Source organism: Indicator indicator, chromosome 22 (genome assembly GCF_027791375.1).
Source record: "Indicator indicator isolate 239-I01 chromosome 22, UM_Iind_1.1, whole genome shotgun sequence".
NCBI classification, from domain to species: domain Eukaryota; kingdom Metazoa; phylum Chordata; class Aves; order Piciformes; family Indicatoridae; genus Indicator; species Indicator indicator.
Genome location: NC_072031.1, coordinates 6477560 through 6585274, shown reverse-complemented (window position 1 = coordinate 6585274; position 107715 = coordinate 6477560). Strand labels below are relative to the sequence as shown.

General features: G+C 59.1%; 8 protein-coding genes across 9 annotated transcripts in view; 3 read left to right on the top strand and 5 right to left on the bottom strand.

The window, feature by feature from the left end:
- Positions 1 to 9529, bottom strand: part of SRL (sarcalumenin) — a 15467-nt gene extending 5938 nt beyond the window's left edge. Inside the window, exons 1-3 of the mRNA XM_054391061.1 lie at positions 8723 to 9529; positions 7038 to 7136; positions 6258 to 6353 (exon numbers count right to left, since the gene is read on the bottom strand). Coding sequence (XP_054247036.1) covers positions 6258 to 6353; positions 7038 to 7136; positions 8723 to 9494 — 967 coding nt within the window. The 5' untranslated portion in view covers positions 9495 to 9529. The remainder of the gene's footprint in view (positions 1 to 6257; positions 6354 to 7037; positions 7137 to 8722) is intronic.
- Positions 9530 to 20718: 11189 nt separating this feature from the next.
- Positions 20719 to 28711, bottom strand: TFAP4 (transcription factor AP-4). The gene is made up of 7 exons (XM_054391212.1): positions 28623 to 28711; positions 24224 to 24389; positions 23619 to 23717; positions 23005 to 23175; positions 22618 to 22755; positions 21012 to 21170; positions 20719 to 20913 (listed from the first exon to the last, which is right to left on the bottom strand). The coding sequence occupies exons 1-7, from the start codon at positions 28709 to 28711 to the stop codon at positions 20719 to 20721; spliced, it is 1017 nt and encodes a 338-aa protein (XP_054247187.1).
- Positions 28712 to 31159: 2448 nt separating this feature from the next.
- On the bottom strand, positions 31160 to 33152 carry LOC128974624 (translation initiation factor IF-2-like). Its single transcript, XM_054391295.1, has 4 exons — positions 32931 to 33152; positions 32223 to 32700; positions 31818 to 31903; positions 31160 to 31537 (listed from the first exon to the last, which is right to left on the bottom strand). Exons 1-4 carry the CDS (start codon positions 33150 to 33152, stop codon positions 31160 to 31162), a joined length of 1164 nt encoding a protein of 387 aa, XP_054247270.1.
- Positions 33153 to 36516: 3364 nt separating this feature from the next.
- On the top strand, positions 36517 to 39631 carry GLIS2 (GLIS family zinc finger 2). The gene is made up of 6 exons (XM_054391172.1): positions 36517 to 36646; positions 36683 to 36876; positions 37599 to 37775; positions 38222 to 38355; positions 38624 to 38742; positions 38856 to 39631. The coding sequence occupies exons 1-6, from the start codon at positions 36517 to 36519 to the stop codon at positions 39629 to 39631; spliced, it is 1530 nt and encodes a 509-aa protein (XP_054247147.1).
- Positions 39632 to 41542: 1911 nt separating this feature from the next.
- Positions 41543 to 83470, bottom strand: LOC128974353 (mitochondrial import inner membrane translocase subunit TIM16-like). 2 transcript variants are annotated; one of them, XM_054390932.1, is made up of 31 exons: positions 83411 to 83470; positions 79886 to 79982; positions 79479 to 79553; positions 77926 to 77996; positions 77404 to 77587; positions 75500 to 75576; positions 74288 to 74338; positions 64945 to 65031; positions 64637 to 64719; positions 49321 to 49375; positions 48440 to 48497; positions 48192 to 48337; positions 47482 to 47577; positions 47268 to 47402; positions 47001 to 47133; positions 46743 to 46918; positions 46556 to 46664; positions 46369 to 46455; positions 46126 to 46268; positions 45729 to 45833; positions 45547 to 45632; positions 45329 to 45470; positions 45117 to 45206; positions 44911 to 45027; positions 44701 to 44836; positions 44509 to 44600; positions 44329 to 44415; positions 43071 to 43155; positions 42337 to 42476; positions 41859 to 41924; positions 41543 to 41691 (listed from the first exon to the last, which is right to left on the bottom strand). In XM_054390932.1, exons 1-31 carry the CDS (start codon positions 83468 to 83470, stop codon positions 41605 to 41607), a joined length of 3156 nt encoding a protein of 1051 aa, XP_054246907.1. In that variant the 3' UTR covers positions 41543 to 41604. The 2 variants fall into 2 exon arrangements, with proteins under 2 accessions (XP_054246907.1, XP_054246908.1); XM_054390933.1 differs by lacking the exons at positions 44329 to 44415; positions 44509 to 44600; positions 44701 to 44836; ... (22 more) ...; positions 79886 to 79982; positions 83411 to 83470 and adding an exon at positions 43712 to 43741.
- VASN (vasorin) lies at positions 52247 to 57848 on the top strand. The gene is made up of 4 exons (XM_054390962.1): positions 52247 to 52414; positions 52829 to 52975; positions 53622 to 53743; positions 55820 to 57848. The coding sequence occupies exons 1-4, from the start codon at positions 52247 to 52249 to the stop codon at positions 57846 to 57848; spliced, it is 2466 nt and encodes an 821-aa protein (XP_054246937.1).
- A 1644-nt stretch (positions 83471 to 85114) lies between the features above and the next one.
- DNAJA3 (DnaJ heat shock protein family (Hsp40) member A3) lies at positions 85115 to 103199 on the top strand. Its single transcript, XM_054391294.1, has 8 exons — positions 85115 to 85367; positions 85562 to 85698; positions 86074 to 86157; positions 86842 to 87054; positions 97562 to 97690; positions 98150 to 98265; positions 98949 to 99046; positions 102008 to 103199. The coding sequence occupies exons 1-8, from the start codon at positions 85115 to 85117 to the stop codon at positions 102028 to 102030; spliced, it is 1053 nt and encodes a 350-aa protein (XP_054247269.1). The 3' UTR covers positions 102031 to 103199.
- Positions 103200 to 104017: 818 nt separating this feature from the next.
- NMRAL1 (NmrA like redox sensor 1) lies at positions 104018 to 107372 on the bottom strand. Its single transcript, XM_054391201.1, has 5 exons — positions 107333 to 107372; positions 106738 to 106976; positions 105670 to 105919; positions 105064 to 105254; positions 104018 to 104188 (listed from the first exon to the last, which is right to left on the bottom strand). Exons 1-5 carry the CDS (start codon positions 107370 to 107372, stop codon positions 104018 to 104020), a joined length of 891 nt encoding a protein of 296 aa, XP_054247176.1.
- Between the last annotated feature and the right edge of the window lie 343 nt (positions 107373 to 107715).

Below are 107715 nucleotides of genomic sequence, written 5' to 3'. Positions count from 1 at the left end.
CGCGGCGGACAGCGCTGCTGGCAGCCCCCGTGCCAGGCCACAGACATCTCACCCAGCCCATCACTACCCCTTGCTTTGGGAGTGGGGTGCTGGCACCCCATGGGCTGCCTGAGCACCACCAGGCTCTGGACTTGTGCAGCTCTCCAGGTAGCACAGCAGCTCCGGGGATGTGAGACCATGCGTGAGTCCACCTTGCTGCTGCCCAAGGTCTGGGAGAGATGAGCATCTCCCACCTGGGAGGGTGCTGGCCTGGCATCTGGTCCTGCCACGTCCCCCTGCCAGGTCTGTCAGCACCGATTTGGGTCACCTTGATGATCTGGACAGGAAAAAGAGGCCGGCTGCAGGACAGGGATGGCGGCAACTCCATCACTGCAGCTCTCTCCAGCCACCCTGTGGCTGCTCACTCCCAGCCCAGCCTGCAGCACTTCAGCTCAGATCGAAGTCCATCCCAGCTCCAGCGAGGCTCGTCCTGCTGGTTTCATAGTTGCACACTGGTGCATGATCAATGAGCAGGGGTGGAGAGGTCTCGAACTGTGGTCCTGCTGGAAACCCAGCAGCTGAAGTACAGCTTCTCTGAGCTGCCAGGTTTGCTGCAGAGTGAAGAGCAAGCTGAGAAGATCCTGCACACACCCAGCCAGGAAGGCCACATGTCCCTTTGCAGAGCCTGCATTGTTCTGGACTGTTCAGCTCTGGGGTCAGGAGTAATTTGGATGCCCAAATAGTTGGGGTTTTTTTGTACAGCAGTGGCTTTTTGGAAGGTTTTTCCATTGCCAGGCTGTACTGGGGCTGGGGTTAATCCTGGACAAGGCCTTCTCCTTGACCCTCCCTGTCCTCAAGCCCAGCAGAAGTGCTTAGTATCGGCTCACCCCTCTTATGGTTGGAGGACACAGTAAAACCTCCTTCCTCTCCTGGCTCAGACCAAGCCACAACCACAAAGGTCTTGCTGTCCTCAAACCACCCAGAGAGGCTAAAACACCTGAGGACACTCACCCAGCACCACCCACGCTGCCACCCTGTCCCATCCCACAACTCCCATGCCTGTGGCACAGACGTAGTGTGCGTGGAGGGGCAGCCAGCTCACTCCTGAAGCTTTCAAGACCAGGAGTATGCACCCAGCAATGTCCCCACAGACAGAGGGGTGAGTGTCTGCAGCCTGCCTGTGCCTGCCCCACGAGCAGCTCACCAGCTGCCTGCATCCATGGCAGTGCCCACAGAAGCCTGTGCCCACGCCTCAGGATAGCCACACCTCAGGGAACCCACCCCTCGAGGTACCTACCCCTCGTGGTACCCACACCTCAAGGTGCCCATGCCTCAGGATACCCACACCTTGGGGTTCCCACACCTCAGAATGCCCACACATCAGGATGCCTGTACCTTGGAGTGCAGATGTGGCAGCTATCAGAATATGCTACCTAGAGGCACAGCCTGCCAGCTGCCAGAACACTGGCATGACAGGGAGCCCAAGGCCCTCCGGGTGCTGGCAGAGCTCTGCCAGAGTCATGGATGGGGAGTGGAGGAGCCTCTTTCAGCAGGATCCATCAGTGAGGGCTGTGGGGTAGAACATGAGGGCTAGAAGATGGGCTTGCCCCATGCCGATTCGCAGCAGGAACATTGTCCTGTGGCCCAGCACTGGACTGGCTGTTCGATGGTGTTTCTTGGCCTGTCTCCCAGCTTCTGTTTCACTGGGGAGACATGGCAGCATGCCCCAAGCAGGATGGGCAGGGAGAGGAGCCAGCCCTGGCTGCCACAGGAGCTGGGGCCACCACACAGGGGCCAGCCTGTGTCACTGGGACAGCTGCTGCAGGCTCATGGGCTTAAACTGCAGCCAAGGGGATCAAGGGTGGACATTTGGGAAAGATTCTGCTTGTAGGAGGGTGAATGGTGAGAAGAATCATAGAATCATGGAATCATTTGTGTTGAAAATACCCTTAAGATCATCAAATTCAACCCTTCATCTAGCACTGCCATGTCCACCACATCCCTCATCAACACATCTACACAACTTTTAAACCCTTCTAGAGATGGGAACTCCACCACTGCCCTGGGCAGCCTATCCCAGAGTTTGACAACTCTCCCAGGGAAGAAATTGTTCCTCGTGTCAAACTTAAACCTCCCCTGGCACAACTTAAGGCCATTCCCCCCATGGGGTGGGCTGCCTCCAACTTGTGCAGATTCACCACAAATGCCTTTGAACTTTGACTAGAGGAATACAAAGCCTCTTGAGTCTCAACCCAAGAGGGAAAGGTGTCAAAGCCTGGGTGAGGTGGGGATTGCAGGGAAGAGGGGAGTTTGGGGTTGTGCAGAGTCAGGCCTGGGATAAAGTGCAGCAGCACGCATGCTGAGCTTGGAAAGGGCTGGGGATAGCAGCTGTAGTGGGTGCCATGGAACTTTGAGTCCCAGGGTCTGCTCGCTGCCTGGGAACCATGGCTCTGTTGGGACAGGTGAGTAGGAAAGCTGGAGGCCAGCGAAGAGCTTAGGCAGTGCTGGCAGCATGCAGGTAGCAGGAGGCAGCGATACCAACCTGTGGCCGAGGAGCCCAGGGTGCGTCCAGGGTAAGCTGTTAGCAGGGGACACGGGGAGAGAGAAAAGGTACCATGAGTCGAAGGAGTGATGCAGCCACCTGGGTCTGGCCCAGGGTGAGGAGGGAGATGGAGACTGGCTCTGGCCTTCTTGTGGGTAGGACAAGCCAGCAACGGCCACATTCCCAGCAGGAGAGAGGGAGTTACAGCCTGTGAGCAAGGAGACCTGCAGCTACCAGGAGAAGCACCGAACCCCAGCCTGCCCTGTGCTCTGGGGCTGGGGGAGCAGCCCCAGGAGAGCTGCCATGCCCAAGACATCAACCCAACCCTTCTGCCCTGCATAGGCTTCCCCAGCAACGTTCACTGAGCAAATGGAGCCCAGCAAGCCATGGTTAGGACAGCCACCAACCCTAACAAGTGTCCTGACCACCCCAGTGTGTGGCTACCAGTATCCAGCCCTAGGGCAGCTGGTGAGGGCCACTGGGAGGCCATTCCCTATACAGGACACTTGCTAACTGGCACATATAAAGTCATTAGGGCTACCAGCATGCATCATAGACTGGCATGACTTCACAGCAAGCCTCCCATCATCAGACTGGGAGAGTCCCTCACCCCTGAGCAAGAGACAGTCCCTGCAGGGTGGCCTCGCTGTGCCCGAGCACAGAGCCGGAGCGTACCTGCACCCATGGAGATGGCAGAGCAGAGATGCAGGAGGGTGGCAGGCAGGGGAAGGGAGATGGCACCTGCCAGGCTGTAACACGTTGAGAGCAGAGGCTGTGGGCTCAGCTCTCTGGGATGCACCTCGGCCATTCAGAGCTTTGGATTGATGACAGCAGTCACAGCTCCCCGGGAGAGGTGACACTGGGTGGTTTTGTGAGCTGTGGGGAGCAGGGGGAGTCCTGGATTCCACCAGCCGGTGCTCACGAGCAGAGCTGGTGGGGAGGGTGACAAAATGGAGGGCTGCTGTGTAATGGAGGGGCAAAGGTGCTTGCCATGGTCCCCTCTGTATTGGCTTACACCTCCAAAGGTCACACAGATTCCATGACAGGCCTGCCCTGCAGCTTTCCCAGCAGCCCTGTTCCTCCCAGCCAGCTGAGGTGGCAGCTCTGCTCCCCCCAGCTGCTCCCTTGCCATGGGGGTGGGCACAGAGAGGAGTCTGGGGGCATCTTCCAGCTTGTGGGGGCACCACTGATGAACATGGTACTCAGGACAGAGGCACTGCATAGAGAAAGCCACTGAGAAAGCTCCCTCAGCTCCACCATGACCTGTCTTGAAAGGTTGAAAGGGCTCCCTGTGCCAACCCCCTTACTAATTTGCAGGTTTCTCTAATTACACTGCTAACAGGGGGTGGGAAAAGCTGGGTCTGGGGGTAGTAAAGGCAAACTGCTGGGCTTTAGGTTTCCAGGGTGAGGTTGTGTGTTCTGGGGTAGGGTTGGAGTGCCAGAGATGCTTTGAGGAGTTTGGTTGCAGGAGGAACATTTGTGAGCGGAGCATGGCCGGGGCCTCTCATGGCTGAGCTGAGGGATGCAGGTGACACAGTGTCCATCTGTCCTTCCTTGGGGCCAGGAAGCTGCAGGCTACTGGCTCTGGGATGCTATCTGCTCTTCTGGGAGGGTGCCATGGAGGACACTTCAGAGTGTGCTGGGCACTCATGCTGGCAGCTGACCTGGTGCATCATCATCCTGAGGGATGGTTGTTCCTCATGGTGAAGAGGAACAGACCATGGAGTGTTGCGAGATGAGGCTGTGAGGAACACCAGGACCTGCTGTCTGTGGTGGGTCCTGCTCAGGAGCTGGGTTTGAGAGAGGCATCACAATGGTGAGTGGTGGTTCAGGTTCTGGGAGGGAGTAAGCCAGAAAGGTCCTGAGAAACACTTCTTGCCTCCCAAGAAGGGAGAAGGGAGGTGGCTGCCTGGACGTGGGATGGCTGAAGGGCAGGGTTGGATGCCCTGAGTGAGGAAACAAGTTGTGCACCAGGAACTGTGGAAGGGGGCTGCATCCTCTGGCAGTGGACAGCAAGGTGAGGGTTACAGGCTGGGAGCCCACCAGCTGTTCCTGTAACCCCAAATGTTCTCCTAAAGTGCCCTAGGCTGACATAACAGTAAATGTGCTGCCACCAACACAGACAAAAGCATCCTGGAGAGGAGGTGGGAGTGTTGCTGAACCTGGGAGCTCCAGGGTGGAGACAGCTGGAACCTGGCATGGTTGGGCTGCATGGTGAAGAGGCTGTGGGGTTGTGCACTGAGATGCCAACTCTGCAGCTCCTGCTGCTCCTTCCCCAGGCACGTGGCAGTGCTACACTGACTGGGGAGGGAGGGGACAAGCCAGTATGCTGGGTGGGTGACAGCAGCTGCGGGGTGAGGGTACATGGGACACCCCTCTTGTGTTGGCTGCAGCATGGTGAGTGGCTGTGACCCCTGCAGGCACCCTCCCACACAGCAAGTGGATCGTAGTCCCAGCTGCTGGCAAAGGCCTCCCAGCACAGAGCTCATGTTTTATGAGACCTACCAATACTCCCTCCCGAACTCCTGTGGGGGCTGGTGGATGATGTCCAGGGTGCTCTGAGCCTTGAGGGAACAGGGGCTGGTGGTAGGGACTCTCCAGCTCTGCCCCATGGGTCTCTCATGCTCCCTGCTGACTCTAAGCTGGAAGTGGGCTGGCTGAGTGTGGAGATGTTCAAGCCATGTTCTGACCTGGGTTCAGGTGTGCCTTAAAATGGGTTCTGCTCTAAGGAGATGTGTCCCAGGGGTTTACCCAAATAAACATGGACTCATGTGCTGGTGTAGTAAAGCCCAGCCTATGTGGAGAGTGTCCTCACCAGGAGGGAGAGCATGGCTCCTGAGTGGGTAAGGCTGGAGATCTGGGGAGGGAGGAACAAATTCAGGACAAGGAGGGACCCCAGCAGAAGGCTGATATAGACATGCAGTCCTGGGATACAGTCAGCAGGGATTCCAGCATCCCCCACCTGCCAAGGAGCAGGGGACATCTGACCCTGACTCAGGACACGGCTTGAGTAGGGGCTCACAGGAGAGTTACCCCTGTGAATGAGGACCTCACTCTTGGGCATGAACCATCTGTACTTGGACATTGAGGCTGCTCATGTCATATGGGTCACAAGAGCTACCTGTAGCTTGTGAGTATCTTGGGGCCAGGGTTCCAGTTTGATCTTCTGGAGGGACATGTGGACTGCTGGGGCTCAGCCCAAAGCAATGCTCATGGCCACGGGGACCTGCTCACCTGACCCAATGTGCCTGCAGCTGCCAAGAGATGGAAACTCTAACTCCCAGTGTGAATGAATGGAGCTTGAGGGATACCCTGCCCACATGGCTGTGTCCTGTACTGAGCAGGAAGGATGCCAGGTCTGGCCACCCCCAGGAAGCTCATCCCCAGCCTTGAGAGGTCTGAAGCTTTCTTGCCAAGCCTGTTTCACTGGGCTATGATCTCTGCTTGGCATGGGTACAGGGCATCGATGCTGAGCAGGTGGAGGACTCAAAGCAGGCAGGGTTCAATACTTGGCCTACACAGATGGTCCTGACAGCAGATGGGTGAAGGCAGATGCAGGAATGCCTGCCACTGGGTTCAGCAGGACATGGCCTCAATGCCCAGCATGTTCATGGCCTTCTTGTGAAGCTGCAACAGCAGACAAACTATCTGAGCCCTTCCATGATCTGCTCTCTCTGCTGTTGTCTGCATCCTGCTGGCCTGATGGTGCTGGAGACACTGGTGCCCATGCCATTACCTGTAATCTCATGCTGCCTCAGCTCGTTGTATCTGTAGGAGTGCTCCAGGGGCTTGATGGAAGAGTGGTAGATCTTCCTCAGACGCTGCAGGACTCCTGCCAGGGCAGAAGCATGCAGATGGGTGAAAGGCAAACCCCACCACCATGGATGAGTCCCTCCTAGGTGAGCATTCCCAGAAGATCTTGAGGGTGACTCAGCCGTGGATCAAGAAATCTTGGCCAAACTCACCCCAGTCATACATTTTGATGCCCCTCCCTGTTGATGCTGCCTGCTGGGCACTATCTGCTGCTGGTCTTGCATATGCCAGAACTGTATTGCACTTAACACCATGATCCCAAAAGCCCTCCACCATGATGCCAGGCACCCATGGCATAGCCCCTAAGCTGCTGGCCAGAAGAAAGAAGGAGCTTCTTCCACAGCTTAAATTGGAATAAAAATCTGAACACTTTATTGAAAGTTGCCCTGGGTTACGCTAGGCAGCAGTGTGGCTGGCTCAGGTTGACTCACCACCTGCATTTTCTAGCCTATCTTCCTAGTTCTTGTACACCCTTGGGGGTGTCCTCAAATATCTAAAGTATCCTAACCCGAGAGCAACAAAAGGGTTGTTTTTGAAGACAGGGTGTTGCTGGGCCTGTAAGAAGTAAGGTAAAACCCAAAACACTCTAGGGGAAGGAATTGCCATCTCGGTGCAGGAGCATGGTGACCATCCTGTCCTGCAGGGATCACCTGGACTGGAGGAGCAGGGAACATGTGGCTTGGTGTCACCCAGGATCCCTCACCTGAGACTTCATCAGCAGGTTTGTCCTCATTCAGCTTGAGGGTGTTTTCCAAGTGGGACCGGTCTCGTTTGGTCGGCTCACTGGCATCCTCAACCTCTTCTGGAGGAAAAAGACAAGGAGACCTGTTACCACTGGAGCTCAGGACTCTGCATGGGAGCTCAAACAAGCTGCTGCTGGGCATGGGGAGCACACACCCCCTGAGCCCATGGACCTGCCAGGCGCCTCAGCAGCCACTGTTGCCTTTGGCATGCCACGTCATTTCTCTTTGGCAAGCGCTTCTGGAGGCTGCCAGGGCTGTGGCTGCTGGGGAAGCATCATGGGCAACTGCTTGGCTCTGAGGAGAGGCTAGCGAGGGTCAGAAGCCCGTGGGGAATGTGCAGGATGTGCCTGAAAGGGGCTCCAGGGGCTGGAGTGCAGTGTGAGCATGTGTGGCACCTGCCAGCACCCGCTGCCCCTTGGGGCCTCCGCCTGCTCTGGCAGCTGCAGCCCCCCCCAGGGCTAAGCCTCAGCTGCAGGCAAACTCTGCTTTGCTCTGCCTCTGTGTCCACTCCTGCACAAAATCCCACATTGAGCCAGAGACATGAGGCTGTGCGAGGTGAGGACTGGCCCCTGAGAGGCTGGCCAGGCTGACCCATCCCAGCTGCCTCATCATTCCCTCCTGCTTCTCTGCCCCCCATCAGGATGGGGCCCTCCGCATTAGACCCTGGCTTGGGGTGGTCCTGGGGACTCCACAGCTCCATGCCAGCCCTGGAAAGTGTGAGGCAGATGCTTCCACCTGGGGTAGGCAACCCAGTGTCCCTGAGGAAGTAGGACAGAGGTGCCCTTGCCCTGGAGGTGATGGCACACCAAGGGCCCTGTGCAGATCCAAGTGTTTTTTTGATATCAGGAGCTGGTCTGGGCTTTAGTGGGGACTTGGGAACAGCTCTGACGACAGATGTGTGCTGGTTGGCTGGGCTGGGGATGGTTGGGCCAGGTGCTGAACCCTGAGACTGTGCTGAGTGTCTTCTGAGTGTTGGGCTGAGGAAGACCTTTTGACTTGCCAAGTAAAATACCAGAGACCAAACTGGGTTTCCCTTCCTGCACAAATGGGAACTTTTTGAGCTAGAACATAACAGATGAAAGCAGAAAAAGGCTCAGCTGAGTCCGAAGGTCACTGCCCAATCCCTGGGCCAAAGTCCACAAGTGTTTGTAAGAAATCATGGTAGGGCTGTCCCTCCTCCTTAGCTAGGCTTGCATCAACCAGATGTGGTCAGAGCTGGTGCTTCAGCAACTCACTGATCCCAATTAGCTCTTTCCACCTTCCCTATGAGGCACAGGCTGGTGGACAAGAGATCCATCAGCCCCGGCAGCATCCTCCCCTTGCACCACAAAAGGTCTGGAGGGTTCTGCTGGTGGAGGATAAAGAGCCTTTAAGAGGTCTGCAGGTGCCGAAAGAGGCCTGGCTGTTAAAAACCTTATCCACAGCCCAGAGGAGACATTGTGGGCTTAAAGAGCACTGAGGGAAACGCTGGCCAGTGTACCACCTGAGCCTGGACACCCACAGCCAGCCCAGCCCTGCAGCGTTAGGGGCAGGCACGGGAAGCAGAAGCATTAGGAGGGGGCCATGCACTAGGCGCGGTTTAATGTGCCAAGCTCAGCTCTGCGGCGGCCGATAGTTGGTCACTCTCACAAGGAAAGACTCCGACCTATCTGGTGGTGTTGGAGCTCAGCAGAGGCTGGGTGGGAGCTGGGGCCAGTTGGGCTCTCTGTGTCTGCCACCGATGCCTTGTCTGCAGCAGGGTCTGGTGCTGCTGGGGGATTTTCCACCACTGCTGGTGGGTCTGCTGCTGCTGGATCTTCCACTGCTGGTGGGTCTGCTGCTGCTGGTGGGTCTTCCACAGCAGGTGGGTCTGCTGCTGCTGGTGGGTTTTCTTCTGCATCCTCACAGGGTGGGTGGAGGCAGCTGACAGTGCCATTCTTGGCTTCTTCCTTCCTATTGATAGCTGCTGATTTGCCTTGCTGATGGCCCTTTTTGCTGAACACATTGGCCACTTCCTTGTCGCTCCCTTCATCTCCATTCTCTGGCCCCACTGGCCCTGCACCATCTTCCTGAGTCTTTTCATCTTCCTTAGACTTTGCCTCCTCCTTGGACTCTCCCTTGCCTCCATCTTCCTCAGACTCACCATGCTTATCTTCTTCAGACTCTCCCTGCTCATCATCTTCCTCTGAGCTCTGCTCATCCCCTTCTTTTCCCCTCTCAGGAGCAGACACTGCTTTTGGCTCCTCCATTTGCTCCTCCCCAGGCAGCTCCTCAGAGGCTCCTTTCTTGGCACCAGCCTCTTCATCCTCCTGAGCTTGGAAGCCACCTTGTGGACCCAGCCCACGGTTCCCTTCACGGTGCACTGCCTCAGGAGTGCCCAACCTGGTGACCTCCCCTGGGCCCTGTGTGTCATCAGGCTCTTCCTGGCCCTTCTCCATGGTGGTTTCCTCTGTCTGTCCATTCTCTGGCCCCAGGTCCCCACTCGGGCCACCTGACAGCTCTTCCTTCCCCTCTCCATGTCCCTCCTCAGTGGTGCTGGGCAAGGAGGTGTTGGCAGGGCTGCCATCTTGCTCCTCCTCATGGATGCTCTTGGCTGCCTTCTGCTCCAGCCTGGGCTCTGCGGCTGGCAGGGGGCTGTGGGCAGCAGCACTGGCAGGGTCCATGCCGGGGGCGTGCGGCTCTAAACGATGAGAACAGCTCAGTCAGTCTTAACCATGCCGGCATGTGGCTATCGGGCACCCGCCAGCCCCGGGAGTGCCAGGGGGGCCTGGGGGAGGATTTGTGGCCATAACCAAGAGGTTTAAACTCTTTCCTAAACCTTCTCTAGCTCCAGCTGAGTTTTTCTGTCCCTGTTGCAAGAAGCTGAGTGCAGAGAGATGTTTGTGGGGGGCAAAGCCATTGCTAAGCAAAGACCTCATGGCTGCGCCAGCCACGGCTGCATGAAGCGCTGCAGGAAGGCAGCAAAGCAGCCCTAAAAAATGGGGAGGGGGAGACATCAAACTGTAACTCAAGGGGCTGTGGGCACTTGGCAGGTGAAAAAGGCCCTTCCCCAGCCCTGCCTCAGAAGACCATCGTGCTGGCTATGGTGGGTGGCTTAGTGAGGGGCAAGGAGGAGGATAAAGGAATAAAGGAGAGGAAGGGACATGGACTTCCCCAGCTTGGGATTCAGCCTTTCCACAGGCAGGGCTGAGCTCAGCTAGGGGCTCAGGAGCTATTTATTGTGAGCATCCCTTCACTAGGAAAGCATTCACTGGGTTGCATGGCTGGCAGGGACACAATGAGTTTGTTCTGCAGCCCGGGAGAAGCCATCCATGTTTTCCATAGGCCTCCAACTGCGGTTCAACATCAGTCAGCGAGTGCCAAAAATAAAAGATCACCAACTACCCTGACTCCGTTACAAACAGTTGCTGCTAGTCTAAATAATCCCCCAAAATGCCTAATGCCTGCATACCAGGGAAGTGTTTCAGAGGAAAATAATTCCTTTGTACTTCAGCTGGCAAGCAGATGCCAACCAGGAAAAATGCCATCTCCACCCAGGCTGTGCTGGGCATGGGCAACCCTCTCCTCCAGCTCCTGTGACATGTCCATGCCAGGGAGGCATGGGGCTGTGTGTCCTACAGAGCGTCAGCAAAGCCATAGCACTGGGTCTTGCTGCACTTAGCCATGGAGGATTGTGGTGGCCAAGCACAGGAAGAGGTGAGCAGGGGTCAACACAGTGCCAGCCTCAGACTACTCTGCCCACTGCAAACCAGTTTGCCCTAGGCAGGGATGCTGGGCAGGTGGGAACCACCATCTCTATCCATGCCAGGGCCAGCAGTGCTGGGAGCTGGAAGCCCAACAAGATCAGTGGGCTCACACTAGGGATGAGCCATGCCAGTGGCAGCAGCAACTCAAGCCTGACAGGGTTTCCCATGTGCTGCCATGTGCAGCCTGGCATGGTGGAGATGCCTCCACTGCTTTGGCCAAACCAGAGGTGCAGTCACCCTTACTCTGCCCTCGACAAACTCCTCTGTCCTTATGGTGGCACATGGCCCACAGGTGCCTCTGGACTCCCAATTCAGCTCCCAGCCAAGGACTCCCAGATGAGTCCTGCATACCTTCTACTTACCTCCCTCCCACCAGGAGCATCCCCTCTCCTTTGGGTCACCTTCCCCTGAGACCCCTCAGCATGCTCAGCCTGCCACAAGCCACTCAAAAGGGGAAGATGCTACACCTGACCTGAAAAGCCCGGGGTGGCTGGGAGCCAGCATTCCCCTGCCTGCCCCTCGTGGCCTGAAGACCACCCTGGGTCTCCTGAGGGTGCCTTAGCTGATGGCAATGGGGATAGTCTCATCTTGGCCCCAGAATAGCTGGTGGCCTGGAGGAATGAGAGAGAAGCATGGCTCCTCAAGCCAGCATTTTGGGAGGGTCAAGGTGGGTTGTGGGGTGAGCAGAACCAGGGGTCTTTGTATCCCATCTAACCCAGTGCAGGGCAACAGAGAGGCTGCCACCCAACATGACCAGACACAGCAGCAACCCCAGCACCCACCATGAGCCATCCTTCATGGGAGAGGAGAAATCTTCCTCAGGAGCTGTCAGTGGGGTGTCCTGCTGATGTGCTAGTCACAGGCTTTATTTCCTGTGACCTTCAAGGTCTTATATAAAGTCCCTCTCCCCTCTCCACCTCCTTCTCTCTTCTGTTTCCCCTACATGGTGTCCAAATCCATCCCGAGGCGAATTGTGCTGATCTGCAGATGGCCGGCCGATGAGCAGCGAAATGGGCCGAAGGTTACGGGCTTAGCACCCTCGGTGCGTCTGCCGGAGGCTAAGAATACCTCCCGGCAACTGTACGGGCGGGGACCGGGAGGAGCGGCTCGGCGGGGGGCGGCCGCCTAAGCCCCGACCCCCGTGGCCGCTGGCCCCAGCCCCTCTCCGCGCTGCCAGCCAAGGGTGACGTCCGCACCTGGGGCTCGTCCTGCGGGTCCCTGTGGACTCCGGGAGGGAGCGGGCACGGCCACGTTGTAAAGTGACACCGGGGCTCCCCTTGTTCGCGCTCTGCATTGTGCCAAGTGCCTGGGTGGCATCAGGGAGGAGCCCTTGCCCCGTTCCCCTTGGGACCTGACCTCCCAGAGGGACCCTTTTTTGTGCAAACCCGAATCTCACGCCCGTCCGCAGGGCTGGGAGGGTTGTCAGCTGCCTGAGGACCCTTTCCCCAGCACCGACAGCGCTCTGGGGCAGGGCTGTGGGGACGGAGAGGTCGTGGTGGGGCTCAGTGTGCCACAGGCTGGTTTGTACCCGGCTGGTGCACCTGCATCTGTTTGCATCTGCTGGTGCAGAAAGAACAAGGATGGCTGTCGGGGGCTGAATCTGACCCTTCCACCGTATCCCCTCCATCCCTTCATGGAGCCTTACGGAACGGCAATGTCCTGGCGCCTAAACTGGTCCTCCAGGGGGGACAGCCGGGGCAGGGGCTGTCAAGGAGGGACAGATGGGCACAGGTGGCCCTGGAAGGGGACACGCTCCCCCTCCAGCAGAAATAGGAGCTCCGAGCGTGGGGCCTTTGATACCCAGTGCCGTGGGGATGGCTTTTCACACACCCCCTTCCCCTGCAGTGCCCAGGGCAATGATCCACCACTTTCGGCAAGTCCTGCTCTCCCTTCGTTCTCCCAGTGGGGTGCTGGGGGAAGCTTGCAGCTCAAACCTGTTTGTCCTTTCCTTTTGGGGGAAAGGCAATGCTGAAATAGTTGCTTTGTCCTAGTGAAACCCCTTAAAACTTCATAGAAAATGGATGGACCTAAAAGAGCTGCCTGGAACTTCCCAGGATTTCCAATGGAATACAGCAGTTGTGCTACTGGACTCTCTGCAGACCCCCTATTTCATGGTGATGTCCCTGCCTGCTGAGCTCCATGGGGTCACCATAGCCACCCCGGGTGCTCCTCCTTCAGCACCATAAACCTGACACCACAGGACTGAGACTGGCTGGGGACCTGGCACGAGTTTACCAGGTCTCTGGCAAGGGTTGTCCCCTTCCTGCCCCAGCCACCAGCCCACACCTGGGGCTCTGCTAGGAATGGAGTCCAGCACCCAGGGATTACGATGCTCTGTGCTGCTGCCAGTCAGTAGCCTGGCTCCTGGGAAAAGTCAGTTGAGGTGGATTAGCCCTGTGATCCTAACCTTTCTGTGACCAGTGACTCCATCATGGCCAGGGGAGGCTAAAGGAGAGACCATATCCCTCACCCAGACTCAGGCCTGGGCACCCAGTCTTGTACATCCACTTTGGATGCTCAGTTGGAGCACAGGCAGAGGATGGCATCTCTTCCTGACTGTTCCCATGCCTCTGTTTCCCACTCTGTGCCATCCTGGCAGGGCCCAGTGCCACTGCTGAGCCTTGCAGAGGAGCTGCTGGTGTTTCATTGCCCATTCCTTCAACAGCCTAGCTCCAACACCAGTTTGGAGCCAGCCAGGCCAACATCTTCAGAAAGTGGGAGAGGAAAGTGTCCCAAAGTTGCTCAAGAAACCTAGAGGACACAAGCAGGAGAGTGGCTTGTGCATCCCAAAGCCCAAGATGCCCCCAACAACAACCTGTGCCAGAGGCTTCATGATCTCAAAGCAGCCACAACACCCCAAATATTTTCCTTTTTTTTGGATCCAGAAATGAGCAGGGGTGTAGGAAAGAGCTTTGTCAGGCTGACAGAACCTCATTAGCTGAGGAGCTTTTAAGTTTGGATGGAAAAAAATCTGAATTGATTAGATTTCTATAAATAGCTGGCAAGAACTGCTCGGTATTTTGATTAAGAGAGGGTAAAGAAACCTCACCAGGATGCACCAAAGGGATTAAAACCAGGCTTGGAGCTTTCTAAATATAGAAACGAAAGCAGGGAATCACTTCTGGGGGGGTGTTCTCGAGTGTCTCCCCACTAGGCACCCACCCTAAAGATTGTGAAGGAAACTTGAACTCCTGACATGCAGAAGACACAGGGTGGTGGAAGATACAGCAGCCACCACCCCCTGGCCAAGGGAGATCTGGGCCCATAAGTGAGCAGATGGTGAGGAACCAGTGTGTATTTTGTCTCAGGCGGATGTCACACTATGTGAAGGGACATCCCTGTGGTGTCCCTTGTGGGGTCCACAGCCTAGGGAGATGCTGAATCATGGAATCATAGATTTTTGGGGGTTGGAAGAGACTTTAAAGATCATCTAGTTCCAACCTTTCTGCCAGGGGAACTGCTGAGAGGTTACACTGGTCCTGTCCCTGGGCCTCCATCAATGGGAGGCTTCCGCATCCCACCCCAGGCTTTCCCTGGTGGCCCCAAGGAACACCCTCCATGCACTCAGTAAGAGTGTTCCCAGGTGAAGGCTCCCCATCCCTCTTCTTTGGTCATCCCTGGTCACCTGGGCAAGGCAGGAAGAACCCTTGGACTTGTCAATTTGGACTTGTCAATCTGGACTTTAATGCCTGATGTCCCTTGTCCTACAAAAGCCTCAAATCCTTGGGAATATCCCAGGAAGAGACAGAGCCTGGCCATGCCAAGCAGCAGCCCCCAGCCCCAAGGGTCTCACCCATGCCCCCAGCAGCAGGACCTCCAGTTCAACCATCACACAGGAATGGGGCCAGATGGCTCCAAGCCCCTTTCTATGGTGTGCCTGCTTAAGCTGCAAGTTGGGCAGGGTTGAGTTGGCACTGGGGCTGTGCTGCCACTGCCAACATCTTGGACTGACTCGGGGTGCCCAGCTGGAGACTCCCAGGCCTCTCTGGCAGCCCCCAGCAGCACACAGACTCAACTCTGCCTTGGGTTGTCACTTATGAGGGAATGTCCCTGGGGGCTGAACACAGCCCATCCAAGCCCTGCCAAGGAACCAGGACCCACTGCTGTTCCCATTCCATGAATGATTTGACCACCTCTGGGCCCACACACCAGGCTGGGGTTTTGGCATCCCAGGGAGCTCATGTTCCCAGCCTCAGTGAGTGGCGATACAGTGGGGACATGGCAAAAGTGCAGCCTGCCAAGGGATGCCCCTGGGCACAACACAGCCCCCCCAGCTCATGCTGCCATCTCATGAGGACTCACTAGTGCCCCTGTGCCACACAAGTGTCCCAGCTGTCCTGCCTGGTTGGCTGTCACCTGCACACCAGGACAAAGATGGCTAACAGGAGGGGGTGCCACAGAGCACCCATGGGTGCTCTGTTCTAAGCCCTGAGCCTGGATGAGGTGATAAAACCAAGGTGGTGGAGACCACCTCAAGATATTCTGTCTTGAGAGGTGGAACCCACCCTAAAGTGACTCAACCCAGGTGATAAAGCACACACAAAGGTGCCATGTCCTGGGTAATAAGGAACACCCCAAGATGGCATGAGGGCCTGGTGATGGAGCTCATCCTGAGGTGACACTTCCTAGGCTGAGGCAGGATGAGGAGTCCTGGAGGCAGTGGACTGTGCCCAAGAAAGGTCTGTGCCAGCCCAGTGGTGCCCTCTGGACTTGCTGCAGGAGGATGCCAGTTCTCCAGGGCTTCCCTCAACGCCTTGCCTATCTTGGAGGTCATGACAGCATGGCTTGGCATAGCCCTCCCACTCAAATATGTTATGGCTCGGGGCAGGTGGGTAAGGTCCCCAGGACAAAGCTGCCATGCACAGTGGCTGGACTCTGCCTCAGCAGTGTTCCCAGAGGCCACAGGGACTCACTATGGCCACCAAGCCTGGCAGGAATGGCCAGGCTCTGCCCAAGGTGTGAGCTTGGGGAGGAGATCTTGGTTGGGGCAGGAGCAGGGATGGAGGAATGGATGAGTGCCCTCATCCTGAGTACCAGGGAGCTTTGCCAGCCCAGCCACGTGGGCTGGTTTGGCTGCCATTGCACAAGCTCTGGCACAGAGCACTTCCCACCTCTAGCTTCTGGGAGCAGTGACAGGGTCCCAAAACCTGCCCTCACCCCAAAGACTGCACTTCCCCATGTTTCAGTGAAGGTCCTGGGCTCCCCCAACCTTCTCCTCACCAAAGGGTGTTCAACGGGAACACCACTCACACACAAACCACCTCCTGCACCCCAGAGGAACCAGATCCAAGAGCCTGTCCTGGCACCAAAGGAAAAGCAAAACTCACTGTGCTGACCCCAGTGGTCCTGGAGCTGAACCATGGGCAGATGTGCTACTGCTTATAGCTTTTGCTCAGACCTCCAGGACTGGGGTGAAATATGGGATCCCCATCCTAAGAAGGAGGTGCCAAGGGAGAGGACATGGGGAGATCCAGCCACCCCTCAGAGCTGGCTCTGGGGCTGCAGCCCCCAGTGTGCCTCCTGCGGGATGTGGGATCCCAGCACTGAGCTGAGCAGGGTGCTGGTGATGAGGTGCTCAACTCCATGCCTGGTTCCATGACATGACCCAGGCTGCTCCCTCACTGTCCATCACAGCTCAGGCCATGCCAGGACCTTGCCAGCCTCAGCAGAACCAAGTGTACTGGGGGTCACCCCACATGGTGACAAGCCCCTCATGTCCTACAGTGCCACCAGCCTCCCCGGGAGTGCCACCAGCCATGCCCATAGAGGACCTTTCCACCCCCCCCCATCCCCAGACCTGACCCACATCCCCACGAAGGTCACCGCACCATTGATGGGTTGCACTGTTGGCCCCCAAACCCCTTTATTCACAAGAATGGTCCAAGATGTCCTTAAAAGGCCAAAACTCAGCGGGGCCAGGGGTGCTGGGTGCTGGAAGGCAGCAGCTGCAGGTGCCCATGCGCGGGGCCGCAGCAGCACGGGGCAGGGGGGGCGGAGGGGGGCCGAGGGAGCACAGTGTCCCCTTACACGGCTGTTTCCATACTTAGCTGTCCCCCTCCCAGCAGCATGGCCGCCGGAGCCCGGCCAGGCAGAGAACCAGCCCAAATTAACTCAAGGGCAAGCAAGGGTACCGGCGATGCCACCCCACCACATGGCCCCAGGGGACACCCAGATCGGGACAGGGGTGCTCAGTGGGGATAGGACAGCCTGAGGAAGGGGGTCCAGGGTCATCCAAAGTGCTCTCTTGCTTGGCAAGTCCTTGGCTGCGGGGAGAAACACCCCCACAAAGCAAACAGCCCACCCAGTTCTGCTCCAGCTATGAGGTGCCCCAGTGCCCTGGCAGCCCCCACCCAAGTCCTCACAGCCTGAAACCACCTCAGCACCCATGGGTGACTCTGAACCTGGACACGCTGGTGGCAGCATAGCCCCTGCACCTACCCTGGCCCTGGAGGGGAGACTCCAACCCATGCCCCCACTCCCAGCCCCTCCTGACCACAGCCCCCCATTGCACATTTGGGGGTGGTTCTGCAGCCATAGCATAGCTGCTGGAGAGCCCAGATGGCTGTACCCCTGCCACCCTGTCCTGCTCCTGGCACCCACCCAGCACTGGGGTGCAGGCTGGGCTCACTGGGTACCCCCAAAGCCTCATCAGCACCCACAGCCCCATTGGTATCTGCAACCCTGCAAGTCATCCACAGCCCTACAGGCACTCACAGCCCCGATGAGCACCCCCAGCCCCACGGGTGCCTGCAGCTCCACAGGCACCCACAGCCCCACAGGCACCCACAGCCACAGTGAGCACCCACAGCCCCACAGGTACCCACAGCCCCAGTGAGCACCCACAGCCTCACAGGCACCCAGTCTCAACATGTGCCCACAGCCCTGCTGGGCACTCACAGCCCATACGCACCCATGGTGCCACAGGCATCCACAGACCTATAGGTGCCCACAGCCCCATAGCCACCTACTACCCCGTGGGCACCTAGAGCCCCACAGGCACTTGCAGTCCTTTGAGGATCCACAGTCCCACAGGCACTCACAACTGCGTGGTGGGGGCACAGGTCCCACGAGGTCCCTGTAGCCCTCTGGGCACCTGCAGCCCCATGGGGACCCCACAGCCCTGTGGGGACCCTGCAGCCCTGTGGGGACCCACAGCCTCATGGGCACCCCACAGCCCCGTGGAGAGCCACAGATCCATGAGAACCCAAAGCTCCACTGGGACCCCCGGAGCCTGCTGGGGACCCTGCAGTTCATACCTGCAGTACCGAGGAGCAGGAGTGAGGCCACGCAGCAGCAGAGCAGGTTGAGGCCCTTCATGGTGGCTGCCAGGAGCTCCCTGCCGCTCGCTGCCTCTATTTATACGCAGGCAGGCGTGGGGCAGGGCAGGGCAGGCGGGCAGGCAGCTGCCGCACGGCCGGCACAGATGCTGCCACTGCTCTTCTGCTCCCAGGGGCCCTGGGGATGGGGAGAGGGATAGGGCATGGGGGCAGCACTGCTGCACCCCAAAAGACTCACGTCAAGGGTGGGATGGCAGGGGACTCCTCCTGGCATGGGCCTCTGGGGTGGCACTGCCCATGCAGGGTCACTATCCCTGTCATGGCGTCCTGCTGGCGTGGAGTGGTGGAGCTTCTTGGGTTGTCCCAAGCTCCTGCAGCCCCACAGGAACAGTCCCATCAGTGCCCACAGCCCTGCTGGGCACCCCCAGCCCCATGGGTGCCCCCAGCCCTGCTGGGTGCTCGTAGGCACCTTTTTGGTTGGAGCAGGATTTCATAGAGAGCTGAGCATCAGTTTTTCCCCAAGCTGGGTGTCCCAGGGCTGATTTGGGGCTCTTTCAAGCTACAGAGGTCACCGACTCCAGGTGATGCTACACACTCCATAGGCAAGGGGACACAGGCCCTCCATCCTGGGGGTGCCCTCACCATCACTGGCCCTGCGCTGGCAGCATGGCACAGAGGATAGAGATCAGTAGAGGCACAGGTTACCAGGTTCTCTCACCCTCACTTGAGACATCCCACCCAAACACTGCCCCAAAGCCTGTCTGTGGCAGTGACCCCTGAGCTCCATCATTGAGAGTCACTTTTGGGAGGCCGTGACCCAGCTTTCTGCTGGGGAAGGGGCCAAACTGGGAGGAGAAGAACAGCACTTTCCTCAAGTGTGGGAGCAAGGGGAGCCCCCGGTTCCCCTGATGGGGGTGGCAGGGAGGGGACAATGGCATGGGGTGCAGGCAGGAGGCACTGCAGGGGAGCACAGTGTGGAAGCAGGAGAGACCCATAGCTAAGGGGGATGTCCAGAAGTGGGTGCCCACCCTCAAAAAGCCACAGAGAGAGAAGGCTTCCCCCATCCCACAGAGCCATGAGGCATTCAGGGCAATATGGATAGCCACGGAGAGCTGGGTGCCCCCCCTAAACCACGGACGGGTACAGCCCCATCCTGGGGCACCACAGCTACCACCCACAGGGACACAAAACCTGCCCCTGCCCCCAGCACAAACCCAGCAGCCTCACTCAAACCAGTGCCACACTCCCAATGACAAGCTGAGCCCCAATGTGCCTGTGGCACGTGTGGGCAGCACTGACAGGGCTGAGCCTTTAAATAGAGCCCAGCTGCTCAGCAGGGAACCTTGCTGGGGCCAGCATCCCTCTGCCTGCACCTCCTGCTTGCCATTCCCAGTGCAGGCAGCACTTCTCTGGCCTCCCCACACGCCCCAGTGCTCCCTCCATAGGAACCAGCATGGTCCCCAGGGACTGGATCACTCCCCCACCCCTCAAAGGTTAACACTGGGACCGAGCTTCTAAAAAACCAAGTACAAACTTTATTTTGTTTCTTTACAAAGGCACGAGCCTCTTTTTTTTTTTCCACTTTCTTAACAAAATAGAATAGCTTCTCAATCAACACAAAGACCTGAAAATTGTAAAAAAAAAAAAAAAAATTACAAAACAAAATAAAGGGAAAGGAATCGAGAAACAGCTGCAGTTGGAGGGAGGGGACCTACCGAATACCACCGAGGCTCTACACACAACTGGCCTAAAACCCTACAGCCGGGCAGGGGGCAGCAGGGGAGAGGTGAGGTGAGGAGGTGGGGGGACACACACAGAGAATGGGACCCCTCCCACCCCCCCATGCCAGACCCAAGCGACACAATCAGGAAAAGCTCTTTGGAGTTGACGGACCCTGCGAACCGGATTAAGTGCTTAAAGGAGGTGGGGGGAGTGGGATGGGGGAGACAGGGACGGGGATGGGGACAGGGGTGGAAAAGCAGTCCCCAAACCACCATCCCCATGCTGAAGAGGTGGGTGGTGGAAATGCCAGGGGGGTGGCATGTGCCAAGCCTCCTGCCTGTGCTCCAGTGGCATAATCCCAGGATTCGGACTCTGCAAAGGGTTTTTCCCTGCCCCACAAAAGGTTGTGGGAGCTGTGGTGGAGCTGGTTGTACCCCAAAGGTGGGGATCCCTGTCCCACCTTTGCTGTTATGTCACTTGGTGTCTTCCCCCTGCTTAAAACCCAACACAATTAAAACAAAACAACAAAACAACACAAAAGAATAGGAAAAGACAAATGAAGATCCCAACTGAAGGCCCTGTCCCAAGGGGCTGCCATTGGGAGCATGGGGGCTGCTGCTGGCCTGGCAGGACTCCCCGTGGGCTAGTGGGGGGTGCTGATAAAATGAGATGGGGGCTGTGACCCCCCCAACCCCTAACACTCCCTCACCACCATTCTGCTGCACCCCAGGCTCCCCCTTGAGAGCTGAAGGGTGACCTTTGCCTGCTTCTAGCGCTCTGCTTTACAGTATTGGAGAAAGGTCATAAAAGAGACCCAAATCGCCTTGTATTTTGTAAAAATTTCAGCATATTCTCTGACATTTCCCTCCCCTCCCCCCCCCGCCCTGCTCCCCTCCCCAGCTGCTGGCTGGGGGGTGTCAGGGCAGCTCCCCATCCCCTGAGGGCTCTTCTTTGCTCTGGTCCATGGAGTCACTGTCGTTGCCCTCGGTGTCGGAGGCGGTGTCGGAGGCGGAGGGCTCGGGGCAGGCACGCGCCGGCGTCACAATGACAGCACGTCTCTGCTCCTCTTCCTGCAGCTGCTTCTCCTGCGTCCCCTCGATGTGCTGGATCGCCTGCCGAGGGCAGCCACCGCCCGTCAGGACACTGTGCCCCCCACTCTGATCCTCCCAAAGCCTCCCTCTGCCACCAGCCTCTCCAGTCTCCCCCTTACCTGAACAATGGTGTCCAGATTTTGCCGGGACGTGGAGACTGTGTTGATGACTGAGGACGGGCCCATGGTGACCACGGTGACGTGATGGGAGGGAGGCGGCGCTGGAACGATCACGGTGGGGTGGTGGGTGGGTGCTGGGGGAGCATGTGATGGCAGGAGCTGGGGAAGATAAATGTACCCTGGTGAGCAGGAACCTGGACACAGTGGCAATGGGCAGAGGATCATGCTTTTCTGCAGGGCCCAGACTCCTTTGAGCTCAGAGTCCAGCTGCTCTGGCTCACCCATCCCAGATGGTCACCAGAGGACACCAGCTGAAAGCTGCTGTCGCCTTAGCTTTGGCACAGCGGAACATGAAGGGTTCCCACATCCCACAAAGACAAAGGTTTGGGCTTTGAAAGTGGCAGAGGCGAGTGCCAGCCCTCCCAGTGCCCTGACCTGCGGGGCTGGGAAGGTGCCACACCCCTAAGAGATTCCTGAGAAAACAGCGGATGGGAAGAGCTGCCCAAGCAAGAGGCTGTGGAGAGTTCACCTAAAAATAGTCTGAACTTCCCTGGGAGGTGGCCGGCAGGGACGCTGCGGGGACGCAGCCCTGCAGAAGCCAAAGGAGGCAGGAAGCTGTTTTTTCTCCCTTCCTTGGAAGCTCCCCAGGCCAGCATAGCCCTGGGCTGCGCTAGGGGGTGGCAGCAAGCAAGGACAGGGTGTGGGCACCATGCTCCTCCTCACTGCACCAGGCTGGAGTAAGGCTCCCCAACACTGATGCCAAACACGACTGTGCCAGGGAAAAAGGCTGAAGGCTCCTGTCAACGCAGTCCTGCCACATCTACCCATCAGTGCCATGTGCCAGCTCACCTGCTCCTCTTTCCCAGACTGACAGGTGGCAGAGAGCAATTTGAGAGCCCCCAAAACTCAGTGGACGTCATCCAGTCAGAGATGAAGCCCAAAAGATGGGGTTAGCCTCCACCTGCTCCACATGGGGAGCATTAGCTGCTGACAGTGGTGTGGTGACTGCTGGCATCACCCACATATGGCACAGATGCCTGTCCATCACCCAAGGACAAGTGAATGTGTCCAGTGGGAGCAAGAACAGACCACAGCTCACCCCAAAGCAGGGACTGTGCTCCACTCATACCCGGTGTGGAGAGCCCAGCAGGAAGGGACACTGTGGAGAGGGGGCAAGTTGGATGTGGCCATATCCAGCACCTCCTGGCATAGCCTTGGGAGTGAGGGGCTTGCTGGTGCCAAGCTGAATCCCTGTCTGCCAGAAAATAACCTTCCCCATACAGAGATTTTGGCACCAGGGAACAGAGCCATTTAGAAGTCACCATAGTATGATCCAAGCCATGACCCCACCCAAAACATAGCGTGCCTGCAAATGCAGCCCCCCTGAGTGCTGAGGGAGGCTGGATGCCAATCCTTTCCCAATTCCCCAAGGGTGATAGCTTAGCCAGGACATTGCTGTCCACCCAGGCAGCCCGTGGGAGGTGCCAAACACACCACCAAGCCACCCTGACCCCTTATTTCACTGCTTGAGGGGTGGGAGGCTACTGGGGAGTCCCCATGGATAGGTCATGGCCAGGATGAGCTGGGACAGCACTGGCACACTCACCTGGGTTCGGATCTGCTGCTCACGCTCTAGCTTCTCCTGGTGCAGCAACCTCACTTGCTCCTGCTGCTGCTGGAGCTGCACTTGCTGGGCGATCACCTTCAGCTTCTCGGGGTACATGTGGGCCTCCAAAGAGCGAACCTGCCGGGCAAGAAAGCCCTGACGTCAATAGGGAGCCCAGCTGGCTCCTGGAATGGCCCCACTGACCCCGTGGGGTGGACACAGTGGAGTCAAAGGGTCCATGGCCAGGCATGAGGGTGGAGGTGGGCAGAGCAGACGGCTGGTGCCTCCTCAGTGCTGGTGTCCCCGGGGATCCCCACTAGAGGGCGAGCCTGCCCCGTGCATGGCCAGCGCCGAGCGGCGGCAGGACCCGGCCCGCGGGGGCCTCACCTGCTCCTCCAGCATCATGCGGACCGAGCGCTCCTTGTCCAGCTGCTGCCGGAGCTCAATCATCTCCCGCCGCAAGTCCTCGGCCTTCTCATCCTCCCAGATGTCTGGCGAGCCGATCCCCTCGTCCTTGTCCTCTGCTCGTCGCCGTTTCGGGGAGGAGCCGCTGAACTCCTGCCACCAGGAGGTCACATCAGGGAACAAGGATCGGATCTGATGATCTCCCCACCATCTGGATCACGTCTGGGTGATGCCACCCCCTCGACCACCCCCCAACACAGCTCCCTGCAGGGAAGGGGCTCCCCAGGGATGCAGGCAGCACAGGATGTCAACACCTGGGGACAGATGAACTCCTGTGTCCCACATGTGACCACCCTTCTGCTTCTCACCCTGCCAAGCCCTGTGCAAACTCACTTCTCACACCGTAACACCTGGGACAGTTCAGCCCAGAGCCAGAGCTGCTGCCAGGCCACACCCTGATGCCCCAAATGGATAATATGAACCCTGCCTTGTCAGGAGGGTACGAAACATCTCCACCCCAAGGAGATCTCCAGCCCGACCGCAAGGGACAGCAATGACAAGCCCTCCCCAGCCAGCCAGCACTGTCCCAGCACTACCTGGATGAAGCGCTTGAGCTGGGTGTTCTGCTGCAGTAGCCGAGTCTTCTCCTGCTCCAGGGAGAAGATGTACTCAGCTGTCTGCTGGAGGATGGCCGCCTGTGGGAGAGCCAGGATGGGCACACTGAGGCAGAAGAGATCCCCACATTCCCCCAAGCCCTACTCCTGCCAGCTCCCTGCTCAGGAGGCAGCAGTACCATTCCTCGCCCCGCCCTGGTGTCCCCATCCAGGACCTGCTTCTCCAGCAGGTCTTCCCCAGAATTTCCACCATGGTGAACCCCCAATCCACCCATCTTGGGAACCCAACTTGGCTGCCAAGCACCATCTCCTCAACCCACTCCTCTCCACAGCAGGGCCACGTCATCAGCCAGGCACATATGCCAGCTGCTCTCAGGCTGCTGGGTGCTATCCCAGGGCACCAGGTTTGTGACGCACACCCACTCCCACCAGGAAGCCTCCACAGTAGAGACCTCCATCACCGAACTAACACATGCAAACACTCCTGATTACTCACGGCCCTCTTCTGCCCAATGAGCAACGCTGAAAACCACATGCAGGCCTACCATCTGCACCCTGCATCACCATGGCCCTGGTGACCTGCTCACCTTGCTGAGTTTCTCCCCGTCCGTGTGTGGGATGAGGGTTTTCAGAGACTGGAAGCCAGCATTGATGCTCTGCATCCGCCGTCTCTCGTTGCTGTTGGCAATTTCCCTCCGTATCCGCCGCTCCTGGTCCCGCTGAGTCTCGGGAGTCAATGGGATGTTGGCCAAGCTGTGGGAGAGGCACAGGGTTAGGAAGGAGAGGTCTGCACCCCTGCCACCAGCTCACCCCCAACGTGTCCCCACCCTTGGTTTGCAATCACTATGCCACCGGGATGGGAAGCACAAGAGGGGACGGCGGCTGCAGCACCGGCGAGCACAGAAGTGGGTGGGTTTCTCCAACCCTGGATCCAAGGCTCCAGAGGATGCAGTGACCAAACGGTGGCCCCCACAGCAGCCCCCATTTCTGTCGAGCTTGAACATGGGCTGCCCGATGCCAGCACCAAGCTGGAGCAAGAAGAGCAGAGGGGACAGCAGGGCTCAGCAGGGACCCCCAGGCAGACAAGGGAGGCTGCAGGCCGGCCGACTGTGTCCCCACGGGGCCAGCCAGCGTGTGTGGCCCCGGGAAGGCAGCTCCCTCCCTCCTGCCCTGCTGATGGCTTCCAGATGACAGCTCCCAGCAGAGAAGCCCCCGTCCCACCCCAAGCCACAGCTCCTGCCTTGCTTCCTGCCACCGCCTCCTTGCCCCCCGCACCCTCACCCCACAGATGGGCTGGGAAATGCCTCCCAGAGCTGACAACACAAGTGGGGGTGGCAGTGGGGAGCGCTCAACAGCCAAGGCAAACTCCTCGGGTCCAGGACACCAGCCCCATAAGCAAAGCTCACCACTGTGGGGGTCCAGCTTCTTCCCCCACCCTCAACTTCTTCCCCAGATGGCCCAGAGTGACCAAATCTCAGCAAGAGTTTTGGGACCATGGGGCTGGTGAGCCCACAGTGCAGTGACCAGCACTGGGAATCAATAAGCCAAGTACCAGAACACCAAACCAAAGGCACTGCCAAACCACCGGCCGTTTCATCTCCCCGCTGCTGCCAGCAGTGGCTCTTGCTGGGATGCAAGTGAGCACCCAGCACCCAGAGGCTGCCAGCCAGGCCACCAGCAGTGCCAGAGACACAGTGAGGCACTGAAGACTAAACACAAGGGCTGGGCTGCGGTGTGAGGCGAGATAAGACAGGCTGCAGCCTTCTGCCCAGGTGCCCAGCGGATCTGGGATGGGGAGGTGGGACCATCCCACCCTGCACTGTGCCAGTGCCAAGCAGGAAAGCAAAGCCTGGCATCCTGCTTTCCCAGAGAAGCCATAAGGATCCAAGAAGATTTGGGGGCTCAGGGGTCTAAGTGGCAAACCAAGCCCTGCTCACGTCCCATGCAGTGCTTGGAGCCTCCCAAGACACCCATCACCTGTTGTGACCCAATGCACCCAATCTCCAGGGGATGGGAAAGGATCCCAGATGATCCTAGAGGGATGGGGAAGGATCCTGGCTCATCCCAAGGAGACGCAGAAGGATCCCAGATCACCCTATGGCTATGTAGAAATATCCCAGTGCATCCCAAGGAAAGGATCCCAGCTCATCTTAGAGGGATAGGGAAGAATCCCAGCTCATCCCAAAGGGATGAAGAAGGATGCCAACACATCTCTAGGGGGCAGGGAAATAGCTCACCCCAAGGGAATGGGGAATGATCCCAGCACCTCCCTGGGGAACGTGGAAGGATCCCAGATCAGCCCAGGGGAAGGATCGTAGTTCATCCCCAGGGGATGCAGAAGGATCCCAGCTGGTCCTAGAGCTATGTAGAAGGATCCAGGGAGATGAGGAAGGATCCCAGCTCAGCCCACAGGGACAGACAACATTTGTCTCCAGCTGCTAAAGCAGTGTCCCAGTGCAGGCTGGTGCTGGGCGCCGAGTGCCCACTGCACTGGATCTCTCCTGTGCAGCTCCCAGCTGGTGTCCTGGGGCATACAGAGCTGGCATGGCTGCCCTGGGGGAAAGTATGGAGCTGGGATGGGTGCCTCGCGATCTGCCCTAACTCACAGAGAGCACCATCTGCCCTGTGGACCAAGAACTGCCTCCTGTGGGGTGGTGCCACAGGGCTCCTACTCCTATCTGGCAGTGTCCATCACTCCCCTCCCTGCTCCTGCCAACCCTCCCCCCCAAACTTGTCCCCAAAACACGCCAAACCCCAGGAGGTCTTGGGGATAGGCAAGGTCTCTCCCCGGTCTCCCAAATGTGAAAGCTGGTGGGACTGGGGAGATGGCCAGAGCACTGCTCCAGGATGCTAGACCACCACTGGTAGGCATATAAGGGGAAGGGGATGGAGAGGCCCAGGACCAGGCAGCAAGGAAGTGGTTTCTTAAATACCAGGGAAAGAGGAAGAGGCTGCTTCCTTGCTGGCAGACCTCCTGCAACCTGCCCCAGTTGCTTTTCCTGGGAAGACCCAAGAAGTGACAGTAAAATATGGAAAGGGGGGGAAAAAACCAGATTTAGATGCTGGCCTAGTACCCAAGGCTGCCAACAACGGAGCAGAACAGAGGCAAGGGCAGCAGGTGGCACTCACCAGAGCCCTGCTGCAGGGAAGAAACCCCTGGAGTGTTGGTGCCATAGGATTTGGGTTTGGCAAGCAGAATTTGGTCCTTCCTGTCTCAGTGGTGCATCAGCTCCAGGCATGGCCCAATGGGCACCTCACAGTCTTCAACGGAAACAAATCCACAGGGGTATCGGAGCCAGCCTGGGGAGGAGGCTGGGGGCTTGGCAGGCCCATAGCAGATGCCTTACTCTGCCCATGACTCATGCTGCAGTTCGCACTGGTGGGCAGTGGCAGCACAGCCATACAGGCAGACGGCCCTTGCTACCCAAGCTTGCAGGTAGCATGTCCCCAAGTTCCTTGAAGTCATAGGGAGTGTGTCCCCAAGTTCACAAGAAGAGCATCCCCCACACCTGCACACAAGGGATCCCCCCCACAAGCTTGCATGAAAGGCATCCCTGAGCTCACTAAGCTTGCAGGCAGACTGTCTCAGAGCTTGCAGGCTGGGTTCACAGGCAAGAGTGTCCCTGAGCACCCCAAGCTCACAGACAAGGGCATCCCTGAGTTCACAGACAGGCTGTCCTGCAGGCCAGATGTCCCCAGCTCTGGGAGCTTGCAGGCAGTGTGACGCCCAGCACTCTCAACTCAAAGGAAGAGTGATCCCCAGCACTCCAAGCTCACAGGCAGAGTGTCTCTGAGCTGAAGCATCCTGGAGCTCAGGGTGATGGAAAGGCAGCGAGGTTCCGCCAGAGCTCTGCCCCACACCAGGGGCAGCTGTGGGGCTGCACAGCTCCCTAGACATGGGCAAGGCATCCACATGCCCCTGCCCTAGGTGCTGGCTTTCCACCCAGACCACAGGCCTACATCCACCTGCAGTGACTAACACGGGGGACCCCGGTGATGCCATCCCACTGCCCTAGATCCCTGCCCCACCACCGCACCCCCCGCCCAGGAAGCTCAGCTGTGGGCAAGCCCCAAACACCATCGGGTCGAAGCCCCCACTCCAGGTGATCCAGTGGAGCAGAGCCGAAGGTATCCGATGCGGCAGGAGGGGCATGAGGCCGTGGACTGCCCCACACGTGAGGTGGGGCCTGGCTGCCGGGGGCTGCCCCACGGCGGAGGTGGGCCCCGAGGGGCTGCGGCTGCCCCACGGGGGCTCCAGGGCCCGGGACCACCCCGCAGGGCCCCAGGCGCGGCACGGTCCGGAGACCGAGGCCCGCCCCGCTGTCGGGGGCTCCCCGTGCCGCTTCCCCAGGCCCGCAGCGCCGACAACCGCTCCGCGTGGTCCCGGGGGGCCCCCCACGCGTGTTGGGGCCCGCCCGCCCGCCCGCCAGGCCCCAAGCGGCAGCGCAGCAGCCCCGGGGCCCCAGCGACAGCCGCGGCCGGAGTGGAGGATGGGGGGGGGTAACCCCCCACAGCGATCGTTCGGTGCTGCCCTCTCCGCAGCGTCCCCGGGCTTTGTGCCGCCGCCTTCCCGCACTACATGTCCCGGCAGCCCCGGCCGCGACCCGCCTCCTCCGGGAGGGCTGCAGAGTCACGGCCAGGCCCAGCAGTAAACACACACCCCCCCCTCACACACCCCGCCGGACCCCCCTCACCCCTTTAAACCCCCCCACCCCCAAACACCCCTCACACCCGCCGGAGCCTGGAGGGGCAGCGGTGAGGGCCACTCCCGTCCCGTCTCGTCCCGCCCCGGCCCCGGCTGCCCGCCCGGCCCCATGTGCGCGGCCGAGACCACGTGCGGGCGGCGGGGCTGCGGCGGCCGCGCTGCGCTTCCCCCCCGTTCACCCCCTATCAATGCACCCCCCAAAAAACACCCCCAAACCCGCGGGGCTCGGTGCTTCCCGCGCCGAGGCGGGCTCCCCGCCGCCCGCCCCGCCGTGTCCCCACCTGCAGAGCCCGCCGATGACCTCCTTCTCGGATTTCCTGAAGTGCTGCAGCGACTGCACCTTCTGCGCCGGCACCATGAAGTACTCCATGCCGGGGTGGGGGGGAGGCCCGGCTCCGGCCCTGGCTCCGGCTCCGGCTCCGGCCCCTGCCCCGGCTCCGGCTCCAGCGGCCTGTGCCTGCGGCTCAAGGCGGGAAACAGCTGGTGCGAGCGCGGCTCCCGCCCGCCGCCTCCCCCCGCCCGCCCGCCCGCCCCGGCGGCGCCGCCCCCGCCAGCCACCGGCCGGTAAACAAAGGGCGGCGGGGAGCGGGAGAGGAGCGAGACCGACCCGCCCTGCGGGGCCACGGCGACGGGGCTGGGGCTTGGGGGGTCCTGTCCCGTCCCACCCTGACCTGTCCTGTCCCCATCCCGTCCTGTTCCCATCCCACCCTGCCCTAGGTCCTACCCTATCCCATCACATCCTATCTTGCCCTATCGCATCCTGACCTGTCTTGTCCCGATGCCTTCCTATCCCATCCAACCCTGTCCCCATCCAATCCTGTCTTACTTGTCCTGACCTATTCTGTCCCCATCCTGCCCTATCCCATCCTGTCCTATCCTATGCCATCCTGTCCCATCCTACCCTGACCTGTCTTGTCCCCATCCCATCATGGCCTGTTCCCATCCTACTTCATCCCATCCTACCTCATCCCATCCTACCCTATCCCATCTTATCCTATCAATTCTGATCTGTCACTATCCTTATCCCATCCTATGCTATCCTGTCCTGACCTGGCTTCTCCCCATCCCACCTCATCCCATTTTGCCATATACCATCTTGCCATGACCCATCCTACCCTATCCAAACCTATCCTATCCTGTGCCACCCTACCATGTCCCCATCCCATCCTATCCTGACCTGTCCCATCCCCATCCCATCCTACCTCATCCCTTCCTGCCCTAGCCTCACCCTACGGTATCCCATCCTATCCTGTCTTGTCCAAATCCTGTCCTCATCCTATCCGCCCCTGTCCCTGATCCTATCCTATCCTATCCTATCCCATCCTATCCTGACCTGTCTTGTCCCCACATCCCCCACATCCCATCCTGCCCCCATCCCATCTGGCCATTCCTATCTTTCCTTATCCTATTCCACCCTGGGCTTATCTGTCTTTTCCCCATCCCATTCTGCCCTAGCCTTATCCTATCCTAATCTAACCTGTCCCTATCCCATCCTGTGCTGATCTGTCTCTATCCCATCCCACCTCATCCCGTCCTGCCTTAGCCTATTCTAGCCTACTCCATCCTACCCTGCTCTGACCTGTCTCATCCCTATCCCATCCCTTCCAGCCCTGTTCACATCTGATCCTATTCTATCCTAGCCCATCCTATCCTGACCTGTTTTCTCCCCATCTCATCCTACATCATCCCACCACATCTTGCCCTAACCCTGCCCCACTCTACCCTATTGTATCCCATTCCATCCTGACCTGTCTTGTCTTCATCACATCTTAGCCCATCATATTCTGTCTCATCCTATCCTGACCCATATGGTTCCAATTCCATCCTGTCCAGACTCCTCTGATCCTGTCCCATTCTGGCCCCTTCCCACGGGTCTGGGGGCTGATGGGGGGCTCTGGGGGCTGAGAGGAGGCCTTGGAGGCTGGTAGAGGGGCTGGCAGAGGCCACAGGGCTCACAGCAGCCTCGAGGTTCAGGGAGCTGGCTGCATGACTCTGGGGACTGGCAGGGGATAACAGGGCAGGAGCCATGCAGGATCTGAGGGACAACCACCTCCAAGCCCAGCCTCCCCTCTCCCCCCCCAGCATTGTCTGCTTGGAGCCAGGGCCAGCTGGGCACACCACAGCAGGGATACAACAAACCACCAAGGGTATGTAGGGGTCCTGGTGCTGGCCTGTCACCCTGGGTGGGCAGGACTTGGTCACACCACAGTGTGTGTGGTGACATGTCCTGCCCTCCCTCCTGTCCTGAGCCCCCAGCCCAACCCGCTGGCAGCTGACCAGACAGGTTCTGCATGTCCCCAGCCTGTCCCCAGTCCAGTGGCCCCTGCCCATCTCTCCACAGAGGGCCTCGCTTGCTGGGGGGGGTTGCTGCATGGTGTCACCCCATGACATGCCCCCCTAGTCAGCCCCAGCTGGCCAAGCAGCTGGCAGGATCCCCAAACCCGTGCCTGCCTGTGGCAGGGCACAGGAGTATCCCTGGAGTGTAGATGGGGGGTGTGCCCCACATGTTGTGGGCATTGGGATGGGGACAGCAAGGTGATGTTTGAAGGGAAGCCAGGCTGGGGACACCGAGACAGCCTGCCATTGCCATATGTCACCATCCCCACTGAGGCCACCATCGAAGACCCCCCCCAGCCGCAGATCAGCCTGTTTCCATTTTGGGGAACGAAGCAGAGATATTTGGGTTCACTCCCCTTCCATTTGGGGGAAAAAAACAAACCCAAAACCACAAAGAAGACAATGAAGGCTGAGAAGGTGGTGGCAGCACTATCCCTGAGGCGCTGCTGGGACACAAACCCCCCCCCCCCGAAAAAAAAAATCACGGATGGAGGGGTGGTGTCAGCCACCGCGTGGGCCAGCGCTGCTCCGCCTTCGTGTCCCCCCTCGTTGTGGCTGTTTGGGTCACAGCAACTGCACTCCATCCCCACACCAACCTCCTCTGCGGGTGGGGCGTGTCCCGGCCACCCGCGTGGGCCACTGTCCCCACAACCCTCGGCGGGCGCCGAGGAGGGAGTCCCATGTCTGTTCCCCCCCCCTGCCCCGGTGCGGGCTGCAGCATCCGGGCCGGCCCCGCCACATCCTGCCGCCGGAAGGAGCCGCGGCCCCGGGACAACCCCCCGCCTCCCCCCCCGGTGACGTCATGCGGAGGCCCCCGACAGGCGTGACGCCAGCCACGCGGTGTGACGTCACATCGCTCCTAACGGGAGGGGGGTCCCCCCCGGACACCCCATTGTGACACCACCACCCCGCGTCCCGGTGCATTGGGCAGGGGGCACCGCTCCAGTGGGTGTTCCCTCTCTGTTTCCGCCGCTCCCGGGGGTCCCCGCCCCGCCACGTCCCCGAGGGGGACACACACAGACCCTGCAGGGGGTGCATAGACACACCCGGCGGGGGACAAGGACACACCCGGGTGGGAGAAAAACGAACGCATAAGGGGGGGAGCGTCACGGACACATGGAGGAGCGACATGGACACACCGGGGGGTACATAAGGACGGGGGGATTAAAGGGACACACCGAGGGGTACATCGTGTGGGGGGGAAGATAGACACACTGCGGGGGGGCTGACGGAGACACGGACACACAGCGGGGGGGTTGTCTTGGGTCTGCCGCAGCGCCGAGGTGACCTTGCGCAGGGAGGGGGGGATGTCCCTGCGTGTCCCCCCCACCCCCCGGGGCGGGGCTCCCCCCTCCCCCCCAGTGCCCCCCAGTGCCCCCCGCGGCGGGGAGGGGCCGGCCCCGGCCCCCGCCCAGCTCCCGCCCGCAGCCGGGGCCGGGCCGGTCGGTGCGGGGCGGCCATAAATCACGGCGGGCAGAGCCCCCGCCCCGCCGCCGCCGCCGCCGCCCGGGGGACCGGGGAGGGAGGGGAGGGGAGGGGGGGGCCGAGCCCCGCCGCCAGCCCCTGCAGATGTGGCGGAGCGGCCCGGCGGCCCGGCTGCGGGGGGGCCCGCTCCGCCAAGCCCCGCTCCCCGCCCCGCTCGTCGCCCGCCGGCGCTGAACCCCCGCCGCAGGTACGATCGCGCACCGGGGACCGGCGCTTTGTCGCGCCGCCGCCGCGCCCGCGGGAGCTAGTGGGGAGGAACAGGGGGGCCAGGAAGAGAAAGAGGATGATGCTGCTGCCTCCACCGCGGACTCCCCCACCGGGAAGCCCCTTCCCCGCCCTGGCGGGGACCTCCGGGAACCCGCCCCGGGAGTGCGAGGGGGGAACTTGGCGCGGCACCTGCAGACCCCCACGCCGTGGGGAGCGGCGCGTGGGGGGGACCGGGACGCGGCCCCGCTGCAGCCTCAGGGCACCGGGGGCGGGTGGAGAGAATGGCGGGGGGGAACGGCGGGAGCGCGGAGCTCCGCGGGTGGCGGGGGCCTGCAGAGAGGAGACACCCCCCCCCCCCCAGTGCCCAGCGGGGGTCGGGAGGTTGCCGTCACCCGCTGCCCCCCCGCACCCGGGGCGGGTGTCCTGACCTTGGTCATGGGGCGGGGGCTGCGGCGGGGACGACCTCGGTGGATATGCCCGCTGCGGCCACCCCCGGGGAGTCTCCCACCGATGTCGAGGACGAGGGGGGTGGCAGGGCAGCCTCATCCAGGTGGTGACACCTTCGAGTCACTAGTCCCCCCCGGGTCCGTGTTACGGGGGGCTGGTTCTCCCCCGGTCTCACGGGACTGAGGTTTGGGATGGCTGAGCTGCGTCCCCGCGGGGGGGTTTGGGAGGCCCGGGTAGGGTAACCCCGTCCCCGGGGTGCCAGCAGCAGCAGGGGTCAAGGGCTGCTCCAAATTCTCCCCAATGTCCCCGGGCTCTGTTGCAGGGCTCGTCCACATAAATCCCCCTGCAAGTGGCACCTCCCGTTCCCCATGCCTTTGTGTCACCCTGCTGTGACCACAGCCCCCGCCCCGGGGTCTTCGTATCCCCCCAAAGGCTCTGATCCGCTGGGTGATTCGGGACCAGCCCTGCTCTTGTTTTCACATCATCTGGCCGTGTCCCCAGGCAGAGGTGGCAGGGTGTGTACTGCCCGTAGCACTGCTGTGGGGCTGCACCCTTGGGAGGGGGCAGGTCTCAGCCCCCCACTAGGGTCCACACAGCTGCCACGCACGCGAGAAGGGGAGACCATGGCACCAGCCTCAGCTCGAAGACCAGGGGACACCTTCAGGCACTGCCATTGGTCTGTGTGGCATGGGTTGGTGGGTGTTGGGGGCAAATGGTGACAAGCTAGAGTCACACCAGCAGGACATGGCCCCCCAGCCCCACTGGGGACTGATGGGCTCTGGTGAAGAGTGGCAGTACCAGCACTGTCTGCAGTGGGACAAAACAGGATGGTGGGTCCCACAGTAGCCTGTGTGCTGTCAGTGGCTGTGGGGACAATGACCCAGGCAGTGGTGGCAGTGCAGGGCTGGATCCTGTCACCTCCCCTCCACTGCCCTGGTGCAAGGGGCTCCCGGGGCTGCCTGACCTTGGCAGTGGTGCCAGCATGCTGCTGCCAGCCATGCCACCACAGCAGGGGGGCCAAACCCTGCCAAGTGCCCACAGAGCTGGCAGCTCTCCCAGCTTACCAGGCCCTGGAGTCATCATCCCCTCTCAGAACCTGGCATTGGCACCCCTTGCCACTGCCATCCCCTGTGCCCATCATGCCACCGGGAAGTCTCTGCCTCGTGGGCCCCCTGTCCCCGTGCTATTCCTGGCAGGTTTTGTGCTGCAGCTGGGGCCCTGGGGGGGACACACAACACCCCAGCCATGCCAGCAGTGGGGTAGCCCAGAGACCTGGCACCGTGCCAGCTGCACTGGGGTCACCATGGGTCCCCTTGCCATGCTGTTTGGCTGGGCAGTGTGGGGGCCCGGGGGGAACCCGGCCTAGCTGGAGGAGCTCCCCCTGCGTCCCAGCAGCCCCTGCCTAGACTGGGAAGCCCCTGGGCCTAGCGCCGCGCCGAACTGGTTTGAACTGGCACGGCGGGGGGGGGCTTGCTGGGCGGCCAGAGGGGAAGCTGGGCCGGGGCTGGGCTGGCAGCGCCTGGCGCGGGCAGGAGAGACCTTAGCGGGGGGGGGGGGGGGGGAGGTGGGGAAGGCGGGGATCAGGCAGGGGCCTTGAGCGGGGGCCGCAGGTGCTGGGGCGTCTGGCCAACGCCGCGGGGCTGGTCCCCGTCCCCATCCCGGAGGGGCCCCCATGACACCCTGGCCCCCAGCATGGCCGTTTCCCAGGAGTGCCGGCAGCAGGAGCCGCGTGGTTTGGCAGCCGCATGTCCGCCCGCCCGCGGCCGCGCTGCGAGCCCTGGCGTCAGCAGCTGGCGGCCCCTTTCCCACCCGCCACGCCCGTGGATGGCCACCAGCCCCTGCCCGGCACAGGCCACCACAGGCCCCCTCCCTCCTCCCCCCGCCCCGAAATCTGTACCTTTGGGACATGGGCGCACAGCCACTACCCTAGGATCAGCCTTGATGCCTTACCTGACATGCTCGTGGGATCCCCAACTCTGGGGGGCTGAAGGGCCCTGACCCATGTCCTCTGCTGAGACACCCCAGCTATGGGGTCCTGCCTCACATTCATCTGTCTGTCCTTGAGCTGTGCCACCAGGCTGTGGGGTCCTGCTTCACATCTGTCTGTCCTTGAGCCGTGCCACCAGGCTGTGGGGTCCTATGCCACCAACTTGTGGGGTCCTGCCCCATGTTTGTCCATCTGTCCTCAAGCTATGCCACCGACTGTGAGGCACATGAGGGGTCGCTGGAGCCCAAGAACCCTGCGAGGCTTAGGGTGGGGACCCACTATGGGGCAGGGATACTGCTGCGAGGCACAGAGTGAGGACACCCTGGAGGGCAGGGACCCTGTTACGGGGCAGGCCCCACAGCTGTGAGAGTAAGCGGAGGTTGGGGCAGGCCCCATGGCTCTGGGTGATGTCCCCCTTGCAGTGCAAAGAAGCCTGTTACGGGGTGGCTCCTCCCACCGTGGTGGCTTGGGACGGGGCCCCCCATGGGGTGAGCCCCACAGCACTACTGCCGCGGTGGGGTGCAGGTGGGGGGTCCCCTGCCCCACCAGCTGGGCCCCCAGTCCCCCGCGGCTCCTCCGCATTCCTCAGCGTCTGAGCCGGGCTGGACCCCCGCCAGCGCAGGGGGGCCCCCGCCAGCAGGGCAGGGCGGGGACTGGCCCCCCGGGGCGGGGTGGGGTGGCTACAGCGATGGGGGGAGCCCCTCCTGCCACGTGTGCTTGGGTGCGCTGTGCCCCCCAACACGGCCCCTTGGCTGCCCCCACCCTGCCCTGGGCGATGCGGGTGGCCAGGGTTGTGGGGCACAGCCCAGGGATGCTGGGTGATGCATGGGTCAGGTTTGGGTGCTTACTGCTGCACTGAGCAGCCCATTCTCAGCCACCCGCAGGACGTGTGGTGGCTGAGTGATGGGAGTGTCATTTCGCAGGGTGGGAATGGCATGGGGTGGCTTGGCACTGCAGAGCTGTCACCCTTTGGATGGTGGCATGGTGGGGGGAAGGTCGAGATTCCGTACCATGCCCTGGGAGGCTTGCAGGCAGCAGCCCTGCAGTGCCCTGCTGCACCTCATGCCATGCAGTGCCATGCCATGCAGTGCCATGCCACACCACTTCATGCCGTGTGGCTGACAGCCCCTGCCCGGCCCCGGCTGCCAGCAGTGTTGGCCGGCGGGGAAGGGGCCCCGGCAGGGGAGGAAGCTCAGCCGCCTCCGGGGCTGGGGCCAGCAGGCTCAGCCGCCCGGGTCACCGCCGGGCTGGTGGCCGCCACCGCCCTCCTCTGCCGCTGGGAAAGGCCTCACAGGGGCAGGCCCATGGGGATGGGCAGACCTGGAGGGGCAGAAAGGGGACGCCACAGCTCCGGGTGCCCCGGGGGATTTGGCAATTTGCAGTGAGGTTTGGTAGCCAGCCAAGCGACTGTGTTGGCCCGAGGGGTTGGTGACAGAGAATGAGCTGGGGACACAAGGGGCGGTGGAGGCTTGTGGGGGGGCCCCTGATGTCGTGCCCTGCCCTTTGCTCACTGCGGCAGGGGGCTGCAGCAGGGTGGCCGGAGGGGACGGCATGGTCCTGGTGCCAGCATCACGGCACCCTCCCAGCCTCCAGACAGTGCAGAGACAGGCACTGCCACGAGGCCAGGCTGGGGCCATGCTTTGGGTGTCATCAGTACCCTTCCATCCCCACAGTGACCCCACCGTGTCCCCGACAGTGTCCACCCTGGCACCATGCATTCACTGGAGGAGCCACTGGACCTGAAGCTGAGCATCTCCAAGCTGCGAGCCGCTCGTGAGAAGCGGGGTGTCCCTGGACCCCGTCCCCGTGGTCCCCTGCGCCCAGACACCCCGCCGGTCGGGGGTGGCCGAGGGGGCAGCTGTGGGAGTCACCGGACAGTGCCAGCCTCACCATCCCCTGGGCTCCTGGCACGCTCGAGGCTGGTGGAGCCACGGGACAGGCGCTTGGCTGCCATGCCAGTGGTGGACCTCAGCCTCTCGCCCCGCTCTGGTGGGGAGTCTCCGTCTGGCAGTGTCTCACTGTCCCCTGAGCGCCAGGGCAGCGGGGACCTGCCCGGCCCCCTCACTCCCCACGTAAGTACACCCCCATCCTGGTGTGTCCCCAACCATGGGGTCAGTGCTGCTGACCTCGGTGGCATGCCCAGTGCTGTGGGTGACACAGTCCCCGCCATATGTACACACACCCTGGGGTCAATGTCCTGTCAGGGCCCCCACCTTGTGACCCCTGCCCCAGTAGTATCCCCAGAGTGGTTCCTGGTATGGGGAATATGGGAGACTTGGTGGGGCTCTGGGGTATTGTGGGGTCTGTGAGGGTCTATGGTGGGTAGTGGAAGGCTGTGGAGTGTAATGGAGTTCTCTGGGTAGGGTCTGGAGGGGGCTGTAGAGTGTCTCTGGGGTCCTGTAGAAGATTCTGGGATCTCTAAGGGGCAGTGGATGGCCATGGGGGGGCAATGGGGAACACTGGGGGTCTCTGGGGCACAGTGAGGGTATCTAGTGGGTATGGGGCACTGTGGGGTTTCCTGGGGAGCAATAGGGGAGTCTCTGGGGGTTCTAGAGTCTTTGTGGGACCAGTGGGTGTCTCTTAAGGGGCTGTGGAGGGATCTCTGGGGGACAGTGGGCAGACTAAGGATGGCATTGGAGGTCTCGGGGCAGTTCTGGGATCTCTGGGGGGCTACAAGGTGGAGTGCAGGTCTTTTAAAAGGAGTGATGGAGGTCTCTGGAGCACAGGAAGTCTAGGATTCTCCATCCAGCTTGATCCCATCCCTCACCACCTCCACCTCTGGGCTCTGCTCCAGGATTTCCAGTCCCTGCGCTACATTGATGGTCTCCCCAGCTCCTTCCAGTTCTTCCTGCCGCTGGGGGCCGGGGGGGGCCTGCACCTGCCCCCCACCGCCTTCCTGCCCCCCAGCAAGGAGAAACGCCTGCCCCCCGAGCTGCCCCTCCCCAAGCAGCTTGTCTGCCGCTGGTCCAAGGTCAGTGGGGAGGGTTGGAGAGGGGCAGGGGGGATCTAGGGGGTTGATGCTGGGGGCATCATGATATGATTTACGGGGCTGTGGGTGGCAATAAAGGGCTGAGGGGCATTGCGAGGGCTTGGGGTCATAGGGGCATACAGGGGCATTTTGGGGCTGGGGAGGGGACCTGGGGCTGGAAGGCCATGGCAGAGCTTTTGTGGGACATGCAGGGCTGGGGAGGGCCAAGCAGGGCCAACTTAGAGCTGGGGGGGCTGCGCAGCATTGCTGGTGGGGGCAAGGTGTGGGGTTCAGAGGAGGTTGCCTGGAGGGCCATTTCCACCTCCCCAGCAGCTGAGGGTGGGTGGGTTAGGGGTGGGAGCTGGAGGGTGATGAGGTGAAGGGGCTGTCCCTGGCAGGGGTCCCAGCCAGCTCGCCAGACCTCCTCACCCCCAGCCTCCTGCCCACAGTGCAACCAGTTCTTTGACCTCCTGCAAGACCTGGTGGACCATGTCAACGACTTCCACGTCAAACCTGAGAAGGATGTGGGATACTGCTGTCACTGGGAGGGCTGTGCCCGCCACGGCAGAGGCTTCAATGCTAGGTGGGCAGGGGTGTCTCTGGGCACTATGTGGGGGTTCCAGGGTCCCTGGGGTCTGCCTCAAGTCACTGTGGGGAGACAGGAGCCCAGTACTGGGGGCTGCATAGGGAGGAAGTCTTCAGCCAGCCAGCTTTCCACATGCAGGGCAAAGTCCTGGGTGGCTGGATACACTGGATACCTCTGTCCCCACACCCTGTATCCAGGGCACAGGGATAAGACAATGCTGTGAGGGCCAGGGCTGACCCCCATGACATTCCCCAAACCCTGGCAGGTACAAGATGCTGATCCATATCCGGACGCACACCAACGAGAAGCCGCATCGCTGCCCAACCTGCAACAAGAGCTTCTCCCGCCTGGAGAACCTAAAAATCCACAACCGCTCACACACAGGTCAGTGCTGGCCTGGGGAGTGGGGAGGCTCTTTTGGAGGGGGGACAGGGACACAAGCGGCCAAACAGGGCTGGCCACGTCCCCCCCAGACCCAGTGCTGTGCCATCCCACAGGTGAGAAGCCCTACATCTGCCCCTATGAAGGTTGCAACAAGCGTTACTCCAACTCCAGCGACCGCTTCAAGCACACCCGCACCCACTACGTGGAGAAGCCCTACTCCTGCAAGATGCCAGGCTGCCACAAGCGCTACACTGACCCCAGCTCCCTCCGCAAGCACATCAAAGCCCATGGCCATTTTGTCTCCCCAGAGCACCCAGAGATGCTCAAGGTCCACCCATCTCCCAAAGCACCCCTGGGCTCAGCCGAAGTGCCCTATGTTAATGGGGCACAGCTCGTGATCCCCAACCCTGCCGCCCTCTTCGCTCCTCCGGGTTTGCCAGCGTTGCCCATCCCTTTGGCACCGGCGCCGCTCGACCTCAGTGCTTTGGGCTGTGGGGCTACGGGTGCCCTGCCTGGCCCCATCTTGCCCCTCAATGGCAGCCCGTTGAACTTGGCCAAGAGCCCACTGCTGCCCTCGCCCTTCGCGGCGGGGCTGGGGCTGCCTGTCATGTCGCTGCTGGCCGGCGGGGTCAAGGCCGAGGGGGAGAAGGGCAGCAGGGCTGAGGGGCGGCCACCCAAAGCAGGCAAGGGGTCAGAGAGTCGGGAGAGGGGTGAAAAGACAGAGCTGGGGCGCCCCCGGGCACCCCCTGAGAGCCTGGCACTGCTGCCAGGGGCTGTGCTTGACCTCTCTGCTGGCGTCAGCTCAGGGGGCAGCCCTGATGCGCTGCCGCCGGGCTGGGTGCTCATCCCCCCTGGCTCCCTGCTGCTCAAACCTGCCGCTGTCAATTGAGGGGCACGACGATGCCCAGGGCTGGCTGACGGCCCTGTGGGCAGATGGAGGGGCATTGGCTCCTCCTTCCCCTTCACAGCCTCCCAGCCCTGGTGGGGCCTCACACGTGCTTGTAAGCATCACGAAAGAAGAATGGACTCTTCTGAGAAAAGCAATAATCCCTCGGCGGCCGGAGCTGGCTGCGACCCTGTGCCGGGGCAGGCAGGGGTATGGGGGTCCCCCTGCACCCACCAGCCTGGGCAGCTGGACATGCCGCTATTTATTTCTCAACCAGCCCCCTGCTCTGACAGGGCCCCGCTAGGGCCCTCTCCTGCCGCCAACTTGGTGTCTCCCTGCCCAAGGCCTCAGCACCACTGGTGCCACCATAGGAAGGCCACAGCCCCTGGCCTTCCACTGCAGGGCCAGCAGGGTGACAGCTCGGGGACCAACTGCTCCCACAGTCCCGATCTGTGCCCAGCCATGCCATCCAACTCCACTTGAGTGGCACGGCTGCGGGCAGTGCCACGGCCATGGCACCTGCGTGCCGGGCCCAGCTGGCTGGGCACACGCTGGCCTGGTGCCCGCCCTTGTCCCCTCGCCGTCTCCCCGGCCCTCCTCGTGACAAGGCGCACGGCTGTGTGTGCCGCTTGCCGCGCTGGCTCCGCACCAGGGCAGAGCCACCCTGTTTAGCTATGTTCATACCTAACCACAGACCGCGAGTGCTTGTGGGCAGCAGGCAGCACAGGCAGGGCTCCAGGCAACACCTTAGCACTGGCTGGCGTGGCACCCACTCCATGGGACATGCCAGCCCCACTAGCGTGGCTCCCTGGTGAGTCCCCCGTGGGCCTTAGGGTAGTGTGGGGTGGTCAGGATGCTGCCACAGTGCCAGGAGCAGGCAGTGTGCCCAGCCTCAGCATGGGCAGAGCTCTGAGCATCCTTCGGCACATGCAGGGGGTCCCCCTTCCTCCTGCTACCAGGCAGGACCCCTGCCCATGGCTTGTTCCAAATCAAGGTGGGGGTCTCACCAATCATGCCCCTCCCCTACTGGAAGGAACCCTGGCTGCACGTGCCCCGCGGGGAGCCGGTCTCCCTGCCTGGTGCTGGGGCACAGCCGCAGCCAGTTGGCACTGCCACCACTCCTGCGCGGCTGCGGGCCATCGACCAGGCCACCCTGGCCAGTGTACGGTGTACGTCTCCTCGCTCCTTCATCCGTTTGTTGTTGCACATTCCAGGACATCAGTATTTTAACGGTCTCGAAGTGCCTTTCTATCGTAGTTTCTGGGTTGTTTTTATTTTCCTCCTGTTGGGCTCCATCGCTGTTAGCGTAGCATTTAAGGACTGCAGAAGTACGAGATAAGCTAATGACTATAACACTACATTCCTCCAGAGGAGAGGAAGTTTATTAAGAAAACAATAAAGTGAAGTTGAAGTAAGTTCCTGGTTCAGTCTATGGTGATGGCAGCAAGGAGCCTACAGCAGGGACAGAGCTTGATCTTGGGGGCAGCGCTGCCTCTGCCCCATGCCACAGTGTGCCTCCATGCTCCCACTGAAGCCCTGCCAGTGATGAGCCATGGGTGGGTATGGCTACAGTGTGTCCTCCCACAGCCTCCTGCCCCAACCCAGCTGCTCACCTATGGTGGGAGAAGGGTGATAGCACAGAGTTCTTGGTGCTTGCATGGTACAGAGCCAGAGGCATCCAGGCACTCAGGCCAAGAGTGTCCAAACCTGCCACAAAAATAGCTCCTGCAGTCTCCCCAGGTGCCATTTGAGCCCTGTCAGGCCTTGGTGCCTCAGGGTCACACCTTCTTTCGCAGCTGCCTCCCTTCTCCTCCTCCTCCTCCCCCAGCCCCTTGCAGGGGTCAGCAGGCAGAGGAGGGCAAGTCCCCTCTCCCTCCCTGGGCACAGAGCAGCCAAGCCAGGCACTGAATGTATTGGCATTTATTGGCTATCTATAAGTTAAGGGAAAGGGAAACAGGGTACAGGAAAGGCAGGAGTCACGTCTCGGCTTTCCGCCCCTTCTCCTTCTCGTCCTTGGCCTGGATGCGGAGCTCCTCGTCCAGCCGCTCCTTAGCTCTCACCACCTGTGGGACATGGGGACAGGGTGACACAGGGGGTCAGGGCTGCTCCATCCCTGCCTCACCTGTGGTGATACTCAGGGCCTGCCTCTCCAAAATCCCAGGCAAGGGATGATGCCAGGGCAGGGCTGGGGACCAGCACAGTTCCTTCTTCCTCTCCTTCCTGTGCTCACCTTGGACTGCAGGTAGAAGGAGCCTCCCACTGACTTGTCGTTCACCTTGAACAAGTGGTCATAGTTCTGCCAAAGAGAAGTTTCCTGTCAGATTCATCTCCTATGCCCTCCACAGCCCCCAATCACAGCAACCTCCTGCTTCCCACAGAGATGTGTGCAGGGGTGACAAGTGTGATCATGGGGACACAGCTGGCTCTGCCTGAACCCCATGGGGTCAGTTGGATGCCTCCAGGGAGCCCATGCATCATTCCCCAAGCAGCAAACACAGGGATTGAGCCCAGCAAGCAGATAATGCCCATGACCTGCCACCATGCTCCTCCAGCTGGGGCAGGGAAGCCTAAAACTGAGATGAACTGGGCCCAGGACAGCACCCACAAACCTTCCAGGGACCAGCTTTCACCCACATGCCAGGCAGCAGCCATGGAGAGGGCAGGGGCCTGCTGACATTGTCTATCGCCAGCTCTGAGGGAGTCTTTACCTTCTGAATCTCCTCTGGGTTGAGGTTCGAGACGTTGAGGATTTGCTGAGCTTCCTGGAGGCTGATGCCAGTGATCCTGGAGGCGGCGGCGGACTGGGGCCTCTCCGAGCGCCCTCGTGCATCTGCTGCTGCTCGGCTCGCTGCCCAAAGACATGGAAGGTGGGAGACCCCCCCAGTACTGCCCCCCAGTACTGGGCACCCCCAGGCCTCAGGTGGACACTGATCAGCAAAGCCTGTGAGTTCCAAGCAGCTCAGATCACGTTCACCCTTCTGCCCTCCTCACGCTGCCTCCATCCCACAGCATTGCCTGGGTGAGGTCCTTGGTACTGGGCAGGTGGCAGGAACCAGGGAGCACCCACTTGGTGTCACTGGCCTCAGCGAGCCGAGATGCAGGCAGCACTGGGACCGCCATATCCTGAAGGACCACCCTGCCCTGCCCTGCCCTTTGGGGCTCCTAGGATGTTTCAGAGCCTGGAAGTGGTGCTGGGTCCGTGCTCGTATCTGGGGTGGCTGCTGGGAGCCCAGTTTGAGCCAAAATGCCATTAGGCTGGCACCAGGACGCAGGTGCTTACTGCCACCCTGCCACAAGGCTAGCAAGTGTCCCCTCTGGGCACAGCCCTGGGGGACTGCGAGCAGTGCAGTGCCCTGGGAAAGGGGTCGGGGAAGGTGGTGGTGATGCTGTGCAGTGCCCAGAGAGCAGCACTCTGGGACAAGTGTGGCAGCTGGGCTCCTACCTGCTAACTCCTGACGCAGTGCCCGCATGAAGGCCCGCCCGACCACCTGGGCCCCCACCAGGATGATCTGTGCCAGGTACTTGGCCTGTGGGGACACCCTGCTGTCACAGCCACTCTGGGTCCTGTCCCCCAGCTCAGGCCTTTGTCCTGTCACCTCTCCTCGGACCCTGCACAGCCCCAGTTCTGTCACCTCTCTCCATCCCCTGCTCTGTCCTGGCTCTCCCTCACCCATGTCATACCGCGGCCCGGCTCAGCCCCAGCCCCAGCCCCAGCCCCAGCCTCATCCTCTCTCCTCAGGCTACATCTCCCCAGAATGAGTCTCCTCGTACTTCCCTGGGCTCCGGCCCCTCCCCAGCATCACCCTGTCTTCACAGGCCCTTTCTTCCGACCTGGACCCCGTCCGTCCGCCCCAGACCCTGTGTCGCCCGCCCGGACCCTGTCCCTCCACTCTCGCGGCCTGCCCAGCCCGGTCCTGCGCACCCCCGGGCCATGTTCCCTCTTCACTGGCCCCGTCCTTCCGGCCCCGGGCGCTGCCCAGCTCAGTTCTCCGCCTCCTCGGGTCCCATCACGCTCCACAGGCCCCGTCCGTCTGTCCCTGGGCCACGTCCCCCCCGGAGCCCTGTCCCCCCGGCCCTCCTCACCATGTCCCCGCCGCCGCTTCCTCCCCCAGCGGTCACGGGGTCAAAGAGCGAAGGTCCGGGCAGCCACTGAGATGGTGGAGGCGCGGGACGGAGCAGCCCTCCGCAGTAAAAGCAGCGCTCCCTAGCGGCCACTCCGCCCGGGAGGACCTACCGAATGATGGCGGCGCTGCGCCCCGCATGCGCACAGGGAGCGGCCCGCGCCCAGGCTGCGGCCTACCCGCGGTCTTAGTCCTCTTTGTGTCCCCGTCCCCGGTTCGCCGGTCTGCGGTTTTTCCTCCCCCGTCCCAGAATCACGGCAAGAGATAGGTATTGGTGCAGTGGCTTTAATAGCGGGGCCTGCCCGCGGCGGCAGTGGGCCTGACGTTGCTGCCCGACCCAGCCCGGCCCGGCCCGGCCCGGTGCGGGGAGCGGCCCCAGGTCTCGCCGCGTCTCCCCTCATCCGGGCTCGGCCCGTCGCGCTTCTTCCTTCTCTTCCTCATCCTCCCTGCCCGGCCGGGTCCGGGGGTCCCCGAGTGATCCTCGGTGTGCTAGGGCGTGGCCTAGTCCTGCGGGAGGCGCGGTGGGTGAAGGGCATGGCAGGGTGTGACCAGTCACCCATCCTCTGCCCCTGCACCTACCCACTCGGCCTCGTCCACCCCCTCGAAGGAGTCCTGTGGCAGTGGGTCGTCCCGGTTGCCCAGCCGGGCCACCATGGCGCTCAGAAGCTGCAGGGAGGCAGAGCAGAGCCATGAGGCCTGGGGAATTGCCCGTAAGCTCAGGTATCCAACAGGACAGTCCGGGGCTGCCCCAGCACCCACCTCCTCCTTCTTCTGCTCGTCAGACTTCTCTTCCAGGTAGACAGATGCAGGAACGAACTTCCGTGCTGAAGCCTCTTTTGGGGCCTCACTCACTGGGAGAGCAGCGTTGCCATGGGGCAGGAGGACTTCGCTCAACGGCTGACACACACTCCCCTGTACACTGGGGCCCTCACCCAGCCCCTCCACACGTACCTGGTGTCATGTCTGCTGGGCGCAGGCTGGCTCGACGCTGCTTCCCGTCCTCCCCAGCCAGCCAGGCGCTGCCACTGAGGGCCGGCTCCCACCAGACTCGAGTCATTGGGTAGATATCATCCTGGAAATACTCTTTCTGTGGAGGCAAGGGATGCTCAGCAAGGTCTCCCGCCTCCACATCCCAAACATTGTCAGGTGCCCATCACTTACCTTGACGCGTGGCACATGGAAAGCCACCGGCTCAAGGCTGCTCTGCCCAAGGCGTAGTGCCCGGGCAAACTCCACCTCCCGCACCTCACACACCGTTTTGGGCAGGAAGACAAAGCCCTGATGGGGCAGAGGTGTGAGCAGGGCCTGGCAGTGCAGGCAGGGGGAGCACAGACAGGCAGCACAGCCCCAGTGGGCTCCCCTTTTACCTTGTGGGGTTCACTGGAGGTGAAGCTGTTGCACTCAAGGAAATAAGGGGGCTCAGGTGTCACCTCGTAGAGGAAGACTCTGGTGTCACCCTGAGGATGGAGCAAGATGGGGGTTGGCAGTGGGGTGTATGAAGAGTTCCTCCACACTGCTGGGGTGCTGTACATTGACATTCCCCCTTTTTTTTTTTTTTTTTTGATGGGCAAGCCCTCACCTTGCCAGTGAGGAAAACAATGCTAGTATCCTCATCATAGAAGGGCAGGAGGGTGGATGGGGCAACATCAAGGCCAAGGACAGACAAGGGTCCATCGGGCAGAGCCTGTGCCCAGTATAGGAGGATCCTCCTCTCGCTTCGACTGTGGGGAGGTGAGAATGTAGGGGGCAAGGTGTCCTTTGGGGACCCTCACCCCAGTGTATCCCTCCCACCTTTACCTATCAAAGCCAGACACCAGCAGATAGTCACCGCCACAAACCCAAACCAGGCGCGCTCCACGGGCCCCCTCAGGTCCTGGCCCCTCCTGTGTGGAGTCAAGGTCACAATGCCTACTGAGAGCTGGGGGTGCAGGCAGGTGCCCACAGGGTGGGGAATGCTGTCCCCACCACCATCATCATACCTGCTGAGGCTCAGCACTGCACCGCGGCTCGTAGAGCCGTAATCTGGTGTCTTTGCTCACTGTTGCCAGCTTCTTCCCATCAGGGCTCCAAGCCAGGCTGAAGATCTGGGGAGACAGATATTGTGCCTCCCATGCAGTTCTGTACCTGGCCAGATGCACCCTTGGGGTGCCATAGAAAAAACAGGGAGACTAATACTTGGACACAGAACTCAGGGCCGCCTTTGGCACTGTTTGCAGAAGGCCCTTCAGCCAGTGTGTTTCTGAACACTGCTCTCATTTCAGAAAAGCCAACTTCGAAGCTAATTCATCTACCCTAGGTTCCAGTGGTAAAATTGAAAACTCAAAATATGAACCAAAAAACTTTTGCATGCATGTCCCCAGATGTGTCATCCCTGACCTGGTCGGTGTGTCCTTGCAGGCACAAGGCTTCCTGCCCAGCGCTCAGGTCCCAGATCCGCACTGTCATGTCATAGGAGGAGGAAACCAGGAGGTCGGAGGCCATGGGGTGGAACCGGATGGAGTAAATCTTCTCCGTGTGACCTGGTAAGGGCGAGTGGCACGTGGCTGTTCCCACAGGGCAACACCAGGCTGGCTTGTCCCCAGTTAGAGTGCTGGATGTGCCTCCTTATGTGCCACTCACCTTGGAGGACAGCTTCAGGCTCCTGCAGTGTCTCCTGCAATCCTCCCTCAGGGATCCGCCACAGCTGGATCTTGGCATCTTCTCCCGCTACGGCACCAGAATGGATGGGCTGTGGTTAGTTTGGTGTTCTGGTGAGCCCGGTGCCAGGAAACCAGCCTGGTGCTCTCCTTGGGCTTGGCACACATACCAACAGCGAGGCGCTGTGGGTCAAATGGGTCCCAGGAGAGGTCGGCCACCGCTGCACCATTCTGGATGGTGGGCACAGCTGTGTCAGGTTGCCGGCCAGGCTTGGAGAGCTGTGGGAGAGAGCCAGGGAGGGTCAGTGCGCTGCACCCACCAGTGCCGTGTTGGCTACTGTGCCGTGCCTGGGGTACCTCAAGGACAGCGATCTGGCCACCAGCAGAGAGCAGGGGCAGGGCAACGCGCTGGTGGTTGGCACAGAAGCCATCACACTCGCCCGGTGTGGTGAGGCTGAGCCCTGGCAGGTTGGTGAGGTGGCTGTCGCGGTGCAGCACCCTGCCTTGCGCATGCCGGAAGCGTGAGCTGGGCCCTGGCACAGGCAGGGAGGCATGAGTGCCCTGGGTGTCCTCCCCCAGCATGGGGACACCCAGCCTGTTTCTCTGCCTGCTCACCCAAAATGTTCTGCAGTGACTTCTGGCTGGGGCTGCTGGCAAAGCCACTGGAGGGACCAGTGCTGGTCGAGAGGGAGGTGGTGGCACTGCCTGGTGAGGCCAGTGAGGATGGTGAGGAGTAGTCGCTGGCCTCCTATGGGAGAGAGACGGAAGGTGGGCAGAAAGTGCTGGAGTCCTAGTTCAACCCTTTCCTGCAGGACAAGGGTGACAGGGACCCTTCGAGCCCCTGGCATCCCTGGCACACTCCCTAGCACCCCTGGTGCTCACGCTCTGGTCGGTGTCGGTGTTGGCATCGGTGCCGGTGGGGCCGGTGTCAGCTGCCTGCAGCCGGGTGTCCGTGATGACTGGGGAGGTGAAGGTCTCAGTAGGTCTCCGGGCAGGGTGCAGGCTCACTCTCCTCACCTGCCAGTGGGCAGAGTGGTGGGCAGGGGGTAGCCCCTGACAATGCCAGTGGTGAGGACCCCCCCTAGGTGACACTGACCTGCTGGCTGTCCCCTGCCCACCAGGCCTGGGTGTTGGTGGCTGGCAGTGTCCCGACACAGTCAGGGAACAAATCCTCGTGGAAGTCCTGCACAGACTGTGGGAGAAGGGACAGTGCGAGGTAAATGTCCCCAGAACCACACAGCCCCCATCCTGCTGCCAGCTGGCACTGCCTGAGCTGGGGCACTCCCAGGCAGCCCCTGGCACCCCTAGACACTCCCCCAGCATGCTGTTGAGCCGCAGTCCCATCCCTGCAAGCTGCCTGCTGAAGCCTGTAGGTGTCAGACATCGCCTGGCACTGGGCTGCTTCACGCACCCCTGAATGCACCCAGCCTCCAGCTTCAAGCACCCAGTGTGCTGGATTTGGCACCCAGGATCCTCTCTCCAGCACCCAGATTCCACTACCCAGCACTCAAATTTCAAACATTTGAAGCACCCAGCACTTAGGTTGTGGCATTCAGAACCCAATACACAACCTCCAGCACCTTGCACACAGCACCTGGAATCCCAAAGCCAGCACCCAGCATCCACCCTCCTGCTCCACTACCCACCATCAGCACCCAGGCTTGACCTCCTCTCCTGCCCTCCCCCGGCTGGAGACTAGAGTCCCCTTGCACCCATGTACCCTTTGCCACCCAGTGTCAGTGAGGTGTCAGTCATGAGATGGTCCCAGGCACTGGTGACACAGTGCCATGCCCAGCCCTCTTGTACCTTGCGTGGCACCAGGTAGCTGACAGGGACAAGGGCGGTGTCGGTGAGCTGCAGGACACGCAGCACCTCGCAGGCCATGACATCGAGGGCCAGGCGCGGCACAGTGGCCAAGCCCCGCGTGCTGCCCTCTGTCCGGCACTGGGTTACTGCAAGTCAGACAGGGTGGCCATGGGGCAGGCAGCGTGGGCAGGGGTGAGACCCCCCCCCCGGTGCTGCCAGGACCCTGGCATGAGACTCATCCTGCTTACCCTGGGGGAGTGCTGGCTGCACAGGTGCCACCTCGAAGCAGTACAGGAGGTTTTCTCCCTGGGAGAGAGGTGCAGGGGATGGGGCATGAGTGGGTCTGTGGGGAGCACCCACCACAGTCACAGGCACCCCACTGCACCCACTTGCACCCTGCCGCACCTCAGTACACTCCCCTGCACCCTTCTGTACTCTCCTGCACCCACATGCGCGCTGCTGCACCTCACTACACTCCCCTGTACCCTCCTGCACCCACATGCACCCTGCTGCACCTCACTATGCTCCCCTGCACCCTTCTGCACCCACATGCACCCTGCCACACCTCAGTACACTCCCCTGCACCCTTCTGCACCCCACTGCACCCACATGCACCCTGCTGCACCTCACTACGCTCCCCTGTACCCTCCTGCACCCACATGCACCCTGCTGCACCTCACTATGCTCCCCTGCACCCTTCTGCACCCACATGCACCCTGCCACACCTCAGTACACTCCCCTGCACCCTTCTGCACCCCACTGCACCCACATGCACCCTGCTGCACCTCACTATGCTCCCCTGCACCCTTCTGCACCCACGTGCACCTGACTGCATCCTCATGTGCCCTGCTACACCTTGCTACACTGCCGTGTGCCCTTCTGCATCCTCCTGCACCCTGCTGCACCCACATACCCCCTCCTGTACCTCTTTGCATGCTACCGCACCCCACTGCACCCTGCTACACCCCCTGCATCCTCCTACACCTCTCTGCACACCACCACAACCCCTGCATTCCTCTGCATCCTCCTGCTGAACCCCTCCATGCCCACATGCACCTCACGGTACCCTTCCTGCACCCTGCTTCTGCACCCCCCTATACTCCCTTACCCCCACTGCCATGGCACCCACCTTGCCTGCCAGCACCAGCAGTCCAGTTTCGGCATCGTACAGCGGGATGGCCACCCTTGTGAGAGAAGGAGGGCACTGAGCAGGGCACCCATTGGCACAGCACCCTGAGGGTCACAGGGCTGGACCCGGCACCTTCCCCTGCCTGCCCCAGGCCCTGTCCTGGGGCAGCACAGGGCAGGATCAGGCCCTGCCTGTGTTGTGCCCAATGAGGTGCTATGCCCAGCCATGGGGCAATCCACTCCCAGTCCTGCACCCTGTGCCCTGCGATGGAACCCAGCCCTGCTCAGGGAAGCCACCAACACCCAAAGGGCAGCCTTGGGGCCTGCCAGGCCGGCTTGGCCAGTTCGAGGTGAGTGCATGGCACACCCCTGGCACCTGCTGTGCCAGCCAGCCCCGGGAGTGCCCTGTGGTTGGGGCTGTGCCAGCTGGAGCGTGGCCCTGCTTCTCATCCTGCATCCTGTCCCAGAGGGTGCTGGGTGGCTGGAGAGGACAATGCCTGGAAGGGCACTTGGTGATATCCTGCCTCGGGACTCGTTGGCACAGTGTGGCAAACATCACCCAAGGTGGCTGTGGCTGTGACAGCCACCGGGGTCACCTGCCAAGCTGTGGTCACTGTCACCACCACCACTGCTGGGGCTCAGGGTTGGGATAAAGGCACTCTGGGTACCTGGTTGTCCCGGCCTGGCCTGTGCCATTCTCATGGTGCCAAACTGCAACACCTGGCACAGCTCTGCATCCACTGACCCTTGGTGGCTGGGGCTCTGCAGATGCTGGTGTTACTGAGGTACCAGGGCACTGGGGCCCAGGGGTGCTAAGTCTCCAGTTACCCTGGGCACACTCGATATAGAGATCTTTGGGGGTGCCAAGGACACCCAGCCCCTGGTGTTACCAGGAGTGCCAGGGACCGCCAGAAGTCTTGGGGAGCCCTGGGATGCTGGAAGTCTCAGAGGTCCTGGGGGTTCCTGAGACTCTGGGGAGACCTGAAGTCCTGAGAGGCCTCTGTGACTCTAGGGGACCCTGAGGCTGCACAGCTCCCTGTGACTGTGAGGGGTCCTGAAGTTGCAGAGCCCCCTGTGACCCTGGGGCATTCCAGGGGTCCCTGTAGTCCTGGAGCTGTCAGGGGTCCTAGGGGTTCCTACGATTCTGGGTGGCCCTGAGGTTGCAGAGGCTCATGTGACTCTAGGGGGTCCTAGGAGATGATTTTGGGGGTCCTGGAGCTGCCGGAGGTCGTGGAGCTGCCAGGGGTCCTGGAGGTCCCTGTGGCTCTAAGGGGAGCCTGAGGTTGCAGAGGCCCCTGTGACTCTAGGGGGTCCCGGGGGTCCCTGTGATTCCGGGGGTCCTGGAGCCGCCAGGGGTCCTGGGGGTCCCGGTGACTCTGGGAGTCCTGGAGATGCCAGAAGTTGTGGCGGGGTCTCTGTGGCTCTGGGGCCTCCCCGGGAGGTCCCGGGGGTCCCGGCGGCCCCGCCCCGCCGTGGGCCCCAGGTGCGCAGGGGGCGGAGCCTCTGGGGCCGGGCGTGTCGCGCCCCGCCCCTCTGTTACCAGCAGCCAATGGGGAGGCGGCGGGAGGACAGGTCCCACCCTCCGCGGTTTTAAAGCCGCTCCCCGCGCCCAGCGCCACCAGAGAGGGGAGTGCCCGCCCGGCCGCCATGCACTGACAGCCCGGCCCCGCTCGGAACGGCCCCGGTGAGTCCCGCGGCTTCGGTCGTCGCTGACCCGGCCCGCCCCTCGCCACGGGTCTGGCCCACCGGCGGGGGCGGGGTTCCGCCGTGCCCCCTGGGGCTCAGGGGGGCGGCCGGCCGCGGGGTCCCGGTGGGCCTGGGCTAAGCCGTGGGGCACCCAGGGCCGGCTGCCTTGCCGGGTGACAGGCTGTCACCCAGCTCCTGGCCACGGTGCAGGGCGCCCGGGGACAGCACCTCTCTCCAGGCCTCGGCTGGGGGCCGGTGTGCCCTGCTGCCCGACAGGCCTTGGCTGAGCCAGGGGGCACCTGGCTGTCCCCTGCCCAGGCTAGTGACGAGGCCTTGGTCAGGCTGGCATACAGACACAGGGACAGGGGTGCAGGCAGGGCCCCAGGTCCGCTCTCCCAGCCTGTGCTCGTCCTGCCATGTAATGTGCTGGGGTCTGGCCTGAGGAGCCCACTCTGGTACCAGTCCCATCGTGGGGAAGAGGGGAGATGGGGCTGGGGCCGATAGGAAGCTCAGCTCCCTCCAGCTGTGGCTGGTGGCTGTGACCCACTCTGTTAGCAGAAGGGCACCAGGACCCCCATGGGACTGGCACACCCCTGGGTACATCCCATGCTTGCCCTGTCCCAGCAGATGTGGCAGCAGGGCTCATTCTCTGGGATCAGGCAGAGGTGGGAGCCCCTGGCAGTGGTGTCCACCACTGTCTTCCTCACTGAGAGCTCAGCCAGGGTGGGGTTTGGCTGCGCTCACCTTGCCTGTCCTCGGGAGCTAGCGTCCTGGGTTGCTGACCCACCGTGGGGCTGAGTGGGGTCTTTGGGCAGTGCTGACAAGGGACTCCCTCCCAGCTGGCACAGAGGGACAAGTGCCAGCAGGGTCACCAGCCAGCCTGGCTGCAGGGCGCCGGGGATACCCCACTACCTCTCTGGCTGCCAACTCTCTGCGTGCTTCATCACCTGGTGTGCATTGGGGAGTGGTGGCCCTTGTCACCCTCTCTCAGTGCCACTTTGGGCCACTGTAGTGTAAGCGTCCCTTCCCATGCCTGGCACCCTCCTGGGTTGGCAGCTGCACAACCCAGTGCATCCCATCAGAGATGCTTCACTTCAATCCTCTTCCCAACCGCTGACCTCTGTTCATGTTTCCCTCATACAGCTGCTAATACCAACGTGCCCCACACTGGCAGAGCTCATCCTTCTGGGACTGGGGCAGCCAGACTGGCCTCACTTAGCCAGGGCCGTGCTGCTGCCCACATGGGCAGTGCCGCCATCAAGGATGACACTAATTACTATTTTCCCCCGCACCACGCCAAGGCCGGGTGGTCTGGCCGGGTGGCCCTGATGCAAGTGCTGCTTGCCCAGCTGGCTCTGCCGGCGGGACGCGGCAAGAGGAAGCGCTCGGGGACAGCCGCGGTCACCTCAGTCACGCTGTAGGAATCTTGCCCGTGCTGCCCGGGCCACGCGTGGCAGCATCGCCTGCCTCCTCCCAACCTCCGCCAGCGTCTGGGTTCCTCCGCGGGCTGTTTGGCTGCCGGTAAAGCGGCTGTGCTGGTTTTTCTCCTTGCCGGCACCTGAGCCGGGGAGCGCGGTCGGGTCAAAGGGGCAGGAGCGGGATGGAGGGGCCGGCGAGCGCCCTGGGGAATGCAATAACCAGGCCTGCATTCCTCCGGGGCTGCTGCGGAAACTTTAATTAAATAGGGAGGGGAGCCCGGGAGGAGGTGGGAGCTGCAGTGGCACAGGGTGGGTTGAAGGGGAGGAGGATTAAAGGGCTTAATCCTGCGTTCCCCCAGCTGGGTCTCGGGAGGGGGCACGTGCTGACATGGGCTTGTTTTGGAGGAGCGTGAGGGAAACAACGTCGGCATCCCGCCTGGGGAAGGCACCGTGTCCTTCCCTGCGGTGACGGAGACACAGCCCGGGCACAGCTTCGTGCGGGGCTCCATCCTGCCTGCGCTGGTGCCTGCCGGCCGCGGGGGCAGCCCACCGGCTTGGTGGCCTGCCGGCAACAACAGCAGCTTTGTTTGGCTGCGGGGCCTCCACTGCTGGTGTGGGAAGGGACATCCCGGCCGTAACGAGTTCCCCAGAGAGAACGGCCACATCCCTGAGCAGCAGGGAAGGGCTGGAACCGCCGGATGGGCTCCACCGGCTTGTCCTGGGCAGATGTCACCCTATGGCACGGGGACAGCATCAGACTCGTCCCTAAAACGTGGTAGGTGCAAAGCAGGGTGTCCCCTGCCCAGTCCCTCATCCTGGGCAGGCAGTGGGACAGGATGGCCTGGCCCAGGGGGCTGCAGGCAGGGAAGGGAGAAGGGACACAGCACTCCCACCTCAGCAGGCTGGCAGGGAAAGGCTGAGCCGGGACTGGGGGAATCTGAGCCCAGATCCTCCCCGCAGCCGGAAAATATGAATAATTCGGCAAATATCTGCGGTGCAGGCGCAGGGGAGCCCGGCCAAGGCAGCAGCAGGCTGCTGGCAGGGCGGTCCTAACACCTTCAGCACAACCGGGGCCCCCTTTCCACACTTGGGGACCCCTTTGGGATGTGCAAGAGGCTGTTGCCCTACCCCTCCTTTTTTCAGAGGGATGAGCGCTCCATGAACCTGGGCCGGGTTAACTCCTCTCTGCCTCGAGCAGTGCCCGGGCGGGGAGGTGGCGCGGGCGGGCTGCCGGCGTGTGCCGGGGGAGCAGGGCGATGCTGAGGTGGCGGAGGCGTGCGGGCGGAGCAGCCGTGCCGCCTGCCCGGCGCTCGTGGCAAGGCAGGGATGCGCGACCGTGGCCCGGCCAGCCGAACCTGCCCCGGGGAGCCGGGAGCCTGGCAGGCGGGGAGGAAATGCCAGCGTAATTAAAGGGACGAGAGAGAGACTTGGAGTCAGCAGCTGGTTGCAGCGCGGGACACGTCAGCGAAACCCGACCCTGGCATTGCAAAACCAGCCCCGGCCTCGCCAGCCTCCCGCAGGCCTGGCCCCGCTCTGGCACTGCCCACCCGGGTGTCCTGGCACAGCGGTGACACTGCCAGCATGCTCAGTACCCTGTGGTCCAGGGCTCTACTCGCCAGCCACAACCCTTCAGTTACCAGAGCCACCTCAAGGGCTGGCACAGTGGTGAGGAGTGCTGGGTCTGCCCCCTTAGCTCCTAAAAGTGCTTCACAAGGGCTCCAGGATGCTATTTGGGCTCTGTGTGGCCCTTGTGCTGGGCACTGATCGCCTGGCTGTGATGTGGGACTGTGGCAGGACCCAGCAGTGGCGTTGATGAGAGGGCTGGGGGCTGATATGGGGGTGCCAGTGAGTGGACTCAATGACAGTGGACCCCTGGTGGTCAGCACAGCTCCTCAGCGTTGGGGGGCTGATGTTGACCCCCTGTGACACAGCACAGCTCCTCCATGGTGTCAGGCTGACAGCACAGGTCACAGCAGGGCAGGGCTGGTTGGGCCAAGTGACTCAGGCAGTTGTGGTGACCCTGCCCAGCATCTCGGGTGCACCCCACCCTCGGGTGTACCGCACCCTGGGGGGATTCAGCTGGGGGAGGACTGTCTGCTGTGTTAACCCTGTCCGGCTGCGGGTGAGTGCTATTGTCCCTGAGGTATAGGGGGGTTCGGTTGGCTGGGGCCACACTGAGGGAGAGGGGACACAGCACCAATCCAGACCCCCCTCCAGTTGTTGGTGCGACCGTGGGGCACCGGCCAGGGCCCCCCACAGCGGCAGGGGCAGGCGGCACGTGCTGCTGCGCGACCCAGCAGCCCCCCGCACATGGCCGGGGCCCCTCCGCGAGCCAGGGCAGGGAGTGTGTCTGCAGCTCTGCGCAGGGGAGGAGGTGATGACGCCAGGGTTGGGGAGCGGGCTGGCGGGTCAAGGTGCTGGCAGCAGTCCCACCTCCAGCAGCCCAGGGTGGTTTGCCTCTTCCCTGCCCAGGGACCCCCCTCTGCTTCCCCTCATTTCCCCTCAGATGGGATGGCAGGGAGAGTGAGTCCCTGGCCTGGCCTGTGCTAATTAGGAGTGTTATTAAAAGGGCTGAAAGATGAAGTTGAGAGAAGAACCAGTGCTGTGGGGCACAGCCAGCTGTGACATCAGCCTTGCACCCACAGCAGGGCTGGAGAAGGGCTGCTGACAGCCCTTCTCACCCCCAGAGCATTCTGTCCTCCGTCTCTGCTGTGCCATTCTCCAAAGGACAAGGGGGGATCACCAAGGTGCCAGCAGGGAGGGGAACAGTGAGGTGACTTATGACACCCAGGAGACAGGAGCAAGCTTTGGGCAAGTACAAACCCTAGGACTCTGTGGGGACACAGCTGGCTCTGATGGGCACAGTGGGGACCTATGGGGCAAGGGAACACCCAGCTCATTTGGTCCCACAGGCTGTACCCAGGCCCCATCAGGGATTGCTGTGCCACCAGTGATCTGGGCAGGAGCTGATTTGCAACCTGCCAGAGCAGCCAGGAATTTTGGGGAGCCTGTGTCCCAGTGGAGACTGTACCAAGAGGCCAGGCCAAAGCTGGTGGGACATGGCTCATGGTAGAGCCTGGAGTGTGCAAAGGTGCCACATCCAAATGCCGACGGGCTGGGGAGAAGCAGCCCACATGTGGCTTCACTCTCACCAGCTCTGTCCTTGCTGCAGCAGTGCGGAGGAGACAGGAGCCCACTTGGGACTTTCCCACTGCCTCCATGGTCCCTTTGGGGCCAGAGGGTCCCTGGCAGAATATGGGGAGATGGTTCTTGCATGCCAACAGCAGTGCATGGGTAGTGTGGTGGGTGTCTGAGGCACCCCACACCCCTGCCAGCCCAGGATACGCCCCTGGCAGAGCCTGCCCCTAACCTTGGCTGGGTTTCTCTCTCCCACAGAGCTGACACCATGAAGCAGCTGATCATTCGCACACTGCTTCTCTGGGCCACCGTGGGGCTGGCTGGGGCATGTCCCACAGGCTGTCAGTGCCAAGACCCCAAGACCATCCTGTGCGCAGCCAGACGGGGCCACACCGTGCCTCGGGGGCTGCCCCCCAATACCCTCTCCCTCTATGTCTTTGAGAACGGCATCACGATGCTCAATGAGGACAGCTTTACAGGCCTGCCTGCCCTCCAGCTCCTGGACCTCTCCCAAAACAAGATCACCAGCATCCAGAGAAACATCTTTCAACCCCTGACGGAGCTTGTCAACTTGGATCTGTCCTCCAACCAGCTGCAGGAGATCACCAATGAGACCTTCCACGGGCTGCGGCTGCTGGAGCGGCTCTACCTGCAGAAGAATAGGATCCAGCACATCCACACTGCTGCCTTTGACACGCTGGAGAACCTGCTGGAGCTGAAGCTGCAGAACAACCAGCTCCAGGCTGTGCCCCCCCTCGATCTGCCCAACCTTCTGTTGCTGGACATCAGCTGGAACAAGATCTCCACCATCACACCAGGGGCTTTCCATGCTGTCAACATCGAGTCCCTGAAGATTGCAGGGCTGGGCTTGACGAGCTTAAACGAGGAGCTCTTCCAGACCCAGAACAACCTCCACGAGCTGGACATCTCTGACAACCTGCTGGAGCATGTGCCGGCAGTGCTGCGGCGACTCGGAAGCCTTACCAAGCTTAGCCTGGCTGGCAACACCCGCATCTCCCAGCTGCTGCCAGAGGACTTCCACAACCTTCACAACCTCCAGGAGCTGGACATCAGCAACCTCAACATCAACACCATCCCTCGGGATTTCTCTGGCTTCTTCCCCAGGCTTCGGGCCATGACGGCCGCTGGCAACCCCTTCAACTGCATCTGCCCCATGAGCTGGCTGGTGCAGTGGGTGAATGCCAGCAGTGTGGTCCTCCGGCGGCCCGAGGAGACACGCTGCCACTTCCCTCCCAAAAACTCTGGCAAGCTCCTCCACCACCTGCAGTATTCTGACTTTGGCTGCCCCACCACCACCACCACCATCACCACCACCACCACCACACCACACACAACCACACTGCCACCGCCCGCACCATTCCCCACCAGCAGCCACCCTGTGCTGCAGCCCAGCACCGCTGCTCCCACACCAGGGGCCACAGCCCCGCAGGCCAGCTCCACACTAGTGCCCTTCAGTAGGCCACCGGCCCCCACCAGCGCCCCCCCACCCATCTGTCCCCCTCGCACGTGTCTGAACGGTGGCACTTGCCACCTGGGCACCCAAAACCTTCTGGAATGCCTATGCCCGGCAGGCTTCACTGGGATGTACTGTGAGGTGGAGGTGCAGGGGACAACGCCAGCGCTGGCCACGCCAGCCCCACCACCGAGCCGACGGATCAGCATTGCTCAGGTCAGCAGCACCTCCCTCAAAGTGGACCTGCAGAACTACATCCAGTCCAAAGCCCAGCTGAAGGGCATCCGCTTGAGCTACCGCAACCTCTCTGGGCCGGACAAGCGGCCGGTGATGCTGCGCTTACCGGCGTCGCTCTCTGAGTACACGGTGCGAGCACTGAAGCCCAACTGCACCTACCGCATCTGCATTGGGCCCTTGGGAGAGAAGGTCTCCAAGGAGGAGCACTGTGCTGAGGCCCAGACCTTGCCTGCCAGCCACCAGCAGCACTCGCCTGTCACCCAGAGCAAGGACAGCAACCTCGCTCTTATGATTGTCCCGGCACTGGCCGCCGCGCTGCTGCTGGTGGTGGTGGTGACTGCTGGCATGTACTACCGGCGGCAGCGCCGGGCGAAGGCGCATGCTGGCAACGGGGTGGAGGCTGGCCCGCTGGAGCTGGAGGGGGTGAAAGCCTGCCTGGAGAATGGGGATCTGAGTGGCCATGGCCACAAGGTGCCGGAGGCAGCCATGCTCTCCAGCGAGTGTGAGGTGCCGCTCATGCAGTCACACTACCCCAGCAACAACAACACCCCAGGGCTCAAACCCTCCTATTTCTGAACCAGGTGGGACAGAGCAGCAAGACCTGGATGGACTAAGGGTGAGCTCCAGCACCTGGCCATGTTCCTCTGGGGTGAGGAATGGTGAGGAGTTAACCAAATTAAGGCCGAAAGCTCCCAAACCCATAACGTGCAATTTCCGAGAGGCTGCCAGGCATCGGGAGGAGACGCTCATGTTCCTGTTAGTGCCTTGGTTTCTGTGAGTCAACACAGAATGTGGGCAACGAAACAGAGGGGGTTTGGGCTTTTAATGTGGGGTTTGGCTGGGCTTTTTTTAGCTACTGCTAAAAGGAAAGCTGCGGTGACTCGGCTAAGGGACACCCACGTGCTGGTAACAAGGGTCCTTTAGTAGAGCATGGCCCCTGACTGTCAACTCCCTGCAAGCCGATGTGAACAATCAGGCCCGGCCGAGGTGCTGGGACCCTCGGGACCCCCCCGGGCCGAAGGAAGCACCGAGCTGGAAAACCGGGAATTGAAGCTTTAAGAACTCGGAAAGAATATTTATACATGGTTATTTCCCATTTCTTCTGGGAAAACTCTTCCTTTTTGTCATTGTTGTTCTAGTACAGGTTTGTGTACAGCTCCTTTTGTAAGGCAGACCAGAAGAGTGTCTTTTTTTTTTTTTTTTGTAAGAAAAAAAATTAAAACGCCACCAGTGAAAACCTCTGCACAGCCCCGAGCGCTTCTGCAGGCACTGGCCATGGCGGGTAGGGGCACAGGTCCCCCACGGCGGAGCAGGAAGGTCAGTCGCATCCTCCCGTTGTTGTTGGCGAGCGCCAGGATGAGTCAGGGTGGTGGAGGGGGGAGTTTCCCCTACTCTGAGCTTCTCCCTCCCCGGGTGCTGCCCCCGGCTGCGGGCGCTGAGGAGTTGTTCCCAAAACAGAGGCCACGGGTGTTGAATGGGCCCCTGCCCTGTGCATCATCAAGCCTTACTTCATCCCTCCCTGCCTGCCAAATGGCTCCGGAGCCAGCTGCGGGACAAACAGCCCAGCCCAACCTCTCTGACCTCCCAATAGCATCCCCGGCGGTACCGGCACCTCCAAAGGGACACGTGTCAGCGTGCTTGGTGCCCCCAAAACGGGGAGTACAGCCGAAGCCACCCCCGCAGCGAGCCCCTGGCCCCTAGAACAGCCGCTTCCGTGCGCTGGCCCCGGCGGGGAGGGCTGGGAGCCGGCGCTCGGCAGGTTCCCGCTGCCAAGTGGGTTCTGCTCCAACCCTCTGGTTTTAATCGTTTTCCAATCCTTTATCTTTCAGCCTGGAATTTTCCAGGTTGGGGCCGTGCCCACCGAGGTATGTTTGATTTGGAGAGAATGAGCAAAACCGGGCTGAAGCGCAGCGGCTGCCGCCAGCCGAGCCGGGGGTCACCGCCGTGCCACGCGTGCTGCCGCCCGCACCGCCGGTTCGTCGGGAGGCCTTGCTTCGGTGCAGGATTCGGCCCTGACCCCAGTCCCGCTCTCCCCGGGACGGGAGGGAACGGCTCTGGATGCAATTAGGGGCGTGGAGTGTCGGCGGGGGCGTCTGGCGAGGCACTCCCCCAGCTCCCAGGTGGGCTTCCGGCAGGACTGGCTCCCATTAGGGCCGGCGCAGAGGCAGGAGGGGCCCCTCGCCGGCGCGGGCTGCTCGGTGCGGTGGCCACGCTTGCCTGCTCAAAGGGCCCATTGTGGTCCTCTCCCCACAGATTTTTCAAATTAACATCCCGAATTCCTCTGAAAATTGCTGCTGTGTAAATATTTTCGCTGCGAGCTTTGTATATTTTCCAGCCCCGCGAGGAGAAGCGAAGTCCCTGGCGGAGCTGTGGCCTCGTGCCTGGTGCTGCCAGCCACTGCTGCAGCCCCCGAGCCCAGCTGGGCACAGGGTCAGCCCTAGTGTGTCCCCCTATGGGCACCAGGTGACAAGGAACCCTCCTGGCTCCTTGCTGTCCCTCCAGCTCAGCTTCATGATCTGCCCTTTGCCTAATGAAGTGACTTTGTTCACTTACAATTAGCTTGAGGTTTGCTGGAACCACCATGTGCGGGGGATGCTGGGGACCCCTTCAGCAGGTTCCATTACTCCTGAGGGACTTCCAGCAGCTCCAAAGTGACTACACTGGCTGCTGTGCAGGAGCAAAACAGGGTTTGGCTTGGGCAGGTGCAATGCAGCCGGGGAACCCAGAGCCAAAAAAATTTTTGAGGTGGCTCAACTGGGAGGTGGGGGGAGCAGCACAAGAGGGGCAGTGGGGCTCAGTGTTGGCACCAAGAGGGGTGAGAGTGCTGTAACCAGGATTCAGCACCCTGTGGAGCTTGGATACCCCCTGAACACCCACATCTGCACCCAGGCAGTGCTCAAAACGTTCCCTTCCAGCCCCAAACTGGAGCACAAAAGTCCCACTGGCTGCTGCCAGTCCCAGCGCACGCCAGCAGCAGCTCTGGGCGGCACATTGTGCAGTGCTGCTAATTCCTGCGAGCTGAATCAGCGCTGGGGAAGGATTGCAAAACCCCCTGAAATGAACCCAAAACCAATCCCTCTCACTATGCATCCCAGTGGGGCTAGCATCCCAGTGCCCCAGCCAGACGCCACTTGATGAGGAGCCACCAGTTTCATGGGGGTAAGTCCTGCTGCCACAGCGCCAGCCCAGCCCTGCACCCCAACTGCTACAAGCCTGGAGGGATCTGGCTTCCAGAAAACCATCCCTGGCCCCAGAGCAAACAAAGCCTGGTCCTCTGGGTGCCCCAGGTCCCCATGGCTGGAGCAGAGCCCTGAGGGACACACTGCCTTGATGCAGAGTGCCAGGGGTCCCCTTCCCTGCACCTCTGGCATGAAGGCAGATGTGTGCCCATCCCACAGCTCCATGTGTGCTGCCACAAAGCCTCGGCTGCCAGGAAGAGCTTGTGGAGAGGCAGAAATCCCATCAGCTTCCTGGAAGGCTGAGGCCAGGGAGTGCCGGGAGGCCACAGAGGCGGCAGTGGGCCGACGCTGTGGCCCATCTGGGAGTGATTTTGGCGCTGCTGCCACTCGCTGCCTTCCCACCCCAGTGGCACAGGGCTATTTTTACACAGTGTAATTACCAGGGCAAGTGGCTGCCCCAGCATCAACTGCTTCGTGTGGCTCTTCAGCAGCAGCTCCCTACACAGGGATGGGTCCCACTGGGGTGGCACTTGTTGGGGTGGTCTCTTCCCACTCTTTATGTCTAAGGTTGGCAGCCAAGCCCAGGCACCCATAGAAAAAGGGAGCAAGGGTAGGAGTCTGCAAGGGGATGGGGACAGGGATGGACCTGTCCTACTCAGGGCTCTGCCACCAAGACCTGACTGCTGGGGTGGGTGTTGTCAGAGATGTCCAACACAACACAAAAGAGCTGTTCAATCCCCAGAAAGAGGGGAGACAGGGCACTGGGGCCAGGCAGGATGCAAGCAGCATGGGGCATCAAGGTCCCCTTACAGCTGACGATGGGGAGAGGTGGCAGGATGACACTGGGGATGTGTGTCTCAGTGGGGTGAAGTGCTTTGGCACACACAAGGGCTGGAGTCAGGAGATGTTGGGGATGCAAGCCTGGCCCCCATGAGTTGGCTCAGATGCAGGTTTTGGATGGGGGTGAGGGCTGGGTGCTGAGCATTGTCCCTGGGTAACTACCCAGGCCCCTCCATGTCTTGCTACAGTGCTGGGGAACCAAGCAGCCTCAAATCCCTCCACAAACATCCTGCCCTGTCAGCTCCAGCACCTCCCAGCTCTGGTGGACTTTGCACCATGAAGGGTTGGGGGGAATCCTGCTGTCCCCATCTCTCCTGCCTTGTGGGGCTCTGCCCAGCACCAGTACACACCGTGAGCACACAGCTCCCTGGGACCTTTGCAGACTTGGTCACCTCATACCAACCAACCCAGCCACAGCCCTGAGCAAGCTGTGATGTGGGCAGAAGGTACCCCCAGCTTTCCTGGGGACATTTTAGGGACACCAAAAGATGTGGTGACACAAGGGAGCCGCTGTTCTTTGGCCTCAGTGTGGTGACAGCCCTGTCCTCAGGCGGTGCTGTGCTGGGCGCCGAGCGTGCAGCAGCAAGGTCTGGTCACTGACCCCGAGTTGGAGCTGGTAACTCAACCCCACCGGTGCTGGTTACAATTTAGGGCAACAATAACCTATTGAGGCCCCTTCCTGGCTCCTGCCCTGCTGCTCCTTCAGCTAATTAAAAGGGGCTGAGGCGGGGAGAGGACCGGGGGGGGGGAGACAAGACAAAACCGGAGTTGAAAGGAATGGCAGGCACCCGAAGGTGGCATGCTGAGGACCGTGGCATGGAGAGGAGCCCACCCACACCACCTACCACCAGCTCTGGGCAGGAACAGCAGGGGTCAGCTTCTGAGTACAGCCCTGGCACAGCTGGGGTGCTTTGAAAATGAGCTTTAGGCAGTCACAAATATCTGCCCTGCTCAGGATTTGGGATGGGGAAACCCCCAAAATGCATTTACTGCTCCCTACTCTCTGCCTTCTTCCCCTCTGGATGCTGGGCAGTGGCACAGCCACCTTGTGGGGTCCATTTTGACCGTGGACATTGGGGTGGGCATCCTGAGGGGGGGCATGCTTTGGGGGTGCCACAGAGTGCCTGGAATGCGTGGGGCTGTCTTGGGAGGCATAGACCCATGCGGCAGGGTGTGGTGGGGACGCGGTGGGGATGCGGGCTCCCCTTCCTGCCGTCCCGGCGGCAGTAATGAATGGTATGAGTTTCCTGCCCGCCCACTGATTGCTTCCTCAAAAAGCCTCAACGAGCTGCTGCCGCGGCACCCGGCTCCCCGCCTGCGGCTCACGGCATGGCCGGCGCCGGACGGTTCTTCATGTCCCATATTGGGCACCATCGCCATGCTGGAGATCCACAATGGGCACCCCAACCCATGGCTGCTCCACCATCCCTGGTGTGCTGCAGTCACCATCCCGGGAGCTTCCAGAAGCCCCTGCACTGAGCCTGACCCTGGCTTGCAGCTCCCCTCTTTGGGTACTGCCGTGGCAACACCCCCAAAGCAGAGAGCCACGGCTCTGGGGCTCCCAAGCATTGCACCCAAGCTCTGCCACAGCCCCCGCTCGGCACCTCTGCCAGGAGCCAGCCCAAATCCCCGTCTGCCATTTGTCATCCCACTGAGATTTACGGGGCGGGGAGTGGGGGAGCGGTCGGGGCTGGAAGCACGTCTGGCCCCAGAGTGGCTGCCTAAAAACAGCACCTCCTGCTCTTTGGAGGCTCCCCGGCACAGGGGGGAGGATCCTGTTCACCCCCACCACCCCCAGCCCCTCTCCTTATCAGCCAGCCACGCAACCAGAACGCGGCAGAGCCGTGGCGTGACGTGCAAGCAGCGCCCGCCAGCCGCATTCCTGGCGGCCGATAAAGCCGGCAGCCAAAATAACCCCAGCCCTGCGAAGGGGGCTGAGCACAGCCCAGAGTCTGCATTCAATTTAGCCAGGCTGGCTCGGCCCGGCCCAGCGCTGCGCAGCAAGTCAGAGAGTCACAGAATTGTTTGGTGCTAACCCACGGCAGCAGGATTTGGGGTATTTCCCACTGGATTCTCGACTGACAGCAGGAAGAGACCCTCAAAGTGTCCCCTTGCAGCGCACTGTGTGTGCTGGCTTCACTCAAGAATGTTCACTCTGGACACTAGTGATGGCTCATTGCTGAGGCTGGGCATGGCAGCCCCATGGCTTTGCCCATTGTGCTGGCAGAGCTGAGGAGCAGGAGACCTGCGAGCTGCTCGCCCCAGGAGCTTGCAGGAGGGTGAGCCTCCCTGCCTGCTCCCCCAGCCACTGTGCCATCAACTCCTCATTGTGCCCATGGCTGCCTCTCCCCTCCTGTCAGTCCTGGATGTTGCCAGCACAGGCTCAGAGCTGACACCTCAGTGCAGGGGCAGTCAAGAGCCAGCCCCACCATCCCAGTTCACTCAGCTCCTTGACAGAGTCCCCACACTGGCACTTGGTGGCTGCCAACCACCTGGCCTGCTCTAGTATTCCAGCTTGCCATGGGGCCAGCCAGGTGTGTGGTGAGGGTCCTGGCAACCTTGTGCTTTGCCAGCAGCTCTGAGGAGAGCTAATGGCTTCCACCACAGCCTGGCAAGGACTTTGTCCCAACCCCTCATTTCCATAGCAGAAGGAAAGCACTTTCTCCTCTTCCACCCCCCAGGCAGTGTGGGAGAGGCCAGGCTGGGTCTAACAAGACTGTTCCTCACCTCAGTGGTGCCCCACAGACAGGAGGTGGCTCCATAATGCCTTGATGAGGGGCATGGACCCCTTACAGCCACCAAAGCTCCTCTTCCACTTCCTCAGGGGAACACCCAGTGAGCATGGCTCTGTTGCTAGCCTGGCCATTGCTGGCTGGGCAGCCCCATGGCACCATGGCACAAAGCAGTGTGGCCCCACCATGAGCAGGAAGGTGACGCTGAGCTGGTCCAGTGAGCAGCAATGCCAAAAGAATTTGTTTGCCTGCAGCATCTTGTGCCACCCTAGTGCCTGTACCCACCCCCCTAGCAGCCACCTCAGACACTGCTGGTGCTGTCCCCAGCAGTGCCACCATCTGCCACAGCACACTCATCCCACCCCATGCCGTTCCCAGCACTGCCACTACCCTGCCATCCTACCTAAACAGTGCCAGGGATGTGGCTACACCATCACCGGCCTTGTCCCCAGCTTTGTGGCTGAGTGCTGCCAGTGCCAGTAGTATTCTGTCACCTGCTGCTGTGCCACCATGCGCCCTGCTCCATGCTCCTCTGATCATGGCATCCCCACAGTGCCTGCCCTCATGTCCCCACTGCCTGCCCTCCCACCCCAAGGCAAGCCCCTGTCCCTACCCAGGTGAGGTGTCCAGTGCCATGGTGAGCGTCGCCCCGCTGAACCGTCGCGTGTCCCACAGCTTCACCTCCCGCTCCCGCATCTGCAGGGGCACACACATGGCATCAGTGAGCAGAAGGGCTGCCTGGCTGGCCCCACAGCACCACCTCCATCCCTAGCAAAGGCCAGGTCACCTGGCAAGGGGACCTCCTGCTTTCATGGGGGACCCAAAAAGCTCTCAGAGCTGGCTCCCTGGCACAGCTGCTGCAGAGAGCGGGGCTGTGCCATCCTGCTCACACCGGGGCTGCCTTCCTGGTGAGGACCATACCTGGCTGAACCCCACGGAGATGAGGCAATCGCTGGAGCCCATCCAGAGCAGCCGGCTGTCCTTGTTGTTCTCATGTCCCAGGACACTCTGCAAGGCACAGGAGACACAGCCATCAGTACTGCCACTGGGCATGCCAGACACACCGTGCAGGACGTGTGCTTCACTGCTGGTGGCCATGAACCTTCCCAGGGCCAAGCAGATGGAGCCAAGTGCTGACTCCTGCCTGCTGAGAGGTGCCCAAGGTGGCAGCGCAGTAGGGACAGCCTGCAAGCGGTGACAGTCCTGGGCTCCCACCCTGTGCCAGTGCCAGAGCCAGCGTGGGTGCTTTGTGGAGTGGCTGGGCTGGCTCCTGGTGAGGAGTGGAGAGTGGCAGCAGGTAATGTGAGTGTGAGGGGGCACAAAACAGCTCCCTGGACCCCCAGGGCTCTCCCCAGACTCAGCAAGGGGGCTTGGAGACTGTGAGGAAGCTGCTCCATGCCAGCAGACATGAGAAGAGGCTCAGCCACAGCCACGGCTACAGTGACAGAGGCACTTACTTCCCCAGCTGCATCCCTGGGCTCTCGATCCATGCCGAATCCTGGCTGCAGGACCCGGGTGCCCTGCATATGTCCGGATGCTACCGAAACACACAGCAAACTGAGCCTGGTCGTGCTCCCCACACCACCCTGACCACCTGCAGCCCCATCTGCCTCTCCCCTGTGGGGCTGGCACCCAGGCTGGGACTCCCCCCACCCACTCCACAATCCTCAGCCCAGTCACCACGCTGGTGGCAGTTCTGCTCTGCTAAAGAGGGGAGGGGAAGAATCATGGTGGGGCTGGTGGTGGCTGCTCGCCACCTCCCATGTGGCCCCCAGATGGGGCCTGTGGTTGCCAATGTCTCAGTGGGAGCCAGCAGCACCGTGGTGCAGGCAGCGCTCACAGCCTCCTCGCTATCGTTTATGAAGCACCAATAAAGGATTCCAAACCATTCCAGAGCTGGCATGGAGGAGCAGAGAGCTCTGCCAGAGCTAAATCCGGCACAGCGCATCTGGCACCTTGGCACAAGGCAGGAGGGACCTGGTGTGGGGGCAGAAGAGGTGGGGTAGGTATGGGAGGGTGCCCACATGCCCAGGTGGGCACACACACACTGTCCCTGGTGATGGAGAACCAGCAGCTTGTGAGTTGCCCACAGGCCCAGGCAGGCTGGGGAGGCTGCACGGTGGTGCCAAATCTTCCACCTCCCCACCAGTGAGGCCCTGCTGGGAGCAGCCTCCAAGGGACACCCACCCTCTGGAGAGACCTGCAGCTGGGGCAGGAGAAGGCACATGGTGCCAAATCTCCCCCTCCCCTGGCTCTGGCATGCCAGCCTCCTTGCCAGCACAAACACAGTGCCTGCCAGCCAGCACAGCTCACTTGTCAGAGGCAGCACTGGCCAAGCCAAACCCAGTGCTCCCAGAAGTGGGGGCAGGATGTGGGGCAGGAGGGGCCTGTCCCCTGCCTCCAACACACTGGCACAGCAGCCAGGTCCTGGGAGGAGAAGGGAACACATCCCAGGATCAGTGCCAAGAGGGATGGAAAGCCCAGGAGCCAGGGCCAAGCCTGCTTGTCAGACAGGAGAACACTTCTGCACCTGAGCCCTGCACCATGGCAGCCAAAACTCAACAGCTGGAGATTTCATAGCCAACTGTGCCAGCTCTGCTGGACCCCAGAGCCAACCAGCACAGGACCCGAGGGACGGCAGTGGGTGGCAGCCCCTGGCCCATCCAGCACAGCACTCAAGGGACAGCAGTGGGTGGCAGCGCTCTGTGCCATCCGGCACAGCACCCAAGGGATGGTGCTGGGTGGCAGTCCCCCAGGCCATCCAGCACAACACCCAAGGGTGGGTGGCACAGCTGGCAGAGGACAGGGCAACGCTGCTCCCAGCCCACACTGTGCTGGCAGTGGTGCAGGGCCATGTTTTCTGCATTAGTTCCATCCCAGCTGAGCAGGACGTATGGCAGCAAGTATGCAGTTGCTGGGGCTCTGTTTTCCATGGTGCCTCTGCAGATGTTGCCAGAGGTGAGTGTGCAGGGCTGGCTGGCTGGCTGGTAGTCAGGCTTGGGTGGGTGGGACCCCCAGGGACCAACCCCAGTCCCATGTCCTCTCCCATGGTGCTCAGGGTTTTGGCAGGGATAGGGTAATGTGATCTGGCACTGATGGTGGACACTGGTATGGTTTGGTCAGTGGGGAGCTCCAGGGTTGCCATGGGGCTGCTGTGGGGTTTCCCTGGAGTTGGCAGAGCTGGGCCAGGTGGGCACTCAGTCTGGGGCAATGCTGGGACACCCCCTCACCCCACATCCCTGGAGCTGGGACAAGCCACAGCCTGAGGGATGAGCATCTCTTTGGAGCTGCTCATCCCCTGAGCAGGTTGAGGGGAGACCACCACCTCCAGGCTGGCACACAAGGAGCTGAGGAGGCCTCCCAGTTCCCTGGCCACACCAGCACCGAGGCATCCCAGCCTCCTCCAGCCCATTGTGTGGGTCCAGCCCAGCTGGTTTGAGGCAGCCCAGGGTGGGGGCAGCTTGTGCTCCCTTCTCAGTGCCAGACCGGCTGCACGGGGAGAGTTTCCTGGCACTGTCCCTCTGCTCAAATCAACCTACCCCTCCCAGCACAGGCTGAGGTGCGGTGCTGGTACACACGGAGCTCTCGGCTGCGGGCTGCGGGGGGCCAGTGGTGGGGATCAGGGCTGACATGTCCGATGCAGCTGTTGGCAGTGAGGCTGAGTGAGCTGGGAACAGCTGCCCGCAGGGAGCGGCTGTCTTCGGCTCCTCGGCTGCTGGCAGAGCTCGATGCAGAGCGGACATGGCTGCAGTACTGGGAACACCCCCAGCGTGCTCCCTGCCCTTGCAGGAGCAGGTACCCTCAGCCGGGATGCAGGGCAGGGAGAGCTGGAGATGGAGAGCCCAGAGCAGAGCTTTAGGGCTGGATGGGTGGGAGATGGCTGAGTGGGTCCCAGCTCTTCCCTGCCTGTGGCTAGCAGACCATGAGCATGGCTAGCTGATCCCTGTGGGAAGCAATCCTAGTAGAGGGACGTGTGGGTGCAGGAGGCACCAGAGCCAGGCTGAGTCATTCTTTTGCCAGCAGGAACCAGGGCAGGAAGGGTCACCTCAGCCTGGGGCACTGCAGTGGAGCCTGGGGACAGACACCTCCTTCTCATATGGAAATGATGGGCCCACAAACGTGGGAGATGCGTCACTCCCCTCACACCCCAGGAGGCTGTGGGGGGCAGGAGGGATGAATGGCTTCCTGGGGAGCTGAGGGAGTTAACCACAGCCCCACATCCTCTGTGACCTCCCTCCGCTGCCAAATCCTGTAGTACAGAGGTGGCCTGGAGAGCAGAGCAACCTCTCCCAGGCTAGCCCTGTTCCTCCTCTCTGCCTACAGCTTGGGGACACCCTGAGCTACCACCTGCCCCCGGGAAAGCACAAGGATCCCAGCCACTGCCCATGGTGGCAGTAATGCTCCGGTAGCCATCACTCTGTTGGCACTGGCCCCTGCCTGCTGCTGGGTGTGGGTTGTCTGTGTCACGGTGCGAATAGACTGGGGAGAGCCTCCTCCTGCCCACATCAACTCCCTGATCCCAGATGAGCATTGCCACAAAGCCTTGCTGCCCTGGGGAGCTGGGCAGTGCTGTGCAGGCTCTACCTCTGCCACCCTGCTGCCAGCACAGCCCTACACCTCCATCGAGCCCCTCCTGCCCTCAGTGAAGCCAACACAATGTCCCAGCAAGGGCAGAATCTCACCAAGGACAGGAAGGTGAGCAGGCTCCCACCAGAACAGCCCCTGTGGAGGCTGTGGAGGCTCCCACCTTGGCATAGATGCCCAGGCAATAGGGCTGGGATGGGAGCACTGATGGCAGACCACAGCACCCATCAGCATGGATCCCTCTTCTCCCACATCTCATCCCTCCTTGTGGACACCAGCCCAACAGGCTCTGCTGTGAGGCTGTTCCCAAACCCCTTTTCCATCCTTCCAGGAGCCCCAGCTCAGGCAGCAAGCTGGAGGCTCCCAAAATGCTGTGCCAGAGCCACAGTCCCAGGTAAGTGAGACGCCAACCCATGCCCTTGTGCCAGCACACTGCAGAGTTGGTGAGAAGGCAGGCAGTGCCGTGTTCCTTCATCCCTTGCGATGCTGCTGCCTCATCCCAAATCCTCTTCACTTCCCCATGTCTGCCATTCCAAGCGGCATTCCTGGGAAGGACGTCCGAGGGGGAAGCAGAGCAGAGGAAATATAAACAGTCCTGTGCAGCTACGCTGGGGAACAGAAGCATGAGAGCGCCGAGCGCGCCGTGCTATAAATAGGCAGCCTAGAGCCAGGCCAACTTTTTCAAAGCTTCCCACGGTCTCCTTGGGAATGTGGGATGCTCTGGACCTTCCCCCAGCCTGGAGGAAGCTGCTGCTGAGGCTGGGAGTCAGGTACCCCCGGGGTGACCCCAGTGTGGGATATCACATCGATGGGCCGGGCAGGGAGGAAGGCTAAAAGTCTGTGTCCCAGTGCACTTTCCCCTGGTGAGTGGTCCCCAGCCAGCCCTGGACTGATCCCGAGCAGAGGTGACATGTTGGGGTCTGTGGGGTTCTGACTGTGGGCACAGATGGGTTGCTGCAGCCTGGATCTCCACCTTTCCACAGCATCACCCTGCTGCTATGGTCATGCTGCCCACAAAGACCCTCTCCCTGCTGTACTGTCCCACCACGACGGGGGCTGCTGTGGCACATGGGGTGGTGGCCACGGTCGGGGAGAAGGACTGGACTCCCTCTCCCACCCCTGGGGCCACGGGGCAACTCTGGCCTTGGGGTGACAGCATGGTCCTACCTCACACTGGGTGCGCTCAGAGGGCTGCAAGCCCCAGCCGCCCCCAGGCACTAAGCACCATGTGGTGTGGGGAACAAAGTCCTGGTGGGGACAAACGCAGGGTCACCCCCAGCCAGCTGTCCCCAGGTGCCCTTAGCCCCACTCATTAAGGAGAGCTCATTAAGCCATGAGCAGGAGCGTGCTCACCCGGCATGCGTGGCTGTTCCCTCGCCCCCGGCCCTGCCGAAACGCTGCCGGGGGAAGTTTCTCGTGAGAACAGAGCCAGTGCCTCTCCAGCCCACAGTGGCCGTGCTGGGCGGCAGCCCCGCAGCCCCAGCACCCGCCCCGGCCCCGGTAATGGGAGCCAGGTGCTGGCCAGATGCTTGCAGCCCCTCACCCGAGTGGGGTGTGCGGGTGGGACGTGGCCTGTCGCAGCCATGCTGTGTCTGATGGATGCAGCTCCACTGCAGCAGACTGGGGAGCAGGCTGGCATGAAGCCACGCTGCCCACATGGCATGGGATGGCCCCCATCGTGTACCAGTGTTCTGCCCCTGGGAGCCACCTCCCATCTGCAGCAGTTTTGGTTGGCAGCTCTGTCAGTAAATCCTCCTGAGGATGAGATGTTCATTGATTGGTGGTTACATGACAGTCATGTAGGGCTGAAGGTGTAATATTGTCTCCTTGCACCCTGCAGACTGCTGTGTGCACGCCGCTTAGGAGAGCATTGTTTCAGAGGATGGGTAAGACTACAACCCATTGCAAGGGCACAGACTCACAGAATGAGTTGGGTTGGAAGGGACCTTTAAGATCATCTAGTTCCAACCCCCCCTCCCCTGGGCAGGGACACCTCCCACTAGATCAGGTTGCTCAAGGCTTCATCCAGCCTGGGCCTGAACACTTCCACACTTGGAAGCCTCCACAGTTTCTCTGGGAAACCTGTTCCAGTGCCTCACCACCCTCACAGGGAAGCATTTCTTCCTAATGTCTAATCGAAATCCAACTTCTTCAGTTTCGAGCCATCACTCCTCATCCATCTTGCCCTCACCAGTTCAGGGACTCAGGGCTTCCCAGGACCCACAGGAGAGGGTGGCCAGGGGACCAGGCAAGCAGAGATGCCAACTTAGTGCCCCTTGTCATACACAAGTTGCTGTGTCCTGCACTGGTTCTGGTGACCCACAGAGAGCATCAGCTGATGTATAGAATTGTGGACTACTTTGGATTGGAAGGAACCTTTAAAGACCATCTTGTCCAAACCCCCTGAAGTGATCAGGGACATCTGCAACTAGAGCAAGTTGCTCAGAGCCCAAAACAACCTGACCTGGAATGGTTTCAGGGATGGGGCATCTACCATCTTTCTGGGCAACCTGGGAGAGGGTCTAACCACCCTCAACATTAATATATTCTTCCTTCTCTCCAGTCTGGATCTCCCTCTTTTAGTTCAAACCCATCACCCCTTGTCCTGTCACAAGGGCCCCTGAAAAGCACTGAAAGGCTACCAGCACATCTCCCTGGAGGCTTCTCTTCTCCAGGCTGAACACACCCAACTTTCTCAGCCTGGCCTTACAGCAGAGGGCTTCCACCCTCCCATCACTGCTGTGGCTCCACTCCAACAGGTCCCTGTCTCTGCTGTGCTGAGGACTCCAGAGGTGGCCCCAGCAGTGCAGGTGGTGGTGTCAGCAGAGCAGAGGGGCAGAATCCTCTACCTGCTGCCCACACTGCTGGAGATGTAGAGCAGATCATGACTGGTTTCTGGGGCAAGCACAGATACACCCTCATGGTGCTCTGACCCCGGTTCCCCAATGTTGGTGCATGAAGCACCCCAAAGACACATCCCAGAGGGACATGGGGACATTTCATGGGGTTTGCACTGCAGGATGGGTGAGGATGGGAGCAGTGAAGCACCAAACCCCGGCAGAGCTGGGGCCATGAGGAACAGGATGTGACCCGCTTCCAACCAGAGGGTCAAGGCAAGGAGGGTGACCACCAGCACCCGTGGGAGGGGAAAGCAGGCTGCAGCCGGGGCAGAGTGGCCTTGGGTGTGGATGAGGTGGAGGATGGGACTCATGGGACCTCTCCAGAAGAACGGCAGTGCTGGGATCCAGCCCTAGCCCAACAGGGGAGGTACAGCAGGATCTGCAGCAGCAAAGGGGTGGCTCTGGCACATCTACTGCCAGTTTCGGGGCATGGAGCAGCAACAGGATGCAAGCACAACCCTGACGCTTGCAAAGGAGCTGCTGCAAGTCCCTGCTCCAGCCCAGACGCAGCAACGAGGGGCAGGTTGTCCAGCAGGATGAGGCCACTGCTCTCCCAAGGGAAACCATGGCCTTGGGTATGCAGCGGGCACCCTGCAGGGTCAGCCAGACCACAGCCACGCCACTGTCACTGCGTCACACGCTCCTGCCCACTGCTGGGACACGCTCAAAATAGCTGCCATGGACACAGAGCCAGGAATGGGGAGGGGTCCAGCCTCCACAGGGGCATGGCCATGGGGTGTGGGCAGGCTGGTAGTCATCCTCCTCACCATCCATCCTCAGACCCCAGCCCTGCACATGGGGCATCTGTAAGGTCCTAGGGCAGCCCCAGGAATCACAGCACCAATCCCTCCTCCCCAAGGTTGTTATAGTTCTTTTTTATCCCTCTCTCCCTATGCTAATAAAAAGAACAGTTTAACGAGGCAGGTTTGGCAAATTAAGAGGATCAGCCCTCTGCTGAGGCTCACTCCAGCACTGTGTGCTGCAAAGGGATCAGGAGGAGTTGGTGCTGAGCCTGAGCCCTTTGCCTGCTGCAGAGGAAACCCAGCCCTTGGCGCCGCAGGGGCCGGCCCGGCTGGAAAAGCCATCACACCTCTCTGCGAAAAAAAAGGTGACTTCAAAGCAGGCAGCTCGCAAGGTGCTGGCACCACACGCCAGCCTGGCATCGCCCACTTTCCTCCCCGCGCTGCCCCAGGGAGAAGGAGCCTCTCCAGAGAACTCACCCCTCCGGCAACCGGGAGGGGGACAGAGAAGGCAGAACACCGGAGCATTATTCCTCTTGGCTGAGCAAACCCAGTGCAAACTTCCAGAGGATTTATGGCTTTTTAACGTTTTCTCCTTCAGCCCAGTACTTCAAGACTAAACATCTTCATCAGCTCTCGGCTGGCCGGGGTGAGGGCTGCGGCGCGGCAGCGCTCTGAGGTGCATATTTCTCTTGGCAAAGCCTGAGCGCCAGCCCCGGGCTGGATCAGACGGCAGCGGAGGGAAGCAAGCTGCCTGCTTTGAACAGCCACCATCACTCACACGTTATTTTTAAGAGCTCAGCGAGACAGAGTCCACCCTCCCCAGGAGACTTGGCTCAAGCCCATCGCACTCACGGCTTCACCGAAATGCCACAGCACAAGCCAACAGGGCTGGCACGGAGAGAGGCGAGGAGTGGGTGAGGAGGGGGGATAGGTGCAGGATGGATTTGGGAGCAGACACTGGTACCTCCCAGCCACATCAGCCACATCCCAGGCAGTACCCAGGGCAGGGGAGCAGCCCGGGCTGGGAGCTCTTTGTCCTGGCTCACTCACACATGGAACCACCAGGTTTATAGATTCACAAATTGCCTTGGGTTGGAAAGGACCCTCAAAGCTCATCTTGTCCAACCCCCCTCCAACTAGATTGGGCTGCTCAGGGCCACACCAAGTCTGATCTTGAATGTCTCCAGAGATGGGGCCTCAATCACATCCCTGGGCAACCTGTTTTAGCTGTATACTGTGGTAATGTATTTACTAGGCTGTCCTAAGGGCCATGGCACTGCTTGTACCTGCCAAAAGCACACAGGGGTCTTATGGGAGCTCAGCACCCAGGCTCCAAGGTAGCAGAAGAGTCACAGTGCAGTGTGACACCAGAGCAGTGGCTCCCAGGCACCAGAGGCTATCAGCTTCCTGAGCCCATGGGCACACCTGAACTGGTGGCAGGAGAGGCACAAGGAGTGGCAGAGCCAGCTGCAGCCACCTCACCCTGTTCTCCACTGCATCCTTCTCCTCCCAAAGGCTTCCAGCCCCTTCAGCACAAGGGCTGGCAGCAGCCAGAGCCCCCAAGCCACAGGAAACCTCTAATAAGAGGCTGCTTCAACTCCACATCAAGCCCTAAGTCCTCAACTTATTTCCTAATCGCTGTTATTTGCTGAGCTGTGCGGATCTGGCCACCCAGCCCTCACCCTTGCCAGGTCCTCGTCCCCAAGAGCCTTCTGCCCAGCTCCTGTACAGCGGCACAGAGCCCGGCAACCCCCATGGGGCTTGGCAGCACTGCCTGGAGGACTTGGGATTGCTGCCTGGCAGCTTGCCAGCCCAGGCAGAAGGGCAGAAGTCCCCCATGCCTAACCCTACTAGGACTGAGGAAGAGGCTGCCCACTCCCCCTGTCCTCAGCCCACACCATCACATGGCCTCTCCCAAACCATGCCAGGGCTGGCACAGTTTGGGACCCCAAGCCACCCCCATGGCAGGCAGTGGACATCCTGCTTGGGCAGGGATATTGGCACCATGTCACCCAGAGCAGCCGGGAGGGGCAGTACCTGGGAGGCAGCTGGGCTGGCTCGGGGGTCAAAGATCCGCAGTTTCTTGTCCTGTTGAGATAAGAAGAAAACAGAGGAGGGTTAAGGACCCTGGGGGCAGTGGGATGTCAGGCTGCGTTATGCAGAAGGCTGGAGCGAGCAGCCCCCTTCTTCCTGCCCATTACTCTCCTGCCAGCAGTCCTTGTCCCTATGGATGGTCACACAGCATTCTCAAGGTTCTGCCTCATATAACAGCCCCCCAGGCCTTCTACAGCCTCACCAGTACCCTGACAGCATCAAAACTGCTCCTAGACAAGGGGGAACCCTCCAAAGCAGAACCAAGGCTGGAGCCTGACCCTCAGATGACACCCTACCAGTGTTCCACATCATGCTGCCTGGCACCTCACAGCCAAATGGGCCATGGGATGCCCCTTGGAATGGGTTGGCTGGGGTGCAGAGGCATCAGAGAGGTACCCTGGAACCAGTTTGCTGCCAGGGGTCTATATGGGGAGCACACATTGTGCTGGCCAGACATACATGTGCAATGGCTTGGGGGCTGACCCACACTCCATGGCACAGCTCAGGGTCTTTGTCTCCATGCTCATCCTGCTTGCTCAGTACGGGGCTCCAGCTGCTCACTCAGTGCCATGCTTAGTCTGCACACTTGGGTGGCCCCCACGCTCTATCTTGGGCCCACCAGCCCACGGGTTTAGCCTTCACCCTTGGCACAGTGGGGCTGACTGCTCACTCAGCCTGCAGGCTTGGTTTGCACACTCAACTGGGCTTGCACACTCAGCCCTGCTTGTGCAGCTGCTGTGCATGGTGTGGCAGCTCTCTGCGCCTGCGTACTCAGTGCAGAGGGGAAGCTGCTCGCTCAGCTTGCACACTCGGTCTGCGTGCTGCGCCAGCTCAACCTCACAGAATCACAGGATGCCAGCTTGGAAGGGACCCCAAGGATCATCTGCTCCAACCTGGGAGCCTGCCCGCTCGCTTGCCCTGCCCGCCCGGCCGCCATGCAGGCGCAGTCCCGGTGCTTGCGTGTCCCTGGGCGCCGGGCAGCGAGCTGCAGGCGCCACCTAGTGCTGCCATCAGCCTCAGCCCCAGCAGCGCTCACTGATCCCATTTCTGCCCTTTTCTCCCCGAAACAGGGTCACTGTGTGCCCCACAAGAGCAGAGAGCAGCCGGTCCGGCCGCGGCGCGCAGTTGCAAGGTCGCTCCAGCGAATCACTTTACCTTGCAGGAGGTACCAAGCAGGCGCCCGTCTCGCTTCCAGGTCAGGCTCTGCAGCTGGTCCCCGTGGGCATCCAGAGCTGTGGGAGGACATCAGGCTCAGCACTGGCATCAAGCAGGGCTCCTGGCACAGACAAGGCAGGAGCCATCCCTCTGCCACCTGTGAGCACCGGAGGGCTTCCCAGGGGAAATGGCCTTGCCCCATCGGAACGCTGCTCTGGCCATATGCCCCTGTGCTGCTGGCCGCTGTACCCCAAGAGCAGGAGCTCTGGGAATGTCACAGGGCACTCATACCCCCGTGCTGCCACCCAGCTTCCTCTCCCTGTCAAGTTAGCTGAGGTCTGGGTGAGGCTGGTCATTACCAGTCCATGCACTGGAGCATGGAGGGAGAGGGACCTGTCACCCCGGGGGACCCTGGGCATCACAGGAGCCTTTAACAGGGCGGTATGAGAGTACATGGGAGCCTGAGTGCACAGGCCAGCGAGTGCAGAGTCCCAGATCCAAAAAGCCACCCATACTGCCTGTTGGGTGACACTGAGGTCTGGACTTAAGCCTGCTGCTTGAGCCCAACTACCAGCACAGTGGAGACAGAATCATCAACTGCTCTGGGATGGAAGGGACCTCTAAAGCTCATCTAGTCCAACCCCACTGCAGTCAGCACAGACAACTGCAACTAAGGTCCCAAACAACCTGACCTGAAATAGTTCCAAGGATTCAGGGTTTGGAATCTCTCTAGAGAAGGAGACTCCACAACCTCTCTGGACAGCCTGTTGCAGGACTCTGTCATCCTCACAGTAAAGTTTCTCCTCATGTTGAGGTGGAACTTCCTGTGTTCCAGTTTGCCCCTCATCCACAGGGCACCACTGAGGAGAGACTTCTTCTTGGCCCCTTCCTCTTGACACAGACTTTAGATATTTGTAAACATTAATAAGATCTCTCAGTATTCTCCAGGATCATTGAGCCCAATCATCGATGTAACACCATCAAACCATGGCCCAAACTGCCTTACCCATACGTTATTTGAACACCTCCAGGGATGGTGGCTCTCCCATCTCCCTGGACATCCTGTTCCAATGCCTGACCACGCTTGCAGAAAGGGAATTTTTCCTAATAGCCAACCTAAACCTCCCCTGGTGCAACTTGAGGCCATTTCCTCTTGTTCTATCACCTGATACTAGGGGGAGACCAACGCCCACCTCACTCCAGCCTCCTTTCAAGGAGTTGTAGAGAGCAATGAGGTCTCCCTTCATCCTCCTTTTGTCCAGACTTAACACCCCCAGTTCCCTCAGCTGCTCCTCATCAGCCCTGTTCTCCAGACCCTTCCCCAGCTTTGTTGCCCTTCTCTGGACCAGCTCCAGCCCCTCAATGTTCTTGGAGAGAGGGACCCAAAACTGACCCCAGTACTCAAGGTGTGGCCTCACCAGTGCTGAGTACAGGGGGACAATCACTTCCTGGCCCTGCTGGCCACACCATTGCAGATCCAGGCCAGGATGCTGGTGGTCCTCTTGGCCACCAGGCACATGGTGGCTCATCTTCAGCTGCTTTTGTTCAACACCTCCAGGCCCTTTTCTACTGGGCAGTTTCCAGTGACTCTCCCCAAAACCTGTAGTATTCATGGGGTTGTTGTGACTCAAGTGCAGGACCTGGCACTTGGCCTCGTTGAACCTCACACAACTGACCCTGGCCCATTGATCCAGTCTGGCCAGATCCCTCTGTAGAGTCTTCCCAGCCTGGACTGGTACCAGGGGTTGTACCAGCCCAGGTGCAGGACCTTGCACTTGGTCTATTGAACCTCATAAGGCTCACATGGAACAACTTATCCAGCTTGCCCAGCTCCTTCTGGATGGATACCGTCCCTCAGGTGTGTTGATACATGAGCAGGAACTGGTGGGCATGGCCAAGCCTACCTGTCAGTGGCTGCTGCTGCCCCAGGTCCCAGACGGTGACTCTCTTTCCCGTGCCACTGGCCAGGACGCCATCTGCTGTGGGATGGAACTGCAGCATGTCCACTGGCCCCCCGCAGGGCCCAAGGGTCAGCCCTGAGCTGCTGGGCATGTCCTGGCTGCTCTCAGGCAGACGCCACACCTTCACCTGCAGCCCCAGGGAGAGGTGGTCAGGCCCCAGACAGGCAAACTGCTTCTCCAGGCTTTGGTCCCTGAGGACACCAAATGATCCCTCATTGCAGCTTGGTGGGATCAAAGCTGCTGGCATCCCAGGTAGGAGAGGGCTGATCCCTGGCTGACACCATCTGTCCTGCCCCCACAAGCTGGGGACATCCCTCACCCCTCCCTAAGGTTGGCAACCCTCCTCCCCAGCTCCTCTTGTTCGGGTTGCTCTGGCTCCATCTCCTCTGGGCTCCACAGTGAATCCTAGAGACATATCAGGGGACACCGGGTGCCCTGCTGAGACACCCAGCACTGAGCACTCACCATCTCATCAGCAGAGCCCGTGGCCAGCAGGAACTGATCAAAGGGTGAGAAGTCAAAGTCTGTCACCACATCTGGAAGGAGAAGGGCAGAGGTTCATCCTCACCTTGCTCCTGCCGACACCATGTCCTCCACCTTCACTCTGCCCCAGGCCCAGCCTCATCTCATACACATACATGCAAGCAGGAGCAGGCAACCCAGGGTCAGACCAAACACCACCGAAGCATTTTGGAGCAGCTCAGCTTTGCTGCAGGAGCCTAAACCCCTCCATGCTGTCCATCAGGGTCTTGCACTCGCTCGGTGGGGCCGGGAGCTCCAAAGGGTGGTGTCCCACCACTGCGTCCCCATCTAACCCAACACCATCCAGGCTTGGCTGCCATTTCAGCTCCCACATGCCCAGGAGGCCTGGGGAGAAGCAGAAACCGCACAGGGGCTGGCCCAGATGGCAGCGAGCGAGGCTGTGCTGGTGACAAGGGTCCCTTTGTGACGCCCCGGCTCGGCGCGGCGCTGCAGGGATGCTCCGCGGCTGCGATGGCAGGGCCCCGCGGGAGGGAGGCTGGCACCGCCGGCAGCAGCCCCACGGGTGCATTTGGCACGCTCAGGAAAGTAGGTCACTGTGTACTTTTCCGCTTCCAGGAGGCTGCGGAGAGACAGGGCCGGGAGGCAGGAGCAGCGAGCAGCTCGTTCCGCTGCCTTTGCCCCGGGAGGAGAGAAAATCCTTTCCCTGTTCCGGAGGCGTTGCTTCAAAGGGCTCCTGCTGAAGCTCATTACCAAGCCTTCGAAGTTGGGCTGGCTCCCCGTGCATCCCTCTAGCACCCCACAGCAGCAGCACAGCTCAATGTGTCACTTGCCCAGCTCACCATGCCCAGCCCCATGCCACCAGGGCAGGGACCCAGCTCGGGGGAGAAGCACAGGCTGAGCACACTGTGCCATCCTGCTGCCCTGCCAAGGCACTGTGCACCAGGACTAGTTCCCACCATGCTGCTCTGGAGCACTTTTGGGGAGAAATTGGTGGTCAGGTGTTCCCTGGGCTGGCACTGCTGCTCCAGCACCAGGAAAGGGGTATCCTGGGCTCCCCAACACTGTCTGTGTGCCCAGGTAGGAGGCAAGACCCTCTTCTATACAGAGTGAGCTCCTTTGCCAGTGGCAACGCTGCCAGCCACCTCGCTCTGTCCAAACAGAGCTGCTCAGGGTGACATGGCCACCTCCAGCCTGCTCCTCCTGCCACTGGAGCTGGGTACACCCATGATGATGCCAGCTCCTCTGCGAGCCAGGCACTGGGTGTACTGGGTGTGCAATGAGTAACATGGGAAGGGTGTGCTGGGGGATTAGTATGAGCAAGAGCTACATGACCAGACCTCACTGCAGCTCGAGATGGGAAGGGATGTGGATCAAGTCAGCTCCTGAGAAAAGCCCAGTCTGGCAGAGCCCAGCATGGTCAGTGTGGCTGCACTTGGCTTGTGCTCTGGCACAAGTGACACTTGCCAGGGTCACCCTGCCCTGGGTGATGGTCCCTGGGGACAAACCAGACCAGGGTCAGCAGACACCCAGCTCACCTGAGTGGCAGCAAAGTTGAGAGACAGTTCTCTTGCCTCCATCCTCACACTCCAACGGCACAATGCCCAGCACACCTGCAGGAGAGGACACAGGAGCAGTTCACCAACCTGTCCGTCACTCACATGATGCCCTCAGGAACCCCCCCAGCAGGACACAGCTTGGGGGCATCCAGCTTTGCAACACAAAGCAAAAGGTGCAGGACTGTCAGCACCTTTGGGGCTCAGAGAAAGCCTCCCTCCCTTGCCTTCACGCCTCCTGGCGTCTGTGGAGCTGACCCAACACCCAGCCCCACAGGGACAAATCCATCCCAGCCCCCTGCTGACTGCAGAGGCGTTGGACTAGATGGCCTTTAAAGGTTTCTTCAACCCCAACCATTCTGTGATTCTGTGATCCCTTTGTGCCTCACCTGCTGCCTCGGCATTGAAGGCGATCCAGCGGCAGCTGGCCTTCACGTGATTCCCATGGGATGTTATGGAGCCTGCTCGGATCCCCCCAATCCAGGCCTGGGATGGAAAGGGAAAAATCCACATCAGGAGATACCTCTGTTTTGGAGGAGCTTGACACCATGGCCAGAGCATGACTTGGAGGGGAGGCAAGGAAGCATTGGCACAGCATTACTATAAACCCTCAGCTCCCATGCTGATGGATGTGGCACTACCTGGAGACTGCTGACACCAGCTGGATCATGCTGGAGGCACATTCTGGGGCCCTGTCCTCTGGGAGACAACATGGACAACTTGGCTGTTCATGTTCCCTGTGCAAAAGTGCAGCCCCCTCGTTGGGGTGGTGGGCTTTGGGCCAGCTTCATCTGGCATGGGAAGCGGGAGCATCCCAGCTCACAGTGCTGCCTCTCACCAAAGCTGTCCTTGTCCTGGGCTCTCCCACGGTGGGAAGGGCTCAGAGGACTTTGTGATAAACTGGTGTCAGGGAATTTGGGAAGGGACAAAGGCTCTTGGGCTGCAAAGCAGCAGACCATCAGGCTGTGGAGTGTGCTTCCCACGTGAACACACAGCCAAGGAACTTCATTACTGCTCCAAAACCAAAATTCTGCTTTGCAGCATTCCCACTACTACTCCAAGGCACCCATGGGGCACTGGGACACCCCGTGTCAGCTGGATCTGCTCCAGGTGATACACACACCTGTCTGCAAAGGGCCATCAGGAGCTCCCTGTCACACCCAGGGCCAAGTCCAACCCCTGAGCAAAGGCAATAGTGGCACATTAACAGCTGTCACCATGCCTGTGTGCCCACTGGTGGCCACCAGCATCCCAGCAAGCTGCATGTCTGGAGTGGTGGAGACCTCACAAACGTGGCAGAGCTCTTTGCAGTGAAGGGAGCTGCATGTGCAGCACCAAAAGGACAGAGCCCCAGGTTTCCTCTCCTTGCACAGCTTCCTTTTGAGGCCTGCCAGAGAGCAGCAGTTCCTGCAGCACTTCCTCTGGTCCTTGTCACAGCAGCCTGCTCAGTGGCAGGCCTCTTAACCCTTCTCCTGCTGAAGGGTTGGCTCTTCACCCACACTCAGCAGGTGGGTGAGCCAGTGGCTGCTGCGAGGATGGGGAACAGGTCTGGAACACGAGCAAGAGCCAGAGGGAAGGGTCCCACAATCCTCTATCACCCCACACAGATCCCTCAGTGAGGGATGTCACCAGCCACATCTGGCCCCCAGCCTCCAGGGGTACACACAAGGACCCCTGTAGCAAGGTCTGGCAGAGAGACTGCTGAGCTGGTCCATCCTGGCCCCACAACATCCCTGCATGCCACCAGGAGCCCCCAGGGGATCCTGCCCACAGTGTGCCAGGGCAGCCAGTAAAGCTTACGGCACCATCCGGGCTTCATCCCTACAGCAAGCTGCAAGCTTTCAGGAGGCCTCTGCCAGCAGAGCTCTGCAGACACTCCCTGAAGGGGAGAAGCTGCTCAGATGAGATCCTCCGTGTTTACACCATGCTTCCTGATCCGACAGGTCAAGTGTCTGCCTCAGCCTCTGTAAACAAGCTGCCCTGCTCGGCTGCGGACCGGAGCAGTGCTTCCTGCTGTGACACCTGAGATGGATTTAGAGACAGGATGTCCATCTGCCACCTCCTGTCCTGCAGAGCTGGCCTTACTTGCTGGAGACTTGTTTCATGCCTGGATGGGAAATGCCTTTTGGAGGGGCTTTTGCAGGCTGCCAGACGTAGAGCAGATGTCTTCCCACGCGTCACGGCAAGAGCACACTGTCCTTTGGTGTCCCACAAAGCTCCTCAACACAGGAACCAGCACCAGTGCAGTGGTGACAGGGACATCCCTGCATGACAGTTGCCATAACCTCCCCCAAGGTGAGAATCCCAGCACCCACACTGCACAGATTCGCACCCTGGGCTGGCCGTTGGCAGCAACTCATCTGCACTCTGAGGTTCACAGCCAAAGGCTGGCTGAGACTGTGAGGACATGCCACCTGCTCTGTAGGCACACGGAGCCTGGCACACCACAGAGATGGTGAGATGCTCAAGGCTGGGCACAATGATAGGGATCATCACATCTCCTCCTTACAGCTGAGGCTCAGGAGGATGTTTTGGGTGCCTACCAGGTCTGCAGAAGTGTGTGAGCATAGGATGGGCAGGTCTGGCTGACAGGTTACAGGGAAGGAGAGCAGTAACATCCAAGGGCTGAGAGATATTATTCGGCTGACTTTGGTGCTCCCCTCTTTCCAAAGGCAGCATGATACAACAGGTCTTAGCAGCACCACCTGTCCAGCCTGAGCCCTCCACGTCTGGCCACATGGCCTATGCTGGAGGGTACCAGCTTCCTGCTCTTGCATGCCACCCCAGCACAGCTGGTAGCCAGGGCAGCCTGCACTAGGTCCATGCTGTCCCTTCCCCACGTGGGACCAGCCCCAGAAGGGACCTTGCTCCAGATGTGCCAGCTCCTCATGGGTTGGGAGCCACCAAGGCAGGATCCTACCACCCACCTCCACAATATCAGAGCAGCAGCAGCCTTGCTCATGTGGAGATGCCGGATGAAGGGTGCCAGTTTGGGGAGCCCCTGGAAGGGATATGTGTCCTGGTGACATTCCCCGATGTGGCTCACCCAGCATGACCCACCCTGACCCAGTATCCTTGCCCTGACTGATCTGTGGAAGAGTGCCCTGGCCAAGCTCTACAGCCTGGGGAAGAGCAGGGCAGCACCTCCTGCTGTTGGCACCATGTGCCGAGATGGATCACGATGGTTAGGGCTGGTTATTTGTAGGCCAGAGGCTGGAGCTGATCACCACCTGGCTTTGTGCTGCCTGGTGAGACCCACCAGACCCGCCTGACATTGGCAGTGCCAAGGTCTGCGGCTGGCAGGCAGGGTGATGGAGCTCAACACTGTCCCGCAAGGCCTCAGCGCTTCCTCTTCGCCTGCGGAAGGAGGGTGCAGGGAGCAGGGCCCAGCATTTCATTCTCGGGGTGCATGTTTCCCCAGCCCTCACAGGCAAGCCAGTGCTGCTGTGGAGGGCTGGGCGCTGATGAGGTACCCAGCCAAGCTGGGATACCAGGCAGCATGAACCGGAGCCAGCTGCCTGCCGTGCCCAGAGAGGGTCTCACGGGAGGAGGGGCACAGCTAGGCTCCCTGCCGCCACAGGGATGCCTACTGCAAGTCAACAGCACCGGCTGCGCCGGAGTATCTCGCGGCCCCGGGGGAGACCCGAGGGCTGCCGCCAGCCCCGTGCACCGACCCTGTGTCTACACTGGGCCGGGAAGCGACGAGTGTCAAGGAGGGGCCGCCCGGGCGACGCTGCCTCCCCGCGACTATGCCCCGCGCGGAGAACCCAGGCACGGCCCCGCCGTATCGGCGGTACGGCTGCAACGGGACCCAGCACCGCGCCTTGCCGGGGCCGCCCCACCCCGCCCCAGCACCACCGCCCCCGCATCACTCCCCCGCTACCGGGCGGCGGAGAGCGTCCCGCGGCTCTTACCTCCCTGCGAGGCAGCCGGGCCTCGGTGTGCCGGAACTTGGACGCCTTGAAGCGGTTCATGGCGCTCCGGTTTCACTGCACCGAGCCCAGCCCAGCCCTGCCCGGCCCCGCCGCTCCGCCCGCCCCGGGGCTGCAAGCCGGCCACGCCCCTGGCCACGCCTTTGCTCGTTAGTCCCGCCCCTCCGCGCTGGGCACGCCCCTGCCAGACCCTCTCCCCACGCGCGTCCGGTGCTACCGGCGAGTCCCCCGGGGCAGGGTAGCGGCTCCCGGGACCCTGCTCAGAGCCGACCCCCGAGTGCTCCACGGATGACCATATGGGGTATGCAGCCCCATCACTGCCTCTGGCAGAGATTTGGGGTTACCAGACTCACGGTTGTCACCATCTGCAGGCTGTGACCTTCTACTGTCACCCAAATGTCCCTCTGGAGACAAGGGCGACTGTTCCTTTCGGATCTAAACGGGGATAATGGGAGGTTTCCAGTCCCATGTGCTCAGTGCCCTCATCCCACTGTGGCCTTGCAGCCAGCAGTGGACAGAAGCCTTTGCCACATGCAAAGCTGTGGAAGAGAAGACTGGATCCGAGCCCACTGAGCCCTCAGGGCCTGGCCATGGTGTTGTCCATGCCAGTGCAACTCAGTTGTCCTTCCCTGCCACCCAGGCTGTACGCGTGGTGACAGCAGACAGGATCTGACACATCCCCCTTGCCACGCAGTGCTGCTGCCATGTGCCTCCCACGCAGTTCAGAGCTGAACTGAGCTGAGCTGGTGAGTTGCGTTGCAAAGCGCCAGCCCTGGTAACACTGGCAGCAGAGAAACATGCTTGGCATGAGCTCTTCTCCTCTGTGGAGAAAAGCTCCTACCCTCAGCACAGGTGGTGTTCTGGCACAGCTGTTCTGGGTTCAGAAAAGCCTTTATTGCTTTTGAATCATAGAATGGGTTGGGTTGGAAAAGACCTCTAAGCTCACTGAGTCAAACCATTAACCCGGCACTGCCAGGTCACCCACTAAAACATGGCCCTCAGTACTGCATCTGTGCAGCTCTGAAACCCCTCCAGGAATGGGGGCTCCACCATTGCCCTAGGCAGCATGGGGCAGGCCTTGACAACCCTTTGGGGAAGAAATTATTCCTCTTGTCCAACATCAACCTCCTCTGGTGCAACTTGAGGCCATTTTATCCTGTTGATTGTTCCTTGGGAGAAGGGACCAACCCCCACTTGGGTCCAACCTCCTTTCAGGTAGCTGCAGAGAGCCAGAATGTCTCCCTGACAAGACTTGTGCTCTACACCCTTCACCAGCTTCGTTACCCTTCTCTGGACCTGCTCCAGCCCAGCAATGTCTTTCTTGGAGTGCGGGGGTATGGCCTCACCAGCGCTGAGTACAGGGGAACGACCCCTGCCCAGGTCCTGCTGGCCACACTACTACTGCTCCAAGGCAGGATGCTGGTGGTCTTGTTTGCCACCTGAGTTGAACTACAATTTCCCCACCGAAGCAGAAGAGCCCTCAGAAGACCCCACACATCCAACAGTGAGCCACTCCCCGCCGCAAAGCCGCCACTTCCCAAAGCTAAGCTGCCGCAAACCCTTCTGGTAACAGGCGTCGCGGAGCCTGGCTACCCCCCGAGCTGCTGCCGAGAGTCCCGCGGAGGTCTCCGCTCGCCGCCGCGCCGCGCATGAGCAGCGACGGGGGCCCGGTGCCGCGCATTGCGCATGCGCACTGCGCCCTCCGCCTCCGCCCGCAGCGCGACCCATGCGCAGCGCTGCCCGCGGACCAAGATGGCGGCCGGGAGCTCGTCGCGCTGGCTCGGGGTGGCCGCCGCCGTGGCCGCCGCCCGCAGCCGCGGGCCCGGGGAGAGGCGGTTACCGCTCGTCTGGCTCGTCCGGGGGCTCAGCCTCCCGCCGCCGCACCGCGCTGCCGCCGCCCGCCGCCTCCTGCCGCTGTGCGCCGGGCTCTGCGCAGCGGGTGAGCAGGGACGGAGGAGGGGGCGGCGGGCCGGGGCAGGGGGCGGCCAGCCACGGGCTGGCCTAGCGGGGCCGGGCGGAGAACAGGCGCCTTCCCCCGGGTTTGTTCCTCCTCTTGCCCTTGGCTGCGGCGGCCCGGCCGTCACCGTGGCTCCTCTGTCCTCACAGCGGCCCATCTGCCCTCCTCTCCCGCAGGGACGAAGCGCGCTGCCGCCGCTGCCGCCTCCTCCTTCCACAGCAGCGCCGGGGCCCGTTCCAAGGAGGACTATTACCAGGTGCTCGGGGTGCCCCGCACCGCCACGCAGAAGGAGATCAAGAAGGCCTACTACCAGGCACGTGAGGCCGCGGGGCGCCCGTCGAGGGGTGCGGGAGACTAAGGGCCGGGGCTTGCAGCTTCTCTTGTGCAGAGGATGAACCCCCGCCGAGACCGCTTTGCTCGGGAGACAAGGGGAGAGGGCGGTGGGAATGCTCAGCACATCGGTCTGGGGATCTCCTCAAAAGCATGGCTTGCCTGGGCTGTCATCTCAGGTCTCTCTCCAGAAGGCCCTGGGATTGCTGTGATTCCTTACATTGGGAAGGGGAGGAAAAATGAACGCTTTTAGTTCCCTAAAATACACATGGTCTGATGTCAAGCTCTGCTTGATATGTGAGTGTATCTCTGTAAATAAGTGATCGCTGTCTCTAATAGTCTGGGTTTTGTTGTGTAGCTGGCAAAGAAATACCACCCAGATACAAACAAGGATGACCCTAAAGCTAAAGAGAAGTTCTCTCAGCTGGCAGAAGCCTATGAGGTAATGTGCAGGATTTTATTGTCATGAGAAGGAGGCAGGATTGGAGGGTGGATGGAGGGAAACATTTCTTGTGTGCATTCCTTGTGAAACCGTTGCTGTTTTGTGATGGCCTGGGCATGAGTGCCTCTGTAAACAGGAAATCATTTACCCCCAGTATCCAGTTTAGCTGGATATGTTTTGGGCTCTCTTAATTTGTGCTCTTTTGGAGCAAGGAGAGACTGGTGTGGATGCTGCAGGCACCGCTTAAATAAACAAAAAAAAAACCTTGTCAGCAGCTATTAGCTGTTGGGAGACAGAAGCAGCTTCCCCTGTGCTGCCCCAACCCCATTTCCTCCTGCTTCTCAGCTTGTTCAGAAACCTTTGTGTGCTGGTTTTTACTCTGGTTTTCAGATTTACCCCAGCTTTTACACCATGTGTTAATGGTGCACTATATAATATAAGTTACAAATCGGTGAGATCTTGTAATTTTCTTTGGGGTGAGCTGAGAGATAGCAGAGCAGCAGCAGCTTTTCAGTCATTCAAGTGCTGCTCAGAGCTCACGGTGATAGGAAGGCTGGAGAATGTGAGCTTGTTCTGGTCATGGCAGGAGCCTAGAATTCTGAGAGATGGGTGACACATACAAGCGCTGCCCAGGTGCTGGGGATCCATATGTGGTCCTGATGGCACCGCTGTTCTGCCTGGCAGGTGCTGAGCGATGAGGTGAAGCGGAAGCAGTACGACGCCTACGGCACGGCAAGCTTCGATGCTGGTGCTGCTGGCGCTGGTGCTGGTGCTGGGCGGCAGTACTGGAGCAGCGGCCCCTCCATCGACCCGGAGGAGCTGTTCAAGAAGATCTTTGGAGAGTTCTCAGGATCCCCTTTTGGTGATTTTCAGAACGTCTTTGACCAGCCACAGGAGGTAAGAAGCGTGTTTGTTTTCCAAGTAAAATGAAAAATGAAAATGAGAAGTGAAAGAGAAAAGCTGGAGAGGGACAGTGTGGCATGTCACAGTCCACTCCAGGAGCCAGCTTAAGCAAAGGATTTGCTTCTGGAAGTGGCAGAATGTCCCATTGTATGGGTAGGAGAGTTACTTCTCCCTAGGATGAAGCGATAGAGCAAGAGGAAATGGCCTCAAATTGTGCCAGGGGAGGTTTAGGTTAGAAATTAGGAAAAATTCCTTTCCTGAAAGAGTGGTCAGGGTTTGAAACAGGCTGCCCAGCGAGGCAGTGAAGTCACCGTCCTCGGGGGTGTCCAAGGAATATGTGGCCATGGCACTTTGGTATATAGTTTAGTGGGAATGGTGGTGTTGGGTCAGTGGTTGGACTCTCTGATCTTAGAGGGCTTTTCCAAGCAAAACAACTCCATGATTTTGTCGTTCTATATCATTGGTGAGCTATGTAGCTACATTCTCCACACCTCCAGAGAGAATATTTTTCTGGGCTTCATCTGTTTGAGTTGGTGCTTACTGACAGCAGTTGGTGCTGCCCAGCACTGGCAGCTGTGCAGAGGCACCTTTTCTGCTGTACGTCAGTCTTCTTGGGGCTACTTTGATCTGCAATGCTACAAACCACAGCATACCTTTGAACCAGAAACTGAGCCTTCCAGCCTTGGGTTTGACAGCTTAATTGGCTTCATATTTGCGCAACTCTAATCTTGCTTCATTTTATGCCATGAAGGGTAAGATCCAGCATAATGTAGGAAACCCAAATACAACCATCTGTCTGGAGAGAGTCGTTTCCTGACTAAGGTACGGAGGATCAAATGTTGTGTCAACAGGTGACGAATCTGTAAAATGGGCATCATACAATCTAATTGGGGCATTCGGGAACAAGGGGATATGAGATAACTATGATACATATATTACATGGGAGACACAATATGTGTTAAATACAGCTGACTCGCTGTCTGAACTGAGATCAGAGTCATTCTTTTTGGCACATGATTGCGTATACAATCTGATGTCGAGGGAGTTCTGTCTTGTAGCAGGTGATGCATACTTTTGGTGAAGGTACACTGTCACACTCTGGGGTACGAGCAAGGCAAGACAGTAAGAGCGACATTATCATATAACCACTATTACGGTTAATGATTATTGTAAACACGCATATGATTGTGATGTGTGGGACTGTGAGGTTCTCATCTAATACATGAGGACTGGTGCGGACAATTTCTGTTCTACGTGAGGCTGTTCAAATTATCTGTCATGTATGTCGGAGTAACACACAAGTACTCTTGCACGGCGTCGTGGAGGTGGGTTGTATTAGTGAGGGGGGGCGGAATTGACAGGGTGTGATCAGGGGGTGGGTGAGAGAGTAGTTAGGGCGGTGTGTCATACATAGTCGGGTGGAGTGAGAAATGGGAGCGCTAGGATGGTGATTAACTCTGATGACGACGTTGCGAGCTCAGGAGGACATCATTTCCAGTACGCGCAAAGCTACTGAGTTTGTCGAGACTGATGGCGTCTGGTGATTTGGGTTGAGCGACGTCTTGATCCAATCTGATGGGTTGATCACATAATTATAGGGGGCGAGGTCGCACTCTATTACTGGGTATGGGACAGAATGGGCATTATCGCGGGCGTGGAGGAAAGTTCAGGTGGGGGACGGATGGAGGTATTGGATGGATGCGAGGCGGAGCATATGGGGGGGGTCTTTGGTTATGTGCCGGAGTTGCTGTTATCATGGAGTATCTGGTTTAGGGGTTATGGGAGATGTTACATGAGCTACACAGGATTAAACTATAGACTGGTAGGGGCATTTTGGTAACACAGAATTCCACACTAAGGGGGGGGGGGCAATCCTAGTGAGTAGGCGTAGGGGGTGGCGATGAAATGAGGATAACACGACAGAATTGGGATTATTGGATAGGTGGATTAAGGTGGGTGGGGTTGTGGGAAAGGAGGTAGATGTGGGGGGGGGGGGGGTAGTGTGGGAAGGGGCGCTGTGGTAGTCAAAGATACATCTACAACTTTTCGCAACACAATTTGCTAGTGAGGGGTGGAGAAGTGAGTGTGCTTGGCGTGGCGTCCGGGGGTGAAAGAGGGGCGTGATGACAACATCTAACTAGCAACACACAAGATGTTTCAGTGAGTTAGGGTATAATCACACACATAACTACGAAGGGGAACATGAGTCAGTAGATGGAGGAAGTGGATAGAGGTAGATATAACAACAGAGGTCGTGGGAGGGTGACATTAGAGATGGGCGGGATGGGGATAGTTGATAGAAAGGTGGTGTGGACGTGTTATCAGAGAGTCTCTCTAACACAGTCTATTGAGAGGCGTTCAGGGGGGCGGTGGGAAGTGAGGAATCAGGTATGACACAGTGTGAGGAGGGGGCGAATGGGATGGGATGTTGGGGGGGATATGTGAGTGGAGGAGGGGTGTACGAGGGGAGGGACATGGAGAGGAGGTGATGAGAGGTGGAGGGAGCTCGCGCAGAGCGAGAGGGGTGGGGGTGGTGGGAGGGGGGGGGGGGGGGGGGGGGATGGGGGGTGAGTGGGGCGGGGGGGGCGTGCGCGGCTGGATGCGGGGAGACGAGTGGGGGGCTGGGGCGAGTGATGGGGGGCGGTGATGGAGGGGGGAGGGTGTGCGCAGGGCGCAGGTGGGCGGGGGTGTGTGGAGACGCGGAGGGTGGGGGTGAGGGATGGGTGTACAACGTGGGCGTCTCTCTTGGGGGGGTGACATGAGGGGTAGGATGTGGGGAGGTGACACAACATGAATGCACAAATACATACTACAATGTGTGTGGTTGTTCTTGCTTATTAGTAGTCGTTTGCTTGTGTGTTTTCTCTTTGTGGGGCGATGACAATAGTATAGGTGGGGGAAGTCAGATTATTGTGTGTTAGTGCGTGGAGTGCAAGTGTAATACTATGAGGGATGGACGTGAAGAGTAGACAGGCAGAGACAAGTGTGGGGGGGGCTATTGGGTCAGAAAGATGAGTGTGGGGTGGACTCAACGATATAGTGTGAAGGGTGCGTGGTGTGATACAAATTACATACACTGGAGTATGATAGTTAGGGTAAAGACTGAGGCTCGCGGAGCGGGACATCCTGTGGTTTATACAAAATTGTGGGATAACCTGTGGCGTTGTGGAGACGAGTGGTGATATGCGGTTTATAAAACAAGGGGGAGGCGGATTTAGGGAATTGGGTGAACTAGGATTTTGATAAGTGAGGCAGATACTGTGGGGCGTGTGGTGGGTGACGATAGGGCGACATATACATTACAAGCGGTGTTGCGTTCTTGTTTTTGTAGTGTCGCGCGCTACCAATGTGTAGTGGACAGCGTAGGGGTTACTGGAGTGTGTTACGCGCGCAGGTGTACAAATACATCGTGACAGTGAACAGGTCAGGAGGGACGGGCCATGGAAGGATGATAGTGCCACAGGAGTATGGGGCACTGGAGAGACACAATACAGATCATGAGAGGTCTCAATGATATATCAATATAGTATACAAGGGAGGAGGATGTGGTGATGGAGGAGATAGGGGCGGATGGGAGAGTTACAGCTGTCAGGATGAGTACGATGGTGCGGGATGATCCGGTACTGAGAGGTATGTCGTGTGAGCACACGATTTTAGGACTCTAGTGTGTGATAGAGTAGGAGAATAACGGGGATTTAGCACAGGACAGGAACGAGATAGCGAGAGTATACGAGACATTTATTAGAAGATGAAGGTAGACACAACGGCGAGAGAGGTTGGGACAAGCTCATCTATGGTGAGAGAGGATGTGAGTTCGCGGTTCCGTTTATTAACAACATGTAGGTGGGCGAGTGGGTGTAGGTGGATGGGATAGACAGGGTGGGTGGTGAGGCTGTAGGGTATAGAGAATGTGGAGCAGCGAGGCGAGATTAGTGTATGTGACGGGATAGCTTGGTGCGCGACTAACACAATGTGACTGACGGGTATTCTATATTGGCACTGAAGTGGGGTGTGGGAGTGTATTACGGGGAGTGTGATACAAGACATTTTATGGTGAACTGAAGATACACGGCTGTCTAGTCTTATTATCGCGCGAGATGTATTCTAAGGATGCGAGAGAACTAGATAGTGCGCGATGAACACACAGTGTTGAAGGGGGACATAGATAACTCTACTGTCTTACACAGGGGATGACAAATATCTATAGTAACACAAGGGTGAGGAGGGATGGATGAGACAGTAAGGAGATAACAGCGGGATGAATGGGTCACAGTCGGGGTACAAACACAAGTGGGTGAGTAGTGGGGTATATCTACAAAAGGGATAATACAGTAGTGTTGTGGGGGAGTGTGAGTGTCAAGCACATAACACACAACATGAGGTTCGTATGAAAAGAGAGGTTGGGGTCTTGGATATAGTTGGGGGTACATGAGGGATGATGGGGAAGAGGGGGGAGATTGATCTAGCGAGCAATTGACAATCACAAGGAACAGCGCGAAACGGGACAGGGTTGCGTCCGATGCACACCACATGAGGCGATATAGATGGTATATGACAGCATTTGGAGTGGGGACAGAGACATAAGTGGAGAGGACAGACATGTATAGGAAGAAAATGGACAGGGCTATTGGAACTGTCAAAGAGTATTATTGGCGTGCAGGACGAATTGTTATATGTAGTACTATGTTACTCTGTTTTTAGGATGTGTATAGATTAGTACAGGTAATTGGTGGTATATACGGCACAGAAACATTTATTAGTAGGGGGCGTACACACAGGCAAGACATAAGAAAGAAGTTACACAGATGCGGTGGAGGTTGAGGGCTATGGTAGGTGTCGGAGTGGGAGAGTGAGCGTCGGGCGAGAGACAACACATGGTGGGTGATGTCTCGTCTTATAGGGGGGGTGAGAGTTGGAATACGGGAGAGCGCGGGGTCGCATGACTGTGGGAGATCAGAGTTATTGGGGAGAGTTACATAGAGTTGGGCAGGGTGACAACATTGGGTATTATCGCACTATGGGCGGGTATGATCGGTATACAGAAGACAGAGGGGAAAGAACATCATGACAATCAAACGTGCGCGGGGCAGGTTACTACAACACAACATGAGGCGTGCGATGTTGAGAGTTTGCTAGGACGCGTAGACAACGGGGGGAGGTTGAGCGATGGTGACAATGAGTAGATCTGTGGCGGTCTGTTAGTGTGGGGAGAGATGGGTCTCTATGCGAATAGTGAAGGATAGGACAGACGTTATTAATGATCTGGAAGGACTCACACAGATGGTAGATATTAGTATACACATCTCTGTGAGAGGAGCAAGAGATGCTCATAGGACTACAAAGGTGGGGGGGGACAAAACTTGATGGTCAATCATTTATGTATTATAGTATGATGTTAGAGTCTGTCGGTATTTGGAGGGATTCTTGAGGAGGTGGTGTGAAACGTTGGTGGGGATGTTATATTAGACATGGTAAGGGAGGCACGTCAGATATCACAGTATTGGTAGAGGTGGGAAATTGTGATTATATTAGACTGTTATCTGATCAGAGGGGTAGGTTACAGAAGGGAGGTTATGGGTGACACAGGGGTCTGATGTTAGGGAGACAGACACAGATGAGGATGGAACGCGGAAGGAGTGAAGAGGCGGTTATGAGAGGGTGGGACTAATTCATGTGGTAGGGAACAAATGGTGCATTTGGTGGGTGTCGACAAAATATAAACAAACACATAGAGCACAACACGAGAGTGAGTTGACACAATGATGCTGGGGTGGGTAGGGGGTGTGAGAAAAACATGGTATGGTGTTGCGATGCGTATGGGTATAAAGTAGTGTGAGAACTCGGGGAATTATACTATGGGTCATTATACGTGTGTTGTTAGAGTGTGGAGTGGGGTAGGGTGGTTTTGAAAGGACAGAGTTGGGTGGTTATGTGTGGCGGTGACAGGGATACAGGGTAGAGACATATGTGTGGGCGGACTGGGAAGGGAGATGGGAGGTCTTGATTATGGCGTGGGGGGAGGGTGTAATGCGCGGGCGTGGGTTTATGAGGAGTCTCGACAGAGTCTAGGTATGAGGTTTATTAGCGTCAAAGGTTTGCTGGTGGGTGGCTTTCAGACTAAGAAAGTCTCGTGAAGTTCGCTGGCACCCACATACTTTGTGTGGGTTCATACTACTGAGTAGTGTTGGAGAGGGTGAATGACATCCATCTAGTGTCGTGACACACAGGGGTCAGAATTAGGAGATGTGATATGGGACATATGAGACAGATTATATGTGACGTGACAGTTCACTGCACCTATGGGAGTAGAGAACACACATAATTATTGTGGTGTCGGCGTAGTAATATGATTAAATACCGACAGTGGGAGTGTGAGGTGGGAGTGTAGAGTTGTGAGTTGTTTGTGTGGGTGTTTAGTTGGTATTGATCAGAATTGTTTTTCTCACAGGAGATAGTGACATCTATAGGTCACGGCTATGGTCCGTTGGGGGGATCAGTTATAACGGGACATATGATGATGTAGAACATAAAAGAGGTTGTATCGCAGTGGTGAGGATGTGTATTATTGTGGTGTATATGGTCTATGATCTTATGCGTGTATGGCGTTTGTGTGAGTTTAGGCGGGACATGAATACTGAAAGGCGTTAATGTCGGAGATGTGTGGAGACTGGCGAGGTTGTATAGCATTGCACTTTATGCATGGGTCTGTGGTAGGTGAAGACAGAGACAGGGATATGTACACAAGGGATGAAACTGAGGATACGGGGAGTGACAAAAAGCACATTAGGAATGACGTAGCATCAGGGCGGTGGGGGGGTGGGGTCCGCAGGATGAGGGTGGGCGCGTGAGGGTGAGGGTGTCTAGGGCGGAACGAGAGGGGGACGGAGAGTGGGGGGTTAGGACTACAGTGGGTGTATAGACATGGAACGAGAAATGGTGTTGGAGGAGAAGGAGAGGGTGTAGCGGAATTGAGGTATAGTTGCAGAGGGGTTTATGTACAAGCGGTGCACCAGAGCAAACGTGGGTCTTGGGCAGAGGAGCAGCGTGATGCGGCGGAACGTGGGTGTTACAGGAGTGTGGGGTATATGATTGGTATGAGAGACGTATGTGGCGAACAGTGACAATATAAAAATAACATGTGCGCGAGCGGCTGAGGTAGCGAGGCGTAGTAGAGGTGGTATGTATAGACACACATGTATATATGGCACCAATACGAGTCACCAGGACGTTAGATTAATCTGTGAGAGAGAGGAACATGCATGGAGCGGTGTGGGGGGGTCAGGGCAGGCGTACGTAACGGATATGGGTGACTGAGTATGCTCAGGTTTACTTTGGGCAACACTGTCAGAGGTTATGGGGAGGTATTTTGCTGGGCTTGATGTCTTGTGGTTGCTCGGGGGCGCTGTTAGGTGGCAACAGCGATGTACTCGGAGAGGACACACGACACGGAAGGCTTAGCGTAGGGGCGTCATGTAGAGATTGTTCACTACATGAGGGGACGTATAACAATGTCAGTGGAGTGCGAGAGTTCCGCGACACAGACGGAGTGACGACACGCGCATAGATAGCACTATAGACTAGGAGTTTGTGGACACACATTAACACTAAATACAATGCAAAACGAGATCAAGTGGTTAATGGGGTGACAGGGATGATTAGGATTAGTCACTATTAGAGGAGGTGGTGATGAGGGTAGGCGCGACACGGGAGGGGGGGTGTGCGACGCAGAGGAAGGTGACATGTTTACCTAGGGAATTTGAGGCGAGGGGGGGGGGGGGGCACGGATGATGGGAGGGGTGAGGTGCAGATTTGGTTGAACACTATAGATGGAAGGTCATGGAACATGGTGAGTAGGTACGGTGGTGGGGATCTCATATGGTTGTCACGCGACAAGGAGAGGGTATGGGGTTGGGGGGGAGAGGGGCGTGAGTGTATGGTAGGGGTTTGGGATGAATGACGGATAAGGACGGGTTGTAATTCAAGTTATAGGACACGTATATGAACAGAGTTATTAAGGGTGAAGGTATGGGTAGTGGGGGAGGTAGGTACAGATACTAAATATTGTAGAGTTGCGAGGAGGCGGGGGTCTGTTAGGTGTATGTTGAGTATGTAGTAGTGAGGAGGTCTGTGGATAATAATTCATATGATCGTGTACTGTTTATCTATCTTGTATGGTATTCACACGTATACGAATATTTCTTTTAGGATGTGTTTCTGTATGAGACACATAAGATTCTTCTTATAACAAGTTGTGTGGGGTCTGCGTGATCACACTCATGCGGTCAGTTTCGACACGTGGTAGTGGCTTTCTATAGCGTAGTTGTATATTCTTATATAAACACATCATGAAACAGCGGGGTATCATCGGGATTAGAGTACGGAGGGTGGATATGATTTCATGATTTGTGTGATCATAAAGTCAGTCGGAAAGTCTTACGTGATAGTAGTATGGTAGATAGGGTTGGTGTATAGTGATACAAGGGTGGTGCACACATGGTGGGAGGATGAGCTTCTGACACTTCAGAGCAGCACATGAATGGGGCGACACATTGTGATTGACTTTGGATATGGGGGCCATATAGAGGATGTCAGAGGTGAGAGTGGGAGAGTGCTTGTGCATGGATACAGAGACACGTGTGAGAGGAACGACACGTGGACGACTATGTGCGTTGTTGGCGTGTGTGCACAGAGTGGGTGGAGAGTCAACATGTAACAGGGCGGGGGGGGGGGGCATGGAGGGCATATGTTAACACTTGAGATTGGGTTGATGAGTAGAGGAGGTTATATGATGGGGATGTGATATGACGATAATTGACTTGTGTGGGGAGGAGGCATCAATGAGTAGTGGGGTGCTTCTTTGAGACCACCCTCCATGAACAGCCTGTCATTTTCCTGCAGCTTGTGAAGGCTGTAGCCCCACAAGTGTTCCTTAGGATGGGACATGTCCCTAAATTAATACTGTAGGACTTTGGAAGCAATTGAGACCTGCTTGCAGGTGCAGTGGGTCCCCTCCAGAGGTAATGAACCTGTGCTGAGTCCTCCTTCCCTTGGCCACTGCTCCTCTGGAGGCTCTATTATAACAATATTTCACTGAGTGCATTGTTCGCATGACGTTTTGGTTCTGAGGGGATGGTACTTTAACACATGGGGACATTCTATCATATGTTAAGTTCATACTGTGGATTGGACTATATGTCTTATGGCGTGGGGCAAGGGATTGAGGTGTAACACTATCTTGAAGTATGAGAGGAAATACTCCAATAGACTAAGTGATATGTGTGTTTTCTTGCGGATGGGCTGTCTGATATAGACGTGTGATAGGTGACTGCGAGTGACTAGGATAGAGATCACTGGCGAGGTAGTGACGACTATAACACGAAGTGTGGGTATAGTGCAGGACACACGACACGTTGGTTACAGACAAGCAGATGGATGCGCTACAAGTTTCACATATCTATTGTCACCATGAGCATCACAAGACATTGCATTAGAGTTCATGTGTACGTGGAGGGATACAGTACGGTACGAGTGCATTGGCACACATGGGACAGACAAGACTTTGCGTGGTAGGGGGGAGGTGGGTGGGGTCCTGTGGGAAGATAACAGGAGAGTGTCGTGATGTTATTAATCGATGCTCACACAACTCAGACAGCAGTAGGTATTGCTGTGTCTTTGTTGTTCCCAGCATTGAAGTTGGCTTCTTGTTCCCTTCTCAACTGCCTGGGAGGTGCCTGAGTGAATGGGAATGGAGCAGGAAGAGCAAGTGATCCCTTGGAACAGCTGAGGGAACATGATCCACCTGAACTTTCTGAGGTGGTAGGAGATGAGCATTGTAACAAGTGGTGTAAGGGTCAGTCTGCTTGTTCAGGATGAGGCCCTTACAGTAGCCTACATCCGAATGCAGAGCACACTCCTGATGCCTTGAGTCTTTGCCTTGGCAATGTGAGGGAACTATTTGCTTGTCTGGGTGGGAGCAGGGAGGGCTGCAGGAATGCCCATGAGAGGCTGCCTGATGCAGTGTCCTTGTGCAGGCATATGTAAAGTGCCACTTAGCCATTTTCTGTAGCTGGGGCTCTCTTCTGTAGGTTTTCTGTCACTGGAGTCTCTGTCAAGGAGGAGATATTTTTCAGTGCCTTTTTTGTGGAGCAGGAAGGTTTGTTCTCTTCTAGCTCATGAGGTTGCTGCAAAGGTGCTTGCCCTCTCCTCTTCTGGCTTTCCCTTGCTCAGGGTACTGGGCAAGGCAGTGTCTTCTCTGTCTGCAGCATCAGCAACTGCAGGGTTTGCTGAGGTAGGGAGCAGACCTCCTCCCCCCTCCTCTGGCTAATTGTGGTTAGGTCAGGATCTGTGTTTTCCAATGAGACTGAACATTCACTTCTTAACCCTGCAGTAAAGAGTCTGACTACAGAATTCTGATGCTTTCCTCTGAGGACCTTCAAAGCAGCTTACCAAGAGAATGTTGTGGTGCTGTGCTGACTCCTTGTTGGAACTGCCTGCCTTTTAGGTTCAGAAAAGTTCTGTGTTCAGAAGGAACGGAGCAGATATCCACTCGGACCTCCTCATTTCCATAGCACAGGCTGTTCTGGGCGGCACAGCCAGGTGTCAAGGCTTGTACGAGACAATCAATATCACAGTGAGTACCATGCTGGGCAAGAGCTTGGGCACAGGTCTGTGTGGGGTGGTGGAGCCTTCTCCTTTGCTGCAAGGGTGCTGCAAAGCTCCTAAGCCTGCCAGCAGGCTTCTTCAGGACTGAGTGTGGGGAGTTTGTGCCCTGCTTGGTCACACCTCCTGCCCTGTCGCTGTGTGGGACCTGGTGGGTTGCTGGGCAAATCCTATCCATGGTCAGACTGTGTAAGGTTCTTCACTTGTTCCTTCAAAAGCTTTGCCATCACTGCTGACTCTGAATGTGTCCGGATGGATGGATGCACCATCTTGGCCATCCTACTTGGATGCTTGCTGGAGAAGCAGGGATGTACCAGCTTGCCCATGCTACTTGGAAGCTTGCTGGAGAAGTAGTTAATTTTGACAGACATGCAATTACTATCTGAATGGTTAACCAGGAGTAACAGCTGTGACCCCTCTGTGCTGACAGATACCCCCTGGTATTCAGCCAGACCAGAAAATCCGAATGAGTGGGAAAGGCATCCCCAGGGTGAACAGTTATGGCTATGGAGACCACTACATTCACATCAAGATTAAAGTTCCACAGTAAGTAGAGCTACCACTAGTGTCTCTGAAAGCTTGAACTCCTCCAAAAAGCACTGTTCAGGAAGACTTTGTGGAAATTCTATTGAGGTCTTAATTTTCTCACTCTGCTTTTTATTCTAATGCAAAGTGGACTTTATTTTTGTTTAATAATGCCATTTGGCAGCCTAGTTCTAAAATCCTGATCCCTGGCAATACAGGAGTAGTTCTGCCTTGTGCCTGGTGATTCCATCTGGAGCCTGGTGACACCAATGAAACGTTCTAGCTTTTGACACCTCTGTGCTCTCACACCTCCAGCCCAAAGGAACCAAACTCCTTGGCAGTTGCTTTTCAGACTGCTTGGCCACACTTGGCTCCAGTGGAGAAGAAAACCTCTTAGCTTGTGTTGCTGTACTTAACAAGGGAGTTCATTTCCTGAGCTCTGCCCACCCAGATGAGTGTGCTGGTGCAGCTCCACACAGCTCTTCTCAACACTTCTGAACACTTTGGTTTTTCACTGCACTTTGGTGACTTTCCTCTTGTGCCGGGGTTTGTGCTTTGTGGATGGCCCAGTTTAAGAGCACTGTGGGGATTCTTGGCATATTCATCTCCCCCTGTAGTAGCTGCCTCTGGTGTGCTGCTGTGGAAGGTCAAGGAAGTCTGTAGATAGAGCTGTGCCATAACCATCCCTCTGTTTGGGCCTGCAGGAGGCTGACGGATCGCCAGAGAGCCTTAATGATGAGCTACGCCGAGGACGAGGCGGACGTGGACGGCACCGTGAACGGGGTCACGAACACAGCATCGGGTGAGCAGTGGGAGCTGCTCTGCTCCCTCAGGGAGCTGCCTGCCTGGGGAGAACAGCCAGGCATGCCTTCAGACAGCCTGTCAGCACAACCTGCCCGGCGTGGGAATAGTTACAGTGTCACGGTAATGGGCTGCAGCACAAAGCAAGGACGCAGCCTCTGCCCAGAGAGCTTCACTCCAGTGCTCATTGGGCAAATCTGCATGAACAGAGAGGAGGTGTTGAGGTTCTAGGGGTGCTGACAGGCTATGGGGAGTCTTGCTGTGGTGGTGAAAGCCTTCTGCTCCCTGCATCTGCCCCTGCCCCAGGAGTAACATATAGCAGAGGTAGAAGAGAGAAGGTGCTTCAGGCCAGAGCTGATCTGTTGTGGTTTGCCAACAGTGGGGATGTTTCCCCTAGGAAGCTGAAGGGGAGTGCTGCTGCTAGGGCTGCTGTCAGCCATGCTCTGTGCATGCCAGGGAACCTGTGGTAAGAATGCTTGCTGGTGGTGAGTGTTAGCTCCAGTCAGCAGCAGTGTCCTGTGTGATGAAGGGTGTGAGGTTACTGGGGGCTCTCTAAAGCTGCTTTCTCAGCTCCAGATGAAATTGTGGTTCAGCAGTTACGTGGTTTTGGGGGTGAGGTACCTGGCACCAGCTAAAGACAAAACAAAGTGGAACAGTGAGGTGAAAGCTTTGTCTTTTGCTACTGGGAAACAGTTTTTTCTTTGTCTGTGTTGCAACAATGCACTTCCTATAGCCAGCTGGATATCTTTCTATGCTTGAAACCAGAAAGGGCATCATGACTGCATACAGCCAGGCAACGGTGAGAATCTTTCAAAGCTGCTAAAGGATCCCAAGAACTAAGGTCCTCGCACAGCTCAAGGAATATAGGCAGGAGATAGGTTATTGGAAGGCAGGACCCATGAAATACTCATCAGTGTTCTGCTCCATAACACAGCAGTGCCTTTTTCATTGAGGATGAGCTTTAGGGAGAAAGGGAGAGAGCTCCAAGCACAAAACGTTTATTCCAGCTTTTTAAAGGCATTTCTGTGCCAAAGGAGAACGACACTCTCCAGATGTGAAGTGGCATCATCTCCAGATGAAGAAGCAGCAAGGTGTGATTCAGAGCAGTACCAGCAGTGTGCAGCACAGAGGCTGTTGCTGGAAGCTGTCCTTGCCCTGGAGGCAGAAGTTCCCTGTGTGGCTGGGGGTGGGTCCTGCCACAGGCCTGGGTGTTTCCTACCATTGCATCAGCCTGAGCCTGCCAGGCGGCAGGGGAGGACTGGACTTGGTGCTCTCTGTGTACAGAGAGCTGGAACAGGACTCAGGGGGCTGGTTAGTGATGGGTTTGCTGGAGAAAAAGCAGATTAGCAGAGAAGTCTCCCTTGTCCTCTGCAAGGACAAACAACTTCTCAGGGCCTGTTTATGCAGGAAAACTGCTCCTTGCTGTCCAGAAAGATTCCTTATCTGAAACACTTGGAGCCTTTTTCATTCCAGCCCAAGTTCATTTTCTCCTTGATACTGTTGCATTCTTTGACATTCTGTGAAGCAGGCTCCTGGCACAGTTCCACAATACTGGAACAGGGTGCCCAGAGATGTGGCTGAGGCCCCATCCCTGGAGACATTCAAGGTCAAAGTTGATGCTACCCTGAGCAACCTGATCTAGTTGGAGATATCTTTGCTCACTGCATGGGGGTTGGACAAGATCACCTTGGAGGGTCCCTTCAAGCCCATGCATTCTGTGATTCTGTAATCACAACAGCTCTGTGAAGCAGGAGGAGACTGTTCCAGGGGTCACCACTATACCTTTCCTTTCCTGTGAAGTTGTGGCTGGCTGTGGCCAGGCTGACAAGTTGGTTTTACTCAGACTCAATTCCAAGCACTTGTTTACAAAGCTTGTGGTGTCCCTGACTCGACTGTGCAGCACAAGACTTCCCTGGCCAGTCAGAGGGCAAGGAAGAGGGGAAGGGAAGGGCATTACCTGGGCTCATGGTTGTCTCTTCCACTTCTGGAGCCTGGGCTCCCCAGTGCCAGTCATCCAGTATTGTGGCTTGCTGCCTGGTACAGGCAAAACCCACTGCCTTGACCATTCTCCATCTAAATCAACCCTCTGGTTGGTTCCCAGTGCTGGTTACCAGTGGAGGATGTATCTGACTGCAGCCCTTTGCTGTTTGTGTTCAGGTGGCAGGGCCACGGCTAGTGCTGGCGCAGGCGGGGATAGGCCTGAGGCTGAGGAGAACAAAGAGGGATTCCTCTCCAAACTTAAGAAAATGTTTAGCTCCTGACACCCCATCTGAGGTAGGAGGCCTCTTGTCTTTTCTTGTTGTCTTTTCCCCATGCTGGGCACAATTGGCACTTCTTGGGAGGTAGAAGCAGCACAAATGCGCAGCATTGCTTCTCACTTAGCCTCAGGCCCTCCAGCCTCGCTGTGAAAAGCCCTAGCTGTCCCCTGTGACCTGCAGCAAAGCATCAGGGACTGAACTGCAGAGCTGCTGCAGCTAAAAAGGCTGGAACAATGATAGATAAATCTTCAGGGTGGTTGCTGGCCTCCCCTTCCTTGTCTGCTCCCTGTCTGTGCCAGAGTCAAAGCACTTGAGAGTGTTTCTGTTAGCTGGTAAAGCTGGGACAGGACTCTTCTGCCAGCACAGAGCCTCTGATGCTGGTACCCTCGGGCTGGACTTATCCCCACCCCAGCCTTAAAGCACCAGGAGGGAATCAGTAAAAGCACAGCCAAGCCCCTGTCTCAGGAACCAGCACGGTGTGCTCACTCAGGGTGCTGTTGAGTTGGTGTAGGCTACTGTGAGGGAACACTGCAGGCTGGTAGCAGTCACTGGTGTCCTGGATTGCAGGGGCCCAGCTTCCTGCAGGCTCCCAGCTTGTCTGTGCTTTGTGGCTGACAGAGTGTTGTGGCAGGGCAGGTGGGGAGGTGCTCTCTTAGACCAGTTCTGTCAGGAAACAGGAAGTTTCTTGCTTGCTTCCACCACAGGAAAGCGTTCTACTGGAAACTAAGAGCCAGCAGCAGCTCGTCTGTGCAGCCCAGAGTGAACCTTTCTGGCAGCAGGCTCTGGAGAGCAAAGGACATCAGGCAGCAGCAGAGGGAGAATCCTGCTGGAGGGGCTAAAACCACTGAGACACCAACCAGCACCACCAAACCAAACCCACCCACCAGCCTAGGAAATGGTAACGAAGGAGAATGGCAGGAGTGTGGCTCTCTGGAGGCTGCTTCCCAAGTCTCTGCTGCTCCTGGGAGCTTTATTTGGTAAAAGTTGAAATGTTATTTAGAGTCCAAAGTAGCGGGAATGGGAAATAAAACTGGCCTGGAGCAGAGCAGTTTGCTGTGTGGAGTCCTGCAGCTGGCTGCTGCTTGCTCAGGTGCCCTTCTGAATGTAGATGTGCTGAGTGAATGTGTCACCAGTGACCTCCCAGGGGACTGGTGGGTGGGTGAGGTTTAACCTTGGCTTCACCCAGCCCTCCCACACATCTTGGAACGGGAGTGGGAGGGCTTCCTGGGGCTGGGACTCATCGGAGCCCAGCACTGCAGGGTCTGTATTCCTGCTGAGTTGCTGCACAGAGCAGCCCCAGAAGCTGTGCTTTGCCTCAGGTCTCCCTCCCCCCAGACTTAACTAGTTAGTTACCACACAGCTGCTGTTGTCGCTTCTGACTGGGTACAAGATCAGCACCAAGCCCTGTGCCAGTTTGGGACAAAGTCTTTTATTGTCTTAGCACAACACCCATAGCATAAAGGATTGGTCAAAGAGTTCCTACATGTGTGAGAGCAAAGTGGCTGGCTCCTTCCAGGCACAGTGGAGCTCTTGCAGTGAGTGTGAGTCTGCTGCTGTTAGTGCTGCTGTGCAGGTACCACCAGCCCACCAACGAAGTGACCAGTTAAAGCAGGACCTGCTGTAGGCTTGCCCTTCTTGATTTGCTGAAATAAAAGCACGTGTTGCCTCCTGATTAAAGCTGTCTGTAAAGTGATTCTATATCCATGTAAATAAGATTGACTTCATAAAGATATTTAACACCTGCTGTGCCTCCCTGCCTTGTCTCTCACCCTGTCCCTCTCCCATGACAGGAACGAAGGTCTGCTTGTGGACAAGGAGAGGGCTACATGTCCTGAGCCTCCCTGGTGGTCATTAAGCCAAATCCCAGAGCTCTCACCAGAGCAGACCCATAAGCATCTGGTGGTGCGTGGAGGGAGCTTTCTAAGCAAGTGCTAAATCCTAAGTTGGAACAGGCCTTGGAGCAACTTGGTCTAGTGGAAAGTGTTCCTGGACTAAATGATCTGTTTGGGCCCTCCTAACCCAAACCAAACAATTCTGTGACAGTCTTGCAAAGGCTTAACTCACAGGGCAGCAACTGAATATAGCTCTAGGAGCCCAAAGGGCCAAGCCAGAACTGACTGGATAAGGCTGAGCTTTCATGTTTCACAGTGGAGAAGCCTCTGCACATTCCATGTGTGGCTCCATCTCCAGGCACACTGCTCTGCTCTGCCTTGCCCTGCCCACTGGCTCTGCTGTGGTACCTGAAACTGGCCCATGTGCTAACGCCAGTGTTCCTGTTTGCCTAGGAGCCTGCATCAGTTGTGGAATGGCCATGGGTGCCTGCAGACAAGGCCCCCTGCACTTTGGGGCTCAGGGGTACCCAGCATCCAGCCCACCCAGTGGGGCTGCACACTCAGAGCTGCCTGGGAAAGAGGTGATCCTAGAAACCAAGCCCCCACACCACCCTGGAGCATGAAAACACCTGGAATTGCCAAACACACACCTCCCTGGAGGAGATGTGAAGGTAGAGAGAGCTGCTCCTGACTGCCTGCAGCTGTGCAAGCAGTGTTGCCCTTGTTCTAGTGCTGGTCTAGTCTCAACCAAGCCTCAGGAGGTCACTGGTGCACCTGCATGGCCAGAGGGCCTCCCAGTGCCCAGGGTCAGACCTTCACCAGCCATGTGGCTTGGCACAGCTCACCCTGGTGCTGCAGAGGCTTGGGAGGAAGAGGGGAGGCTCAGAAGGCAGCCTTGTTGTCCACCACCCACTGGGGGAAGGTGCGGGCCTTGGGGTTCAGGTTCATGGTCAGGGCCACGCTGCGGTCTGGCTTCAGAGCGTAGAAGCGGAACATGGCGGCCAGCTCCTTGTCCCCTGGGGAGCCAGGCTTCTCATACTCCTCTGGTGACATCTGCAAGAAAGACTTTGGGTGAAAAACTGTTCCCATGGGGAGAGACTGCTGAGGCCTTTCCCTCGGACCATTCATGTCCTCCAAGTGCAAGTCAGAGAAGGCATTCAGCTGGCAGTGGGTAAACCATGCCACACACATGCTGAGGAGCAGCCACAGCCATGGCAGGGCAGTGCCACTGAGCACCCTGCAGCCCTGCCTGGCAGAGAACAGCCCAGCCTGCCTTGGACCTGCACAGCTGACCTGGGCATGCACCCTGCTCTCCCAGACTGGCCTAGAGCAGCTATGAGGGAGCCTTTCCCTGCAGCAGGGTACAGGCAGTGGCTGAGGGTTTCTAGAAACAGGCTGCTCCAGCACCTGCCCTTCTGCCTGGATCAAAGGGTGGATTTCTGTGCTTCTGCACTATGCTGGAGCTTGGGGAAAAGAGCTGCTTGTTTGTCCCTGGGAGAGCAGGGAGAGCAGATCGGGTGGAGAGCATCAGAGGTGCTTTTGGTCTGCTGAAACGTGCTTTGTTCTCAGAGCTCTCCAGAGAGCCATGGCAACACCCAGCAGCAGTATCAGCTGCCCGAGGGGAGCAGCACAACCAAAGCACAACCAAGAAACAGAAGGAAGTCCTGGGGCACAAAGCAGTAACACAGCAAAGCCCTCAGAGAGCGGCACCAAGCAGAGACCTGTTCTGCAGGTCCTCAGCCCTACTTGTGACTGCCTGGTGCTCTTCTGGAGTCCTCCTGCTTCAGTTATCCCTCAGAGCCAGGCATGGACCTGCCCAGACACACCTGCATTCCAGGGGCATGAGTTGCCCCAGGGACAACACCAACAAAGCAGTGTTAGTGGCACCTCAGACCATCACCCCCCCACCCCCCCGGGGTGCTGCCTACCTTGCTGGCTTCCACTATCTTGCCTGTCTGCTGGGAGAGGACAGCAGCGTACTCCGCCTCAGTGAGCTTGCCAGTGCTCAGCCCAATCACCTGCCCTATGTACTCCTCTGGGGCCTTCAGCAGGGAAAGCACAACAGGCCCAAGGTCCTCCACTGCCATCCCATCCATGGGGACGTCCCCCATGGGCAGTGCTGTGTGGGAGAGACGGATCCTGGTCAGCCCAGTGGGAAGCATAGCAGGAGCTTTCAGCATCCAGCCTCTGAACACAAGGTGAGAAAGAGCCCAGAGCACCTATCATACCATGACACACCTGCAGCCCCACCTCTGACTTCCAACATCCCAACTCCCTGCAGCTGGGGTGTCCAGAGGCACTCTGGGATCTGCAGAGTAGCCCACAGCACCAGAAATAGGACCAGGATCTCATTTATTTCTTGCAAGCCATCAAAGAGGTCTGAAGGACCACAATGCAGCTGCACTGTGGTTAAGCTGGCACAGGCCTCTTATCCCCACCAGTCTGCAGCCCTGGTGCTTCCTCCACCTCTCAGTGTACCTCTACACAGCGGAAGTAGGTGAGAACTACCTGGAGAGCAAGAGGTCCCCTCTTACCCAGGACAAAGTTATCTCCCTGGGTGGCCTTCTGCGGCTTGAAGATAGAGAGGAAGTTCTCGAAGTAGAATGGCAGTCGGATGGTGGTGGTTGGAACACCAATCTTCTGGAAGTACTCCTGCACCACACCTTTGCCATCAAAGTGGGGCACCTCCAGCTGGCCCCCTGTCAGCTGCTTCACGTTCTCCAGGCCGCTGTACACGACGTGGTGCAGACCCAGGCGCTTCGACAGGTCGGCAAGACGCTTCCCCTGGGCACAGGGTGAAGCCAGCCATGATGAGGGGCACGGGACACATGAGGGGACTCTCATCCACACCACACCCTCCCCTTCCCCTTCACTGCACTGGGCAGGAGGGCACGATCCAGCACACAGCAACTGAGCAAGCTCCTCTGGCACTAAGCCCTCAGCTGGAACCAGGGCTAAGCAGACCCAGCCCCGGTGCAGCTGAGTCCTGTCCTTACACCACCCTACATCAGAAAGACCACACAGCCCCCAGCTTTGCTGCCAGCTCCGTGCCAAATGCACAAACACCAGCCCTAAACATCTGCAGGGACCAACATACCTGCCCTAATGTATCTTATCTTTGCTTGCTGCCATCCAACTGTGGCCACTGTGCCACCCTGGGAAATCTGGGGAGCACCACCCTTGTGGTTTCTGATACCACAGCACATTTTGGCCCCAAAGCTGCAAGTGCAGAGAGCTACAGGACTGCAGACAGCAACGGTCCTGGCTTGGCCCTGTGAAGGCTCTGTGGGACCAAGTCTCTCCATTCCTGCTACTGTGACTCCTGGGCAGTGCTCTCTGTCACACCAAGTCTGGTGGCATTTAGCAACTCCCTGAGGCACCAGATCCTAGAGCCATGCGACTGTGAGGGAACAAATTTTCACTTTGTAAGAACTGAGACCTGATTTGTTTGCAAGGCCTCAGGACTTTCCTGGACTGGCCATTTGGAACTCTCACAGCTTCACTAAGAGTTGTCCCATGACACCAGACACCACAGGGCTGTCCCTCGATCTTCCCTGCCCAGGCCATTCCACATGTAGTCCCAGTTAAAGCAGCTCTGGTACCTGTGTGATTTCCTTCTCTTTGCTGCAGTGCTCCCAGAAGTTGGTTAGAATGAAGGCTCCATAAGCGCCTGCCAAGGCCAGCTCCAGCGATGGTTCATCATCCTGATCTGCCTTCACCACCTCAGCTCCCTTCTGCTTCAGCTTCTTGGCCTCCTTCTTCATGGGGCTCCTTGTCACTGCCCGGATCCTGAAGGTTCCATCTTCCAGCAGAGCCTGGGCCACAGAGCCCCCCTGAGCTCCTGCAGGTGCAGAGCCCTGTTAGGAGCCTGTGCTCCACATGCGGCTGTGCTGATGAAGGGAGCTGGGGCTGCGAGGTGGAACCGCCTGACACAAGGACCAAGTGTCTCCATCCCACCCTCCCAACCAATCCCTTCCCTGTAGCGCTGCTCCTGCCAGGTGGGTGCTTTCCAACCCGCCTGAGCGCCCACGGCAGCCCACGCAGCTACCGACGCCTTTTCTGCGGGCACCCCAAGCCCCTCTCCCCCACGTCGGGCACTGTCGCACGGCCTCACCCTTCCCACAGGCCGGAGCCCTGCAGGCCCAGGGAGGATCGACGGCCCCTGGGCACGGGCCGGGCATTTCCGCGGGCACTCACCGGTTGCCCCGAACACCACGATCAGTTTTTTCTCAGCCATGAGGCAACGCGGGCGGTCCTGAGGCTCTGCCAAGACAAGAAGCAGAGAAGTCACACAGGGCCTGGCTCGGCCGTGGCTCAGCCCAGCTTAAGAAGGCTTCCCCGGGCACGGGAGGAGACACCAGGCAGGGACGGCTGCGGGGGCTCGACGCAGCAGTCGAGCAGAAACCAGGGCAGACCCCTCAGAGGGACGAGCGGCGTCGCGGGCCTCCTCACCACGGTTCAGCTCTGTCTGGTTCCAGTCGGCTAGGTTCGGCCGGACACGACTGCGTTCGGTTCGGCTCTGCTCGGCTTGATGCGACGCCGCTCAGCACCCCTCGGTTCCGCTCGCCCCCACCCGACGC

Bases quoted from the DNA above. Each gene is read 5' to 3' on its own strand.
- TFAP4 (XM_054391212.1), bottom strand. From the start codon at position 28,711: ATGGAGTACTTCATGGTGCCGGCGCAGAAGGTGCAGTCGCTGCAGCAC. The intron at 23,176-23,618 runs GTAGTGCTGGGA...TCCTGGTGGCAG, and splicing joins AGCTCAAGCGCTTCATCCAG to GAGTTCAGCGGCTCCTCCCC. The intron at 22,756-23,004 runs GTGAGGCCCCCG...CTTGCCCGGCAG, and splicing joins GCATGATGCTGGAGGAGCAG to GTTCGCTCTTTGGAGGCCCA.
- GLIS2 (XM_054391172.1), top strand. From the start codon at position 36,517: ATGCATTCACTGGAGGAGCCACTGGACCTGAAGCTGAGCATCTCCAAG. The intron at 36,647-36,682 runs GTGGCCGAGGGG...GTCACCGGACAG, and splicing joins AGACACCCCGCCGGTCGGGG to TGCCAGCCTCACCATCCCCT. The intron at 38,743-38,855 runs GTCAGTGCTGGC...GCCATCCCACAG, and splicing joins CCACAACCGCTCACACACAG to GTGAGAAGCCCTACATCTGC.
- DNAJA3 (XM_054391294.1), top strand. From the start codon at position 85,115: ATGCGCACTGCGCCCTCCGCCTCCGCCCGCAGCGCGACCCATGCGCAG. The intron at 87,055-97,561 runs GTAAGAAGCGTG...CCTGCCTTTTAG, and splicing joins TCTTTGACCAGCCACAGGAG to GTTCAGAAAAGTTCTGTGTT. The intron at 98,266-98,948 runs GTAAGTAGAGCT...TTGGGCCTGCAG, and splicing joins ATCAAGATTAAAGTTCCACA to GAGGCTGACGGATCGCCAGA.
- LOC128974624 (XM_054391295.1), bottom strand. From the start codon at position 33,152: ATGTGGACGAGCCCTGCAACAGAGCCCGGGGACATTGGGGAGAATTTG. The intron at 32,701-32,930 runs GTGTCACCACCT...TCCTCTCTGCAG, and splicing joins GGGGGACTAGTGACTCGAAG to GCCCCCGCCACCCGCGGAGC. The intron at 31,538-31,817 runs GTGTGTCCATGT...CCCTCCCGTTAG, and splicing joins CCGTCCTTATGTACCCCCCG to GAGCGATGTGACGTCACACC.
- VASN (XM_054390962.1), top strand. From the start codon at position 52,247: ATGGGCAGTGCCGCCATCAAGGATGACACTAATTACTATTTTCCCCCG. The intron at 52,415-52,828 runs GTCACGCTGTAG...CTTGTTTTGGAG, and splicing joins GGACAGCCGCGGTCACCTCA to GAGCGTGAGGGAAACAACGT. The intron at 53,744-55,819 runs GCAGGGATGCGC...TCTCTCCCACAG, and splicing joins TGCCCGGCGCTCGTGGCAAG to AGCTGACACCATGAAGCAGC.
- LOC128974353 (XM_054390932.1), bottom strand. From the start codon at position 83,470: ATGAACCGCTTCAAGGCGTCCAAGTTCCGGCACACCGAGGCCCGGCTG. The intron at 46,665-46,742 runs GTACCCCAGGCA...TCTCTCCCACAG, and splicing joins GCCAGATCGCTGTCCTTGAG to CTCTCCAAGCCTGGCCGGCA. The intron at 43,156-44,328 runs GTAGGTGCAGGG...GTGTCCCCACAG, and splicing joins GGGTGGACGAGGCCGAGTGG to GCCAAGTACCTGGCACAGAT.
- NMRAL1 (XM_054391201.1), bottom strand. From the start codon at position 107,372: ATGGCTGAGAAAAAACTGATCGTGGTGTTCGGGGCAACCG. The intron at 106,977-107,332 runs GTGAGTGCCCGC...CTGCACCTGCAG, and splicing joins CGTGGTGTTCGGGGCAACCG to GAGCTCAGGGGGGCTCTGTG. The intron at 105,920-106,737 runs GTACCAGAGCTG...CCCTGTGCCCAG, and splicing joins AAGAGAAGGAAATCACACAG to GGGAAGCGTCTTGCCGACCT.